This window comes from Magnolia sinica, chromosome 12 (genome assembly GCF_029962835.1).
Source record: "Magnolia sinica isolate HGM2019 chromosome 12, MsV1, whole genome shotgun sequence".
Taxonomy (NCBI): domain Eukaryota; kingdom Viridiplantae; phylum Streptophyta; class Magnoliopsida; order Magnoliales; family Magnoliaceae; genus Magnolia; species Magnolia sinica.
The window spans coordinates 71,484,524-71,628,702 of NC_080584.1; the positions used below are offsets into that span (position 1 = coordinate 71,484,524).

At 39.7% G+C, this 144,179-nt stretch overlaps 6 protein-coding genes and 1 non-coding gene across 10 annotated transcripts; 6 read left to right on the forward strand and 1 right to left on the reverse strand.

Annotated features, from left to right (window-relative positions):
- Nucleotides 1-4,367: 4,367 nt before the first annotated feature.
- Nucleotides 4,368-26,628, forward strand: LOC131221651 (anthocyanidin reductase ((2S)-flavan-3-ol-forming)-like). Of its 2 annotated transcripts, none has more exons than XM_058216947.1 (6): nt 4,368-4,764; nt 7,124-7,290; nt 14,385-14,585; nt 21,884-22,043; nt 24,092-24,305; nt 24,540-24,627. In XM_058216947.1, the coding sequence occupies exons 1-6, from the start codon at nt 4,599-4,601 to the stop codon at nt 24,610-24,612; spliced, it is 981 nt and encodes a 326-aa protein (XP_058072930.1). In that variant the 5' UTR covers nt 4,368-4,598; the 3' UTR covers nt 24,613-24,627. The 2 variants fall into 2 exon arrangements, with proteins under 2 accessions (XP_058072930.1, XP_058072929.1); XM_058216946.1 differs by lacking the exon at nt 24,540-24,627 and adding an exon at nt 26,164-26,628 and having other exon boundaries at nt 4,369-4,764.
- A 1,848-nt stretch (nt 26,629-28,476) lies between these two features.
- On the forward strand, nt 28,477-53,529 carry LOC131221650 (anthocyanidin reductase ((2S)-flavan-3-ol-forming)-like). The gene is made up of 6 exons (XM_058216945.1): nt 28,477-28,652; nt 30,348-30,514; nt 30,852-31,052; nt 51,672-51,831; nt 52,809-53,022; nt 53,214-53,529. The coding sequence occupies exons 1-6, from the start codon at nt 28,487-28,489 to the stop codon at nt 53,356-53,358; spliced, it is 1,053 nt and encodes a 350-aa protein (XP_058072928.1). The 5' UTR covers nt 28,477-28,486; the 3' UTR covers nt 53,359-53,529.
- On the forward strand, nt 42,820-42,926 carry LOC131222042 (small nucleolar RNA R71). Its single transcript, XR_009159751.1, has one exon. It is a non-coding gene; the product is annotated as a small nucleolar RNA R71 (small nucleolar RNA).
- Nucleotides 53,530-59,031: 5,502 nt separating the features above from the next.
- On the forward strand, nt 59,032-83,074 carry LOC131221647 (anthocyanidin reductase ((2S)-flavan-3-ol-forming)-like). Of its 3 annotated transcripts, none has more exons than XM_058216942.1 (7): nt 59,032-59,209; nt 62,709-62,875; nt 63,216-63,416; nt 67,943-68,017; nt 69,308-69,467; nt 70,061-70,274; nt 82,754-83,074. In XM_058216942.1, the coding sequence occupies exons 1-7, from the start codon at nt 59,083-59,085 to the stop codon at nt 82,896-82,898; spliced, it is 1,089 nt and encodes a 362-aa protein (XP_058072925.1). In that variant the 5' UTR covers nt 59,032-59,082; the 3' UTR covers nt 82,899-83,074. The 3 variants fall into 3 exon arrangements, with proteins under 3 accessions (XP_058072925.1, XP_058072924.1, XP_058072927.1); XM_058216941.1 differs by lacking the exon at nt 82,754-83,074 and adding an exon at nt 70,522-70,879 and having other exon boundaries at nt 59,034-59,209; XM_058216944.1 differs by lacking the exons at nt 67,943-68,017; nt 82,754-83,074 and adding an exon at nt 70,522-70,879 and having other exon boundaries at nt 59,036-59,209.
- On the forward strand, nt 75,859-80,585 carry LOC131221653 (anthocyanidin reductase ((2S)-flavan-3-ol-forming)-like). The gene is made up of 4 exons (XM_058216949.1): nt 75,859-76,044; nt 76,193-76,359; nt 77,980-78,180; nt 80,445-80,585. Exons 1-3 carry the CDS (start codon nt 75,879-75,881, stop codon nt 78,166-78,168), a joined length of 522 nt encoding a protein of 173 aa, XP_058072932.1. The 5' UTR covers nt 75,859-75,878; the 3' UTR covers nt 78,169-78,180; nt 80,445-80,585.
- Nucleotides 83,075-93,007: 9,933 nt separating the features above from the next.
- On the forward strand, nt 93,008-104,026 carry LOC131221652 (anthocyanidin reductase ((2S)-flavan-3-ol-forming)-like). Its single transcript, XM_058216948.1, has 6 exons — nt 93,008-93,360; nt 96,541-96,707; nt 99,710-99,910; nt 102,177-102,336; nt 103,172-103,385; nt 103,663-104,026. The coding sequence occupies exons 1-6, from the start codon at nt 93,249-93,251 to the stop codon at nt 103,805-103,807; spliced, it is 999 nt and encodes a 332-aa protein (XP_058072931.1). The 5' UTR covers nt 93,008-93,248; the 3' UTR covers nt 103,808-104,026.
- Nucleotides 104,027-105,196: 1,170 nt separating this feature from the next.
- LOC131221655 (calcium/calmodulin-regulated receptor-like kinase 1) lies at nt 105,197-118,634 on the reverse strand. The gene is made up of 9 exons (XM_058216952.1): nt 118,504-118,634; nt 117,156-117,424; nt 116,237-116,605; nt 111,951-112,104; nt 110,679-110,805; nt 110,180-110,265; nt 109,587-109,658; nt 108,365-108,568; nt 105,197-105,702 (listed from the first exon to the last, which is right to left on the reverse strand). Exons 3-9 carry the CDS (start codon nt 116,548-116,550, stop codon nt 105,367-105,369), a joined length of 1,293 nt encoding a protein of 430 aa, XP_058072935.1. The 5' UTR covers nt 116,551-116,605; nt 117,156-117,424; nt 118,504-118,634; the 3' UTR covers nt 105,197-105,366.
- Between the last annotated feature and the right edge of the window lie 25,545 nt (nt 118,635-144,179).

The window sequence follows — 144,179 nt, forward strand, 5'->3', positions numbered from 1 at the left end:
TTACTCTCCACTCAGAGCTCCAAACTTCTACCGAGCACTGGGCCTGCAAAGAAATGATTAGCAAAGGAGACCCTGGCTTAAACAGGGGACCCTTTGATGCCTAAGTCAGGTCAAGTGAATATAGGTCTAAGTTGAGTTATAGAGGGAGAGTGCGAGATATTACGTACCTGTCTTCGCCCCCAAAGATGCTACTTATACCCCCTAGCTTCGAATGGGCATGTCTATATAAGTCGGCACATCTTAGGGCATTCACCACGTCTTGCGAACAATTCGAAAACCCAGTCATTCGATGGTCGTGAGGACGTGGGCAGTTGAGTAACTGTCGCCACTCATGTAGTAGTGGGACACCTCATGATCTCCCTTATTAGCAGATTCTGATCTAAGTCCCGAGTTAACCGCCTCTGCCTCGGGTCATTCCAAGCTCCGAGTTAATCATCTAGGCCTAGGACCTCTCTCGACTCCGAGCCGACCGCCTCGACCTCAGATTACTCCAAGCTCCGAGTTGGTCTCCATGCCTCAGGCCTCGGATCGAAGGCGCAAAGAATGTCGGGTTGGAAGTCATGTCTCTACCTATTTACATAACTCCGAGCTTAGTATTGAGCTTTGAGTCGACTCTGAATAACCTCGGGCCTCGGAGCTCAGGTGTCTCTATTCTTCCCATTACAATAATAATAATAATAACCAACCATTAATTTAGGAATGGATTTTCACAGAAATAATGTTCCAAATATAATAGTTGTAACAAGGTTTCAAATATACAATTTTACTCATTGGTGCTTTTGTGTTTAAGGTGATTTTATCTGCAATTAATACTCTCTAAATGGAAGTTTTCAAAACTATTTCGACGGTAACCCAAAATGCATATTCTCAATTTCCAACCTAGGATGGGTTTATCATTGATTGTTGGATACTGTTCTTAAGGGTTCTCAATTTTCCACTCAGCTTGACTAATTATCAGTGTTCATGAACAAGTGACAGAACTTTCAATAATCACATAGGATAGAAGCAATTCCTTAATGTAACCAAGGCATTCTAATATCCCTATCACTAATTGTTGATAGATGTCTTAAATCTGTAAGTCATCATGTCTATCGTTGGTAATAGTTTGATGCCATTGAGAAAATTTGAAATTTGTATGTTTAGTCGCTAGACATTTTTGATGTCTTGTCGATGTCATCGAAGGTCTGTTCGATGCTATCAAAGACTGCTCGATGACATCGAAAGTCTATTCGATGTCATCAAAGACTGCTCGATGACATCGAAGGTTTATTCGATGCCATTGATAAAATCTGGTATTTTCATGTTTAGTCGTTGGAACGTTTTGATATTAGTTCGATATCGTCAACGGTGTATCGATGACATCGAAGTCCCATCGAATGTATGCGCAGATCTATGCAGTGTTGCGTATTTGCGGGATTTATTTTCGATTTTGATTGTGATTCTCCTAGATGCTACAATAAGGGTGTAATCGAGATAAAAGGGTATCTAAGGCTTTCTAATTCATTCCTAGGGTTTCAAAAGGCTTGTAACGGGAGATTTGAGGCTTGTTCGAATCGGGTATTCTCTCTATCTCTTATAACTTCTGCTTTTAAAATGATTATTGTTGTTTTGTGTTGTGATTTTTTTCCTAAAAGGGTTTTTCCACATTAAATTTAGAGTCTTTGTGATTGGGCTTGTTGGTGCGATTGGAATACTCTACTTGATTTATCTCTGCGTGCTTCCACGGTTCCCCAACAAGTGGTATTAAAGATAAACGTTACAACACAGTTGAATCTGAACATAGAATATCAATGGCTGCAAATCCTAAGTTCGATATTGAGAAGTACTCTAGAAAAAAAAATTGAATTATAGAAGGTCAAGATGATTGGCTTATTAGATCACCAAGGATTGGATGAGGTCTTTGAGAATCGACCTGAATCTATGGAAAATGATGAATGGAACAAGTTGGACAAGAAAGCGAGAACCTCCATCCAATTATGCCTAATGGATGAGGTTTTCTACAATGTCATGAGAGAGAAAACTGCAGCAAGTTTGTGGGCGAAGTTAGAGGACATCTATGTGAAGAAATCCCTTGAAAATCGTCTACACTTAAAGTTATAGTTGTTCAATTTAAAGGTGATAGAGAGAGGTGATGTTGAGGCCCACATTAGCAACTTTTACAAGATGATCTACAAATTACTAGATGTGGAAGAAGTGGTTAAGGATGAAGATCATGCATGCATCTTGTTGAATTATCTTCTGGCTTCGTATGAGTCTTTCAAAGACATATTATGCACTGGTAAATTGTCCCTTAGTGTTGATATCATTATCTTAACCCTTCACGGAAGTCGATGAGAAAGAAAAATGGTAACATGGACGCCTCTACTGATGCATTGTTTAACAGGGGTGGAATTCTAAGTGAGATACAAGATCTTCTCAATCGAGATCCAAATCTAAGGGCAAGAGTAAGGGAAAATTGAAGTGCTGAATTGTGGGTTGTCTAAACACATGAAAAAAGATTGTACAAATCTTAAAGCAAAAAGAGAGAACTTAGATGCTTCCTATAGGGAGGCCAACACCACAGAGTTAGATGAGGGCGTGAGTGGAGGTGATGTGTTGTCTACATCCATGGTCAGACACTTAGACAATGATCATAGGGACGAGTGGATTTTAGACATCGGGGCATTATATCACATGACACATCATCAGAGTTGGTTCACCAGTTACAGAGAATGCGGTGTTTGCTAGGTATTTATGGGCAATAATAATGCCTAATGTTGTGGGTGTTGAATCTGTGTACATCAAGATGTTTGATGACATGGACCGTACCTTGACCGAGGTGAGACATATTCATGACATAAGAAAGAGCTTGATATCTCTTACAGCACTCGACGCACTTGGGTGCAAATTCACTGGTTTCAATTGGGTCCTTAAAGTTTCAAAAGGGACACCCATTGTCATGAAAGCACAAAGGAGCGAGAACCTTTACAGGTTGGTTGGAAGCACTTCAATAGGTGGAGCTGCAACGGAAACCACGTCTACACATATGTGGCATACATGTGTAAGCCACATGAGAGATCGGAACATGGAGGTACTTAAGGAAGGAGGAGTGACTCTAGAGAAGATTCACACGAATGTGAATCCAGCGGATCGATATACTCACCAAGGTGGTTTCTGCAGAGAAGTTTAAATTCTATATAACTTCTCTGGACTTGGTGAAGGCGTAAAGGAAGATAGAGAATGCACAAAAAGAAATGATGTAGCTATGATGCAAGGCACGAGAAGAAAAAAAAAAGATATGAAGAATGACGATTGAAAACATGGTGGAGATTGTTGATAGATATCTTAAATCTGTAAATTAACATGTCTGTCGATGACAGTTCAATGTCATCGAGCAGACTTCGATGCCATCAAAGTCCTAATCGATGCTATCGAGAAAATTCAGAATTTATATGTTTAGTCGTTGGATACTTTTGGTGTCCTGTCAAGGCCATCAAAGGTCTGTTCTACACCATCGAAGACGGCCCGATGACATGGAAAGTATGTTCAATGCCATCGGTAAAATGAGACGAAAAAATGGATGAACATATGATTTCTCACAAAAATCAATGGCCAAGCTAGCTTACCTTAAGGGCTTGTTTGATTTTTCAATTCACCTTCACCGTGTAAATATGTAATGATTATTTCTCCTGTATTTACCTCACTCTTTCCAATGTTTGATTTAACCACATGCTTTTTTATGCAATGATTGAGAACACTACAACATATTTGTGGGTCCCATCGTGATGCATATAGCTTATCCACACCGTTTATCTATTATGCCTAATGAATTTATGTCATGAGCTAGAAAATGAGGCATCTCTAAAGCTCAAGTGAACCACACCATGGGAAAAAGGGAATTCAACAGTTACCAGTAAAACCTTTTGGGGCCACTGTCTCTTTTGGTGTGGGCCATTTGAGTGCTGGATCTATCTCATTTTTCGACTCATGCCTAAAAATATTGTGATAAAATAGATGGACGGAATGGATTACATAATCTTGGGTCCACAAATTTAAACCAGCGTTTTGAACCAATTTCCAAAGTAGAAAGTTGGATGGACTTTTGAAATGGTAATAATTACTCCTTTCAAGGGTATTTACCGACGATGTGAAAAATCATACACGCCTTAGGAGGAACTTCCTGCCAATGGCTTCCGAAGGCAATTCACTTCTGATAGGATAAGACACCCATGATAGGATAAGATACCTATGATATTTTTCCATCATTTTAAAATAGCGGTGACGTGTCTTCCTCACATCGCACTCTTACGTACAGTTACCCAGACCATCCAAATTGCGGGGCATACTCTAAACGGATAACACCTTCAAGATCAACATTGATCATGCAATCCAACCAATCTATCAAATGGATGGTTATTAATGATCCAAAATTCTAAGGGCGGAAGCAAATGTTACTATTCTCTGTCTACGCTCCATCCACAGCTACAGCGATTTGGAAAATCTATCTACGGCTGAAGATTCTCCATCATTTTTAAATGGTGGTGAACTAGCATAAGAGTCTGTCACCAAAAGATGTCTACATAAGCTAAAGAAACCAGAAGCTGAGGCCGCGTCTGTGTATGGTGACGGCTCTCATCTTCGTTGGAGGAAGGACAGAAATGGCAACGGCTACGATGGAGAGGAAGAGAGCATGTGTAACTGGAGCCACGGGATATGTGGGGTCCATGCTTGTTAAAAGCTTGTTAGAGAAAGGGTACGCCGTCAACGCCACCGTCAGAGACCCAGGTTCGTCCACCCTCGCAATCTTTCCTTCTCTTCGCATCATAGTTCTGAAACTCGGACTCGGACGAGTCAACTCGACTCAGTGACAATTTGAGCTGTCTTTTCAATCTCGTGCTTTGATTAGGTCAGGATCAATAAGACTCGCCCAGCTGGCAGAAAACTCGGTTAACTCGATACACCTTAGTAGGTCTACTCGAAATTAACTCGGACGAGTCAATTCGACTTAGCAAGATCTTATGCTGATTCAACTCGACTCAGTGAGATTTCGAGCCAAGTCTTTTGAAAACTCGCACATGAGCTTGACTACGTCCAGACTCAACAAGACTCGTCTGGTCGGCCTGAAAACCTGGTCGACTCAATACAACTCGGCACGACTTGGGGCAGAACTGCAATGAACCCACATCAAATACCACAATTACATATTATTTATTTTACCATTTCTGACAATTTTAAAATTTTCTCAACAAACTTTATTACTCTAAATCTAATTATTAGTGAACATACTAATCCTCCGCTTGTTCCCTCGAGGAGAATTCACCAGTACTGGAAGTCGTGATTGGATTGGGTTGTCTATCATTTTTATCAAGCTAAGGGCATGTTTGGAAGACATGGTGAAATTGATATGCGGTTGAATTTGTAAGGGGGGTGACTTGTATTTTCACTTCTGTGGTGGGTGGGGTGTAAAATCATGATCCTCTCCATTGGTTACAATATTGGAAACTGTGATTTGATTGAGTAGCCTATATTTTTATTTAATTTTCCTCCCAAAAATTATAATTGAATTCACTTCCGATAACGGTGGAAACAAATGACCCATGGGAGAATGATGTTATCACCCCCTCATTTTGATACATACATATAATGGCTTCTTGCTATTTGCTCTTGCCTATACATAATAAAAGAGTGTGAGAAATGATGAGGGAAAAGAGCAATTCTTTTTATCAAAGTAGTGGATGTGTAACATTAGGGGGCTTCGCGTTTCTATTCCAAAGTGATTGGATGCTCTTTGATGTTGCAATATGCAATATGCAGATGTGTTGGTTCTAATAAAGAGATGAAGCAGAAAATCAAGATATTACATACAAAAAATAATAGAAATATTATATAGAGAATCATGGCACTTTATAGTCGCTTTCCTAAAGACAGATTTTCTCTCGTAAGGAAGATCCTTGATGCACTATATCTGAATAAATTTACCATCGGAATACAACAACCCTTCTCCATGATGAACGACTTATATCAGGTGCACATATGATCTCAGCCACACAGACTCAAGCTTACTCTTTTTGCTTTGCCCAATAAAAAATGCAGAGAGAAAACTCAAAGAAAAATGAGGGAAAGAGAGACAAAGAAGAGTCTTTTCTACATATGAAAATTAAATAAAAAACAAAAGCCTCTATAAAGAAATAAGAAATAGTCATCGGAGCTTGAGACACATGCGGGCAGGGCATTATTGAGAAGTCAGCACATTTCGACTTAATAATTATTTGATGGTGCATGGCAACACTCTGCCCATGCATGTATGTAGTGGTAGAGTCAAAGACTAACAACATCGCAGCTTGCTTGGCCTCACCATGACTTGCGAGGATGCCCCCCCTTGCTCCCAATATAAGCAATAAGCCAAAGAGTAGGCTTTAGTTTCGCATCTCCTTTTCAATATAAGATTAAACCAACACCAAAACCACAATACAAGGAAAAATCAATTTATCCTATTTTTAAATCTTTATCTTTTCATTAAGATATCCCATTTCACAACCATGGCCTGGTGAAGCCAAGAGAACTAAAATGTGGTAGAGATACAGGTACACAAGGAGAGTGATGTTTATGCAGAGGTCATCTATCTAGCGGGCCCCATCATGGATGAACAATGTTCTGAGATTACGCCAATCCTACAATCATAGCTTTTGGTTTTCTTGGCTTTTGTGTACTGAATGTGGACACTAAACCAATTTTGTTTCAAGCCTTCACTTTGAAGGCTGATTAATTTATGATGGTCCAATCCATGCATTGTAAGTGAATGGACAGTCCCAAGTGATGGTATTGTAGCATGTATGCTTGAGAGGTGAATCACCCCACACATGCAACATACCAGAGCATCACACCCCATTTAAGTAAAATGCATGATCAAAAAAGAAATCACCAAATGCATGCATTTAAGGTAGCATGTGTCCCACCTAATGAGTAGACTAACATGGCTTTTGGGGGCATCTTCACTAGAGCGGGCGGAAATCTAAAGAGCAATATCAACACACGTCAACACGGACTTATTGGCAAATCCCATTTTGAATGTGTGTGGATTCCCACCTGCTCTCCATTGACATTTTTAAACCAATAACCTAATGCATTTTATTCTTTGGTGCAGCAAATAGCAAAAAGGTGTCCCACCTCTTAAATCTACAAGTCTTGGGTGTTCTAAAACTTTTCAAGGCAGATCTCACGGAGGAAGGTAGCTTTGATGATGCCATCAATGGTTGTGATTTCGTCTTCCATGTTGCCACTCCAGTGAACTTTGAGTCTGAAGACCAAGAGGTAATTAATCATTAGAAATGGAAATTAATTTGGTAAATAAATATTACTTTTAGAAAGTAAATAAATATATTATATACGATTATTTATAACAATAAAAATAAATAAATAAATAAATTTCATACACCTGCGTATTAACCATGGATTTATGATGAAAGTTATGGCATAAGGTTGATATTGTCTATTAACCCAATGCGACCCACCTCCTTTAATCCTAGTTGTTGGGGACTGCCCATGAGAGCATAAAACTCCCACAAGTGCAATGTGTTAGACTGTTATATTTTGCATGTGGTCTACCTGAAGGTCTGGCCACTAATAGAGTAGAAGGGAAAGGGGTATAATTGTGACAAGTCTTAGATGATGATGCCTTAGTAGTATGAGTATATTTTTTCCATGTCATGACAAAATGATGGAAATAACTAACATGATTTATTGGAGTATAGTTGTGAGTGAAGGGGTATATGAATATTTGAAGCAGCATCCTTCTTGCTTATCTGCGATCAAGGTATTTCATAATGGTATCAAACTGTTGTTACAGTTATGATATAAGTTGACCACATGGTTTGAAAAAAAATGTTTTGGCCCCATGACAAGCCGTCATAGGGGCTGCTATGGGCAATTTTTTCCATAACGGCCATTATGCCTCATAATACATAACGGCTGTTATGCCTCGTAACACATAATGGCTATTACTATTTCCATTAGGTACCAACCATTATGTCTCTTATGTAACCATTTTGGAATACCTTGCCTTCACCCTCTGAATGTGCGAGAGTTTTCTAGCATATAGAATTAAACCAACTTCAAGTTATTGATTGACTATGTACCGGTGTAAATCTTACTATTGAAATTCACTTTGGCGAGTTCATTATTTTTTCTACAAACTTATGCCCTTTAAATAGGCCTATAATGATTCAAATTCTTCATATATTATGGTAACAACTGATGGGGATTTTCTCCCCAGGCTCGACCGATCGAGTGCCTTGCTCGATCGGTCGAGGGTGGTGCTCGACCAGTCGAGTGGCGCTCGACTCAAAGTCCAGCGACCAATTGTCTTAAATCCTCTATGCTGCTCGACCGGTCGAAGACTTTGCTCGACTAGTCGAGGTTACACAAATTCATGTCCGGATTTTGTGTGAACTGCGTAAATTTGAAGCGGTTTTCGCCAAGGTGCGGAAGGGATTTGCCTATACTATAAATAGGGGTTCCTATAACTTTTCTAGGTAATGCAAGAAGGTTTCCTAAAACTTTACGAGGGTTTGTTAAAGGGTTTAGGGCTATCAAAGGTGAGAGAGAGAAAAAAAAATAGAGAGAGGAAGCTTGTGATAGAGAGGTTATGCTCGTAGAGGTGATCTACTGTGCACTCAACATCTCAGCGCTTTTACATCCTCATAATCGGTGAAATCTCTCCAGTTTTTTTATTCTCTTATTATTTATCCACTCCTGCGTGAGTGAAGAAAGTTTGATCCAATCGGTGTGTACTTGTGATCGGTTGTAACGTTCTACTTCATATTGGATTATTGATCTGGACTAGGTCCCGTGGTTTTTACCTCTTTGAGGGTTTTCCACGTAAAAATCTCTTGTGTCGTGTGGTTTATGCTTTGATTTATTTCATTGCTTTATTATCCCATAATTTTGGTGCATTTAGGAGGCTGGATCCTAAGGTTTTGTGCAACGGCCCTCAACAAAGTGGTATCAGAGCGTTCAAGTTGGTTGAACGGAGTGAGATCGGTTCTGAATTATGGAAGGTAGCTCATCAAGGATGATTAGTCTCAATGGTTCTAACTGGACCATATGGAAGGCTAAGATGGAGGACTAGCTTTATTACAAGGACTTATATGCTCCAATCTTAGGCATATCAGCAAAAATAAAGTATATGATAGATAATGATTAGAAGAAATTGGACCAGAAGGAGGTGGGGTTTATTAGACAATGGTTAGACAATTCCGTATTCCACCATGTGTCTACAGAGATCTCAACTACTAGCCTATGACTGAAATTACAAGGGTTGTATGAAAAGAAGACAGCCGGCAATAAGATTTTTCTGATAAGACGACTTGTGAATCTCAAGTTCAAAGATGGTGGTTCTGTAGCTAAGCACATGAATGAGGTCAGCAATATATTGAACCAGTTCTCCGCTATGAAGATGGTCCTGAACGATGAATTAAAGGTTTTATTATTGCTTAGTTCACTGCCTGATAGTTGAGAGACATTGGTGGTGTCTCTAAGTAACTCCGCGCCAGATGAAAAGGTATCCATGGAACAAGTAACCATTTATCTCTTCAATGAGGAGACAGAGGAAGTCTCAGGGGTCTACTCAGTAAGAGGCCTTTATGACACAGGAACGGGGGAGAGGAAAGAACAGAAAGGGCGGGAAGGACCGAGATAAATTAAGAGGCAAGTCGAGTACTAGGAAGGATATTGAATGCTGAAATTATGGCAAGAAGGGTCACTATAAGCATAGAGTCGTAAGAATAAGAACGACAAGAAAGGAAAATGAAAGGAGAAGGAAGATGAATCAAATTCCACTGTGGTCGCTTTAGATGGCAACGTTGTAGTTATTCTTTTAGTAGATCATGATGTTTGTCTCACGGTTATGAGTTAGGACACCGACTCGGTGATAGATTCGGGAGCCTCTTTTCATGTGACTCCACACAGAGATTTCTTCACAAGTTACAAGTCAGGTGACTATGAGACCATGAATATGGAAATTCTGGCGTATCGAAGATCATAGGGGTCAGTGATATTTGTGTGAAGATCGATGTAAGCTGCACATTGGTTCTCAGGGATGTGAAGCATATCTCAGATCTTCGCCTCAATTTGATATCGACGAGAATGTTGGATGATGATGGTTATGAAAGCCAATTTTTTGGTGGGCGTTGGAAGCTCATCAAGGGTTCATTGATTGGGCCTAGAGGAAAGAAGTGTTGCACCCTTTAAAAGGAAAGTGTCAGTATGTGCAAGGGTAGGTTAAAAATAGTGGAAGATTCAACTATTGACATATAGCACAGGCGTCTAGGCCATATGAGTGAAAAGGGGCTTCAAGTACTAGTGAGGAAGTGGCTCCTTCCAGACGTGATAAGTATACCTCTCAAAATCTGTATTAATTGTTTATTAGGAAAATAATATAGAGTTTCATTTGTTAAAACTGCTTCTCATATTAATAAGATGCATGCATTAGATTTGGTTTATTCTGATGTTTGTGGTCTTATAAGGGCAAAAATCTTGGGTGGGGCATTGTATTTTGTCACTTTTATAGATGATGCATCTAGGAGGGTTTGAGTTTGCTTTGAAATTCAAGGATGAGGTCTTTGGTGTGTTTAAATTGTTTCATGCTATGGTTGAGAGAGAGACATGTAAATCATTGAAGTGCATCGCTGACAATGGTGGTGAATACATCGGTGACTTTTATGAGTATTGTAAGTCCCTATGTATATGACATGAACAGACGGTTCATAAGACCCCTTAGCATAATGGTATGGCTGAGCGAATGAATCGCACCATTATAGAGAGAATCAGATGCATGTTATCTCATGTAAAGTTGCCCAAGATGTTCTAGGGAGAAGCAATGCACATGGCAGTGTATTTGATAAACAGGTTTCCATCAGCCCCATTGAATGAAGAAGTACCGAGAAGGTGTGGACTGGACAGGATCCATCGTACAATCATCTCAGAGTGTTTGGATGTAGGACATCTGTTCACGTACTAAAGGACGAGAGGTTCAAGCTTGATATGAAGATCTGGTAGTGTGTATTCTTAGGGTACAGTGATAAAAAGTTCGGTTATAGATTGTGGGATCCGACTGAGAAGAAGCTCATCAGGAGTAAAGATGTGATTTTCTTTAAAGATCAGTATATAGAAGACATTGGTAAGTCAACTAGCCTAGTTCAGGTGAGCTAGAGGATATGGATCCAGTTATTCCTCCTGTGGTGCCTGATAACGGGGGAGTACAACAAGGTGCAAAGGCCGAGGGAGTTCCTACAAAAGATGGACCGAGGGAGTAGCCCCCACTTGATCCACCTGTTAAGCCACCGGTGAGGAGGTCATCTAAGGATAAACAACCATCCAAGAGATACTCGCTGCATGAGTATATTATGTTCACTGATGGGGGAGAGCCAAAAAGTTATTCTGAGGCCCTAGCCGACGAGCATAAGGAGGAGTGGTTGAAAGCTATATAATAGGAGATGGAATCCTTGCATAAGAACCACACGTACTATATGGTGAAACTGCCTAAGGGCAAGAAAGCTCTAAGCAATAAGTCGGTATTCAGAAACAAGATTGAGCAGAAGAATTCACAGACGAGGTTCAAGGCCAGACTTGTGGTGAAAAGGTTCGGTCAGATGAAAGGTATAGACTTCGAAGAGATATTCTCACCAGTGGTGAAGATGACATCCCTACGGGTATTGCTTGGGTTGGCGGCTAGCATGGATCTGGAGATAAAGCAGTTAGATGTTAAAACTGTCTTTTTTCATGATGACCTAAAAGAAGAGATTTACATGCACCAACTAGAGGGGTTCGAAGTCAAGGGCAAAGAGCATATGGTGTGTAGGCTAAGGAAGAGCTTAATGGTACAAGAAGTTTGACTTATTCTTGTTGAAGCATGAATATGACAGAACGGAGTCGGACAACAGTGTGTTCACGCGCAAGTTCTCAAATAGTGAATTCTTAGTTCTGCTGTTATACGTTGATGACATGCTCATCATGGAAAAAGACATCAAGAAGATTGATAGGCTGAAATAGGAGTTAGGAAAGTCGTTCGCGATGAAAGACTTAGGCCCAGCTAAGCAGATCCTAGGAATGGAAATAACCCGTGATAGAAGCAGCAGGAAGTTTTGGTTATCACAAGAGCGATATATTGAGAAAGTCCTAAAGCAGTTGAATATGAATGCAGCGAAGCCGGTCAGTACTCCACTAGATGGTCACTTCAGATTGAGCGACAGGCAGTGTCCCAAGATGAAGACAGAGGTTGATGATATGTAAAGATACCCTACCCGTCAGCAGTAGGAAGTTTGATGTATGATATAGTGTGTACACGCCCAGACATAACATTTGCGGTTGATGTTGTGAGCCGGTATCTTGCCAATCCTATCAAAGAGCATTGGGTAACGGTGAAGTGGATATTGTGGTATCTAAGAGGCTCATCCAAGTTGAGCCTATGCTATGGTGACGGAAAATCTGTGCTAGAGGGCTACACAGATGCAGATATGGCACGTGACATAGACTCTAGGAAGTCTACATCGGGGTTCATGTTCACATTTACAGGGGGAGCAGTCTCTTGGCAAAGCAAGCTGCAGAAGATTGTAACATTGTCAACGACAGAGGCCGAGTACATTGTGGTCACAGAAGCATGTAAAGAGATGCTTTAGATGAAGAGGTTCCTATAGGAACTTAGCCTGAAGCACTAGCAGCACGTGGTCTATTACGATAGTCAAAGTGTTATACACTTGAGCAAGATTCCAAGTCAGCACTCCAAGTCAAAGCACATAAAGATTTAGTATCACTGGATCAGGGATACTTTAGAACTGAAGTTGTTACAACTTGAGAAGGTACACACAGACAACAATGGGTCAGACATGATGACTAAGGCTTTGCTCAAGGGCAAGTTTAAGGTTTGTAGAAACCGGGCTGGCTTGAAGAATGAGAATTCCTCTTGAGTCAAAAAGGGGGAGATTTGATGAGGATTTTCTCCCCAGGCTCGATCAGTCGAGTGCCTTACTTGACCGATCGAGGGTGGTGCTCGACCAGTCGAGTGGCGCTCGACTTAAAGTCCAGTGATCAATTATCTTAAATCTTCTGTGCTGCTCGACCGGTCAAGGAGTCTACTCGACCGGTCGAGGACTCTGCTCAACCAGTCGAGGTTACGCAAATTCATGTCCGGATTTTGTACGGACGGTGTAAATTTAAAGCGATTTTTACCAAGGTGCGGAAGGAAGTTGCCTTAACTAAAAATAAGGGTTCCTAGGGCTTTTCTAGGTAATGTAAGAGGGTTTCCTAAAGCTTTACAAGGGTTTACTAAAGGGTTTGGGGCTATCAAAGGTAAGAGAGAGAGAGAGGAAAAAGAGAGAGGAAGCTTGTGGAAGGGAGGTTATGCACGTAAATGTGATCTACTGTGCACTCAACATCTCAGCGCTTCTACATCTTCGTAATCAGTGAGATCACTCCATCTTCTTTTATTCTCTTATTGTTTATCCACTCCTGCGTAAGTAAAGAAGGTTTGATCCAAGCAGTGTGTGCTTGTGATCGATTGTAAAGTTCTACTTCATAGTGGATTGTTGATCTGGACTAGGTCTCGTGGTTTTTACCTCTTTGAGGGCTTTCCACGTAAAAATACCTTGTGTCGTGTGGTTTGTGCTTTAACTTATTTCATTACTTTATTATCCCATAATTCTGGTTCATTTAGGAGGCAAGATCCTAAGGTTTTTACAACAGCCCCCAACAACAACTACACTGGAGAATTACCCACAACTCTCCCAGATTGGAATATCCTTAACATCCTATGTTTTTCTTTTTCCATGCCATTGTTGTATTTTAATCTTAACCATTTACTTTGTAGTCATTAATCCAAGGGTTGTGCCCATTTGATCATGTATAACTTTTGGAATCACCCATTTCAGTAGAGTCCACCATATGATATTATTGATTTGTGTATCTACAAGTGAGAGTTCTTTATTAGATGGTGGGAGATATGGGTACACCAATCCTCCATGCACACAGTGCACACACAAGGTTTTCCTGATAGTCTATTTAGAACGTGATCTTCAGTCCTCTCTATAATCCATAATTTCTTTGCTTCACATGTATTTTCATGGGGTTCAATGGTTCATTCATCACATGGGCCACAGTTTTGGAACAAGTGGACGGCTTAGAGAGTCTTGGCCGAGCTTTTCGATCCACCATTTGTTTCATATACCAAAGCCCACACAATGACAACACTGGCCTAACTTTAAGAAAGGGATGTTGGTCGCCTGTTAGATGGTGTAGATCTTGAACTCGTCTAACACATCAACACATGTGGGATCATGAAAGTTCTAATATTATCATTATGGTATTGTTACATTTCCTTCCATATTGTATTTATTCATTATTTATGATTGTAGAATGACATGATCAAGCCAGCAATCAATGGGATGTTGAACGTTCTGAAATCATGTGTTAGAGTGAAGACTGTGAAGCGTGTGGTCTGCACATCATCAGTGGCTGCTGTGTCATCGAACAATCTCAATGGGACGGACCATGTCCTTGATGAGGAGAGCTGGTCCGACGTCAAGTATTTGACCTCTGAGAAGCCGTTTAGTTGGGTAAGTTGGTTTTTGTTTTGAGTTGGCTTGGCCAGACTCAGTTTGACTCGCTACAAATCAGGGTTGTTAATGGGCTGGGCTAGGTTTTGGGCTGATCATTGAGATCCATTGGTAAAGCCCAAGACTAAGTTTTAGGCCCAATAGCAAAAATTTAAAGGCTTACACTTGGATAGAAAGCACGCCAAGCCAGCCCAGGCAGACTGGGGATCTTTACTCATGCCTCAGTCTCATAAGAGTTTTAACACAAGGTTATGGGCTCGGGTACCCCTTGTGGTGTGCATTCTGTGTTAAAAAAGAAAAAAAAAAGAAAAAGAAAAAGAAAGGACCCAAGCTGATTGATTTCACACGCACTGAGTATTACTGTGGTGAACCTAGCCTGGCCCAAGTCTGATCTGATAGCTTATGGTTCTGATTTGGTCATGCCTCAACTTGGCTCATTTGAAACTTTTATTTCTTTTACATTCAAGCAGCCAATCCTTTATTGAAAAGATTCTTAAAAAAGCTAAAATTATGAAGAAAAAAAAAAAAAAAATGAAGACCACAACTAATTTTGAATCTCAAAAAGGATCCTCCTACTGTGTGGATGGCAAAATGACCAAAGTCCGATTGACTCTTCTTCTTCTTCTTCTTCTTCCCTTTTAAAATTTTTTTTTTTAACTTTTTAAATTTTTTTTTTAAGGTTAAGTGATGTAGTAGAGTATTTGATCTAAGACGTGGATCAGGCACGTTCCTAATATGACAGGAGTAGAGTATTTGATGCAAGATGTCGATCAATCACGTTCCCAATACAAATGAATTAGAAGTAGCCCAAAGGGAAATTAACAAAATTTAGCATAGTTTGATCGATCAAGGTCAATCGAGTCGATGGATCGAAATTCACGTAAATTTTTTTTTTGTTTTAGTATCTGATGTTTTTGGGCCATTCCAATAGATCAATCGACCGATCGACAATCCGACCGTTGAATAACAGAAACTTACGTGTTTTTCAAATTTTGTTTCCTTATTTATTTAGGTCTCTTCTAATTGTGTCTTAGGGTTTGTTTAGGGTTATTTAAGTATACAAACTCGTTTATTTTAGGAGACTTTTAATTAAATTCAATATATATATATATATATATATATATATATATATATATATATATATATTATTTCTTATGTCGATTCAAGGTATTATCACTTGAGGAAGACATTGCTCGTCCTCATCACGCCCTTCCCTACATCAGTTTAGTATCAAAGCGAGGTTTTTCTTCAGATCAATTGCTTCTAACGACGAATCGGGCAACAATCTCATTTTCGGTACTTTAGAGAATTATCCTTTAACAGCATCAGCTTTCGAGGCAACACAGTGGGAGAATCGGTAAGTCATGCAAGGGATGTAGGCTACTGTTGACCACATAACAGAGGCATTAGGAAAACTCCATGTTCATGGCAATGATCTGTCTCGAGTAGGTGCTAGAATTCACAATCGTATTGATCGCAGGGTGATGCCGGCGTAGAATCACAGAGTCTCTCTTAAGGATGTGGGATCCAGTAAGGAGGAGATCGATAACATGCTCCTTCAATACCCCGGACGAGGCGGCAATCGGGTTGATCGGACGGATTGAGATTTCAGGATGAAAGTCGATCTTCCTAACTTCAATGGCCAACTCCACATCAAGGACTTTCTCGATTGGCTACTTGAAGTTGAGTGCTTCTTTGACTATATGGACATCCCTGAAGAGAAGAAAGTTAAACTTGTAGCTTACAAGTTGAAGGGCAGAGCTTTGGCAATGTGGGAACGGCTTTGGCTCGCACGGACGAGACAGATGAAGGCACCAATCTGCACTTAGTAATAGATGAAATAGCTAATGCGCGCGCAATTCCTCCCCAACAATTATGATCAGGTATTGTTCAAATAATACCAAAATTGTCATTAAAGTAGCTAATTGGTGAGAGATTACACAGAAGAATTCTACCATTTAGCGGTTCAAAATGATTTAGTTGAGACTAAATCGCAGCAAGTCGCTCGATTTAACGGTGGTTTGTGTGTTACAATCTAGGGTCGGTTTTAGATGTAGCCCGTTTGGATAATGAATAATATGATCAAACTAGCCACCTAAGCAGAGATGCAGCTTAAGCGATCCAATACACATGCTTATCCTGCTAATAGGGTTGACACTATGGGTCCTTCACAGAGAGCACCACAGGCCAAGGGAAAAGAACCGGTAGGGGGGTCCTCAACCTCCTACACCCACAAACTGAGAGTCATGGAGTGGACAAGTGAGATCCCAAAGAGCAGCGAATTATTGTCGGTCCAAGCAGGATCCCGAACCCCTACGGTCAGCCAAGGCCAGATCATTGTTACCGATGTGGCCAACCGGGTCACCTCTCAAATGCGTGTCCTCAGCAGCAAGTGTAACCTAACTATTAATGATGGAAGCACTGAAAAAATAAAGGAAGATCTAAAGGTTTATGAAGTACAACACACTATAAATGATGAAGTGGACGAAGCAATTTAATTTCCGTAAGATCACAATGAATCTCTAGTAGTGAGAATGTATACGCCAAAGAAAGAGGTACACCCACAACGTCATAATATCTTTTTGAATAAGGTGTACAGTAAATTTAAAAAAGTCTATGATGTGATCATAAATAACATGAGTAACGAGAATATTGTCTCCAAAGTCATAGTGGAGAGGTTACAACTAAAAACAAAAAAACATTCCTCCCCATACACAATCGACTAGATTAAGAAGGTCAACAAGACGAAAGTAACTAAACAATGAACTATCTCTTTCTCAATTGGTAAACATTATAAGGACCAAGTGTATGTGACGTAGTTGATATAAAGGCTTGTCTTATGTTAATCGGTCGACTGTGGAAATCATATCGTGATACCACTTATAGAGGATGAGATAATGTATACCAAAAAACCATACTCGCGCCCTATAAACCCAAATGAGCAATCCGAAGCTTCTAAAGTGGAGCAACGTTCTCTCCTAGCCATACGAGACTCAGTGAAGGAGTCCAATGAGACAGGAAAGGTATTTGCATTGGTTGTGAAGGGTGAAGAGGTAGAGCCCACAATTATACCAGAAAAACTGAAACCATTATTATGAGAATTTAAGACAATCTAGCCCAATGAACTTCTCGATGGGTTGCCTCCCATGTAAGAGATAGAACATCATATAGACCTTATCCTAGGGGCTAGTTTATCCAATCTCACTCATTATCGAATGAGCCCGAAAGAGTGTGATATTTTGTAAGGACAAGAAAAGGAATTAATTCGTAAGGGTCTAGTGTAAGAAATTATGAGTCCACGTATCGCACCAACTCTATTGACATTTAAGAAGGATTAAAGTTTGTACATGTGTATAGACAGTGGAGCAATAAATAAAATAACCTTAAAGTGAAGATTTCCTATGTCACAACTAGATGATATGTTGGACATGCCGGAGGGGGTGAAACTATTTTCCAAATTGGATTTGAAGAGTGGCTACCATTAGATCCGTATTCGGATGTGTGATAAGTACAAGACCATATTTATGACCAAGGAGGGTCTGTATGTATGGTTGGTCATGCCCTTTTGGACTCTCGAATGTGCCTAATATGTTTATGAGAGTAATGAACCAGGTTCTAAAACCATTCATTGGATGATTCATAGTGGTTTATTTCGATAATATTTTGATACACAATGAGAGCGACGTAGACCATGTGAGGCATCTTAAACAGGTGCTTCAAGTGCTCGCAAAAAATAAGTTTTACCTAAATTTGAAGAAGTATGGCTTCTTGACAGGGAGCCTCTTATTTTTAGGATTTTTCATGACGTCCATGGGCATCCATGTGGATGAAGAGAAGGTGAAAGCCATTAGAGATTGGCCGATTCCAACGAACATTTATGAAGCGTGAAGTTTTCACGAGTCGGCGATGTTCTATCATCGGTTCGTGATGAACTTCAATACCATTATGGCACTAATCACCAACTGCATGAAGAATGGGTATTTTTTAGTGGACCGATAAGATTGATAGAAGTTTTACTAAAATTAAATAGAGGTTGTCTACTACTCCGGTTCTCTTACTTCCTAACTTTGATAAATTATTTGAAGTTGAATGCGATACTTCGTATGTTGGAATTGGGGGTGTGTTGTCTCAAGAGGGCATGCTAGAAGCCTTCTACAATGAGAAACTTAGTAATGCTAGTAAGAAATGGTCAACGTATAAAATACGCAGTACACAAAGTCAGATAACAGAACAAGGTGGTTGATGCGCTTAGCCGATATGCAGCCTTGTTGATCACCATGAGCAACGAGGTTATCAAGTTCGAGTACCTTAAGGACCCATATGTCGATGACGACAACTTCAAGGGTGCATGGATTAGATGTCAAGAGGATCATTTTAGTGACCTCCATATTCAGGACAGTTTCGTCTTTAATGAAAATTGGTTGTGCATTCCACAAAGTTCATTGCGAGAGCGTGTCATTAAAGATCTATATGGAGGTGGCCTAGGTGGTCACCAAGGGCAATACAAAACAATAGCTCTCTTGGCGGAGCATTACTAATGGGCAAAACTGAAATGGGATATTGGAAAGGTAGTGCAACAATGCCATGTGTCAGGCATCCAAGGGACGATCACAAAACACGAGCCTATACACTCCATTGTCGGTACCTGACGGCCCTTAGGAGAATTTGTCTATGGACTTTGTGCCCGGTCTTCTATAGATCCAGTGTGGAATGAACTTTGCGTTTGTCGTGGTCAATATATTCTTCAAGTTGGCTCATTTCATATTGTGCAAGAAGACTCTCAATGCTATACATGTCACAAATTTATTCTTTTAAAAGGTCATATGATTACATGCATGGTGTCCCAAAATCTATCACCTCAAATTGTGACACTAAGTTCCTCAGTTACTTTTGGAGGAAGATACAAAGTATGGAAAGGTGTCTACAACTTCCCCACTCGGGCCTACCCCCCAACCTAGAGTAGCTAGATGGGGAAGTAAAATCAATCCTTGTTCATACATGGGTTTCTCTGGTACAAAATGAGCCACTTCAAATAGGTTCATTGCTTCGGCCCAGAATACGATTAATCTGGCATGGGCTACGTGAGCTCCGAGTAGTTTACCGGACAAATTGATAAGTCGGGCATTCCCGGCCCACTAAGCGAACCCGGTGGTTTCTTGGTCACGACCGGCTAAAGATAAAGTTCCATTAAAGAGCGTTTCCACGGGGTAGAACCTCCTCAGGGAATATAATGTTTTCATGAGGCTGATCCTGAGCCGCCATCCAAGCACAAATACCTTCGTTTAAGAGAATATTTTTGGTGTAGAAAGTCTCAAATTCAAGATCTTCCGCTACATGGATTTCCTGGGAAATGAAATCATAGGCACGTAGGTTCAGAGCCAGAGGCAATTTGACACCAATGTATAGTTTAACAATGCAAAACATCCGCGTCTAGTTCAATAGTGCAAAACATCCGCAGATAGATGGGCAAACTAAAGTGGTGAATCATACACTCGGGAACCTTATATGATGCATCTTAGGTAATAAGCCCAAGTAGTGAGATTTTTCCTTAGCACAGGAAGAATTCGCATTCAATAATATGCAAAACCATTTCACCAACAAGTGCTTGTTTGAAGTTATGTACAGACGATTACCTAAGCATGCCCCTAATTTAGTTTCGTGTCCTAAGCTTCAAGGCGTGAGTGTTGTTGCAGAACATATGGTAAATCGAATCATCAGTGTACACACCGATGTTCAAGCCAAGTTTTAAGCATCCAATGAAAAATATAATGAAATGACTGACACATCAGCGGCCTGAAGGTGTTCAATGGATTGCAACCATACATTTTTCCTAATCAATAAATGTTTTATTAAAAAAAAAAAAAAAAGTCTGATCCACCATGTGGCATCCTTCTTTTTCTTTTAATCAAAAAACATAAAAAGTCACATCAATGATAAAACATTTCCATTTCCCTCATTTTTCATGATTTTCCTTGTAGTCAAACAAGTCATTCTCTTCTTTTATTGGATCTTTCATGTCTTTTAGGGCCTATTTGGATACTACCAAATAAGTTACTTATTAACTTATTTTAAGTTATTAAGTTAATTTTTGCACTTGAGTTAGTTCGATAAGCATAATTATAAAGTAACTTAATGCTAAAAACTACTTATTTTAATCATTTCTTTTATAGCTTTTTGACTTAGCAGTTTTCTAGTTTTCTCTTCTAGTTTTGTCTCCTGAGTCAGCATCCATGTTAAAAGGTGGATCTCTCTCTCTCTCTCTCTCTCTCTCTCTCTCCCCTTATTATAGGAGGCCCCATATGATGGAATGTCCCCATCGAAGGTGGAGCCCATATGATGGACACTTTATATCAAAGGCTAGGCCCCACATGATTGATGTCCCACATCGAGGTGGACTTTAAATGATGGACAGAAAGGTTGGCCTTTAATGAGGAATGGCCTACATCCAAGGCAAGCCGTGCTTGATGGACAACCCACATTAAAGGTGGGGCCCACATGATGGACAATCCACAATGAAGGTGGGGTCCAGATGATGGATGGTCCACATCAAAGATGGGCTTCACAAGATGGATAATCCACATCAAGATGGGCCTCACATGATAGATGGTCCCCATCAAACATCATCCCTAACAATGAGTGGCCCACATCAAAGTCGGGCCACGTATGATGGACGGCCCACATCAGAGGTTGGGCCCACATGATGGACAGTCAACGGGATGGGATATGGATATTAAAGGTGAACCCCACATGATAGACAATAACAGTGATGGTGGGCCCTACCTGAGGGATTACCAACTTCAAAGCTAGGCCTTACATGGTGCACGATGCAAATTAAAGGTCAGACCCTAATGATAAATGGCTCACATCTAAGGTGGGCCCTGCATGATGGTGGCCTGCATTAAAGGTGGGGCCCACACAATGAACAATCCACATCAAAGGTTGGCCCCACATGATCAGTAGAGAATATATAAGTTGACCAAACAAACTTAAGAGATAAATACTTATGTGATGTTGAAAACCAAACATGCTTTCTTTTTTTTTTTTTTAGCTGACAAGTATATTATTTACCAACTTAACAAGTATAAATGAATGTATAAGTAACTTATCTAAAATAACTTACAATCCAAATACTCCCTTGATAACCACTGTTTACCAACTTAACAAGTAGAAATGAATGTATATATGTAACTTATATAAAGTAACTTACCCTCCAAATACTCCCTTGGCAACCAAAGTAGAGAAAGAAACTAACCACATGGGGGAATATTACAAAATAAATGTAAAATAAAACAATGCAGGGATATGGAGTGTCAAAAACCCTATCGGAGAAGGAAGCATGGAAATTCGCTAAAGAAAACAACCTTGATATCATCACCGTTATTCCTGTTTGCATCCTCGGCCCTTCTATAACTCCTGAGGCTCCAGGAAGCGTCCAGGTGCTTCTATCCTTACTCACAGGTGAGATCTAGAATACGAAATGTGTGTTATGGCTAGAGCTATATGTGTCCATACGTGCCATCAACGGGCACAAACATCATGAATGGTCACGTTACAACGGGTTCAAGCTATGTGGGGCCACAGTGATGAATGAATGCCATCAACCCGTCCATTAGATAGTCTCCAGCATGTTAAGCCTAAATCCCAAAATACAGCTTGATTCATAACTCAGGTGGGCCACGCCAAAGGAAAAAACTGGAGACGTTAGGCAGGGGTGCACCCAGCATAGAAACTCGCAGATGGAATGTGGGGTCCATCGTTTCGTATTTATGTCATCCAACCCATTCTTCATGTTTTTATTGCCCACTTAGGATGAAGGGATACAGAGAAACTCAATGCATTAAAAGAACTAAGGTAGGCCACAAAGTTTTCAACATGATTGTATCCCATCTGGGTTTTAAATCAAGATAATTCGTGGAATGTACGGTGAAAATGAGAAGAGGCACCAGATGCACGGTATGGATTCCACATCCACATCAAGAGTGGCCCCCCATAGCTTCAAACATATGGCACGTAATCTATCAGATGCGGTTTGGCTGGTGGGTAGGGCTAAAGTCAGGTGGGTTGAACCCGACCGACCCGTGACCGACCCGACATTGGGTTGGGCTCGGGCAGGACGTACCGGGTTTGGTCTTGAGCTTGGGCTATATAAACAGTAACCCAATAAAAGTTGGGTCAGGCTTGGGTTGATGTCTCAGGTTGCCCGGCCCAATCCGAACCTGGTCAATAGGTAAGTTATAAATTCTAATTGAGTGTGGATCATCTAAGTTGAAGGCATAAGAAATTTCGATGCCATCAGATCTCATTGGTCTACGCCATTTCTAATGATTCAAGCTAACAAGATATGCCAAATTTTTCTCGCAAATAGATTGTGTACTGCATAACATAACCTTTAAAGTAGTCCTAAATTTTAGCTTGTTAGTTTAGAAAAAATAAAATTCTTTACCATAGATAACTACATTTATAGTTAATAAAATTGTAGGTACAAAAAATAAGAAGTGCATTGAAATATAATAGACTAATGTAATAATGAAAATATTAGCATATAGGCCCGACCAACCCACCTAACCTGTCCGAGCCCACTTGGGTTGAGCTTGGGTTGAGAATTTTCAACCCGAGGTTAGGGTAGGGTTGAGGTATAGGAACCTTGGGTTGGGCTAGGGTTGAGCACCAACCCAACGCAACCCGCCCAATTTTCAGCCCTACTGGTGGGTGGTTAGTGGTCGGTGCTATGTGGACCCACCATGATCTATGTGTTCTATCCACACCGTCCATCCATTTTGAAAGGTAATTTTAGGCCTTTTTACTAAAAAGGAGGTAGATATAAATCTCAAGTGGACCACACCATGGGAAAGCAGTAGTGATTGAATGTCCACCATTAAAAACCTCCAAGGGCCTACTGTAATGGTTATTTGACATCTAAACTGTTGATCATGTCATACAGACTACTTGGATGAAGGTGAAAAATATATATCATCTTGATCCAAAACTTTTGTGGCCCCAAGAAGATTTTAATGGTGGGAATTCAATCAATACTGTGTGGTCCACTTGATGTTTGGATCAAACTCATTTTTTGGCTCATACCATAAAATGATATGGAAGAATGGGTGGACGGAATGAGTGAAATACATACATCATGGTGGGGCCCACAGAGCACCGACCACTAGCCAATCCGTTTCCCAATATATCCGCACTCTACAGTGGGCCCCACTGGCCTGTACACGTCTCCACAAGTGCCAAGATGGCACACACGTCCATTTGGTGGGCCACATTAATGTAAAAATCAACGGATTAAAAATGTGACGCAGCAGTCCATTTGTTTCTTACTCCTCTGGCCCACCAGATGATTGGCCCAACCTCATTTCTTGTACTCAGTCATATACAAGCTACTTCTCACCTGATGGACGGTTAGATGTCCCACCACACGCACATGCGAATACACGTACAAGATCTAGACCGTCCGTTGTTCGTATTGGAGCATTTTCATGGTTTACGGCTGGCATTTGTAGGGAACGAATTCACAGTCAACATTTTGAAGGGCTATCAGCTGATCTCGGAGTCGATTTCCCTCGTACACGTGGAGGACGTATGTAGGGCCCACATCTTTGTAGCGGAGAACGAATCAGCTTCCGGCCGTTACATATGCTGCGCTGTTAACACGTGCTTCCGGGAACTTTCAAAATTCCTCTCAAAACGATATCCACAGTATAATGTCATCACTGAGTAAGCCTTCTGATTTTATTTCATTTTTTCTTCCAATCTATGTTTTAGAAAACATCCATCAATCCACACCTTGCAATATATGACCCACCTGTCGAATGGGCCATCAGCCGTCCAATGATTCCAACATGGCTTACCATACCTTTTTTAAAATGCTATCTCCATGGGGTGGCCCATCTATTGTAAGGTTCGTGTTTGCTACAAATGGACTTTGATTGCCTGCGACCCCAACTGCAGGGACGCGGTTTGGCTAGTGACGCAGCCACCAGCTAGGTGGATAGTGGTCGGTGCTATCTCGACCCCACCATGATGTATGTGTTTTATCCACGCCGTCCATCCATTTTGAAAGATAAATTTAGTTCTTGATCTAAAAAATTAGGTATATCTAATCTCAGGTGGACCCACCATGGGAAAACAGTATTGATTGAATGTCCACCATTAAAAACCTCCTATGGCCCACTGTAATGGTTATTTGACATCTAACCTCTTGATTAGGTCATACAGACTTGGATGAAGGGAAAAAATATATATCAGCTTGATTCAAAACTTTTGTGGGCCCAGGAAGCTTTTAATGGTGGGCATTCAATCAACACTGTGCGGTCCACTTGAGATTTGGATCAATCTCAATTTTGGGATCATAGCATAAAATGATCAGGAAGAATGGGTGGACGGTATGGATGAAACACATACATCATGGTGGGGCCCACAGGGCACTGACTACTAGCCATTGACTAGGGGCAGGGGGAGTAGCCAATCCCTTTTCCCAACTACAGGAAGTTCCTGGACGCGGATTAGATACTGACAGGTTGAGTAGCGAGTCCGCTACTGAAGTGACGTCACCAAGTTCTGTGGGTCCTATTATGATGTATGTGTTGTATCCACACCGTCCATTCATTTTTGAGATATCATTTTAGGGCATGAGCCAAAGAATAAGGTAAATAAAAATCTTTATTGGACCCCACCACAGAAAACAGTGGGGAGAGTGATTCCCACCGTTGAAACAATCCTAAGGCCCACCATAATGTTTATTTGAAATCCAACCTGTTGAAAAGTTAAAAAATACATGAAAGAAGGGAAAACACAAATATCAACCTGATCTAAAACTTTTGTGGCCTTTAGAAGTTTTTAATGGAGGGCGTCACTGTCCTACTGTTTTCTGTGCTGGGGTCCACTGGAACATTGGATTTAAATCATTCTTTGGATATTTCCCCAAAATGATCTCTCCAAATGGATGGATGGCGTGGATACTGAACATACATCATGGTGGGTCCCACGGAGCTTTGGTGACGTCACTTCAGTAGCTAGCCTGGCTACTCAACCTGTCAGTATCTAATCCGCACCCGAAGTTTCTGTGGTCGGAAGCTAGGTGGGTCCCATTGTGATGTTTGTATAAAATGCATCCAGTCGGTTCATCAGTTCTGCCATTTCATGTTAGTTCTTGATATTGATCCAAAACTTAAATAGGCCACGTGACAGGAAACAGTGGAGATCGAATGCCTACCATTGAAACATGCATGGGATTCAAAAGTTTTGGGTCACACTAATATTTTTCTTTTTTAAGTTCATCCAAGTGTAATGAACTTATGAATGGTTTGGATGGCATATAAACATCACAGTGGATCTCAGAAATATGGATAGGGTATATTTCTCACAAACATCAAGGTGGGCCCCACCTACCTTCCCACTGCATGAGCTTCGGCATCCAGGGGTGCAATTTGCAACTGCTACAAATGAGACAAGTAGCCTGCAAGTACCTTTATGCAATCATTTCTCTCCATTTTGAATTTTTCATCATCCATGTTACCTTGGTCGATCCAGATTTATTGCTTGAAATGATTTTTAATCGTGTTATCTATTCCAGTTTTGGGGATTTTCCAGCGAATCTCAAGTCTATCTTCTCCTCAGAGAAGCTGATTAAAGCTGGATTTCGCTACAAGTATGGGATGGAAGAGATGTACGATGAATCGGTGCAGTACTTCAGGGCCGTTGGGTTGTTGGCCAATTGAGAGCTATCTCTTCTTCCATGCTCCTGCAAACTACAGTTTGAAAATTGGTTTATTCTCTCTTAAGAAAGAGCTTAGTGTGATGAAATGCCTGATTATCACTTTGTATTAGTAAGATGAATGTGTACAAACGTGTGAGTTTACCATCAATTATCACAACACACTTGCCGCTTTGTAATATGGTAGCCAAATGTGAGCCATTGATTAGGTAGGGCCCACAGATAACACACCCTGAACAGGTATGAATTAGGCAGTGTAGATACATATAAATGAAATATGCATGTTAGTGCATATAAATTAATTAGGTATACCTTTAGCACCATATTCCATTCTTAAACCTAAGCACATTTGTAACGGGTTGGATAGTTCAAGCCAAGCTCATTTATGATTAAATGGGTAATGTAGGAATGGGTTTGGACCAGACGAATTTTAAGAAGGTCAGGTCAGTCCAAAGTATAATTGGATGGTTTTAGGGTCAACCTAGATTTAAAAAGAATTCTCTAATGGTTAGATAAGTTTAAACTAAATAAGTATTGTTGATGTCTTAAATTTGTTAGCAGATGAGGTCTATTGATGCCATCAGCAGAAGTTTGATCCCATCGAGAAAATTTAAAAATTTTATGTTAGTTGCTGGAATATTTTGGTATTGCTACTTGATAGCATCGAGGGAAGTTCAATGCCATCAACAAATACTCAATAGAGTGTTGATGTCATCAAAGATCTCATTAAAGATGTGTGCAAAATTATGTAAGTGCGTAAGTTGTTTTCTATTCTAATTGTAACAGTATATATAATAAGTGTAATCGAAATTATTTGGGAGAGAGATATATGTATTAGGATTTTATAAAGCGTTCATAAGAGTTTTAAGGGCATGGTTAGGGTTTGAGAAAGGAAATTCGAGACTTGATCAAATCTATTAAGACTCTACGTTGTGTCATGTAATTTCTTCTTTCACAGTGCATTATTCGTAACTCTGTCCTATTATTATTTTTATTCTTCAACGGTTTTTCCATGTAAAATTACACTTTCCGTTTAAGATGAATCCGATCATTTAATTATTTTTTTTTAAGTCAAAACCGTCCTTTGATTTCATGTAGGACTAGGCCGACGGATAAGTGGACAAGTCAGATTTGTGCATGGCCATAAAAAATTTAAGTCCGTGCATGTCCCCATACTCGTCCGGTTGGCACATGTGTTTTTGTGAAGGTGCGTGTGGATAGTGTGCCGATGGGGCTAGCAAACCACGAGCTCATATCTACACAAGGAAGGGGAAATGACCACGTTCTAGGACGGTTAGGATCATCCGATGGAGCCTACCATATCAACGGTTTGGATGACCAAGAGTGGTAATTGACCGTTAAAAACTTCTCACGGGCCAGACAAGTTTTTTATCAAGCTTATATTTGTTTCTTCCCTTTCATCCTTGTCCGTATGACCTTACAACTAGGTTGGATGGAAAATAAACATTACGGCCAGTAGCTACATGGAAGTTTTTAACGGTGAACCTTCAATCACCACTTTTTCTCGTTATGTGGTCCACTTGAGATTGGATTTACTACATTTTTGGGCTCATTTCTTAGAATGAACTGGAAAAATGGATGGACGGCATGGATATACAATAAATACATCAAGGTGGGCCACGCGGTGAGGGACGTACCATGTTTTATGAGGCCGGGACCACACCTAATCCGCTCTTCTCGTAAAGGGCGGTAGGTGCATGTGTCGCTGCCAGACGACTAATGAAAAAGCAAGGAAGACGCTGATGATAGTTCTCCATCATTTTGAAAATAGCGGTGACACACCTTCCTCACATCCAACTCTTATTTATAGTTATCCTGACCATTCAAATTGTGGGGCATACTGTAAAAGGACCATAACTTCAAAATCAACATTGATCATGTAACCCAACCTAACATCTAAAGGATGGTTGGTAAACAATCCAAAATTTCATGGCAGAAGCAAATGTTAGTATATTATTCTCACTGTAATTTTATCTACGCTCCATCCATAGTTACAGATTTTTGGACGGTTTGGATTTCTGTGAAAATATATCCTATCTACGGACGGAGATTCACCATCATTTTTAAATGGTGGTGAACTAGCATAAGAGTCTGTCATTGAAAGGTCTCTACGCAAACCAAAGAAACTAAGGAGCTGTGGTCAAACCCGGACCGTCTATATATGGTGACGGCTCTCATCTTCGTAGGAGGAAGGACAGAAATGGCAACGGCTAGGATGGAAAGGGAGAGGGCATGTGTAACTGGAGCCACAGGATATGTGGGGTCCATGCTCGTTAAAAGCTTGTTAGAGAAAGGGTACGCCGTCAACGCCACCGTCAGAGACCCAGGTTCGTTCACCCTCGCATTCTTTCATCCTCGTCTCATCATTATTCTAAAACTCAGTGAGTCGACTCAAAACTCGACCGAGTCAACTCGTCTCAAAACTCAAACGAGTCAAATCGACTTGGTTATATCTCCAGCCGATCGATTCAACTCGACTCAGTGAGTGAAATTGACTTTGTAAGGACTCAACAAGACTCATCTAGTAAGCCTGAAAACTCAGTTGAGTCGATACAACTCGGGAAGAGTTGGGGTAGAATCATTGAGAGTTGAGAGTCTTTCAGTATACCTGACTTGGCTATACATCTAAGTCAAATTCAAAAACCATGGATTTCTGTAGTGAACTTATAATAGGTGAAATTGGTTTGATAAAGCCAACCCCAAATAGCTTGAACGAGACTACAGACGGGGAGGGAAAAATTAAACATAAATTTGAAAATCATACTCTAATTTCAGTCACTTTAATTACTTTAAAAGAGAAATCATGACTAAGTTCATGTTTGGAAGACACCATTAAATTGATATGAGGTTGAAATTGTAAGTGGGGTGACTTGTGTATTTTCACTTCCTTGGTGGGTGGAAAATCATGATATGATCCATTCATTACAATATTGGAAATCGTGATTTGATTGGGTAGGTTATCATTTTCATCAAGTTAAGGGATTGTTAGGAGACACAGTTAAATTGATATGAGGTTGGAATTTGTAAGTGGGGTGACTTGTATTTTCACTTCCTCACTGGGTGGGGTGGAAAATCATGATATTTTCCATTTGTTGGGATATTGGAAACAGTGATTCAATTGGGTAGCTTATCATTTTTATCTGATTTTCCTCCCAAATTTTGTAACGGAGTCCACTTGGGCTGATTCAGCTGACTGTGGAAACAAGCAGACTATGGGAAATGATGAGGGGGAGTATATGCTTTTGCCTAGACATCAAAAAAAATTTTAAAAAATAAATAAATAGAGAGAGAGAGAGAGAGAGAGAGAGAGAGAGAGAGAGAGAGAGAGATCTGATGACGGAAAAGAGGAGCCTTTATCAAAATAGTGGTGTAATATCAACTTGCTTTGCCTTTCTAGTCAAAAGTGAATGGATTCTCTTTGACGTTATAATATGCAGTAGAGCTAGCCCATAGGTGGGCCACACTGTATATGTTGGTTCTGCTAAAGAGATAAAGTAGAAAATCGAGATATTGCATATAATAAATAATAAAAATATTAGTTAGAGAGCTGAGGCATGTAATGGTTGCTGTTTTAAAGATTACACCTATGGCCAACAATCATAGCCGTTGGTTTTCTTCACTTTTGTGTACTGAATGTGGACCCTCAACCGCTTCGGAGGCTCATCGATTTAGGATGGTCCAACCCATGTGTTGAAACATTTGCCACTTACAACATCTAAATTAGATGGATGGTCCCAAATTATGGTATTGTAGCACCTATGTTTGATAAATGAATTGCTAAACACGTGCAAGATATCAAGGCATCACATCCCCATTCAAGTAAAATGCATGATCAGAAAATAAATCACCAATAGCATACATTTTAGATAGCATGTGTCCCAATTGATGAGTGAACATGTCAATGTGGACTCTTTGGTGAATTCCATTTTAAATTTGTGTGGGGATTCTTGCATGCTCTCTATTAACATTTTGTTTTTTTCTAACTAAACCAATAACCAAATGCATTTTATTCTTTGGTGCAGCAAATAGCAAAAAGGTGGCCCACCTCTTAGATCTACAAGTCTTGGGTGATCTAAAAATTTTCAAGGCAGATCTCACGGAGGAAGGCAGCTTTGATGACGCCATCAATTGTTGTGATTTTGTCTTCCATGTGGCAACCCCAATGAACTTCCAGTCTAAAGACCTAGAGGTAATTAATCATTAGTAATGAAAATTAATTTTGTAAATAAATATAACTTTTAGAAAGGTAAATGAACACATTTAATATGGTTACTTATAAAAGAAATCATATACCTAAGTATTAATTGTGGATTCATGATGAAAGTTATGGCATAAGGTTAATTTTGCCTACTACCTAGGGTCATTCATGAAAGGATCGACATGGGTGGTGTTGATCTCGAGCTAATGTGACACATCAACATGTGATGTTCTTACACATGTATGATATCATGAAAACACTAATTTTGTCATTATGGTACTGTTCCATTTCTTTCCATGTTGTATTTATTCATTGTTTATGATTGTAGAATGACATGATCAAGCCAACTATCAACGGGACATTGGAAATTCTGAAATCATGTGTGAAAGCGAAGACCGTGAAGCGTGTGGTCTACACATCATCGGTGGCTGCTGTGGCGCGGAAGAAGCTCACTGGGACAGGCCATGTCCTTGATGAGGAGAGCTGGTCCGATGTTGAGTATTTGACTTCTGAGAAGCCACTATCTTGGGTAAGCTGGTTTCTGTTTTGGGTTCGATCGGCCGGACTTAGTTTGATTTTGTGCAAATAAATCACGGTCGTAAATGGGCTGGCCTACCGGCTTTCAGCTAGGTTTGGGCAGATTACAGGTCAACCCTAAGCCTAAGTTGTAAGCCCAATAGTAAAAATTTGAAGGCTTGCGCGGATAGAAAGCACACCAAGTCAGCCTTGCTGGACTGTTTGACATGGGCTGAGTATTTTATGGTGAACCTGGCTCAACCCAAGTCCGATCAATTTTGATTTGGTTATGCCTCAGCTGGGTCTGCTTATACGTTTTCACCTTTTTATGTTCAAGCAGCCAATCCTATTTTTTGAAGTGATTTTTACAGGAAAGGTTCTTTAAAAAACCTAAACTACTGAAAAAATTGTCTTGATTAATTCTAAATTTCATAAAATGACTAAAATACCTTGGCCTTTTATTTCTTTCTATCTTTCTAATAAGTGGTATTGTAGAGTTTTTATGGGGTTGAAGTGATTTGTGTATACTACATCCAGCATATCTGAAAGGTGCATCCAATTGTAATGATCAAATTCCTAGTCTGATCCAATTAGTAGGTGGGCCATATGAGGAATAGAAAATTGATAAAAAGATTTTTAAAGATTTGGAGCACTTTTTGTGGGTCTACAACTGGCTTAAGTTTAGTTCTACATGTCACTAGTGGATGCTCGATAGAGTGTTGCAGTCGATATACAAGAAGCATGTGGTAAACCTATTTAAGATATATAAGGTGACCGATGGCCACTAAAACAAAAAATTGGCCGACAAAAGTGGAGCAAGCAGCGAAGAGGCATTCAAAAGTGGAATTATCGTAAAGAGAAACATTCTAAAAAGATGATATAGAAAAGAAAAGAATCTAAAAAGGCTTTTTAACTGTTGTAACCGTTGCAGTAATAGAAGGATTTAGAAGAATATGCTACAACAAAAATCTATAAATAACAGATGAATGTGACAGAGAAAAAACAGCTCAAGAAATTCGAATCCAATCATAACAATCTCAAAAACAAACTTATTTTATTAATTTACTTTATCTCAACTTATCCTAAGAGTAGCAGCAATCAAACAGCAATAATTCTTAGTTATAATATTTAGTAATCCAAGTCTATGTTATCAGAAGACTGATGTCTTAAATATTCTGCACTGCTCGACCGGTCGAGGGACTGGCTCGACCAGTCGAGGATCCACTCGACCCGTCGAGGCCATCTCGACTCGAAGTCTAGCGAGCACAGGTTTTGGGTGTCCGAGTTGCTCGACCGGTCGAGGGTCAGGCTTGACCGGTCGAGGGTTCCCTTCGACCAGTCGAGGCCTCGGCTCGACTAGTCGAGGTTATGTAGATCCTGCACGGACTATGTAAATTTGAGGCGGTTTCCGGACTTTTCCAAACTAGGTGTGTAAGTGGAGTTTCTTAAACTATAAATAGAGGTCCCTAGGGCTATTCTAAATAATACTAAGGCTTTCTAAAGGAGTTCCAAGGGTTTCTAAAAGGTTTTTAGGGTTTCTTAAGGGTGTAGCTAGGGTGACATTCGAGGTTGTTCGAATCGGGTAAGTCCTCTCTCTTTATAATTTATGCTTTCATAGTGGAGATTTATCGCTTTGTGCCGTGATTTTTTTTCCCACAAGGGTTTTCCACGTTAAATCTTTATGTGCTCTTGTGTGTGCTTGGTACCATCGGATTGCTATCCTAGATCTACATCTATGTGATTCCGCAGCAAAAATCCCAACAAGTGGTATCAAAGCAATTATTGGGGCACAGATCTGAATCTGAGAGATTAGTAATAATGGCAAGCACTAGGTATGATATTGAAAAATACTCAGACAAAAATAATTTTGAGTTACAGAAGATCAAGATGATCAGTTCCTTAATCAAGTAAGGCGAAGATGGTGCTCTTGAGGAGCGAAAGTTTACTATGACTGATGATGAATGGAACTCTTGATAAGAAGGCTTTATCGTCGATTTGTTTATGTCTCACGGATGATGTCTCTACAACGTCATGAGGGAGAAAACTGCGGCTAAGTTATGGGCGAAGTTAGAGGATGTTTATGCGAAAAAATTCTCTGAAAATTGCCTACAATTGAAGCAGCAGTAGTATAACTTCAAGATGACAGAGGGTGGAGATCTGGAGGCTCACATCAACAACTTTAATAAATTGGTTTGCAAATTACTAAATATGGAGGAAGTGATGAAAGATGAAGAACAAGAATGTATGTTGCTGAATTCTCTTCCTGCGTCTTATGAATCATTCAACGACATAATGTGCTTAACGAAGAAAATCCTAAGTGCCGACACCGTTATCTCAGCCCTTCAAGGGAAGGTTATGACAAAGCTAAATAGTGACATGGGGACAACTTCTGATGCATTGTTTATAAGGGGTAGGAATTTTGAACAAGGTACAGGGTCTTTATGTTCTAAATCCAAATCCAAGGGCAAGGGCAAAGGAAAGGTAAAGTGCTGGAACCGTGAGAAGGAAGGACATGTGAAAAAGGATTGTGAAAATCTTAAATCGAAGAGAGAAGATTCTGAGGCTTCATATAGGGAGACCAATGCTGTCACGTCTGATGGATCGAGTAGATGTGATGGTAATGTTTTGTTTGTGTCTACTATACGATGACCGTAACGACGAGTGGATGCTAAACACAGGGGCATCTTTTTACATGACTCCTCATCGGAGTTGGTTCACCAGCTACAGGGAGTGCGATGGTGGACAGGTATTAATGAGCAATGATGTTGCTTGTAATATTGTAGCTGTTGGTTTGGTGCGCATCAAGATGTTTAATGGGGTGGAGCGTACCTTGACTGATGTCAGACACATTCCTGACTTAAAGCAGAATCTGATTTCTCTTAGTGTACTTGAGGCAAAAGGATGCAAGTACGTAGGTATTGATGGTGCTCTTAAGGTATCCAAGGAGGCACGGGTATTCATGAAAGCATAATGACTCGGTAACTTGTACAGTTTGATCGGGAGTACTTCAAAAGGTGGAGCTGCAGTGGATGTAGCGGATTTCACCTCTACACGTGTGTGGCATGTTGGGCATGGCCACATGAACGGGCAGGGCAGGAAGGCTGAGATACGCGGATAGGGATACAGAGCAGGTGGAGCAGCTACCTGTGAGAAGAATTACACGGCATGATCGCAGGACATCGGCGAGATATACATGGACGACTCCAATATCACAGGAGGATCCGTCTTCTATTCTGATGGCTTTGAGTGAGCCTGGTGCTGAAAAGTGATAGGCAACTACGGGCGATATGATGGATTCGTTGTACCAGACCGACATATAGGAACTGGTGGAGCTTCAAGTAGGCCAGAAAGTAGTAGGATGCAGGTGGATCTTCAGAAGGATACAACATAGATACAAGGCGAGGTTGGTAGCGAAGGGTTATGCTCAGAGAGAACGGATCAGCTTCCCAGAGATATTCACGCCGACGGTATAGCAGGTGTCTATTAGATCCATGATTGGCACTGGTTGGCCAATGTGATCTTAAGCTGGAAGGGTGGATGTGGAGTCTGTACTTCTGCAAGGGAAAGTGAAGAGAAAATCTACATGAAGCAACCAGAGCAGTTCTATTCACTCCCCAAGTATAGGGTTGTGATGTAGTAATAAACTCGGTGAGACCGAGGTCGAATCCTAAGGGACTGATACCTGTACGTAATCTAAAACTAAATAGAACTAGAACTAGAATAAGATGAAATCTAAATCGAATGAATTTGAGGGAATAATGGTGATATATTAATCTAAAACTTGAGAGAAATCAGAGATAAGAAACTAGGGATTCAAAGGATCCACTTATAGAGATCAGGGAGATCTTTATGCCTGCTTCAAAAATCATGGAACTTAAACTGAACTTCCTCTGATATAATTTTTAAAGAGATGAAAGGTATATGAATTAGAATGGATTCCATCACCAACCATGTCCAGGAGACAAAGCAAACAACAGAATTAAACTAATTACCAACCAATCAACAGTGCATGAAGGTTAAGAAGAGTACCGTCATCCAACCATGCCCATGAAACGATGGCGAACAACAGGGCTTCCTGACGTCATAAACATAAAAAGGAGATAGAAATACTCAAAGTCATCGCAGATCTATTGTAATTCAGTCACAACAAACCATTAAAAACTGAAAGCATTCCATGAAATCAAACTATTATCAAATTCAATTCAATAAAAAGCACCAGCTAAAAGTCCCCAATCACGCTACAAGCTTCACCTCTTAGCTCTAGCTAAGAGGTTTAGCCGACCATGATTAGGCTAATAACCTTAGAAGTCATAAGAGAAAGAAAGAAAAGAAAAGAAAAAAAACAATAGCCAAGAAAATAAGAAAAAGCATTCCCTTTTTCTCCTTGTCTTCACGTTCAAGCCGACCCCCTCCCTTTCCTCTGGTTCAATTCCATCTCTTTTTCTTTTCTCAGCAGCGTGAAGCAGTGGCTGGTTGTCGGTTTGGAGAACCGATCGAGTTGGAGTCGGACGCAGAGTGCGTCATCTCTTTCCGCAGCAACGTAATCAGCCGATGCTGTATCTTTGGAAACCGACTTGTGTCGGCTCATCTTTTCGACCAAAAAAAGCTAATATAAGACGTTCAATCTTCTTTCCACGATTCGGCACTTCCTTGGAGAGGTTTTGAACGGCCAGGATCGTCGGACCGATCCTTGCCAAATCTGCAAAACAGTCCAAAATTTTCGGGTTTCGGACGCGCTGTGAACAGAGCATGCGCAAGCCTTGCGTTGTTCCGATGGTGGGACCTACTTCTTTGTTATTTTGAGAAATCCAAGTCATTCATTAGATGCAGGGCAAAAAACTGGTTGATCATGGACGGTTTTTACTGTCTGTTGATGTGGCCTATAGGATTTCCTTTCTTGCCATCCATTCTGCGTTTTAAACCTTCATAGACATGTAATGTCTGAGAGAATCGAACCACACAGCAATGTACGGTCGATTTGTCCCCTTGGTGTGAATGGACGGTTCGGATCAGCCATATGTGTGATTATGGTGGCCCACCTGATGTTGACCGTAACCCTCTGTTGCTGTTTTTACGCAGCAGGAAATGGAAGCTTCCGTTTTAATGAAGGAAGTTGGGTCAGCACCTGCTGACCGACTTGGTTTCTTGCAGTGCGCGACGGGTCTTGTACAAGCTATGCACACGCATCACGTGTGTGGGTCCTACGGTGATGAATTCCAGAGATCCGATCCATCCAACCATTTTTTCATCCCGTTTAAAGGGTTGAGACCAAAGTTGGAGTATATCCAGATATCAGGCGGGCCCCACATCACGATTCAAGGGGCTGATTTGTCCGTTTGGCCACTTTCGGAGGGATCTGAGGGTTGAAATTCGACATGTACGGTTAATTTGTGGGCCCCTGGCCATGTATGAAGTTTTGAGCTGAACGGATGGTGAGAACCCCATGATCTTGAATTCTAGCTGACTTTCAAGCCGCTTGAGTTTCAGTTTCTTGATTTTCATGGATACCTGACGTGTAATTCCGTCGATCTTGGTCCCCTGGAGTCCGTCCCTTGCCTTAATGCATTCTGAACGTTAAATCCGTACTTTTAGCATCCCGATCCAGTCCCAGCTCGCAATTCCACCTTGCAACACAAACATAATTAAAATGGGCTATTAAACGGTACCATGTTCATAAATCCAGGCAATAACTGGGTCTGATATGCAATATTTGATCCTCAACACAACCCCCAACCAGCATCTTGCTAGTCCCGAGAAAGTATGCGAAAAATAAGTTGAGAACTACAGGGCAATTTCTATGGAACTGAGTAATATTTTGGATCGATTCAGATACAAAAAAAATCTAAGATTCATGAATGTTGGGCATAATTCTCTCCTAGACTCAAGCACACGGTAACTTCATAATTAAGTTCAAAATATTAGTCTATCAATTAGAACAATTCTAAACATTAAATTTCATGGATGTATAATCTAATCCCGACTTATTAACATTAAGATTCACCTCTCTATTTAAGGATTTCATTGGTAACCAATAAGAGAATTTACGACAACTAAAGCTTGCCTCACACATTATCTTTTTATTCTTTTAATTTTGGACTTTTTCATTAAAAGTAATGCCAAGAAGGGGAATCAAATCCTCACCTATAGGGAGCAAACCTAAGGTAAAGACTGTACACCCAACTCCTTTTCAAATATCATCTATGGGGAATCGAATCCGCACCTATAGGGAGCAAACTTATGGTAAAGACTGTTCGCCCAATCCATTCAATTTCCCAAGTTGGTTCATTTCATGTTTAGTGATTACCAAGTTAATCTTTCAATATCGAACTGAAACCTTAATATGCAAGCGAGATGTGTCCTGAGAATTCATGACTCAATCAATGTTTACAACTTCTAATAATGGATTAACAATTCAAACTTAGTTGTGAAATTTAACAGATAACTGAATCCAAGAGTCATAAATTACCAACATCATGTATTTTGTAATTCTAAATCCAAGATGGCCGTCAAAATCGCTTCGAAATTCTAGAAAAAATTTTAAAATTTTCACAATTTCTGCTCAAGAATAAGAAAACACTGATTAGGAAACCTAATCTCCCACCTCCAACCTAAAATCTACATTATCCTCAATGTAAAAGAAATAAGTATGTAATGCACATGAGACAACGAAAATATAAGAGGAGTGATGGAAAGATAATACCTGGACGAAAGAATCAAGAAGCTTTCCAAAAATATCTACGTAAGAGCAGGTCAGCACAAGAGAGAAACCAACAGAAGTAAAATAATAAAATCCTATCTACACCACTTTCGCAAGTGCTCTCGATTGCATTTAGCGTATGCAACAAGCCTTTAAACCCCTAGGTTGCCCCTAGTGGATGAGTTGTAGTCTCGTGAGGGTTTGCAGCAATGTTACCTATAAACATTGAACTAACTAACTAGGAAAATGAAACAGAATGAAAAGCTGGTTTGGCTCCCAGGAGCGCTAAGTTTACCGTCTATCCTAGAATAGTATAAAGGAAACTATCCTATTCCTATGAAAACAGGAAACCTACCTATACCTCCATCAGACTAGGAGATCAATCTTGGTAAACAGGATCAGTCAGAAGGATGGACATGTCCTCTGAATCAAATTTCTCGACAATTGGCTTTAAGCGATGCCCATTTACTTTAAACTCCTTACCATTGTCAGGATCTCTTATCTCAACGGCTTCATGAGGATACGCAGTGACAACAATGTAAGGGCCAGTCCAACGAGATCGAAGCTTACCTGGAAAGAGATGTAATCGAGAATTGTACAAAAGGACTTTCTGACCAGGTGTGAATAATTTCCGTAGAATACGTTAGTTATGAAACGTCTTCATTCTGTCTTTATAAATTCTCGAGTTCTCGTACGCATCGTTCCAGATTTCTTCAAGTTCATTTAATTGAAGTTTACGTAGCGAGCCAACGTTGTCCAGATTGAAATTCAGATTTTTAATCGCCCAATACGCTCTATGTTCCAACTCTATAGGCAAGTGACAAGCTTTCCCGTAAACAAGTCTAAAGGGAGACGTTCCAATAGGGGTTTTAAAAGCGATACAGTATGCCCATAAGGCATCGGTCAATCGGATTGACCAATCCTTACGATCAGGGTTAACCGTTTTCTCTAGGATATATTTGATCTCCCTATTGAAAATTTCAGCTTGTCCACTTGTCTGTGGATGGTATGGGGTGCTCACCTTATGAGAGATACTGTATTTCTTCATTAAGCTCTCGAATGGTCTATTACAAAAGTGTGAGCCCCCATCACTAATGATGGCTCGAGGCGTCCCGAACCGCGAAAGGATGTTCTCTTTTAAGAATTTAATGACCGTGCGATGGTCATTATTTCGGCACGGAATTGCTTCGACCCATTTAGTGACATAATCTATGGCGAGCAAAATATACAAATTTCCAAATGATCGAGGGAATAGTCCCATGAAATCAATGCCCCAGCAGTCAAATACTTCTATGATAAGGATGGGATTTAAAGGCATCATATTTCGACAGGACAATGCTCCCAATTTTTGACAATGCTCACAAGCCTTGCAAAACTCATGAGTGTCCCTGAACATAATGGGCTAATAAAAGCCACACTGTAAAATCTTGGCCGTGGTCTTTTTAGTAGAAAAGTGACCACCACAGGCCTGTGAGTGACAGAAAGCGATGACGCTGTGATGCTTATCATCTGGCACACATCTCCTTAGGATCTGGTCTGGGCAATATTTAAACAAATATGGATCGTCCCAGAAAAAGTTGCGCACCTTGGTGAAAAATTTCTTCTTATCTTGCACAGTCCAATGTGTCGGTATGGAACCTGTGGCAAGATAATTAGCAATATCAACGAACCAAGGTGAATGGGAGACTCTGAACAGTTGTTCATTATAGAACATATCATTGATATGGGTCACCTCAAGGGAATCAGAGGTATTAAGGTGAGAAAGGTGATCGGCCACTACGTTTTTAATTCCCTTTTTATCTTTAATTTCTAAATCAAATTCTTGGAGTAGAAGGATCCATCGTATCAGGCGGGGCTTAGAATCATTCTTAAAAAGAAGATACTTAAGTGCCGCATGATCTGTGTAGATAATGATCTTGGATCCGATCAAGTAGGACCTAAATTTATCCAAAGCGAACACTACAGTTAGGAGTTCCTTTTCCGTAGTTGAGTAGTTCACTTGGGCAGAATTTAAAATTCTACTTGCGTAATAAATGATGTGGGGCCTCTTATCTTTTCTCTGGCCTAGAACCGCTCCAAGAGCATAATCAGAAGCGTCACACATAACCTCAAAAGGAAGGCTCCAATCGGGTGGTTGCATGATAGGTGCAGTGGTTAACATGCCCTTAAGCTTAGTGAAAGTTTTCTGGCATTGCTCAGTCCACTCGTACGGTGCGTCCTTTTACAGAAGATTACATAAGGGACGAGAGAGGAGACTAAAGTCCTTTATGAATCGTCCATAAAACCCTGTGTGTCCTAAGAAGGATCGCACATCTCTGATGTTCTTGGGTGGGGGTAGGTTAGAGATAAGATCGATTTTTGCCTTATCCACCTCGATTCCTTTGGACGAGATAATATGTCCAAGGACAATTCCCTTATGAACGATGAAATCGCACTTCTCCCAATTAAGTACCAAGTTCTTCTCTTCATATCTTTTCAATACACATTTAAGACTCTCTAAGCACTCGCTGAAAGATAAACTGAAAACAGAGAAATCATCCATAAAGACCTCTAGATATTTTCCCACCATGTCAGAAAAGATACTCATCATACATCGCTGAAAGGTGGCAGGGGCATTACATAATCCGAATGGCATCCTTCTGTAGGCAAAGGTGTCGTAGGGACATGTAAATGTGGTCTTTTCCTGATCCTCAGGAGCGATTTCAATCTGATTGTAGCCCGAATACCCGTCAAGGAAACAGTAATAGGAATGACCAGCTAGCCTTTCTAAGATTTGATCAATGAAGGGCAAAGGAAAGTGGTCCTTCCTTGTGACGGTATTCAGCTTCCTGTACTCAATGCACATTCTCCAACCAGTAGTAACTCTAGTTTGCATGAGTTCATTATTAGCATTGGCTACGATGGTGATTCCGAACTTCTTAGGAACCACCTGAGTTGGACTCACCCATAGACTATCGGATATGGGGTATATGATACCCACATCTAATAGTTTAAGAACCTCAACCTTAACCACTTCCCTCATGTTTGGATTTAGTCTACGTTGTGATTGCCGAGCGGTCTTAGCATTATCCTCAAGATAAAGGCGGTGAGTACAAATCGAGGGGTTGATTCCCTTGAGGTCCGCTATCGTCCATCTAAGGGCTCCCTTATGCTCAATGAGAGTAGATATGAGTATACTCTCCTATTCTTTCTCCAGGTGGGCAGAGATCACCACCGGGTATGTCTCATCTTGACCTAAATAGACATATTTCAAACCAGAGGACAAAGGTTTTAAGTCAAGCTTCGGTGGTTTGAGGTTAAACGGTAGAGGCACTATATCAGTTTGGGGCAACTCTTCAAATTGTGGCCTCCACCGGTTAACTTCAAGTACCGGTGCAGTATCAAGCAAGGCACACATCTCCCTAATCATGTCATCATCAAAATCAGGGGAGTGGGTCAGGCATGTCTCTAGAGGGTCAGATGATAAGGTCAGAGGTATCATATCTTCCACTAAAGAGTCAATCATGTTAATGTCATGGAAATCGTCATCATCCTCTAAGTTTCTTCCGTTATTGAAAAAGATGTTTGACTCCAATGTCATATTCCCGAAAGACATAGTCATGACACCATTCCTGCAATTGATAATTACGTTTGAGGTGGTAAGGAATGGGTGACCAAGAATGACAGGGATCTGAGTGGTCATGTTATTGATGGGTTCGGTGTCCAGGATGATAAAATCTACAGGGTAGTAAAATCTATCAACTTAGACCAATACATCCTCAATTATCCCTCTTGGTACATGAATAGAGCGATTAGCAAGTTGTAGTGTGGTTAGGGTGGGTTTTAATTAACCCAAACCTAACTGTTGTATACCGAGTAGGGAATCAGATTGATGCTTGCTCCTAAGTCAAGAAGTGCATGATCAATTCGATGGTCCCCGATTACACATGATATGGTTGGGATACCGGGATCTTTGAGTTTCTGTGGCACGTCTTGCTTTAGGATGGCACTTACTTTCTCGGTTAAGAAGATCTTCTTTTGAATACTCTGACGTCGTTTGGTCGTGCATAAGTCTTTCTGGAATTTGACATATGAAGGTATCTGTTTTACGACATCAAGTAGAGGAATGTTGACTTTTACTTGTTTCAACACCTCTAGGATATCCTGAGAGTTAGAGAGAGGTTTTGGTGCGACCAACCGCTGAGGAAATGGAGCAACTGGCTTTTCTAGAAGTTTCGGTTCTAATTTTTGTGGGACCTCACTAGATCCATTATTGTTGTCCTCTTCTGGTTCTTGAGGCTTTTCGGGCCTAACCGGAAGAGTTTTATCAATGATCTTCCCACTCCTAAGAGTGGTGATGGATTTAGCGTGCCCCATTTGATTTGAAGAGCTGGGATCACTTATCTCGTATTATGGTTTAGGATTGGGGAGCGGTTGTGCAGGAAGCATCCCTTTTTCTATAACCGTCATACGTGAATCCATCTTCTGCATAAAGTCTCGCAGTGCCTGGGTCAGCTCTTGCATAGAATTTTGAACCGGTTCTTCTTGAGGTTTCCCCTGATTTGGATTTTGATTGAAGAAACTTTGAGGGGTAGCAGTTTGTCCATTTCTCCAACTAAAGTTTGGATGATTTTTCCAACTAGGATTATACGTAGTAGAGGTTGGTCCATTGAAAGGTCTTTGATAATTATTTACGGCATTGGATTATTCATTCAACACTTCTCGAAAGGCGGGTATTGTAGGACAATTTTCAGTTGTATGAATGTTGCAAGCACAGATGCCGCAAACACTTTCATTAACCTTATCCTTCTTTCCTTCCATGGCCTCAACTTTTCTTATGAGCGTAGTCACTTTACATTTGAGATCATCCTCTTCTTTCAAGAGATACAATCCACCTTTCTCCTTTAATTGAGTCGGCTTAGACATGGTGTTCGATTTTGGGTAATAGTCCCATGATTATGTTTTTTTAGCGAGACTATCGAGGTAATCCCATGCCTCGTTGACATTTTTATTAATGAATTCTCCATTACACATTGTCTCGACCATTTGGCGCATGGAAGATGTCAGTCCATCATAGAAAAAATTTGTAATGCGCCACGTTTCAAAACCATGTTGTGGGCATGAATTGACCAAATCCTTGAACCTTTTCCAACATTAGTAAAATATTTCATCCTCCTTTTGGGTGAAGTTCATGATTGCTTTTCTAAGGGTAATCGTTTTATGATGTAGAAAAAATTTCTTTATAAATTCCCTTTGCATATCATTCTATGTGCCAATGGATCTAGGACGCAGTGAATGTAACCACGTCTTAGCCTTCTCTTTTAAGGAAAAAGGAAAGAGTCTCAGCCTGACAGTGTCCTCAGATACATTTTGAAAATATAAAGTGGCTCTGATCTCATTAAACTCTTTCAAATGTAGATATGGTTCTTCAGATTCAAGCCCATGGAACTTAGGAAGGAGTTGGATAACCCCTGGCTTAATGTTCATATGTCCTGTATTTTCAGGAAAAATCATGCATGAGGGTGTACTCACCCCCGCTGGTTGTAAATAATCTCGTAAAGTATGTGGCGGGGGTGCTCGATACACCTCATTCTCATCCTGAATGTCCTCCACCCTAGGTTGGGGTAGAAGAGGTTGGTTTTCAGCCATCACTTCAATTAACTCAGGGGATTTCAAGTGGTGTCTAGTCCTGCAATGGATAGTCAACCCCTCAACCAATCCTCCTTCAGTCAAGAGACGTCGAGTGTTGTCACGGGCCCACTTGGGCATGAAACACTCGCAGCCCTCAATCAAATTCGAAACCTAATCCTAAGAAAGGAAAAGAAAATCTAAAAAGAAAGAGAGGGTTGGAAAGAAGTTACCAAATTGGAGTCCCTAAGTTAAAAACCTACAAAATAAAACAAAATAAGTTAGATTTTAAAAAGAGAAGAAAAATCCTTTAAAAGAAAGATAGCAGTAAACTAATTTCTCAAAGAAGAAATTCCTAAAAGAAAGTGAAAATTTCTAAAATAAATAAAGAAAGTCCTAAACTAGAAAGTAAATTACTAAAAGAGAACTGAAAAATAGAAAGTAGAGAGAAAGCTTACCGAATTAGAATTTTCTATCTTAAAAGCCTACAAAATAGGAAAGTTAGTTTCTAAACAAAAAGTCTACAAATAGAAAGTTTCTAAAAATAAAGGAAAGATGAGTTAGTTTCTAAAATTAGAAAGAATCTCTAAAAAGGGAAATAACTAACTAAGTTTCTAAAAACAAAAGAAGAAAGTTTCTAAAAATAAACTATTTCCTACAAATAGGAGAATACTAGAATTAGAAAATTTTCAAAATTTAAACCCTAATTTTAAAGTAGAAAAAGTAGAGAAAATAAGAAGGAATTACCAATTTAGAAACTTATGTCAGGATCCTACAAAATAGGAAAACAAGTTAGTTCTAGAAATCAAATAAAAACCTAAAACTAAAGTTAGTCAAATTCTAATCTTAAACTAATTCTAAACCTAATTAATTTCAGAGAATCGCAACCATTAGTCCCTAGCAACTGTGCCAAAAACTTGTTCACTCCCCAAGTATAGGGTTGTGATGTAGTAATAAACTTGGTGAGACCGAGGTCGAATCCTAAGGGACTAATACCTGTACGTAATCTAAAACTAAATAGAACTAGAACTAGAAAGAGATGAAATCTAAATCGAATGAATTTGAAGGAATAATGGTGATATATTAATCTAAAACTTGAGAGAAATCAGAGATAAGAAACTAGGGATTCAGAGGATCCACTTGTAGAGATCAGGGAGATCTTTATGCATGCTTCAAAAATCATGGAACTTAAACCGAACTTCCTCTGATATAATTTTTAAAGAGATGAAAGGTATATGAATTAGAATGGATTTCATCACCAACCATGCCCAGAAAACAAAGCAAACAACAGAATTAAACTAATTACCAATCAATCAACAATGCATGAAGGTTAAGAAGAGTACCGTCATCCAACCATGCTCATGAGACGATGGCGAACAACAGGGCTTCCTGACATCATAAACATTAAAAGGAGAAAGAAATACTCAAAGCCATCACAGATCTATTGTAATTCAGTCACAACAAACCATTAAAAACTGAAAGCATTCCATGAAATCAAACTATTATCAAATTCAATTCAATAAAAAGCACCAGCTAAAAGTCCCCCATCACGCTACAAGCTTCACCTCTTAGCCCTAGCTAAGAGGTTTAGCCAACCATGATTAGGCTAATAACCTTAGAAGTCATAAGAGAAAGAAAGAAAAGAAAAAAAAAACAATAGCCAAGAAAATAAGAAAAAGCATTCCCTTTTTCTCCCTGTCTTCACGTTCAAGCCGACCCCCTCCCTTTCCTCTGGTTCTATTCCATCTCTTTTTCTTTTATCAGCAGCGTGAAGCAATGGCTGGTTGTCGGTTTGGAGAACCGATCGAGTTGGAGTCAGACGCGGAGTGCGTCATCTCTTTCCGCAGCAACGCAGTCAGCCGGTGCTGTATCTTTGGAAACCGACTTGCGTCGGCTTATCTTTTCGACCAAAAAAAGCTAATCTAAGACGTTCAGTCTTCTTGCCACGATTTGGCACTTCCTTGGAGAGGTTTTGAATGGCCAAGATCGTCGGACCGATCCTTGCCAAATCTGCAAAACAGTCCGAAATTTTTGGGTTTCGGATGCGCTGTGAACAGAGCAGGCGCAAGCCTTGCGTTGTTCCGATGGTGGGACCTACTTCTTTGTTATTTTGAGAAATCCAACCCGTCCATTAGATGCAGGGCGAAAAACTGGTTGATCATGGACGGTTTTTGCTGTCTGTTGATGTGTCCGATAGGATTTCCTTTCTTGCCATCCATTCTGCTTTTTAAACCTTCATAAACATGTAATGTCTGAGAGAATCGAACCACACAACAATGTACGGTCGGTTTGTCGCCTTGGTGTGAATGGACGGTTCGGATCAGCCATATGTGTGATTATGGTGGCCCACTTGATGTCGACCGCAACCCTCTGTTGCTATTTTTACGCAGCAGGAAACAGAAGCTTTTGTTTTAATGAAGGAAGTCAGGTCAGCGCCTGCTGACCGACTTGGTTTCTTGCAGTGCGCGATGGGTCTTGTACAAGCTATGCACACGCATCGCGTGTGTGGGTCCTACGGTGATGAATTCCAGAGATCCGATCCATCCAACCGTTTTTTCATCCTGTTTAAAGGGTTGAGACCAAAATTGGAGTATATCCAGATATCAGGCGGGCCCCACATCACGATTCAAGGGGCTGATCTGTCCGTTTGGCCACTTCCGGAGGGATCTGAGGGTTGAAATTCGACATGTATGGTTAATTTGTGGGTCCCTGGCCATGTATGAAGTTTTGAACTGAACGGATGGTGAGAACCCCATGATCTTGCATTCTGGCTGACTTTCAGGCCACTTGAGTTTCAGTTTCTCGATTTTCGCGGATCCCTAGCGTGTAATTCCGTTGATCTTGGTCCCCTGGAGTCCGTCCCTTGCCTTGGTGCATTCTGAACGTTAAATCCATGCTTTTAGCATCCCGATCCAGTCCCAACTCGCAATTCCACCTTGCAACACAAACATGATTAAAATGGGCTATTAAACGGTACCATGTTCATGAATCCAGGCAATAACTGGGTCTGATATGCAATATTTGACCCTCAACAAGTTCGAAGTTAAAGGGGCTGAGAAAAGACTTTACAGGAGGTCGTGGTTTGACATGTCGCCCAGGCAGTGGCTTGATTCATTCATGGTGAGTCAAGAATTGATGACATGTAGATCGCCAACTATGATATGCCTGAAATCAATTTACTGAAGACTCGGTTAAATGGAACATTCAAGATGAAGGATCGGGGGCTGCAAAGATGGTTCTCTACATTGAGACTAGAAGAGGAGTAGGTTTTGGTAATCACGGGAAGAATACCTTGGGTAGGTATTAATCAAGCATGTGATGGACCAGGCAAAACCGGAGAGCGTTCCCTACACGTCTCTCCTCAAGTTTTCCTCAGGACATGTCCGAAAACAGATGAGGAAAAACAGGATATCTCATGAGCCTTATTCGAATGCGGTTAACAGTGTATGTCATGGTCTGGATTAGACCGGTTATTTCACAAGCTATCAGTATTGTGAGCAAGTAACCCGGCAAGCAATATTGGGTAACGGTGAGATGGTAAGAAGACTACGTCTTTCCTTTTGAGAAGACAGGAGCAAAGGTGGTTAAGCATGTAGATTTTGATTCGGCAAACATACTCACCTAGATCGTTTCTGTAGAGAAGATCAAGTTTTGTGAAACTTCTCTGGGCTTGGCGATGGCGTAAAAGAAGGATGGAGTATGCACGAGAAGCTATGATGTGATGCAGAAATAAAAGAAGAGGTTAGAGAGCTACACGTTTGAAGATTGAAGACATGGTGGAGATTGTTGTTAGAAAACTGATGTCTTTAATATTCTGCACTGCTCGACCGGTCGAGGGACTGGCTCAACTAGTCGAGGGTCCACTCGACCGGTCGAGGCCATCTCGACTCAAAGCCCAACGAGCACAGGTTTTGGGTGTCCAGCTGCTCGACCGGTCGAGGGTGCCCTTCGACCAGTTGAGGTTACACAAATCCTGCGTGGACTGCATAAATTTTAGTCGGTTTCCAGACTTTTCTGGACTAGTTGCGTAAGTGGAGTCTTCTAAACTATAAATAGAAGTCTCTAAGGCTATTCTAAAAAATACTACGGCTTTCTAAAGGAGTTCCAAGGGTTCCTAAAAGGTTTCTAGGATTTCTAAAGGGTGTAGCAAGGGTGAGATTCGAGGTTGTTCGAATTGGGTAAGTCCTCTCTCTTTGTAATTTACGCTTTCATAGTTGAGATCTATCACTTTGTGCCCTGGTTTTTTTCCGCAAGAGTTTTCCACGTAAAATCTTTGTGTTCTCTTATGTGTGCTTGGTGTCATTGGATTGTTATCCTAGATCTAGATCTGTGTGATTCTGTAGCAAAAATCCCAATAGTGTATGCTTATATGCTGGATTTGTTATTTTCCAATATTAAGCAGTTCTTTTGAAAGACACATTCTTGTAATTGCTCCTACTGACTGATTGTAAGTTTTTCCTTTTGTTTGATTTGCACTAGTATTGTGAAAGTCGTTTCTTGTGGAAGGCATAAAGTAACCCATCTTCGGAGGAAGAACCCTACCCTTTGACTATCGCTTGATCATTATCAAATTCTGTAAGTGACTGAGTAAGCGTCTCATAATCAAGTCATTTACATTCATATTAGGCTTATCTGCTTATTTTGGCGCCTGGAGTCAAAGTGGACTGATTTGGATTGAGTCATTGTATCAATTCTAGCATGCCCGCGTAATTGAAAACAAACTGACTAGTCAACATTTTTTACCACACCCGGTGGAACTCCAAACTACTTGGTTGCCAAAAATATACACTGTGTACCAGTCGTGCAACAATTTTAGCTAACGCCAATATTTTTTGGCACACCCGATGGGACTCCAAATCACTTGGTTGCCATAATATTTGGTTGACTCAAGTATATTTGTTGGCGCAGTAATCATTCAAAATCATGAGTCAAAGGGGTGGTTGTAACACTTCAACAGACATAGTTGTGGCTAACGAGCCTAATACTCACCAGGAGGAGGTGCAAGTCCAACAAGTGCCTTAGCAAAGAGATCCATCACCTAATCTAGTCCTCTTCCTCCGAATCCAGACGTAACATCAACATCTTCAACTTGAACGTTTTGAGATTATGTCAGCCGAAATAGTTGATAAGCAAAGGAAGATTCATCATATCGCAGAACTATCATGAGTTCACGCGGAACATTCGTGAGTTCAGGCCGAGGCTTTCATTAGGTGGATGGTTGGCCACACCGAGAGCATAAATTAGTTGGTGGCTTTGTTCACTGATAGAGCATGTGTTACACCTTAATAATAAGTCGATGCAAGTTCTATTGAAAATCGGGCACCTCTACAGCTAGTCGACCGGAAATATCCATTATCGAGTAATTATCGACCACCTGACTTTATGTTGTTTACAAGTGATACGGGTCAATCAACTATAAAACGCATGTCGATTTACCATACAATGTGGAGAATTGGTCAATAATGAGTATTATAAATTACAGTTATTTAACCATTCACTCACTAGAGTAGCCATTACTTGATATTCCAACTTGCGATCGAATTCTATATAAAACTGGAAAGAAATGGAAAAAAAAAAATTTCATGCTCAATTCTTTTATATAAACAAAGAAATTTGCATGGCCGATCTTGTTCATTTATAACAAATACCAAGGAAATCGATCGGGAATTATATTGATCGAGTAAAAAGCCAATACAAGGTAGTGATAATGGAGACAGAATTTGTCTAGTTAGCTCAAGGTGGACTGAAATTCAAGATTTGTAAAAAAAATTATCAAAATGGAATTCACAGATCTTTATGATTTGACCAGAAAGGTGTATCGATATGAGGCCCTACTTCAAGAGTCAATGAAGAAAAAGAATTCATCGTTAAGGATATATTATTATAACCATAATTATGATATTTCAGTGGTTGAAATAGTAGCTAAACAACCATTCATATGTTCGACTTTAGATAAAGCAGAGACAGTGATAGCTTCTAATCAGAAAGTTCAAAAATCTTATACCTTTAATATTTCTCATGTTGATGAGATCTTTGATATTATGTTAGCTGACAAATTTATCAAAATCTCGATGAATTGCAAGATTCCGACAGTCGAAGAATTGAAAAAAATTAATTATTATTAATGGCATGAAACCCAGTCGCATTCCACTAACAAATGTGTCATTTTCAGAAATATTATTTGAGATAATATCAACAAAGGGTTGCTGAAATTCCCTGAAAAAGAAAAAGAAGTAATGTTGATGGATACTAATTCGTTCTCATCCAATATAGAGATTAATGTAGCCACCATCAATCCTCAAAGGCTGGTTGGCCACGACAAAAGATTGATCTTGGAGTTCAGATGAATCAGCACAATAAGCAAAATAGCATGAGGGACATGAGACCTAAAGTAGAGCTCAACCAAACCGAAGCATATTCGAGCGCATTATTATCAACACATTTATGAGAAATGTGCGAGGCTGACCCAATCAAATAAAAATCTTATCAATCGAAATATCTTTTGAGAGAATCGAATAATCAGAATTATGAGAACAAAAATAACTTTTTATTCTCAAAAGGACAAACGCACTAGCAATTATTGTCAGACTTTTCAAGGGTCAAGGATGGCTAAACCTCAGCTTGGCCGAAAAGATGTTAGGAAAAGGCTAAGTCATCCAAAATTTTAAGTGATGCCCTAAGAGATGATTCATACTTAAAAGCGATGTCGACAAAGACAACATGCAGTAAAGAGAATGCAATTAGCCATTGTTTTAGATTAATCCTAGAATTATCAGCCAACTTGATTTAAGATTGGTAGCAAGAAATATATATATTGACCAATATGAAAAAATCGGCCAAATTTTGTGCAGATCATGACTCGGTCAAAGATCCTAGTTACGATAAGATAAGGATGAACATGGAAGGTTCAACTAAATACTTCAATGATGAGGAATTCTTAGATGATCGTCTGATTGCAAAGTATTTTACTAAAGTAAGAGATCTAAATTCTTCTTCTAAACTGAACAGTGGGAGTATGGATGAAGTTACATATGAAGTGGATGTTCAACCAAATTCGGAAACACCTGGGGGGTAGTTTCTAAATTCAATCATATAGTTTGACTCATTGTCATTGATTACATTGGATTGTAATACGGTACTGACTCTGCCATTAAGTTTTCAAATTCGATCATATAGTTTGGCTTATTATCATCAATTACATTGGATTGTAATATAGTGTTAACTCTGCTATTAAGTTTCTAGGCTAAACTATCTCAACCAATCACGAAGGAAGGAGATGTGGAAGAATTGAGCCCGCCAATAATTATACAAAATGGATCTTTTGACTCCGATGACAAAAAAAAAAAAAAAAGGTGTCAATCATGATAATCGAACCAAGGTCCCCTTCTAGAAAAAAATATTATTAAAAAGCCGACTCTTACAATGACCCAACATTTAAAGCCGTTGTATATTTTTCTTCACTTGGAATGATATTCGACCACTTGGGTACTCGTCGACAATGGAGCTGTTATTAATATTCTACTAGCCATAATGATGGCTAAACTCAAAAAGACTCAAGATGACCACATCTCGACATAGGTCACGATGAGTAATTATGACGAAGGAATGATGCAAATGCAGGGTGTTTCACCCGTTGAATTAATGGTGGGATCTAAGAATATGCCAGTTGCTTTCTTTGTGGTCAAAGTACAGTACTTTGCTTAGACGAGATTAGATTCATTTGTTATCACGTATCTCATCACTATTGCACCAATTCCTAACCCTACCTAACCTAATCTATGTTTGCTCAACATAAACCCTACCTAAATTCAAATAAGGTTGGCATCTTCCAACCCAATGACTTTAACAATCCAACCCAACCCAACCCGACTCAATCAGACATGAGTTGAGTTGAACCCAAGTTATATCCTTCTTGGCATGTTTAGATTGGAAGAATTTATGATGCAACAATTATTTTCCAAACATGGATTCCATTCACAGGTGTCTTAATTATTAGGATAGTGATTAAAAATCCAATATTCCTTTGGCGTTAGTCCCCCTCGTTTTCTTATGAAATTCATGCCCTGAAAAAAAGGTAGTTGATTGTTTCATTAAATCTACTATTTTTTTTTTTTCTTCATTATCCAGACAACACGAGAAGTCGTACTAATGAAAAAAAACATTTCTATTTTTTTTTTTTTTCCATTTTTATCGTTTTCTAATGCCCCCAAACATGCCTTTTCTTTTACTCTTTTATAAACCTTTCGTGTCTTTAAATAACCATACTCGAAAATGAAACCATTCACACGCAGGAAAATAACAAAATATATTTAAAATAAAACAATGCAGGGATATGCAGTATCAAAAACCCTAGCGGAGAAGGCAGCATGGAAATTCGCTAAAGAAAACAACATCAGTCTCATCACCATTAATCCTGGTGTCATCACGGGCCCATCTCTAACTCCAGAGGTCCCAGTGACCGTCGGCATAGCTCTGTCTTTGCTCACAGGTATGATCTACAACATGAAATGTGTTGTGTCCGTACGTGCCATCAAACGGACAGACACGATACAAGCTGTACGCGTGTGGCTTATGTGTGGACTGGAATAATCACATACGTTCAAATGCATTGTATTTACAACGCATTCAAGCAATGTGGGCCACATTGATGAACGAATGCCATCAAACCATCCATGTTAGGTCTAAATCCCAAAACCCAGCTTGATTCATAACTCAACATTGAGTAGGGGTGGGCCCAACATAGAAACTTGCAGTTGGAATGTGGGGTCCATCGTCTTGTATGTATGTCATCCAACCCAGTCATCATTTTTGCCCTACCAGGATGAAGAGTTATTGAGAAATTCAAGGGATTGAAAGAACTAAGGTGGGCCACAAAATTTTCAGCGTGATTATACATTGTTCGCTTGTTTATCCCATCTGAGTTTTAGATCGGGATGATTCGTGGAATGTACGGTGGAGATGAGAAGGGACACCCGATGTACGGTATGGATTCCACGTTCACATCAAGGTGGCCCCCGCACAGCTTCGAAGATATTGCGCGTATGTGATCATTACGAATATATCCGCAATCTACAGTGGGTATTTTGGTATTTTGATGAACATGTGCCCTGCTGTGACTGGCTATGCATGCGTGTGGAATCATCAAACCTCCACAGGTGTGACAATGCCACGCACGTGGATAGGCGTGGGCCGGCCTCACTGGCCTGTACACGTCTCCAGGAGTGCGAAGATGGCACACGTGTGAATTCGAGGCATCCATCAGTCCCAAAAATAAGCCAGTCCATTTGTTTCCTGCTCCTCTGGCCCACCAGATGACTACATTTCTTGTACCAAGGCATATACAAGTTGGGTCCCACCTGATGGACGGTTAGATGTCCCACCACATGCACATGCGAATGAAAGTACAAGATCTGGGCCGTCCATTCGTATTGGAACATTTTGATGGTTTACGGCTGGCTTTTGTAGGGAACGAAGTCGGGATCAACTTTTTGAAAAGCATGCAGCAGATGTCGGGATCAATCTCTATCGTACACGTGGAGGACGTCTGTAGGGCCCACATCTTTGTAGCGGAGAACGAATCGGCTTCCGGCCGTTACATATGCTGCGCTGCCAATACGCGCGTACCGGATCTTGCAAAATTCCTCTCAAAACGATATCTACCGTACAATCTCCTCACTGAGTAAGCCCTCTTAATTTTATTTCATTCTCTCTTCCAATGTCCTCACCTACCAATATATGGCCCACCTAACACTTTTGCAATGCCATGTCCATGGGGTGGTGGCCCATCTTTTGTAAGGCTGGGATTTCTCTACTTTGGTCGGTCCATAGATCATCACCTGAAATGATTTTTAATCGTGTGATCTATTCCAGTTTCAGTGATTTTCTGGTGAATATCGAGTCGATCATCTCCTCCGAGAAGCTGATTAAAGCTGGATTTAGCTACAACTATGGGATGGAAGAGATGTACGATGAATCGATGGAGTACTTGAGGGCCGTTGGATTGTTGGCCAATTGAGAGCTCTCTCTTCTTCTATCCTCCTGCAAACTACACTTTTAAAATTGGTATAATCCCTATTAAAGAAGAGCTACTGTGGATGTAATATCTGATTAATCACTTGTAATAAGATGAATGTGTGGGTTACCAAACATTTGATGCCCTAATCACATTTACCTGGCTGTTTAGGCCCCTGTGATTGCCATCGCAGCATGGTACCCAGATCTGAGCCATTCATCAGGTAGAGCCCACAGACAACATTCCCTTGAACAAACATGAATTAGACCATATATAGAGAGAGGATTGCTGACCTACTCACCAATTCTCACGAGAACTCATGATAGCTTTTTCAAAACTCATTTTGCTATGTGAGTGCAAAATCTGAATAGTCTATTCCATGAAACCTTAGGCCCAACTTTCACCCTAATCCACAACTTTGGTGGGCCATGGCAAAAGAGAGACAAATCAAGGGAGGAAACTGTTTTCGTTTGCCATAGCCTACCAAATTTTTGGATCAGGGTGATAGTTGGGCCTTGGTAGTTTCATGGGGTGTCTGCATCACATGAACGGTTCAGATTTTGCATTCACATTACAAGAGTTAAGTTCTGAAAAAGTTCTCACGCATATATATGTGTGTGTGTGTGTGCGCGCGCGCGCGTGCACGTGTTAGTGCATATTGATCAATAGCGCATACCTTTAGCACCATATTCTATTTTTAAACTCAAGTGTGTATTGATCAATAGGGTAACCTTTAGGCTGACTCGACTCAAAGCATCGTTTGGTGAATGGGTTTTATATATATATATATATATATATATATATATATATATATATATATATATATATATATATATATATATATATATATATATATATCTTGAAAATCTTCCTTGTGGGATCCCAAATCTTTATTTTAGATGAGTTTGAATCAAGTGCTAAAAAGATTAGGCTCTTTAGGCTTATTATATTTTTCACATTTGTGAGTAAGATGTTTATACAGATGTGGAAAATATTGTTGAAGGCAGTTTCATTGTCATAGCTAATGAGGTGAGCCAGCTCACAAGAAATGACATTTGTACAATTGCATTCAACAATAACGGGACTAGAAACTTTTCGGAAGGAAAAGATTCCGGTCTGAACAAAGAATATGGACAGTCTCCTCAATGTCTCTAAGAACCCGACGATGCCACACTTGTCTAGATTGCTATCTATTGAGAGTGAAATCCCACACATCAACCCACATCCTCCTTTCAAGATCACACAACAATTCATTTCTCTCCTCACTCTTCACTGTTTAATATTCTCTAGCAATTTCCTTTCTTGTCAACCAATACACAAATGTGATATTTCAGTGATCTCTCAATTGTCTCACTCATAAGATAAGCAGGGATAGACAATGTAGTATGTGTGAGCAATCAAGGGTTTGACTAATGGTATTGATACCTTTCAAAAAAATTAAAATAAAGAGATTAGGGACTCTAAAAGAAACTTGTGATGGTAGGTGTCCCTAAATGTTACGCTCGAAAATCCGGCACTTGATTGTATGATAACATGGTCCTTGTGTTTTAGAACATGAGATAAATATAATTCGAGTCTTATACAATCACATTTCACATTCACATACAAAATATACTCTAAATCAAACCATTATCAACTGAAATAAATAATATTGTAGTATCCATGTGTTGTGAATAAATTATTACTCAAGAAATCAATTATTCTAATCTAAATCAACTATGTAATAATTAATCCACTTATGTCTATTACAACAAATCTCAAATAAAACTTCAAAAGAAAATAAAATTACTAAGAAAGAATTCAAATATTCATCTCTTAACACGCTATCTTCCACATTCCAATGTGAAACTAAAAATTCAAAAGGATAAGATGCAAAGCCAAATGAGAAAGTTTCGAATAGTTTTCTAAAATTTGTATGCGTCTGAAACTTGGTCTGACCCCTCATCCAAGTGGGACACACATAATTGATGGGCTGGATTTGTGAACCACATCTCGATGGACCTAACAAATGATTATGAATGTTTTAATGGGAGGGTAACCCCTTGTTCACAACCCCAAGTGTAGAGTCGCAATGTAGTAATAACTCGGTAAGACCGAGGTTGAATCCACAGGCATTATACTTTTATGTATTCTGAAAATAACTAGAACTAGAATTAGAAAAAGATCTAAATTGAAATCTGAATAATTGAGAGTAATGGTAAATAATGTTGATTAAAACTTATGAATCTAAAGGTGAAAATTAGGGTACCAAGGATCCACTTGTAGCTATCAAGATGTGACCTTACTTGATTCATAGAACACAATTGAAATTAGAGTCTTATCCTATCTAATTTGAAGATTATGCAATTTAAATCAAATTTGAACTTTTCATTGACCTAATTCTCAATGGATGAGAATTGTGATGATTGGAATGGATTCCATCACCCTACCATGCCCAGGAGACAATGGTGAACAACAGGATTTACCAATCTCACTATTTCAAAACATGAAAAGAAGATATCTAAAGCTATCACAACATCTATATTATAATTTGAGTCACAATAAATCATAGAAAATTGAAAATATTCCCTTGATACTAAATTAGAAATCAATGAAGTTCAATAAGAACAAGAATTAAAGCAAAATAAATATCCAAACATGCTACAAGCTTCACTTCTTAGCCCTAACTAAAGAGGTTTATCCAACCATAGATATGATTGAAACCAAACCTCTTAAACAAAGCATTAAAAATGAACTAGAGAAGAAGAAAAACTCTTTGGTGGCTGCTCCACCCCTATGTATGCTCCTTGAGACCTTTTCAAATAATAGAAGATGCTTTGGAGCATCATAGAGATTCTATTTATGTAATCTGCGCAGTTTTTCAAAATAGACTCGAAATTTCAGATATGTTTTTTCAGGATAATTTCAGGAATATGTTTATTTTTAGGACAATTTCAGGATCCTTTTTCTTCATTTCAAATCTTTGATTTTTTTTCATTTCTTATTTGGTTTTCTTAGATTTTTTGCATGTGAATTCTTCATTAATAACTTTCAAATCTCTAAATCTTCATTTAGTAATCTTTTGAGCATAAATATTTCTTTTAGTATCAATTTTACCTTAAGCTCTCGAAATCACCTCACACATGAAAACATGTATAATTAAATCGATTAAACACTATTATGTTTATAAAACCAAAGTATAAATAGAAAAAAATTTACAATATTTCACACTCATCACCCTTCTCAACTTTTGTCTGTGGTGTGGCCCACCCAAGTCATGGTTTGACTTGATTTTTAAGCTTGTGGCCCACCATGGGATGATGCATCTTTTTTTTCTTTTTCTTTTTTTAATGTTAGCTTGTTAGTACAACCACTGTCAGTTCACACTCCACTATTAGCCACCCCCACTAGGGAATCGATGCCAAGACCGCAGTGTTGAAACAAGGTATCTTTCACTCAGTCTACCATTTCGTATTTGGTTTTCTTAGATCTTTTGCATGTGAATTCTTCATTAATAACTTTTAAATCTCTAAATCTTCATTTAGTAATCTTTTGAGCATAAATCTTTCTTTTAGTATCAATTTTACCTTAAGCTCTCGAAATCACCTCGCACATGAAAACATGTATAATTAAATCGATTAAACACTATTATGTTTATAAAATCAAAGTATAAATAGGAAAAAATATGCAATATTTCACACTCAACACCCCTCTCAACTTTTGTCTGTGGTGTGGCCCACCCAAGTCATGGTTTGACTTGATTTTTAAGCTTGTGGCCCACCATGGGATGATGCATCTTTTTTTTTCTTTTTTTCTTTTTAATGTTAGCTTGTTATATAGTACAACCATTGTCAGTTCACACTCCACTATTAGCCACCCCCACTAGGGAATCGATGCCAAGACCGCAGTGTTGAAACAAGGTATCTTTCACTCAGTCTACCATTTCTTATTTGGTTTTCTTAGATCTTTTGCATGTGAATTCTTCATTAATGACTTTCAAATCTTCAAATCTTCATTTAGTAATCTTTTGAGCATAAATCTTTCTTTTAGTATCAATTTTACCTTAAGCTTTCGAAATCACCTCGCACATGAAAACATGTATAATTAAATCGATTAAACACTATTATGTTTATAAAACCAAAGTATAAATAGGAAAAAATATGCAATATTTCACACTCAACACCCCTCTCAACTTTTGTTTGTGGTGTGGCCCACCCAATTCATGGTTTGACTTGATTTTTAAGCTTGTGGCCCACCATGGGATGATGCATCTTTTTTTTCTTTTTTTCTTTTTTAATGTTAGCTTGTTAGTACAACCACTGTCAGTTCACACTCCACTATTAGCCACCCCCACTAGGGAATCAATGCCAAGACCGCAGTGTTTAAACAAGGTATCTTTCACCATGTGTGTCCCACTTGGATGAGGGGCTAGAGCAAGTTTCAGCTGCATCCAAAACTCAAGTGGGCTCTCACCAATTGATTTTATATAATTTAAGCATGTCTTTACATAGTTTTGGATGGCATGGCCTACTTGAGTTCCATATACGACTAATTTTTTAGATATTGCATAACTTAAAGGGGACCCATCAAATGCTTGGTGTTGATATCCGACGCACATCACGGTGTGGCCGACAAAGCTCGACCTAATGGGAAGTTACTGTGAGGTTGACCTCACACACACACACACACATATATACATATATTTCGTCCAGGTCTTTTTGACCTTTTCCCAAGGTATGATGGCAAATAAACAATACTGCGGGCACCAGGATGGCCTAATTGAGATTTGGATCTGCTCCGGTTTTGGGTTGGCCCTTGGAATGAGCTGGAAAAATGAATGGACGACATGGTTATATAATACATGAGTCCGGATCCTCTGTTATCAGGTCAACAGAGAATTCCTGATACCCACCTCTGTTATCAGGTCAACAGAGAATTTCTCATACCCTAATTCTCATTGGTCCACGTCACTACTCACTACAAAATTAAAAATAATGAAAACAGCTTCGGACGCCAAACCATTAGGGTAATAGGAATTCTCTGTTGACCTGATAACAGAGGATCCCGACTCATAATACATACATCAAGGTGGGCCCCACGGTCAGGGCCGCACCGTGTTGCTGAGGCCGGTACCGCATCATACACGTGGGCGCTGCAGACCACTAATTTAAAATGGTATAAGACAGCTATGATAGTTCCCCACCGTTTTGAAAATACTGGTGCACATCCACCGTCTACCGAGGCCGGGACCGCATCTAATTCGCTCCCATGGTAAAGTTGCGGTGTACGGGGAAAGGGTACACGTGCGCGCTGCAAACCGCTAATAAAAATGGTGTAAGACAGCTATAATAGTTCCCCACCATTTTGAAAATACTGGTGACGCCTCTTCCGCACATCCAACTCTCATCTACTGTTATCCAGACCATCCAAATTGTAGGCCATTTTGCAAAAAGATCACAACTTTAAATCAAATCAAATTTAAATAACCCAACCAACTATAAATGGATGGCCCACAGCAGCAAATGTTAGTATATTCTTCTAGCTGTACTTTTTGTCTACTCTCCATCCCCAGCTACATCGATTTGGACGGTGTGGATTTTTGTAATAATAAATTTACAAAAAAAAAAAAAAAACCATCAATTTTAAATGGTGGTGAACTTGCATAAGAGTCTCCAATAATAATATCTACTCAAGCCAAGGACAGGCCTGGAGCGTCTGGCTCTCATCTTCGTAGGAGGAAGGACAGAAATGGCAACGGCGAGGATGGAAAGGAAGAGGGCATGTGTAACTGGAGCCACTGGATATGTGGGGTCCATGCTCGTTAAAAGCTTGTTAGAGAAAGGGTACGCCGTCAACGCCACCGTCAGAGACCCAGGTTCGTCCACCCTCGCATTCTTTCTTCCTCATCTCATCATTATTCTAAAACTCAGTGAGTCGACTCAAAACTGGTCCGAGTCAAATCGACTCAAAATTCAAACGAGTCAAATCGACTTGGTTATATCTCCAGCCGATCGATTCAACTCGACTCAGTGAGTCAATTGACTTTGTAAGGACTCAACAAGACTCATCTAGTCGGCCTGAAAACTCGGTTGACTCGATACAACTCGAGCTAGACATCTAAGTTCAATTCAAAAACCATGGAGTTCTGCAGTGATTTTATAATAGGTGAAATAGGTTTGATAAAGCTAACCCAAATAGCTTGAACGAGTCTACGGACGGGGAGGGCGTGTTTGGATTACACCCTCACCGTGTATGGAAAATCATTCATAAAATTGAATATCTTGTTGAATATCTCGATAGGGATACTTTTAATTCACCACCTGTCCTAGTGGTGTGGAAAATCATATTCTAAGGAGTCGTTTGGCACCGTGGATTTGGGGGTTTGAGGGGATTTCAAATTCCCTTGCACCATAAAGTAATCAAGGGTTTCAAATTCCAAAAAAAAAAAAAAAAAGAGGCTTGAAATTCAAGGTGAAAGTGGAATCGGATTGGCTACTCTCCCTGCCACCAGCCAATGGCTGGTGGTCGGTGCTCTGTGGGCCCCACCATGATGAATGTGTTTCATCCATGCCGTCCATCTATTTTTCTAGATTATTTTATGATATGAGACCTAAAATGAGGTATATCCCAATCCAAAAACAATTAGAATATCAATTGTATCACTATAATTACTTTAATATGATGATCGGCACCGTCCAAACATTGTCCATGTAAATCAATGGTTAATAATCGTTGGTTAGTCACTCAGACATGATTTTGTGGTTGTAGCCCATCCAAAACTTGTAATTTCATCATTTTCTGGCAAAGCATATATTTCAACGGGCTTATTGCAAACTTTGTGTTAAACATTACATACGTTCACTAATTAGAGATATTAAAGTTGATTTAGTAATTAAATTCAAGCCCCCGTGAATATACCATGCATGGCTACTTTTAGATTAAAGTTGATTCCCGATCCAAGGTGCCAAACACAATAGCTATATTTCAAATTCAGGGGGTTTTGAATATAAGGGTTCCAAATCCACGCTCCCAAACAGGCCTTAAAGTCAATGAAATCCAAGGTGAAAGTTTGGATTATATCTAAAATCCTTCCAAGAGTTGCATGTGTAACATGTGTGTCACTAGGCTATTAATCTATTGGGCACATGGCCCACCGATGATATCCCAAAACAATCAGATTATCAATTGCATCACTATAATTAGTTTCATACAATGTTTTGTGCCGTCCAAACATTGTTCATGTAAATCAACGGTTAAAATTTGTTGATTAGTCACTCGGACATGATCTTGTGATTATGGCCCATCCGAGACTTGGAATTTCATTATTTTTATGCAAAGTATATGTTTCAACAGGCTTGTTATAACCATTGTGTCAAAAGTTACATAGGTACACTGATTAGAGATATTAAAGCTGATTTAGTAATTATATTCAAACCCCAATAAATATGCTATGCATAGCTACTTTTGGATTATTGAGGATTCCAAGGTGCAAAATAGGAGGATTTCAAATCCAGCGGGTTCCAAATCCACACTCCCAAACAGGCCCTAATTTCAGTCACTTTAACTACTTTACAAGAGAAATCACTAAGGGCATTTTTGGAAGACACCATTAAATTGACGTGAGGTTCAAGTTGTAAGTGGGGTAACTTGTGTATTTTCACTTCCTTGGTGGGTGGAAAATCATAATCCGATCCATTCATTACAGTATTGGAAGTCGTGATTCGATTGGGTAGATTATCACTTTCATCAAGTTAAGGGCTTATTTGGAGACAATTAAATTGATATGAGGTTGAATTTGTAAGTGGGGTGACTTGTATTTTCACTTCCCTAGTGGGTGGGGTGGAAAATCATGATATGTTCCATTTGTTACAATATTGGAAACTGTGATTCAATTGGGTAGCTTATCATTTTTATTCGATTTTCCTTCTAAAAATTGCAATGGAGTCCACCTCGGCTGATTTAGCTAACGGTGGAAACAAGTAGACTATGGGAAATGATGAGGGAGTGTCTGTACTCTTGCCTAGGCATAATTAAAAATGAAAGTGAGAAATGATGAGGGAAAAGAGGAGCCTGTAATCATGATAGTGATGTGTAATATCAACTTGCTTTACCTTTCTAGTCGAAAGTGATTGGATGATCTTTAATGTTACAATATGCAATAGAGCCCACAGGTTGCCGCACTGGATATGTTGGTTCTGATAAAGAGATAAAACAGAAAATTGAGATGTTACATACAAGAAATAATAAGAATATTATTTGGAGATCCAAGGCATATTATGGTCCCTGTCTTAAAAACATATTTTTCCTCACAAGAAATGTCCTTGATGCACTAGGTCTCAACAACTCTGCCTTCAAGATATAATTACTCTCCTCTACGATGATTTGATCAGGTGCACACACGATTTACTCACATGAACATAAGCTTGCTTTTTCTAATTTTCCAAATAAAAGAATGCAAAGAGAAAACTTAGAGAAAAATAAGAGAGAGAGAGAGAGAGAGAGAGAGAGAGAGAGAGTGTGAGAGAGAGTGTGTCTTTTCTGCATATGAAAAATGAGAAACCGAAGCCTTTATAAAGAGATAAGAGATAGCCCCCCTTGGTTCCCAATATAAATAATAAGTCAAAGAGTCTAATAAAAAAAGCTCTAGAGTTCCCCCTCTCCTTTTCAATTTGGGAATAAACCAACATTAAAGCTACAAGACAAGGGGAAAATATGTTTTTTTTTTAATTTATTTTTTCAAATTTTTTAAATCTGTCTTTTGAGCAAGATGCTCCCATTTCGCAACCATGGCATAGTGAAGCCCATGGGAACCGGAATGTGGTAGAGGCACCTATCCCAGTGTACACGAGGAGGGTGATGTATATGTCAGGTTCATCCATCTAGCTGGCCCCATCATGGATGTCTCATGTTTAGATATTACACCTATCTGACAATCATAGCCGTTGGTTTTCTTCACTTTTATGTACTGGATGTGGACCCTCAACCAATTTTGTTTCAAAACTGCTCTGGAGGCTCAATTTAGGATGGTCCAACCCATGTGTTGAAACATTTGCCACTTACAACATCTAAATTAGATGGATGGTCCCAAATTATGGTATTGTAGCACCTATGTTTGATATATAGATGAATTGCAAAACACATGCAAGATGTCAAGGCATCACATCCTCATTCAAGTAAAATGCATGATCAGAAAAGAAATCACCAATCGCATACATTTTAGATAGCATGTAGCCCAATTGATGAGTAGACATGTCCATGTGGACTCTTTGGTGAATTCCATTTTAAATGCGTGTGGGGATTCTTGCCTGCTCTCTATTAACATTTTTTTTTTCTAACTAAACCAATAACCAAATGCATTTTATTCTTTGGTGCAGCAAATAGCAAAAAGGTGGCCCACGTCTTAAATCTACAAGTCTTGGGTGATCTAAAAATTTTCAAGGCAGATCTCACAGAGGAAGGCAGCTTTGATGACGCCATCAATGGTTGTGATTTTGTCTTCCATGTGGCAACCCCAGTGAGCTTCCAGTCTACAGACCCAGAGGTAATTAATTAATCATTAATAATGAAAAGTAATTTTATAAATAAATATTACTTTTAGAAAGGTAAATAAACATATTATATATGGTTACTTATAAAAGAAATCATACACCTGAGTATTAATTGTGGATTCATGATGAAAGTTATGCCATAAGGTTAATGTTGCCTACTAACTAGGGTCATTCCTGAAAGGATCAACATGGGTGGTGTTGATCTCGAGCTAATGTGACACATCAACGAGTGATGTACTACAAATGTATGGTATCATGAAAACACTAATTTTGTCATTATGGTACTGTTTCATTTCCTTCTTTGTTGTATTTATTCATTGTTTATGATTGTAGAATGACATGATCAAGCCAGCTATCAACGGGACGTTGGAAATTCTGAAATCATGTGTGAAAGCGAAGACCGCAAAGCGTGTGGTCTACACATCATCAGTGGCTGCTGTAGCGCGGAAGAAGCTCACTGGGACGGGCCATCTCCTCGATGAGGAGAGCTGGTCCGACGTCGAGTATTTGACTTCTGAGAAGCCGTTGTCTTGGGTAAGCTAGTTTCTATTTTGGGTTCGCTCGGCCAGACTCGGTTTGATTCTATGCAAATAAATTACGGTCGTAAATGGGCTGGGCTACCCGCTTTCAGCTAGGTTTGGGTAGATCACAGGTCAGCCCTAAGCCTAAGTTTTAAGCCCAATAGTAAAAATTTGAAGGCTTGCAGTGATAGAAAGCACACCAAGCCAGCCCAAGTCCGATCGATTTTGATTTGGTTATGCCTCAGCTGGGTCCATTTATACCTTTTCTCCTTTTTATGTTCAAGTAGCCAATCCTATGTTTTGAAGTGATTTTTACAAGAAAGATTCTTAAAACAAAAAAAAAAAAAACCTTAAAATTATGAAAAAAAAAAGGCCATTATTATTTCTAAAATTTATAAAAATGACTAAAATATCCTTGGCCTTCTCTCTCTCTCTCTCTCTCTCTCTCTCTCTCTCTCTCTCTCTCTCTCTCTCTCTCTCTCTCTCTAATAAGTGGTATAGTAGAGTTTTTATGGGGTTGAAGTGGTTTGTGTATACTAAATCCAGCATGTCTGAAAAGTGCATCCAACTGTAATGATCAAATGCCTAGTCTGATCCAATTATTATGTGGGTCATATGAGGAATAGAAAATTGATGAAAAGATTTTTAAAGATTTGGAGAGTTTTTTTGTGGGTTTACAATTGGCTTAAGTTTAGTTCTACATGTCAGTGGATGATCAACAGTGTTGCAGTCGATATACAAAAAGCGTTGTCGACCTGTTTAACATATAAAATGTGACCGAGGGCAACCAAAACAAAACTTTGGCCGACAAAAGTGGAGTAAGCGGCCAAGACGCATTCATAAGTGGAATTATCGTAAAGAGAAATGTACTAAAATGATGATATAGAAAAGAGAAGAATCTAAAAAAGCTTTTTGACTGTTGTAACCGTTGCAGTAATAGAAGGATGTAGAAGAATATGTTACAACAGAAATCTATAAATAACAGAGGAATGTGACGGAGAAAAAACAGCTCAAAAAATCCCAATACAATCATAACAATCTCAAAAAGAAACTTATCTTATTGATTTACTTTATCTTAGCTTATCTTAAGAGTAGCAACAATCAAACAGCAGTAATTCTTAGTTATAATATATAGTAATTCAAGTCTATGCTCATATGCTGGATTTGTTTTTTATCCAATAGCAAGCAGTTCTTTTAAAATACCATTCTTGTGGTTGCTCCTACTGACCGATTGTGAGTTTTTTTCTATTGTTTGATTTGGACTGGTATTTCGAAAGTCCTTTTTTTGTGGAAGTCATAAAGTAACCCATTTTCGGAGGAAGAACCCCACCCTTCAACTATCGCTTGATCGTTCTCAAATTATATAAGTGATTGAGTAAGCGACTGATCTTCTCATAATCTAGTCATATACATTCATATTAGGCGTATCTGCTTGTTTTGGTGCTTGGGGTCAAAGTTGATTAATTTGGATCAAGCTGTTATATCGATTATGGCACGCCCACATAATTGAAAACAAACCAAGTAGCCGACATTTTTTGGGACGCCCAGTGGGACTTCAAACTATTTGGTTGCCAAAAATATACATTATGTACCAGTCATGCAACAATTTTAGCTAACGCCAATATTTTTTGGCACACCCAGTACATGGGACTCCAAATTACTTAGTTGTTATAACATTTGGTTGACTCAAGTATATTTGTTGGTACAATAATCATTTAAAATCATGAGCCGAAGGGTGGTTGTAATACTTCAACAGACATAGTTGTGGCTAACGAACCTCATACTCACGAGGAGTAGGTGCAAGTCCAACAAGTGCCTTAGCAAGGAGATCCATCACCTAGTCTCGTCTTCTTCCTCCAAATCTAGACATACCATCAACATCTTCGACTTGAACCTTTTGAGATTATGTCAGGCGAAATGGTTGATATGCAAAGGGAGATTCATCACATCGTAGAACTATCGTGCGTTCACGCAAAACAATCGTGAGTTCAGGCCGAGGCTTCCATTAGGTGGATGGTCGGTCACACCGAGAGCATGAATCGGTTGGTGGCTTTGTTCACTGATAAAGCATGTGTTACACTTCAATAATAGGTCGATGCAAGTTCTATTGGAAATCAGGCACCTGTACAGCCAGTTGACCGAAAATATCCATTGTCGAGTAATTATCGACCACCTCACTTTACGTTGTTTACAGGTGATACAGGTCAATCGACTATAAAATACATGTCAATTTACCATACAATATGGAGAATTGGCCAATAATGAGTATTATAAATCCATTCACTGACTAGGGTAGCCTTTACTTGGTATTCCAACTTGCTATCAAATTCTATACAAAACTAACAAGAAATTGAAGAAAAATTTCACACTTAGTTCTTTTATAAGGACAGAGAAAATTGCATGGCCGATCTTGCTCGTTTTCAGCAACCACTAAGGAAATCAATCAAGAATTATATTGATTGATTTAAAAGAGTAAAAAGTTGATGCAAGGTAGTTACGACCGAGACAGAATTTATCCAGGTAGCTTAAGATGGACTAAAATTCAATATTTGAAAAAATTTATCGGAACAAAATTCATAAATCTCTATGGTTTGACCAGAAAGGTGTATCAATATGAGGCTCTACTTCAAGAGTCAATGAGGAAAAAGAATCATCGGTAGGAACATATTATTACAACCATAATTATGATATTTCAGTTGCTGAACTATTGGTCGCAATCATTCACATGTTCGACTTTAGTTAAAGTAGAGATGGTGATAGCTTTTAATCAAAAAGTTCAAAGATCTTACACATTTGATATTTCTCATGTTGATGAAATCTTTGATATTATCTTAGCTGACAAATTTATCAAAATCTCGGTGAATCACAAGATTCCGACAGCCGAAGACTTGAATAAAATTAATTATTATTAATGGCATGAAACTCGATCACATTCCACTAAAAAATGTGTTGTTTTCAAAATTTTTATTCAAGATAAAATCGATAAAGGGTTGTTGAAATTCCCTGAAAAATAAAAAGAAGCAATGTTAACGGATGTTGATTCGTTCTCATTCAATATAGAGATCAATATGGCCACCATCAATCCTCAAAAGCTGGTTCGGCCATGACAAAAGATTGATCTTGGAGTTCAGATGAATTAGCCCAATGAGCAAAATGACATGAGGGACGTGAGACTTAAAGCAGTGCTCGACCAAACTAAAGCATATTCAAGGGCAATAATATCAAATATCAACACATTTATGAGAAATGTGCGAGGCTGACCCGATCGAAAAGAGATCTTATCAACTAAAATATCCAGTGAGACAATCGAACAATTAGAATTATGAGAACAGAAATGCCTTCTACTCTCAGAAGGACAAACACGCTAGCAATTACTTTGACACTTTTAAGGGCCAAAGATGGTTAAACCTCGGCTTGGCCGAAAAGGTATTTGGAAAAGGCTGAGTCATCTAAAAATTTCAGTGATGCCCGAAGAAATGACTCGTACTTAAAAGCGATATTGGCAAAGACAACATGCAACAAAGAGAAGGCAATTAGCCGTTGTTTTGGATTAATCCCAGACTTATCAGCCAACTTGTTCAAGACTGGCAGGAGAAAAATATATATTGACCAATATGAAAAAATCGGCCGAATTTTGTGTGGATCATGACTCGGTCAAAGATCCTAGTTACGATAAGATAAGGATGAACATGGAAGGGTCGACTACATACTTCAACGATGAGGAATTCTTAGATGATCGTCTGATTGCAAAGTTGCTTGCTAAAGCAAGAGAGTTAGAATATTCTTCTAAACTAAATAGAGAGAACATGGACGAAGTTGCATATGAAGTGGATACTCAACCAAATTTGGAAATACCTGGGGGGTAGTTTCCGAATTCGATCATATAGTTTGGCTCATTGTCATCAATTACATTGGATTGTAATATGGTGTTGACTCTGCAATTAAGTTTTTATGCTAAACCATCTCAACCAAGCACGAAGGAAGGAGATGTGGAAAAATTGAGCCCGCTAATAATTATACAACATGGATCTTTTGACTCCGATTAGAAAGAAGAAAAAAAAAAAAAGGTATTGATCATGATAATCGAACCAAGGTCCCCTTCCAAAAAAATCGTTATTGAAAAGTCGGCTATTATCATGACCCAACATTTAAAGCCATTGTATATTTTTTTTCACTTAGAATTATATTTGACCACTTGGGTACTCGTTGACAATGGAGCTGACATTCTACCAGCCATAATGATGGCTAAATTCAAAAAGACTTAAGATGACCACATCCCTACATTGGTCACAATGAGTAATTGTGACGAAGGAATAACGCTAATGCATGGTGTTTTACCTGTTTAATTAATGGTGGGAACTAAGAACATGCTAGTTGCTTTCTTTGTGGTCAAACTACAGTGCTTAGCTTAGACGGGATTAGATTCATTTGTTCTCGTGTATCTCACATCATTGCACCAATTCGTGATTTTTTGGAATCAAGACAAAGTAAAACTAACTTTGGATGATAATAAACCGTTCTTAATTATGTCTAATGCAGCTGAGACTTATCTTTATGGAGATGAAATTGGACCTATACAATTTACCAGCCATGACAAGAATGGTAAACCAACCAGTATTTATGCTAGACTCTATTGTATAGGATATTGCTAGTATGATTCGATTGAACGAGGAGTTGCCGAATACTATAATTCCCTTTCGTACGACTACAAGGTGTACGATTGAAGAAATTCTATAATGAAACAATCGTCGGTCAAGGACAAGTTTACAACCAGAGTACGACAGCTCGAGGTGAATTTACAAAATTATGATAATGAGTGTTTTGTTGATATGACCGACATAGCTATACCGGAAGATCAGGAAACTGAAGATGGTACTGAAATGAAGGATTTGAAGCCAACTTTAGAGAAATTGGAGGATTCTCAGACTCCGGTTCAAGATCTTCTAGTAGAAATAAATTTGGGGATAGTATAATATCCCAAACCATTTTATATTAGTGGATTGATAGATTCTCAAACACTAGCCAAACTTATTAATTTACTTAAAGATTTTGTCGATTGCTTTACTTGAAATTATCATAAGTTGCCTTAATTAGTCCAATTGAACACAAGTTACCCATGACTGAGGGATATTAGCCATACATTAATGAAGCAAACCTAAAGTAAGGCAATTCATCTTACCCATCAAATTATCAAAATGCCCTCAACATGTGGGGTTGCAACTTGGGAAGTTTGAGGGACAATCCAAACCGAACTCGTCCTAAGAGAACCTAATCTTCAATCCAACCCACAACCTGAGGTGCCCAACAACCCAACCCTAAGTCCTTTCTACTTGACCCCAACTTGGATATTAGTGATTATTCCTAACCCAACCTAACCTAATCCATGTTTGCTCAATATAAACCCTACCTGAATTCAAATCAGGTTGGCATCTTCCAACGCAAAGACTTTAACAATCCAACCCAACCCAACTCAATCAGACTTGAGTTGACTTGAACCCAAGTTATATCCTTATTGGCATGTTTAGATTGGAGGAATTTATGATGCAATGGTTATTTTCCAAACATGGATTCCGTTTACATGGGTCTTATTATGATAGTGATTAAAAATCCAATATTCCTTTGGCATTAGTCACCTCGTTTTTTAATGAAATCCATGCCATGAAAAAAGGTATTTGATTGTTTCATGGAATCTATTTTTTTTCTTTATCATCCAAACAACACGAGAGATTATGCTAATGATAAAAACATTACTGTTTTTTTCATTTTTATTGTTTTCCAATACCTAAACATGCCTTTTCTCTTACTCTTTTATGAACCTTTCATGTATTTTAATAACCTGACTCGAAAATGAAACCATTCACATGCGGGAAAATTACAACATATACATAAAATAAAACAATGCAGGGATATGGAGTGTCAAAAACCCTAGCGGAGAAGGCAGCATGGAAATTCTCCAAAGAAAACAGCATAGATCTCATCACCATTAATCCTGGTGTCATCACCGGCCCATCTCTAACTCCAGAGGTCCCAGGAAGCGTCAGCATAGCTCTGTCTTTGCTCACAGGTATGATCTACACCATGAAATATGTTGTGTCCGTACGTGCCATCAAACGGACAGACACAATACAAGCTGTACACGTGTGGCTTATGTGTGGACATGAATAATCACATATGTTCTAATGTATTGTAGTTACAATGCATTCAAGCTATGTGGGGCCACATTGATGAACGAATGCCATCAAACCATCCATGTTAGGTCTAAATTCCAAAATCCAGCTTAATTCATAACTCAGGTGGGCCACACCAAAGGAAACAATTGCCCACATTGAGCAGGGGTGGGCCCAACATAGCCTTGTATGTATGTCATCCAACCCACTCATCATTTTTGCCCTACCAGGATGAAGGGTTATTGAGAAATTCAAGGTATTGAAAGAACGAATTTTCAGCATGATTATACGTTGTTCCATTTGTTTCCTGCACCTCTGGCCCACCAGACGATTGGACCGACCACATTTCTTGTACCAAGGTATATACAAGTTGGGTCCCACCTGATGGACGGTTAGATGTCCCACCACATGCACATGCGAATGAACGTGCAAGATCTGGGCCGTCCATTCGTATTAGAACATTTTCATGGTTTACGGCTAACTTTTGTAGGGAACGAATTCGGGATCAACTTTTTGAAAAACTTGCAACTGATGTCGGGATCAATCTCTATCGTACACGTGGAGGACGTATGTAGGGCCCACATCTTTGTAGCGGAGAACGAATCGGCTTCCGGCCGTTACATATGCTGTGCTGCTAATACGCGTGTACCGGATCTTGCAAAATTCCTCTCAAAACGATATCCACCGTACAATGTCCTCACTGAGTAAGCCCTCTTAATTTTCTTTCATTTTCTTTTCCAATGTCCTCACCTACCAATATATGGCCTACCTATTGGATATGGACCATCATCTGTCCTATGATTTTAACGACATGGCCCACCTAATAGTACTTTTGCAATGCCATGTCCATGGGGTGGTGGCCCATCTTTTGTAAGGCTGGGATTTCTCTACTTTGGTCGGTCCATATAGATCATCACCTGAAATGATTTTTAATCGTGTGATCTATTCCAGTTTCAGTGATTTTCTTGTGAATATCGAGTCGATCATCTCCTCGGAGAAGCTGATTAAAGCTGGATTTAGCTACAACTATGGGATGGAAGAGATGTACGATGAATCGGTAGAGTACTTGAGGGCCGTTGGATTGTTGGCCAGTTGAGAGCTATCTCTTCTTCTATCTTCCTGCAAACTACACTTGGTATAATCCCTATTAAAGAAGAGCTAATGTGGAGGTAATGCCTGATTAACTATCTTCAAACCAACGAATGTGTAGCCTGCTGTAATCACTTGTATTAGTTAAATGAATGACTACAAACGTGTGGGTTTACCAAACCTTTGATGCCCTAATCACATTTACCTGTAATTCTCACAACACACTTGCCATCGCAACATGGTACCCAGATCTGGGCCATTCATCAGATAGAGCCCACAGATAAGATTCCCTTTACTTAAAAAAAAAAAAAAAAAAACACACACACACACACACACAACGGAATTAGACCATATAGATGCATGCAAATGACGTACGTATGTTAGTGAGCATAGATTAATAGGGCTTCTGTTTTTTTTTTTTTAACACATGCACCCTGCGCACACCCACGTACACGGGTCGCAAACCGAAGACCTCAGTGTTGAAACTCCTCATAGTCTATCACTGGGGTAAGGACTCGCACCCAACAATAGGGCATACTTTAAGCACCAGATTGTATTCTTAAACCCAAGTGCGTATTGATTAATAGAGCATACCTTTAGGCTAACCTCGACTCAAAGCACGTTTGGTAAATGGGTTAGGTGTGTGTGTGTGTGTGTGTGTGTGTGTGTGTGTGTATATATATAGGGAAATGGTTCTATGCAGTGAGCTCATGGGAACTTCCCATGAGGTCAAGCTGTGTGGACACCTTGATGCATGCTGAACACCTACCCCATCAGCCAGATACAACATTTCATGGTGGGCCTCATGCTTAAAAATCAAGTCAATCCATGACTTGTGTGGGCCACACCACATACAAAAGTTGAAAGGGGTTATCTTCTCATTAAAACATTCGTAATCATTTTTTGGGCCCACCGAGGTGTGGTTCACAAATTCAGCCAATCCATCATGTGTGGTCCCCTTGTACGAGGGATCAGACCAAGTTTCAGATGCATCCAAATTTTATGTGGGCCCCACTAACTGCTTTTATATGTTTTAGGCATGTCTTCACATTATTTTAGATGGTATGGCCCACTTGACTTCCTTATACGGCTGATTTTTGGGATATCACATCATTTAAAAGGGGTGCAGATATCACATCATTTAAAAGGGGCCCATCAATGCACGGTGTTGATTTTCGATACGCATCTCGATGGGGGAGGTGGGCTCGACCTCATGGAAAGTTCCCATGAGCTTGACCGCATAGAACCATTTCCCACACACACACACACGCTCTTTCTCTCTCTCTCTCTCTCTGCACCAATTCACACCGAACTTGTGGGAACTTTTTTGAGAACTCATTATATGTGTCCCCGGACTTAATTTTTACTTTGATCCAAAACTTTGGTAGGCCATAAAAATTAAAAACAGTTTCCTCCCTTGATTTACATTTCTCTTTGCAATGGCCCTACCAGAAATTTAGATCACGGTGAAAATTTGTCACAATGGGGTTTTATAGGATTCCACATCATATGGACCGTTCAGATTAGACACCCATGACATGTGTGCAAAGGTACATAGGTGTGCAGGTGAGCTTGACTATATATATATATATATAGAGAGAGAGAGAGAGAGAGAGAGAGAGAGAGAGAGAGAGAGAGAGAGAGGTGAGGATGTCACACCAGTTGCCATGCCTGAAATCTTTATTTTAGATGAGTTTGACAAGTTCTAAAAAGGTTAGGCTATTTAGGCTCCTTATTATTCTTTTCACATACGCGACTTAAATGTTTATCCAAATGTGAAAAATATTGTTGAAGGCAATTTCAACTCCATAGCTAATGATGTGAGACAACTTACAAGAAATGACATTTGTACGATTGCATTCAACATGCAATAATGGGACTAGAAACTTTTCAGAAGAAAAAGATGCCTGTCTGAAAAAAGAATATGGACTGTCACCTCAATATCTCTAAGAACCCCGCGATCTCACACTTGTCTAGATTGCCATAAGAAGAGCCATTGAGAGTGAAATCCCACTGATCAACCCACAGCCTCCTTTCAAGTTCACACAACAATTCATTTCCCTCCTCACGCTTCACTGCTTAATATTCTCTAACAATTTCCTTTCTTGTCAACCAATACATCAATGTGTGATACTTAAATGGTCTCTCGCTCATAAGATAAGCTAGCAGAGACAATTTAGTATGTGTGAGTAATCAAGGGTTTGAATAATGGTACTCTCGCTCATAAGATAAGCTAGCAGAGTCAATGTAGTATGTGTGAGCAATCAAGGGTTTGACTAATGGTATTCTTGCTCATAAGATAGGCTAGCGGAGACAATGTAGTATGTGCGAGCAATCAAGGGTTTGAATAATGGTATTCTCGCTCATAAGATAAGCTAGCAGAGACAATGTAGTATGTGTGAGCAGTCAAGGGTTTGAATAATGGTACTCTCGCTCATAAGATAAGCTAGCAAAGTCAATGTAGTATGTGCGAGCAATCAAGGGTTTGAATAATGGTATTCTCGCTCATAAGATAAGCTAGCAGAGACAATGTAGTATGTGTGTGCAATCAAGGGTTTGAATAATGGTATTCTTACCTTTCAAAAAATGAAAATAAAGAGATCAGGGACTCTGAAAGAAACTTGTGATGGTAGGTGTCTGACGCAGGGAAGGACATGAGGTTGAGCACCGTCTTTCTCAAGAGGATAACTATTCCAAATCCACAAAAATTCTCTAGACTCTTTACAAAGACTTCTCGAATCCACAAGAAAAAAAGGCAGAAAATAGAAATAAATTCTAATAAATTTGAAATTAATTAATGAATGAATAAAAATGAGTTCATAACCCTTTAAATAAGGATAGCAAGCAATAGGAAGAAATCATAATCAAAATATACTCTAATGGCTTTGATTTTTCAAAGCTTGTGTAAATACCCTGTAAATGAGTAATTATTACCATTTCACCGTTTGAGAATCCATAGGCATTATTTTTCAAAACTTGTATAAATACCCTGTATATGGGTAATTATCACCATTACACCCATTTGAAAATCTGCCATGGAAACCGATTCAAAAAAGTTAGTTTAAATTTGTGGACCCTAAGGTAATGTATATTATATATCCAATCCGTCCATCTATTTTAACACAATATATTTCGAGGCATGAGTAGAAAAATGATGTAGATCCAACATTCAAGTGGCTCACACCAAAAGAAACAGTAGCCCTAAGAAATTTTTAACGATAAGTGTTCGATTTCCTTTTTCCCTTGGTGTGGTCCACTTGAGCTTTGGATATGCCTTATCTCTCGGCTCATGCCATAATTCAGCTGGCATAATAGATGAACCGTGTGGATAGGCAACATGCATCACGTGGGACCGATGAATATTTTGCAACATTTTCGGTTTCTACTTGTAAAGGATAGTTTGTCAAATGAAGCTGAAGAGTGATGTAACTTGCAAATGAAATAATTATTACCCAATTGACCGGTATTTACCAATGAATTGAAAAATCAAATAAACCCTAGATCAAACCATTATCAGGTTTGGCATTTGGGTTTGCTGGCCTCCTCGCCAGCCCTGATAAAAGTGGACGAGCCTGATTTTTGTGTATGACCATCTTCAATGCAAGTACTTCCCATACTCGTCAGGTTGGCACATGTGTTGCGTTTGGATATGGGGCTAGGAAACCGCAAACTCATATCTATGCAAGAAAGGGGAAATTGCAACGTTCTAGGACGGTTAGGATCATCCGATGAGGGAGATTTTAAGTGTATTTCCCCACCACAATAGGGCCTACCATTAAACCATATCAACGGTTCGGATGACTCAGAGATGTTCCTACAGATATGCACCTCATGGTAAAGGTGCGGTGCATATAGAAAGGGTGCATGTAGGGCTGCCAGATCAAAGGGCGCGGATTCGGTGGATCCCTGGCTGTGGGGGCCACCAGAATGTTTATTTTCCATCCAAACCGTTGATAAGGTAAAAGAGATATGGATCTAGGGACCACACAATTATCAGCTTGATCTAAACTCTTGCGGTCCATGAGAAGTTTTTAACGGTCAATCACCACTGTTTCCTATGGTGTAGTTCATCCGAGATTTGGATCTGCTTCAATTTTAGGATCATCGTCTAAAATGATATTTCAAAACGGATGGACAGCCTGGATGTAAGAAGGAACATGTGTCAAGATGGCCCCCACAGTCCGATCCAAGCACTTCGGTGGATCCGCGGATCCGCCGAAACCGCGTAGCCCCCCATTATGAAAGCGGATTGCCAGTGGCCTGGCACATGGATATTCCTGTGCTGTGCTCGAGTCTGTGTGGAGTCCACAGAGATTTCTATCATAAATCCACTCCGTCCATATGTTTTGAAAGATCACAATCAGTACAGTGATATAAAAATCATGCATATCCAAAAGTCACGTGGGTCATACCACGAAACAATTAGGATTGAACGCATGAGAGCGACAGGATTCTTGTATCAGTATAAATTTATGCCACCAGTTTATCTGATTGGTAATAACCCTATGAACGGTTTGGATGACATATAAAGATCATGATTTTCTCTAAACGTCATGGCCATCTCTAAGATGGTTTCAACGGTGGAAATTCCTGTTCCCAATTTTTCCTTTAGTGTGGTCCACCTGAGTTTTCTTATATTCCTAATTTTTATTTTCCATACTTAATTTACCTTTCAAAACAGATGCACGTATTCGATTTGTCACACGTACATCTTTGTAGCCCCACACAGCCCCAGGTATAGAAATATATCTGTGCCCGGAGTCGCAGGCAATCCACCTCCCCAATAATGAGAAAAGGGTTAGACCATACCTATGATAGTTCACCATCATTTTGAAAATAGTGGTGACGCATCTTTCTCACATCCAAATATCATTTACTGTTATCCAGACCATCCATATTGATTGTAGGGTATATTTTAAAAGGATCACACCTTTAAAATCAACACTAATCATGTGACCCAATCTATCAAATGGATGGTTTGATAGCGGTCCAAAATTCCAAGAGAAAAAGCAAATGTTATAATTTTCTCCTCTCTGCACTTTTTTTTTTATGCTCCATCCACATATACAGAGATTTGGACGGTGTGGATTTCTGTAAAAATAAAAATATTCTATCCACGACTAAAAATTCACCATCAATTTTAAATGGCGGTGAACTACCATAAGAGTCTTCAATAATGATATCTACCAAATCCAAGGCCAGACCAGGAGCGTCTGTGTATGGTGACGGCTCTCATCTTCGTTAGAGGGAGGACAGAAATGGCAACGGCTAGGATGGAAAGGGAGAGGGCATGTGTAACTGGAGCCACAGGATATGTGGGGTCCATGCTCGTTAAAAGCTTGTTAGAGAAAGGGTACGGCGTCAACGCCACCGTCAGAGACCCAGGTTCGTCCACCCTCGCATTCTTTCTTACTCATCGCATCATTATTCTAAAACTCGGTGAGTCGACTCAAAACTCGGCCGAGTCGACTCGACGCAGCTACATATTTCCCAATGAAACCAACAACCAATTGTATTTTATTCTTTGGTGCAGCAAATAGCAAAAAGGTGTCCCACCTCTTAAATCTACAAGTCTTGGGTGATTTAAAACTTTTCAAGGCAGATCTAACGGAGGAAGGCAGCTTTGATGATGCCATCAATGGTTGTGATTTTGTCTTTCACGTGGCCACGCCAATGAACTTCGAGTCTAAAGACCCAGAGGTAATTAATCATTAGTGATGAATAAATATTAATTTTATAAAAGTAAATAAATATATTATATTTAGTTAATTGAAAAAAAAAATTATATGGCTACTAATTATTAATTTTCGATTCATGATGAAAGTTATAACATAAGTTTGATGCTATATGCTAACCTAACACGACCCTCCCTTATCTGGATTGGGGATTAGCTATGGGAGTACAAAACTCCCACAAGTGTAATATGATCTAATTGAAGGTTTGACCTTTAATAGAATGACATCACATAATAAAATAAAATAAATCATGTAGTGATCCAATAAATTGGTTTAAGGCTTAGATGACAATGATAATGCCTTAGTAGTTACTATGAGTATTTTTATTATAACATGGCGAAATGATGGGAAAAACTAACATATATGTGTTTTGATTGGAGAAATAGTTGTGAGTGAAGGTATAGATGAATATCTTGAAGAAGCACATTTCTTGATTATTTGCAACTAAGGTATTCTATAATGATAACGGTGGAAGAGTTATAGGAGTTATTAAGGTCTTAAGGAAAAACAAAAAAAAAAAAAACAAAAAAAAAGAGCATATTTTATCTCTGTAACAAACCATTATAAAGCCGTCATGGGGTTCTTTGTTTTTTATTTATTTATTTATTTATTTAACGTAATGGTTGTTATGGCCTCTTAATGCATAACGGTTTATTAACACTATTTATTATTATGTAACAGCCATTACGATTATTATGTAACCATTTTAGAATACCTTGTCTTGTACCCTTTCGCTTGTGGGAGTTTTTTCGCACGTTGGTGTACACCAATTCAGAGATATTGATTGACCATGTAGAGGAGCAAATCTTAGCATTGTCTTTTAATTTTGGGAGGTTTTCAATTGTCCTATAGTTCCTTGATTGTGGCTTACAGTAAATTAGTGGGCCCCAATTGAAAATGAGTTCTAGCCTACATATAATTCAAATTATTGATAATATGGCAACAACGACAGATGAGGAATGACCCAGTTTTATAACAATAGCTATGCATTGAGAGGCATTGTGTGCCCTTACAGGGGATCACCTGGTTTTATAACAATAGCTATGCATTGAGAGGCATTGTGTGCCCATACATTGAAAGATTGAAAGTAGGAATCTAGCAAGCATTTCAAGATGCAAAAACCATCTGAAAGTGTTGTATTTAGATTCTCAACCCACATTATTAGATGGTAGGAGATATGGGTGCACCAATCCTCTCTTGCATACAGTTTCCTATGCATGAATATTCACGGGGTTCGATGAAATGTTGGATGGGTGGGACACGCAATCTATCCAACATGTTGGCCCCACCATATGAATACCCTGTAGCAAAAATCAGGCTGGTTCACTCATCACATGGACCACCATTTTGAAATCAAATGGACAGCTTAGAAAGACTTGGCCCAGCGTTTCGATCTCTCATTCGTTTCATAAACCTTAGCCCACCCAATCACTAAACCGGCCTAACTTTCGGAAAGGGGTGTCGGTCGCCTCTCGAGCTCATGTAACACATCAACACATGTGGGATCATGAAAACTCTAGGTTTGACATGATGGTACTGTTTCATTTCCTTCTACATTGTATTTATTCGTTGCTTATGACTGTAGAATGACATGATCAAGCCAGCAATCGATGGAGCATTGAACGTTTTGAAATCATGTGTGAAAGCGAAGACCGTGAAGCGTGTGGTCTGCACATCATCGGTGGCTGCTGTGTCGCTGAATCAGCGCACTGGGACGGGCCATGTCGTCGACAAGGAGAGCTGGTCGGACGTTGAATATTTGACTTCTGAGTAGCCATTGACTTGGGTAAGCTGGTTTCTATTTTGGGTTAGCTTGGCTAGACTCAGTTTGACTTAGTGCAAATCAGGGTTAGACATGGGCTAGCCACCCACTTTGGGCTGATCATTGAGGTCCATGGGTTGGCTCCAGGCCCATGTTTTATACCCAATAATAAAAATTTGAAAGTTTGCATTTGGATAGAAAGCACACCAACCCACCCCTTGCTGACTGATTTCACATGGCATGACTATTATCATGGTGAACCTTGCCCGGTCCAAGTACGATCGGGTTGTTTATGGTTATGATTTGGTCATTCCCCAGCGAGGCCTATATGGAAATGGTTCCACGCGGTCGACCTCATGGGAACTTCCCATGAGGTCGAGCTGTGTGGGCCCACCGTGATGCGTGTCAAACATCTACCCGATCAGTCAGATGCACCATTCCATGATGGGCCTCGGTCTTAAAAATCAAATCAATCCATGACTTTTCTAGGCCACACCACATACAAAAGTTGAGAGGGTTACCCTTCCATTAAAACATCCATATTCATTTTTTGGGCCCACCAAGATGTGGTTCACAAATCTAGCCCATCCATTATGTGTGTCCCACTTGGACGAGGGATCAGACTAAGTTTCAGACGCATCCAAATTTCAGGTGGGCCCTACCAAGTGATTTTATATGTTTTATACATGTCTTCACATGCTTTTAGATGGTATGGCCCACCTGAATTCCGTATACGGCTGATTTTTGGGATATCCCATAATTTAAAGGGAACCCATCAAATGCACGGTGTTGATGTTCGACACACATCATGGTGGGACCCACACAGCTCGACCTCATGGGAAGTTCCCAAACACAATTTCTCATGAGAACATTTTGAGAACTCATCACACATGATATGATCCTAAAATCCGAACAGTCTATATGATTCAGCACCCATGAAATCTTTTAGAGGTCAAATTTTACCTGGTCCAAAACTTTAGTGGGCCATGGCCAAAGAAAACAATTTCCTTCCTTAATTCACATCTCTCTTTGTTATGCCTCCAAAGTTTTGGACGGGGTGAAAATTGGTAGGAGAGTTTTATGGGGTACATATTTAGAGGTGTACACGAGCTGAGCTGAGCTGAGCTGAGCTTTGCCCATCTCCTGCTCGATTCGGACTACTCAAGTCCCAGCTCGTGCTCGACTCGGCCTTTGAGCTCGAAACAGCAACTCTGCTCAGCTCGTACGAGTTCAAGCCGATGATCAGAACCGTCCATACCAAAATGGAGGGAAACGAAAAACCCTAAAATGAATAAAAATCAAACAGATGCCCAAATTCAAATGAAATAGGAGGAAGAATTAGAAACTCGTTGTGTGGATCAAATGGCCAGGGAAGAACGCTACTTTGCCTAATGGGACCTGCAAGCCGTCAGAGAACGATGATGATGGTGGTGATCGAGGGATGGGTGGATGAATGGATGGGATTGAGTAAGAGAAGGGCTTGCCATGATGGGACGGGAGAGATCATCGGGAAGCTTCTAGATGAGATTGATGAGGTTAGTGTTGTCGGTGATGAAGCGTTGAAGGTGGCCCACCTGTTTCTGCCGCTTGGATATGGTGTCTTCAACGCGCTTCACGGCCTTTAGGGATTCTTCTGCAGGGAAGATGGAAGAAAGGGTTGTTACTGTGCCCTTCAGGACATTGTCTCTCATCCTCCTGCACCCGCTCTAGACGACGTTGATGGTGGTCGTCGGAGAGTAGGGAAGACGCTACAAGCAAAACCCCGCGCTTAGTTGCCAAGAACACTTGAAGCAAAACCCTTACTGTTGCGAGTCGAGTCAAGCTTAATATCAAGTTGAGCCGAGTCGAACTAAGTCTAGCTCGAACTCAACTCAAAATGTTCTGACAACTCAAAATATGACTCAACTCAGTTCGAACAGCGTTTCAATCCAAGTCGAGTTGAACTTTTTCGAGCCAAGTTGAGCGAGAAATTAAGCTTTTGCTGCTCATGTGTAACTCTAACTATGCTCGTGTGCAACTCTAACTATATCACATGGATTGTTGGGATTGTAGGCCCATGACACATACACAAAGGAGTGTACTTGGGCAGGTGAGTATGCCTCTCCAAACAACACAAAAGGTCACATTAAAAATAAAATATTTTCATTTTTTCTCATTTTCATGCATTTCCTTATATGAACATGCCTTGTCTTATTTTATTGGACCGTTTATATATATTAACCATAGTGAAAAGGAAGCTAATCACATGCGGGGAAATTACAAAATATATGTAAAATAAAACAATGCAGGGTTATGCAGTGTCAAAAACCTTAGCAGAGAAGACGGCATGGAAATTCGCGAAAGAAAACAGCCTCGATCTCAGCACCGTTATTCCTGTGGGCATCGTCGGCTCTTCTCTGACTCTGGAGCCTCCAGGATGCATCCACGTAGCTCTATCCTTGCTCACAGGTGAGATTTACGACACGAAATATGTATTATGGCACGTGCTATATTTGTGGGGCCACAGAGATGAATGAATGCCATCAAACCGTCCATTAGATAGTCCCCATCATGTTAGTTCTAAATCCCAAAATCCAGCTTGTTTCATAACTCAGGTGGGCCACGCCAAAGGAAAAAAAATGGAGACATTAGGCAGGGGTGCACCCAGCATAGAAAGTTCCAGAAGGAATGTGGGGTCCATCGTTTCGTATTTATGTCATCCAACCCACTCATCATGTTTGGACCACCAGGATGAAGGGATACAGAGAAATTCAAGGCAGTAAAAAAATCTAAGGTAGGCCACAAAGTTTTCAACATGATTGTACATTGTCCCTTTGGTGTATGCCATCTGAGTCGTAGATCAAGATGATTCGTGGAATGTACGGTGAAAATGAGAAGGGCCACCAGATGAACGGTATGGATTCCACATTCACATCAAGGGTGGGCCCTCTCACAGCTTCGAACATATCAAGTATGTGATCATTCCAATATATTCGCACTCTACGGTGGGGCATTTTGATCATTTGATGAACAGCGTGGATCTTGCACACATGTGCCCTGTGAGGTTGGCTATGTATGCGTGTGGAATCAGCAAACCTCCACAGGTGTGCCAGTCCCACACACGTGATGCCACACACGTGTGACTTCGAGGCATCCATCAGTCCCAAAAATTTAAAAGGTAACGCAGCTGTCCATTAAAGATGGACGGTTAGATGTCCCACCACATACACATGCAAATGAACGTACAAGATCTGGGCCGTCCATTCGTATTGGAACATTTTCATGGTTTACGGCTGGCTTTTGTAGGGAACGAATCCATGATCAACGTCTTGAAAAGCATGCAACTGAACCTGGGATCGATCTGCCTTGTACACGTGGAGGACGTATGTAGGGCCCACATCTTTGTAGCGGAGAACGAATCGGCTTCTGGCCGTTACATGTGCTGCGCTGTCAATACGTGTGTACCGGAGCTTGCCAATTTCCTCTCAAAACGATATCCACCGTACAACGTCCTCACTGAGTAAGCCCTCCCAATTTTCGTTCATTTTCTCTTCCAATCTATGTTTTAGAAAACACATATCAATCCACACCTTGCAATCTATGTTGTGGGCCCCACCATGATGTATATGTTTCATCCATGTCGTCCATCTATTTTTCTAGATCATATTGGGTAATGAGACGAAAAATGAGTTATATCCCAATCTCAAGTGGACCACATTATAAGAAATTGTGGTGAATGAACGTAGACCTTTAAAAAAATTTTGGGGGCCATAAAAGTTTTGGATCAAGCTGATCTTTGTTTTTTGCCTTCATCTAGGTCTGTATGACCTAATCAACGGATTGGATTTCAAATAAACAGTACAGTGGGCCTTAGGAGGATTTTAATAGTGGATATCCAATCACTAATTGTTTTCCTGTGGTGTGGTCCACCTGAGATTTATATCCCTCTCATTTTTGGTACAAAGCCATAAAATGATCTGTAAAAATGGATGAACGGCATGGATGAAACACATACATTATGGTGGGCCCCACAGAGCACCGACCACCAGCCACCGGGCTAGTGGCAACTGGCAAGGGAGTAACATCTTTTGTAAGGTTTGGATTTGCTACAAATGGTCTTTGATTGCCTGCGACCCCTACCGTAGGAAGCTCGTGCGGTCAGAAGCTAGGTGGGGCCCACTATGATGTTTGTGAAAAATCCACCCCATCGATCCGTCAGTTTTGTCACCTCACCTCAGTAGAAGAGGAAAAAAAAAAGTAAGAGATCCAAAACTCAAGTAGGCCGCGCGGCAAGGAAAAGTGGAGATTGAATCCCCACCGTTGAAATATTTGTGGATGACAGAAGTTTTGGGTCACACTAATATTTTTTGGGTTTTAAGTTTATCAGTGGAATGACCTTACGAATGGTTTGGATGGCATATAAACGTTACGGTGGACCCCACAAAGGTTTTAACATTAGGCATTCCCTTCCCTACTCTTTCCTGTCGTGTGGCTGACGTAGTTTTGGTACAATGTCATGGATTATTTCTCCCCATTTTCTATTCTTCGTCAAGCTTCTTACATTGGTCGGTCCAGATTCATCGCCTGAAATGATTTTTCACCGTGTGATCTATTCCAGTTTTGGGGATTTTCCAGCGAATCTCAAGTCGATCTTCTCCTCTGAGAAGCTGATTAAAGCTGGATTTAGCTACAACTATGGTATGGAAGAGATGTACGATGAATCGGTGGAGTACTCGAGGGCCGTTGGATTGTTGGCCAACTGAGTGCTATTTCTTCTTCCATGCTCCTGCAAGCTACCGTTTGAAATTTGGTATAATTCCTTTTAAGAAAGAGCCAATGTGGACGTACGTAATGCCTGAGTATCTTCCAACCAACGAATGTTTAGTCTGCTACAATCACTTGTATTAGTATGATGAATGTGTAGGAACGTGTGGGTTTACCATACCTTTAATACCCTGAGTACCCATTTAGGCCCCGTCAATTCTCACAACACACTTGCCGTTGCAACATGGTAGCCAGATGTGGGCCATTCATTAGGTAGGGCCCACAGATAACATACCTTAAATAAAACATTAGATAGTATAAATAGATGTAAATGATGTGTGTATGATGCAAGGATGAACGTGATGAGGCTGATAACTGTCTTCCGGACTCCTCACAGGATGAACGTGATGAGGTCGATAACCGTCTTCCGGGCTCCTCACGGAGACTTCTCGAATTCATGAGGAAAAAGCAAGAAAAATAAAAATAATTCGATAAAATTCGTAATGTGATCGATGAATATTTTATTTTTTTTTTAAATGAATTTACAACTCTCTAAATAAGGATCTAAGAAGTTTTGGAATTAAATTACAACTAAAACTTCTAAAATTCATAAAAATTTAGTATTTATAGTAAGGGTCCTGTGTGGCTTAACCATGTTATTTTTCTAAATTTTCTAAACACTTTTCATGTTGGACACAAATCCTAAAGCCCATCGGATGAATAGTTATAATCAAACTAAAACTTACTATAAATAGTAAAAATGGAAATAAAATTGATTTTCGACCGTCAATCTGATGAATCTCGCAAATTCGGCATGGACAACCCGACATAGACGGTATGCCGGGTTTATTGGCTAAAGTAGCTCGTCCTACCCCAAAATCATAAGTGGTACATCAAGTAACTTATTCTAGTTTGCAAGATATGCATGTTTTAAGGTTCTGATGGTCTTGATGACTTTTGCTTCCAATTGGGCCTTCTCTGATACATCTTGGACATGAAAGTATCCGCGACCCACTCTACATCAGAGTATATGTCACTGTCTATCAATCAATTGGTCATACCTTTAGCACCATATTACATTCTTAAACTAGGAGCAACTATCATGGGTTGGATTGGTCAACCCAAACTTGAATGGCTCCAGCTGCATGGGTCATTAGTAGATAAACTTTATTTCAACACTGGGATCATGGGATTGATTGCTCATGTCGTTGAGGATGTGTGTGGTGTTGATGACTTTCTTGACTTTCTTTGTTGATGGATCATCAATGGAACCAAAACAATGGTACCATTTGAAAGAATTGAAAGCCCAATATAATATTGAACACTAATTGATATTTTTTGGGTATGTGGTCCATTTATGGTGGGAATCAATAGACCAACGGTCTGGATTTTCTAACACGGCCCCGCTTGTCAAAATTGAAACCCTCGAATGCAAAACCTAGGATTCCCTCTTCATGGGAGAGGGACCAATGTCACAAATATTTTGAGCTTTTGGAAAATTCAATATCTCATAAGATTTTAAAGATCATGATATTAACTCCAAAAATTGTAAAAGCATTAAGGAACATGTCATGTAAGTATATATTTAAAGTTTAAATTTATTTAAGAGAATTTTACTAACAACTAGAGGTGTATGTGAGTCAAACTGAGTCGAGCTTGACACAGCTTGACTCAGCTCGGCTCGGTCCTCGAGCCTGACTGGCCATCTCAGCTCAGTTCGGTCAGTAGCTCGGGCCAGTTCGAGCCGAGTTCGCCTGTGCAGCATTTTCACAAACACATGGGCTACACCTTCAAAATCTCACTGTATTTTAAACAGCAACAATGGTTTTACAGGTATCTCATCAAACACCTTATAAGGAACATAAAAATCAAGGAAAAAAGATTGTTTGTTTCATATATGTACATGTTGTTAAAAGATGTCTTAAATCTGAAAAGTTTTGAAAAAGTTCGACTGGTCGAAAAAAGTTCAGCTCAAAGTCCAACAACAATGTAATTAGAATTCCCGAGATCTTCGACCAGTCGAAGGTCAGAGCTCAACTAGTCGAAGCTCTAGCTAGACTAGTCGAAGGGCACCCTCGACCAGTCGAAGCTCTGCCTCGACCAGTCTAAGGTTACGTAGACAGCATATGGACTGTGTAAATTTGAGGCGGTTTCTAGACTATTCCAAATCGGTGCGTAAGTGGGGTTTCATAAACTATAAATAGAAGTACCTAAGGCCTTTCTAATATATTCTAAGGCTTTCTAAAGTATTCCAAAGGGTTTCTACAAGGAGTTCTAGGGTTTCGAAGGGTGTAGAAAGGGTGAGATTCAAGCTTGTTTGAATCGAGTAAGTCTTTTCTCTTTGTAATTTATGTTTCATAGTGAATTGTTATCGCTTTGTGCCATAATTTTTCTGAAAGGGTTTTCCATGTTAAATCTTTGTGTTCTCTTATATGTGTTTAGTGCTCTTGGATTGTTATCCTAAATCCATCTCTATGTGATTCCGCAGCACAATTCCCAACAAGTGGTATCAAAGCAATCGTTGGGGCACAGATCTAAATCTGCAAGATTAGCAATAATGGGAAGTACCAAGTTTGATATTAAGAAGTACTCAAGAAAAAATAAATTTGAGTTATGAAAGATTAAGATAATTAGTCTATTAACTAAGTAAGGCGAGGTTAAGGGTCTTGAGGAGCAAAAATTTACTATGACTGATGATGAATGGAATACCCTTGATAGTAATGCTTGAGCCTCCATCCGTTTGTGTCTCACGAATAAGGTTTTCTATAATGTTTTGAGGGAGAAAACTATTACTAAGTTGTGGGCAAAGTTAGAGGATATATATGCAAAAAAAAATTCTCTGAAAATTACCTACACCTGAAGTTACAGTAGTATAACTTCAAGATGACAGAGGGTGGAGATCTGGAGGCCCACATCAGAAACTTTAATAAATTGGTTCGCAAACTACTGGATATGGAGAAAGTGATCAAAGATGAGGAACAACCATGTATGTTGTTGAATTCTTTTCCAGCATCGTATGAGTTATTCAAGGACGCGATATGTACTATAAAGAAAACCCTAAGTGTTGACACTATTATCTCAGCCCTTCAAGAGAATATTATGAAAAAGCTAAACGGTGACATGGTTCCGATGCACTGATTATAAGGGATAAGAATTCTGATCGAGGTACAAGATCTTCTAGATCTAGATCTAAATCCAAATCCAAGGGCAAGAGTAAAGGAAAACTAAAGTACTGAAACTGTGGGATGACTGGATACATGAAGAAGAATTGTACCAATCCTAAAGCGAAGAAAGAAAATTCAGCAACTTCTTCCAAGCTTTCTCATGAATTTACTTCTATTGAGTTTAATGAATATTGAAAGGATGAAGGGATCATTAGGCACAACACAGTGCGCCACATGTTTAAACAAAACGGTATGGCTGAGTAAATGAATCGGACTCTCTTAGACAGAGCCCGATGCATGTTAAGTAATGCTGCGTTGGGTAAGGACATATGGACTAATGCCGTTAACACGGCTTGCTACTTGGTAAACCGGTCTCTTTCTACGACAATTGAATGTAAAATCTCAGAGGAAGTATGGAATAGTCATAAGATAAATTACTCAAATTTGCGTATATTTGGTTGTCAGGCTTACTCTCATATACTATCAGTTGAGAGAGATAAGCTATACCATAAAGTCAAAAAGTATATTTTTATTGGCTATGGTATTGGTGTGAAAGAATACAGGTTATTTGACAATGTCACACATAAGATCATCAACAGTCATAACGTCAGATTCGATGAAAGCTCTTTATTTCGCAAGAATGATTAAGAGGAGCAAGAGGAACCAAAAAAGTTGATCATAAACGTTCGGATTGACACAGATGATACTCAAGTAAAGACAGAGATACATGATCAGGTGGAGCAGCTACCTATGAGAAGAAACCCACCACGTGATCACAAGTTACCGGCAAATACAGGGACGACTAATATTGCATATGCCATCAATATAGATGAGGGGAATCCATCTACTATTTAGGAGGTTCTTGATGAGCCTGATATAAAAAAGTGGAAGGCAGCTATAGATGATGAGATAGACTCGTTGCACAAAAACCACACATGGGAACTGGTGGAGCTTCTGGTGGGCTGAAAAGCGATCGAATGCAAGTAGTTATTCAAAAGAAAACAGGATAGATATAAAGTGAGGCTGGTAGCGAAGGGGTATGCTCAAAGAAAAGGAATCGACTTCACAAAGATATTCGCGCCTTTGGTTAAGCAAGCATCTATCAGATTCGTATTGGCGTTGGTTGCCCAATACTGGAATAGATGGATATCAAGACTGCATTCCTACACGGGGAATTGGAAGAGCAGATCTATATAAAGCAACTAGAGGGTTATGAAATTGAAGGGGCAGAGAAAAAAGTTTACAGGTTAATGAGCTCGTTATACGGCCTGAAACAGTTGCCTAGACAGTAGTATAAAAAATTTGATTCTTTCATGGTGAGTCAGAAATTTACTCGGAGTGAATACAATCACTGTGTCTATTACAAGACACTGAGTGATGGCAAATTTATCATCCTAATTATTGATGATATATTGATCGCCAATCATTACATGTTTGAAATCAACATACTAAAGACTCAATGATCAGGGACATTCGAGATGAAATATCCGGGGACTGCAAAGAGTGTTCTCAACATAAATATTCATAGAGAAAGAAAGAGGAGCAGGCTTTGGTTATCACAGGTAGAATACCTCGAAAATGTGCTGATCAAGTATAGAATGAACCAGGCTAAGCCGGGGCGTGTTCCCTATGCGACTCACTTGAAGCTTTCCTCAGAACGATGTCCTAAATCAAATGAGAAAAAATAAGTTATGTCTCATATACCTCATTTGAATACGGTTGACAATTTAATGTATGTCATAGTCTGTACGAGACTAGATATCTCACAGGCAGTCGTTGTTGTGAACAGATACATGTCAAATCCCAGCAAACAACATTGGAAAGCGGTGAAATGAATATTTCGATATATTCGAGGTACAAAAGACTACGGCTTAACTTTTAGGAAGACATGAAAAAAATTAGTAGGCTATGTGATTCAGACTACGCAGGTAGTATGGATTCCAGAAAGTCGACTTCAGGTTATTCGTTTGTATTAGCGGGTGGAGCAATTAGTTGGATGTCAAAGCTTCAGTCCGTGGTGGCTCTTTCCACAACAAAAGCAATATATATGACAGTGACAGAAGCGTTTAAGGAAGGTGTTTGGTTGAGAGGCATGATAAATCAGCTGAGGTTTCAGGAAAAAGTCGTGCCGGTTAATCGTGACAGCAAAAGCGCTATAAATTTGGCTAAAAATTTCGTTTATCATTCTCATACTAAATAATATTCGTTAACACTTTATCCGACAGGTGCTTGAGGAATGAAGCGTAACACTGGAGAAGATTCACATTAGCGTAAATCTGACAAACATACTCACTAAGGTCGTTCCTATATAGAAGTTCAAGTTTTGTGCAACTCCTCTAGGCTTGGCGATGATATAAAAGAAAGACGAAGTGTGCACAATGAGCATTGATTGAAGCTATAATGCAATACAGAGATAAGAGAAGAAGTCAAAAAGCTACACGTTTGAAGATTGAAGACATGGTGGAGATTATTGTTAACAGTATCTTAAATCTGAAAAGTTCTGAAAAACTTCTACCGGTCGAAGAAAGTTTGGCTTGAAGTCCAGCAACAATATAATTGGAATTCCCGAAATCTTCGACCAGTCGAAGGTCAGGCTCGACCAATCGAAGCTTTGGCTCGACAAGTTGAAGGGCACTCTCAACCAATCGAAGCTCTGCCTCTACTAGTCTAAGGTTACGCAGACAGCACATGGACTACGTAAATTTGAGGCGGTTTCCGGGCTATTCCAAGTCGGTGCGTAAGTGAGGTTTCCTAAACTATAAATAGGAGTTCATAGGGCCTTTCTATTATATTTTAAGGCTTTCTAAAGTATTTCAAAGGATTTCTAGAATGAGTTTTAGGGTTTCAAAGGGTGTAGAAAAGGTGAGATTCAAGCTTGTTTGAACCTGGTAAGTCTTTTCTCTTTGTAATTTATGCTTTTATAGTGGATTTCTTTCACTTTGTGCCGTGGTTTTTTTTTTCGAAAGGGTTTTCCACGTTAAATCTTTGTATTCTCTTGTGTGTACTTGGTGCTCTTGGATTTTTATCCTAGATCCATCTCTGTGTAATTCCGCAGCACAATCCCCAACAGTACCTTCCTCGCCACCGGCTACACTTCATTGAGTCATTTCATCAAACACTTGGTGAGCAACAGCAATATCAAAGTAACTGAGTCACCGAACTGGTTCAATCCGAGTTTGATTCGATTTGGGTTCGATCCGAGTTGAGTCGAGCTCGGGCAAGCTTGAACTCGGTTCAAAATTTTTTCAAGCTCAAAAAATCAACTCGACTCAGCTCGAACTCAGTTTCGAACCAAGTCGATTCAAGCTTTTTTGAGTCGAGTCGAGCAAGCTAACCGAGTTAACTCTATTCATGTACAGTCCTACTAACAACTACCTAATTAATATCAAATTTACATTCCCATACTTTTTTCCAAAAAAAAAAAAAAAATGAAATTTAACAAAATACCTAATTCATATAAAATTTACATTCCAGTACATTTTTAAAATTGGTTTTCGAATAGACACTTCATTAATTAGCATTATCATCATAGAGTAGAATCAAATACATAAGAGATCAGTTTACAACAGTCAAAAGATGGGGCGCCTAATTCCAAGACAATAGGGGTCCACCTCTGCAAGTCAACTGAACACCTTAATTGATGAGTAGTGTGGGTAGGGTAGGACAATAGGGGTCCAACTGAACACCTTAATTGATGAGTGTGGGTAGGGTAGGTGGGTTAGGTGCACCTCTAGGCCAGTGGGAAGTAACGAGGCTAGTCTCTGTCCCACTACTTTCTGGTTACATGTTTTACCCGCCAGTTAGGTGTACGTGTGAGCTAATGAAATGGCTTCTTGGGTGGGCCCACTGTGATGTTTATGTAAAAGCCATCCTAACCACTAAGTGTGTCACTTCATGTTAGGTCAAGGTCTCAAAAATCATCCCCATCTATGATTCAGGTGGATCACATGATTGGGAACAATGTACAAGTTAATGATCACCTTCCAAACTGCTTTCCTTGATATTGACTATTGATATAAGCTTAAACTAGGATTATGCATCAAATGATGGGAGTGGATCTAATATAAACATCACAATGGGCCCTGCTAAAAATTAAAGTCCAATGCATCTTGGACTTTGCTTTTGAATTTGACAAGGGCCTTGTGATGTTTACGTAAGATCCACTCCAACCATTAGATATTCAGTACCATATGAGGCCTAGATCTGAAAATTCAGATTGATTTGTAATTCTCGTGGTCCACACCAAAGTAAAAAAGTTGGGAGATGGATGCTCACCTTTAATTTTTACTGGGCTCACCATGATAATTATATGAAATCCACTTCAATAATTAGATTTCACACTAACATTTTAGGCTTGTGTCCAAAAAAAAAATCTATCCGTGATTCATGCTAGACATGCTGTTAGAAACTATTTGGAGGACGAGTGTGTTCGCCAATACATTGTTTTCAACCGCGTAGCCAAACTAAACCAGAGATGTAGCTGAACTTTGGATTCTTGGCCTAACATGGTACGGTGAACCTGGTGGTTGAGGAGATTTTACATGAAAATCATGATAAGGCCCATCTAAGCCACCCATCCATTTGCTCTCATATCTGCCGTTTCTAAATGTAGTGAAATGATAATTATATCCGTAAATGAAGTAGCTTTATGAAAATTTCATGTTAAGTAGGTAGGTTGTTTTTTTTTGTTTTTTTGACTAAAAACATTTTAGAAAACTTTGTTTTTTATTTATTTTTTATTTTTTATTTTTTAACTCATGCACTCACACTCCATGCACACACACATAAGAGTGGGATTTCACCACAATGGGTACTAAAACTCATCACCTCGTGATGAAATTCTTGTGAGTCTACCACTGAAGCATGAGTAAGGATTTGTGTGTAGGAAGCTGTTTCTAGTAAATATCATTCTATTAATTTTTATTGTCTTTATTAACTTATCAAGCTATGCGTGCAAGTAGTTGGTGGCTTGAGTGGGCCGCACCGTGATACTTATGTGAAATCTACCACAACCATTAGGTGTCATCTCATTTTAGGCATAGGTCCAAAAAATCAGCCCAATGGTGATGGGGGACAAGGTGCACAAAATTCTCGCCCTCCTAATGGTTTCTCTTAGTGTGGCCCACATGAATCACATATGGGATTTAACTTTTAGGCCTAAATTATGATGTGGCATAGAATGGTTGGAGTGGATTTCATATGGTCATCATAATGTACTTCATAAAAACTCAAGAGTTGATGTTTCTCTCTAACTATTTTCTTTGGTGTTGCCCACCTACATCATATGTCATCCTTATTTTATGTTTTTAAGCCTAACATGGGATTGTATATTTAATGGTCGAAGTGGGTCTTAAATTAACATTATGGTGGGCCCCATCAAATTTAGAGTGACGTAAATTTTGAAACATCTTATCTCCAACTTACTAGATACTATTTAAGGTCCTCTTAGTGGATAACTTCCAACTTGTTAAGTACTTGTGACCTCCAATCCTCTTCATAAGTTGGCCCCACCATGAGGATCATCTGATGCAAAATTTAGCCCTATTAACTTATTAAGTAAACCACACCATAGAAAACATTTTGTAGCCATTGATAAATAGCAAAATACAAATATGGTCTACTTGATGAGTGGATAAGGGTGAGTTGCACAAAGTGCATGTCCCATGGTGGATCTCATGGTAGGTCTAACCTATTAAATGTATTAGTTGACCCATGCACATACGAAGTAAGAATTTATCCATTATCAGGATCATAACCTTTGGTGGATGTCTATGGTTGTCTACACCCAAAGGAGGACATGACCACTTGATTTTTGGCTGGGCCCACCATAATATTCAATTGAAATTCACTTTGACCGTTAGATGTGTAATCTAACTTTAAGCCCTATGACAAAATATTAGGTTGAAATTGTGATTAAGGTTAAAATAATTTAGAGAGACATCCGTGCTTAATTTTTATAGCCCACTATAATTATTATATAAAATTCACTCCAACCATTAGATGACATGCTATAATTAAGGCTTTGGGCATAAGAGTCAGGCCCATTTGTGAGAAAAACAGTCCGGAGGGCAATCTTTTCCAATAATATGGTTCATCCAAATCACGAATGGAACTAATTTTTTTACTTAAGCTTAAAATGGAGTGACACATCTGATAATTGGGGTGAGTTTCACATAAGGGTATGTTTGATTTACCAAATCAAATGTAAATGTCTGGTAAATGAGTAATTATTACTCTCCCACCCTTTTGAAAATCCACTTGTATTTTTGCTCGGAAAACTGGTCCAAAAGATCTGGTTTAAATTTGTAGGCCCCACCGTGATATATATGATGTATCACGGCTGTCCATCCGTTTTAGCGTAAAATTTTGAGGCGTGAGCTAAAAAATGAGGCAGATCTAACACTCAAGTGGCCCACACCAAAGGAAACAATGGGCTCGAAAAATTTTTAAAGGTAGGTGTTTGATTCCCTAAATCCCGTAGTGTGGTCCACTTGAGCTCTGGATCTACCTTATCTTGTTGGTCATGCTCTAGTTTCAGCTGGGATAAACGGATGGACAGTGTAGATAAGTAACATATATCTCAGTGGACCCACATATATTTGTCAGTGTCCTCCGTTTTGGCACCTAAAAAAACAAGTGTCAAATCAAGCATCGGTGTCACCGCCATAATTACTCAATGAAATAATTATTACTCATTTATCATGTATTCACCCAAGATTTTGAAAATCAAACGTGCCCTAAGCATCATGGTAGAGCTCATTTGAGCCACCAATCCTTTGCTCATGCTACGACCCAACTGCATTAAGAAAGATAACAAAGTGGCCTTTTGAAAACCTTTTGAAACAAAAGTACTAGAATATAAATGGATAATAGGCAAGTAGTTTTTTGTTAATTTTCCTTTATTTACTAAGTTACGATAAATCTTTTTATGTTGACGAAATTTCCCAATTATGTATCTGGAAAGACCCTAAAATTTTGAAAATCTCCCGAGAAATTCCCAGGAACGAAATTGCTCTACGGTTGAAGATTCACCATCATTTTTAAATGGTGGTGAACTAGCATAAGATTTTTATCTATGACAGAAAGATGTCTGTCTACTGAAGCCGAAGAAAGGAGAAGAAGCTGAGGTCTGATCACGAGCTTGGATTTTCGTTGGAGGAAGGACATAAAAAAGCAACGGCTAGGATGGAAAGGAAGAAGGCATGTGTAACGGGAGGGACCGGATATGTGGGGTCCATCCTCGTTAAACGGCTGTTAGAGAGAGGGTACGCCGTCAACGCCACCGTCAGAGACCCAGGTTCGTCCACCTTCGTATTCTTTCCTTCTCTTTTGCATTATAGTTCTAAAACTCGGTAAGTCGACTCAAAACTCGGCTGAGTCAACTCAAGCTGTGTCTTTTGGAAACTCTCTGTTGAGCTTGACTAGGTCGGGATCAGTAAGACTGGCCCAAACTCGGTTGAGTCGATGTAACTCGGTGGGTCAATTCAAAATTCGGACGAGTCAAATCGACTTGGCGAGATTTCGAGCCATGTCTTTCGGAAACTTGGAGATGGGATTGACTCTGTTAAAACACAACAAGACTCATCTAGTCAGAAACTCGGTTGACTCGATACAACTGAAGTGCGATGACGATGAGTCTGACTAGACGAGTCGAGTCGAGTCAACCTTACTATATTTTATTTACTTTAACATTTCCAACAATTTTAATTTTTTCTCAACAAACTGAATAACTTCAAATCTAATTATTAAAACTTCAAATCTAATTATTAAAATATCAAATCAAGTTGAGAGTATTTGAGTTGACCCAATTCGGCTAAACATCGAATTGAGTTGAATTTCGAGTTTTTGAACTAAGAATCACATCACCCAGCAGAGCTTAGACATTTGTAGTAGTAGATGATCTTATAACTGGGGAAATAGGATTGATAAAGCCAACCCCAAATAGGTAGTAGGAGGCTACTTGATCGGAGGGTGTGTTTGGATCACACCCTCAATATAACATTTGGTTGAATATTCAATTTTATTTTATTTTTTCTCAACAAACTCTTATAACTTTAAATCTAATTATTAAAATATCGAGTCGAGTCAAGATTCTTCGAATTGACCTGACTCAGACATCAAGTTGAGTTGAATTTCGAGTTTTTGAACTATGTGTTGCACACCCAGAGCAGAGCTTAAGACATTTGTTGTAGTACATGATCTTATAATTGGTGAAATAGGATTGATAAAGGCCAACCCCAAATAGGTAGAAGCAAGCTACACAACCAGAGGGCGTGTTTGGATGACACCCTCAATATAACATTTGCTTGAATATCTCAGTAAGGGTAATTTAATTTGTTAAACCATACTCAAATTCAAGTCACTTTAGCTACTAGCTAAAAAAAATATAATTTTAAGCCGACCCAAATAGTGGAATCAAGGACGCTCTCTCTCCTATCCTTGGATTGACATTTGATTGAATATATCAGTTGGGTGACTCATTTTTACTTTGCCACCCATGATAGCGGTGTGGAAAGTCTTACTCCAATTCCAGTTACTTCAACTACATTACAAGAGGAATCGTAAAGCTGGCCCCAAATAGTTATGACTGATAGTTGTGATAATTGATATAATTAATTAGTTGTGACGATTGATTTCATTTCCATGTATATCTTCTGATTTACTTTTCATGTATTCTCATTATATCTCTCAATATCGACCCTATTGGGGTAAAGTAATATACACAGAAAACATAGGAGAATTCTCCAATTTCTTCTCATGTTATCAATGAGAAGGTGAGGGCGTGTTTGGATCACACCCCCAATACAGCATTTAAAAAAAAAAAAAAAAATCTCAGTAAGGGTAATTTAATTTGTTAACTCACACTCAAATTCAGGTCACTTCAGCTACTAGCTTAAAAATATAATATTGAGCCAACCCAAATAGCGGAATCAAGGGCGCTCTCGCTTGTATCCTTGGATTGACATTTGATTGAATATATCATTTGGGTGACTTTTTTTAATTCCTGTGATACTGGTGCAGAAAGTCATGCTTGAATTCCTATCACTTAAACTACCTTAAAAGAGGAATCATAAAGATGACCCCTAATAGTTAAGACCGATAGTTGTGATAATTGAAATAATTAATCTAGTTGTGATAATTGATTTAGTTTTCATTTATATCTTCTGATTTACCTTTCATGTATTTCCATTATATTTCTGTATAGGAACCTTACTGGGATGAAAGTTATATATACAGAAAATCATAGGAACCTTATTGTATTCCCCATTATTTTTCTCTATAAGAACCTTATTGGGATAAAAGTAATATATACAGAAAATCATAGGAGAATTCTCTAGTTTCTTCTCATGTTATCAATGACAAGGGTAGGCAACCCAAGGGTGTGTTTGGAAGATGTGATTAAATTGATACGAGGTTGAATTTTGTATGTGGGGTGCTTGTATTTTCACTTCTCTGCCAGCTGGAAAATCATGATTCATTCCATTCATTTTTCAATATTGGAGCCCAGGATTCGATTGGGCAGGCTATCGTTTTTCTGATTTTCAACCACAAAATTGTGATCCCATCTACTTTGGCTAATGGTGCGGAATATCGATTTGGGAGAATGATATTATCACCCCCTTGTTTTAATACATACATACAATTGCTTTTCTGGTCTTTGCTCTTGGCTAGACATAATAAAAGAGAAAGTGAGAAATGATGAGGGAAAAGAGGAGCCTTTTATCTAAATAGTGGGTGTGTAATATCAGGTTGCTTTGCCTTTCCGGTTCTCATTTCATTCAAAAGTGATTGGATGCTCTTTGATATTACAATGTGCAGTAGGCTCCGCTACTGGATGTTCCCATTTCCCAACCATCAGAACCAGAATGTGGTAGAGGCATCTCTCCCAGGGTACATGTGGAAGGGCGATGTATTGGTCAGGGCCATCCATCTAGCATGCCCCATCATGGATGTTCAGAGATTGACCTATCCAACAATCATAGGCATTGGTTTTCTTCACTTCTGTGTACTGAATGTGGACTGTTAAACAATCTGTTTCCCATCTCACTTTCAAGGATGATCACAAGTTTAGAATGGTTCAATCTGTTTGTTGAAGCATTTGCCATTTACAGTAGGGAAATTAGATGGATGGGCCGATGGTATTGTGCCATGTGTACTAAAGAGGTGAATTGCCGCACACTTGCAAGAAACCGGGCCATCGCATCCCCCATTCAAGTAAAATGGATGATAAGAAAAGAAATAACCAATGGCATGCATTTCAAGGTAGCATGTCCCACCTGATAAGTAGACTAATATGGCTTTTGGGACAGGGCATCTTCACCTGGATCCGCCACTCGAGTGGGCAGGAATCCCAACGAGCATGTCAGCATGGACTTCTTGGCGAACCCCATTTTGAATGCATGTGAGAATTCCTGCCCGCTCTCTATTGACATTTCCCAATTAAAAGTAACCAAACTCATTTTATTCTTTGGTGCAGAAAATAGCAAAAAGGTGTCCCACCTCTTAGATCTACAAGTCTTGGGTGATCTAAAACTTTTCAAGGCAGATCTGAAAGAGGAAGGCAGCTTCGACGACGCCGTCAATGGCTGTGACATCGTCTTCCATGTGGCCACCCCATTGCACTTCGAGTCTACAGACCCAGAGGTAATTTAATCATTAGTGACAAGGAGGAATAGAATGATCTATATTAGGATGAAGATTAATTTTGTCAATAAAATATTACTTTTAGAAAAGTAAATAAATGTACTATATATAGTTACTTAAAAAAGAAAATAAAAAATCATACGCCTTATTTTCTAAGCTCAAATTCATGATGAAAGTTATGGCATAACTTTGGCAATGGCTACCAATCTGATGCAACCCTCCTTTATCTGAGCTGGGGACTGGCCATGAGAGCACAATACTCGCCTATGGTCTAATTGAAGGTTTGGCCCTTGATAGAGTGGAATGGCAGAACAAGATTCATGTAGCTGGCCCTAGTAAATTGCAATTAGACGTGGATGATGGTGACGGTAAACCATCGTCTACACCTTAGTGCTAACTATGGGTATTTTTGTCGCGAGATGGAAAAATAACGGGAATAACTTAAAGTTTTTATTAGAATGATAGTTGCGAGTGAAAGAGTATATGAATATCCTGAATAGGCACATTTCTTACTTATATGCACCCCTTCCACTTGAGAGAGTTTTCTAGCATAAAACTCAAATATTTGTTGACCACATAGAGGTGCAAATCTTATTGTTGAAATTCATTTTTTCGAATTTATTGTATGATGAAGTCAATTTGGCATTTTTTTTTTCTCCTTCATTTTTTCACATGTTGGACTTTCTAAAGAAAAAGAATAACAAATCCGTCTTAAGCCCACAAATTTGTTTTTCTTATCTCAAATCTCCACGTTTCGAATTTTCATTCATCGTATGCTACCTTGATTTTTCAACAGGCGCTTGATTGTGGCATCACTTTATCCAATGAAAATTCATTGGCAATTTTATTATTTTGTATAAGGAAATTATGGATTCCTAATGCATCCAAGGGTGAATACTATAACAATTTTTGACCTTTTCGGGGCACTTATATTTTAATCCTAGCCATCTATTTTTTGGCCATTCATCAAAGGTTTGATCAAGTATAGCTTTTGGAATCGCAATTCTCACTAGAGCCTATCATATGACAATCTGAATTTTTGCATTTTACACATTGAAGAGTCAAGATGCTAAACTTTCTATGCATAAAGCACACTTCTATTTTAATCATAGCCTTCTATTTTGTTATTTGTTTAAGGAAATTATAGAGCCCTAATGCATCTAATGGTGACTACTAAACAATGTTCAACTTTTTATGGGCACTAGTATTTTTCTCCTAGCCATCTATTTTTTGGCCATTGATCAAAGGGTTGAAGTGTTTGATCATGTGTAACTTTTGGAATTGCCCATTCTCATTAGAGCCTATCATATGACAATCTGAATTTTGCATTTTACATATTGGTGCGTCAAGATGCTAAACTTTCTAGGCATAAAGGGTCCTTAATTCCTATTTCTAATAGTATCGAGCAGCTTTAGAATGTGGAGTTACTTGATACTTCGCAGGGTATATGATGCTTTTCCTAAGCAAAGAGTCAGGGAATGGATGGGAGGTGATGATGTTTACTTTACCTTAAGGAGGTGAAAATCGAATGACTCGATTCAAGTCTCCACTAATCAATATTGAGTTAACCGAGTCAAACTTACGAGCTAGTTTCCTAGTGACTCGGCTTGACATCTCATCAGTGTGCATTGAAAGTTCTTTGTATGCCCATCCTCTAACATTGAAAGATTGAAGGTGGGAATCTAGCAAGCATTTCAAGGTGCAAAACCCATCTGAAAGTGTGTATCAAGAAGATTCTCAACTAACATTATTAGATGGTGACAGAAATGGGTGCACCGATCCTCCAATCCTATCTGGAGGATTAGTAACCGTCCTTGTGGAACACGATCTACGGTCTTATCTGTAATCCAAAATTTCTATGCTTCACATATTCATGGGTTTTTGATGAAATGTTCAATGGGTGGGACCCAAAGTGCGATTTGGGTCCTCTTCTGGGCATAATATTGAAAGTTGGAAATGCTTATTAGAAAAGCACTTTAGGTTTCATTCGAGTTGGGGCCCCACACAATCAGTATTAAATCTAATCCTGATTTTGACAGCCACATACCTTCAATGTCAGATTGGCATTGTAGAAACAGTGCTTTCTTCTGCTTAATCACAATTTTAGAAGATCTTAATAAGCATGAAAAGTTCAAAAATTGTATACACCACCTCTACAATGTGAATCTGATGTGGGCCCCCTTAATCCTGATTTTGTGGGACCATGTACCCTCATGGAGTGTTAGAACTCAAAAACTTTGCTGGGCAAGATAGTTTGTTGAGTCAATGGTAAGTATGTTTTGTCTATTTTGACTCAAGTTGAGTCAAGTTTGATTTTGAGCTCAAGTCAATTGAGTCTTGGTCCAGTTGTCAGTAAATCAAATTATTTTTCTTTTACTTTGAGTCTTGATGAAATCCAATCACTTCGAGTCAACTTGGATGAACCGGGTCGAGCTTTAGTGGTATTAAGGTTGTTGTTGTGAGACCCAATTTAATCTTATTAGATTAGGATTTTTCTTTTTTATGTTAACATACGTATTTATTGAGATCTCTCCAAATCTCTACAGATCCATCTCTTCCATATATTTATGTTATTCTCCCATAATAAACAAATTCTAGTTTTCAAAATACAATTCCTGTGGATATGCATCTTAACATAAAAGGAAATATACTAATCTAATAAGACTACACTAATCTACTCTAACATGATGCTCAGTTCCAAAACTTAGGCTGGTTCACTCATCACATGGGCCACAATTTTGCAAACAAATGAATAGCTTAGAGAGATTTAGCCAAGCTTTTTCATCTTCCATTTGTTTCATAAACCATAGTCCACCCAATCACCAAAATGGCCTAACTTTCTGAAAGGGGTGCGGTCACCTGATAGACGGTGTAGATCTGGAGTTTGTGTAACACATCAACACATGCTTCCTTACAAGTGGGATTATGAAAACTCTATTTTGCCATTGTGGTACTGTTCCATTTCTTTCCACATTGTATTTATTCATTGTTTATGTTTGTAGAATGACATGATCAAGCCAGCAATCAAAGGGACATTGAATGTTCTGAAATCATGTGCCAAAGCAAAGACTGTGAAGCGTGTGGTCTGCACATCATCAGCATCTGCTGTGTCACTGAACCAGCTCACTGGGATGGGCCATGTTGTTGATGAGGAGAGCTGGACCGACGTCGAATATTTGACTTCTGAGAAGCCTCCGACTTGGGTAAGCTGGTTTCTGTTTTGCGTTGGCTCGGCCAGACTCAGTTTGACTCAGTGCAAATCAGGGCTGTAAATGGGATGGGCCACCTGCTTTGGGCTGATCATTGAGGTCCATGGGTTGGGCCTGGGCCAAGTTTTAGGCCTAATAGTAAATTTGAAGGCTTGCACTTGGATAAAAAGCACACAAAGTTAACCCTGGCTGACTGATTTACATGGGCTGGGTATTAGCATGGTGATCCTGGCAGCCCAAGTCTGATCCGATTGCTTATGGTTTTGATTTGGTTTTGCCTTAGCCTGGCCCATTTCATACCTTTCCTCTTTCTTTTTCTTTTTTTCTTTATATATATATATATATATATATATATATATATATATATATATATATATATATATATATATATATTTATATATATTCAAGTAGCCAATCCTATGTTTTGAAGAGATTTTAATAGGGAAAAAAATTCCTTTAAAAAACTGAAATAACGAAAAAGGCCATGACCAAAATGACCGAAATGTCCTTGGTCAGTTTCCTTTTTCTTTTTTCATTTGCTGTGGTAGAATATTGTGTGGCCGATGTGGTTTGTGTATTACATCCAGCCTGTCTGAAAGGTCCATCCCACAGTGATGATCAAATGCCCCAAAAAATAGGCTGATCCAATTATCTGGTGGGCCACATGTAGAATTGGAGATTTTTGAGTGGTGTATGTTATTTTCTATGATTTGGCCTGCCTGATGATTGGATCTTCCCAATCTTTTAGGTGTATGATAATCATGGTGGGTCCGCCTATTTGTTGGGTTCGATGTCATAAACACACCACATTGCCCCACAATGAAAATGAATGAAGAGCATTTTGGTCAATTTACCCTTAGCCAGTATCCTTTTGAAAATTCTAAAATGGTCCAGGCCTTTGTCATAAATTCAGGTTTTCAAGGATTATTTTCATAGCTTTGCTAAGCGCACATGTGTGCAGTGAAGCTTATGTACACACTATGCGTGCCGGCATAGCACATGGTTGCGAGATTCAATCCATCCATCAGGTTTGTCCAACCTTCTACATGTTTTCCGGAAAATAAATCTAGTTCACTCTCTTTCTTCACTTCAGGTCCTCACTTCGTGGTGAGATAGTCGTGGGAACTTATCCATTCGTTGCTTGGAACCACACTCCATGGGCAAGGCTGTTGAGGAATGACCACCTTTTTGTCGTCTGACTGGGCTTTGTGGAAAGGCAAACGTAATTAAACAACAGCTTGTTCAGTGCTTGGATTGAACTTCATAACGAGATGGTCGAGCAGAATCCCTAGGCACGTAGCAAGATGACCCCGTTGGTCATCCGTTCGAGACCTAGAGATCTTCTTAGGTCTGACAATGTAATCACGGACATAGGGTGGCAAGCTAGCTAATTCTAATATAATCGATCTAAGCTGGTTTGCAGCATAGCGCTGGCTAACAGTGGAGGAGTCAGATTAAATAATAATAATGATAAATGTCCATGGCGGACGAAGAATAGACAGTGTTGTGCTGAAAAGAGCATTGTTTTGTTGTATTGCAGTGGTGCTACCACGTATCGTCTTACTAGCCGTCGGACGTGGTGTGGTCAAATCTGGTGTAAACACACTCAGCATGTGAGCCCCAATATGGGTAACATGTGAATGGGTTAGAAAACTTCAGCCAAAATTTTCATATACATGTAATTATTCTTAACCCAACCTAACCCAACCCATATTTGCTCAACCCAAACTTAACCCGAAATCGGGTTGGCGTTTTTCAACCTTAAACCCAACCCAAGGATCTAGACAACCCGACCTAAACTCGGGTTGGGTCAATCGGGTTTGGGTTGACATTAACCCAAGCTGTAGCCTCATTGGCATGTTCATATTAGAAGAATCCTTAGTGCAATGGTTATTTGTCAAGGCACAATGCAAACATAAATTCCATTTTTAGGAGTCTTATTAGGATAGCAAGTGAAAATCTTATATTCTCTTCACAATAGTTACCTTGTATCTTATACTTAAGAATCCATACTATAGAAAAGGTAATTGATTGTGTGGTGGAATCTACCATTTTATTTATAATCCAAACTACACAAAAGGTCACATCAATGGAAAAATGTTTCCATTTCTCTCATTTCCATGGTTTTCCTCGCACCCAAACATGCCCTTTTTTTCTTTTATTGAACTTTCTGTCTTTTAATAACCATAGTTTTACCAACTCAAAAAAACTCATAACACATGAGAAAATTACAAAATATATCTAAAATAATATAATGCAGGGATACCCAGTGTCGAAAACCCTAGCGGAGAAGGCGGCATGGAAATTCGCCGAAGAAAACGACCTCAACCTCATAACCATTGTTCCTGTTCTCGTCACCGGCCCATCTCTAACTCCGGAGGTCCCAAGTAGCGTCGTCATCGCTCTATCCTTGCTCACAGGTGAGATTTAGAATTAGAACACGAAATGTGTGTTATGGCACATGCTATAGGTGTCCATAAGTGCCATCAAATGGTCAGAAACACTACTGGCTGTTTGGGTGTGGTTTATGTATGGACATGCATGGCCAAACAATCTTATATCACTTGAGAATGATCACATACATTCAAATGTATTGTAATTACCATGTGTTCAAGTTATGTGGGGCTGCAGTGATGTCAACCTGTGCATTAGATAATCTCCTCCAACATGTTAGGCCTAAATCCCAAAATCCAGCTTGATTCATAACCCAAGTGGGCCACGCCAAAGGGAACAAATGGAAACATTGAGTAGGGGGTGCACCCAACATAGAAACTTCCATATGGAATGTGGGGTCTATCACGTTATGTCTATGTCATCCATGTGTACCCCACCGGGATGAAGGGATGCAGAGAAACTCAAGGCATTAAAAACCAAGGTGGGCCACGAAAGTTGGATGTATTGCTTTTAGGCATGATTGTATATTGCTCCCTGTGGTCTGTCCCATCTAAGTCATAGATGGGGATGATTCGTGGAATGTACGGTGAAAAGAAGAAGGGGTACCAGATGCATGGTATGGATTCCACATAGACATCAAGGGTAGGCCCCACACAGCTTCGAATGTATGGCACATGTGATCATTCCCAGTATGTCCGCACTCTAGTGTTAGAAACCATATCGTTTTAAGGCATATACAAGCTGGGTCCCACCTGATGCACGGTTAGATAGCTCACCACATGCACATGCGAAAGCAAGTGCACAATCTAGGCCGTCCATTCATATTGGATCATTTTCATGGTTTACAGCTGGCTTTTGTAGGGGACGAATCCATGATCAACGCTTTGAAAGGCATGCAACTGATCTCAGGATCAATCTCTCTTGTACATGTGGAGGATGTATGTAGGGCCCACATCTTTGTAGCGGAGAACGAATCAGCTTCCGGCCGTTACATATGCTGCGCTGTCAATACATGTGTAGTGGAGCTTGCCAAATTCCTCTCAAAACGTTATCCATCTTACAATGTCCTCACCAAGTAAGCCATCCAATTTTCATTCATTTTCTCGAAAACATTCATTGACACATCCATCAATCCACAACTTATAATATATGACCCACCTGTCGCTGCAATGCCATCTTCATGGGTGGCCCATCTTTTGTAAGGCTCGGATTTGCTACAAATGTGACACATAACCTGCGAAGTGCCTTTATATGATCATTTCTCCCCATCTGGATTCTTCATCATCCTTCTTACATTGGTCAGTCCAAATTCATAGCTTGAAATGATTTTTCATGGTGTGATCAAATTGCAGTTTTGGTGATTTTCCCATGCATCCCAAGTTGAGCATCTCCTCAGAGAAGCTGATTAAAGCTGGATTTAGCTACAACTATGGGATTGAAGGGATGTACGATGAATCGGTGGAGTACTTCAGAGCCATTGGATTGTTGGCCAATTGAGAGTTGTCTATTCTTCCATGTTCCTGCAAACTACACTTTTAAAATTGGTGTAATACCTCTTAAGAAAGAGCTAATGTAGATGCAATGCCTGATTATCTATCTTCCAACCAACGAATGTGTAAGTCTGCTGTAATCACTTGTATTAGTAAGATGAATGTCTACAAACATGTATGCCTACCAAACCTTTGAAGACATAATCACATTAGCCCGTTTAGGTCCTGCAATTCTCACAACACACATGCCATTGCAACATAGTAGCCAGATCTGGGCCATTCATCAGCTAGGGCCCACAGATAACTTACCCCAAATGATGCATGTATGTTAGTGCGGATTAGTGGTCAAGTCAAGCCCATTTATAATTAATTTTAAGTGGGCTGGGTCGATCCAAAGGATAATTGGATAGCGTTCAGGCTGACATTGACTCAAGGTGAAAAGAATTCCCGATGGGTGAGGGTGCCGCAGCCATGTCCTAAACCCTATTTCCCTTCATAGTAGAGCCGTACACGAATCGAACTGACTTGAGCTTGGCATAGCTTGACTCAGCTCGGCTTGGTCCTCGAGCATGACTGGCCAGCTCGGTTCGGTCAGCAGTTCGGGCCAGTTCGAGCCAGTGCGACATTTTCTCAAACACATGAAGTACACCTTCAATTTCTCATAGTATGCAAAACAAAACAATAACAACAGTTTATAGGTATTTCATCGAACACTTGGTAGGCAGCATTATAATCAAAATACATGGGTAGTTTTATCATGTAACTGATCCCGCGGAGTATGTATGCACCCGAAAGAACACTTTGTTAAGTCATTTAATCAAACACTTGGTTAACCGAGTCAGCGAATTGATTCGATCCGAGTTCAATTCGAGTTGAGGTTCGATCTGAGTCGATTTGAGCTCAAACAAGCTCAAACTCGGCTCAAAATATTTTCTAGCTCCAAAAATAAGCTCAACTCAGCTCGAACTCGGTTCTAAACCGAGTTGAATCGAGCTTTTTCAAGTCAAGTCGAGTGAGTTAACCAAGCTAAATGGGCTCGTGTACAGCTCTACTTCCTAGTATTTAGATCTATCATTTCTGCAGGCTGATTTCACACAAATCAATAGAATAAAATCCGACATGGAGGCATGCACCCCACTCATGAAATGTCCTAATGGTAGGAACAAGAATGAGCCGAGTAGCCAGCCTGACCTAACAAACCCTACTCAGCTTTGGTCTGGGCTGGACCTACTGGCTTGGCCCATGGCCTGGGCATGGCTCAACTGATATTTGAATTGGGCTTGGCCTCAAGTCATTTTAGCCTGCCATTGTAGGCTCAAGCCCAGCTCATTGCCACCTACCAAATTGAACTGGATTTTCAGTAGGGTTTTACCTAAACACAATGCAACAAGAGACGAGAAAACAATTTAACACTTTTTCCTTTTGAGCAAAAAGAATGACTGTACAAAAACTGTTATGTTGTTATGTTACAATGAATTTGGGATCTATGCAACCATTAATAAAATCAAACAAAAACAAATCCACAACAACACAGATAAGTTTTTTTTTTTTTTTAAGAATCTAATATCAAACATCAGGTTGACCTAGTGTGCTGTCGACTGATTCTTCTCTCTGATGCACAGACGTCGGAGTCAGGACCTCCGATTGGTCCATATCGATCGTGACTTCCTCCACTGTAACAGGCAGGGCTTGCTTCTGATGCTTTCGACTGTGCCGCATCTTAATAATCCGAGTGAGCGACTGAACAATGTCTCTCATTGGAGGCCGCTTCCTCACACTAAGGTTGATGCACTTGTATGCAAGGATCGCCATGTCATTGAGTTCTTGCGTGTTGTATTTCCCATCTAGACGGGAATCGGCAATTTCCTCCCACCCGCCTCTCCCTTCAGTGTCTAAAGCCGCCTACTCAAGAGCAAAACATCAGAATGTTATACAATTCATACTGAAGTGAATGCATCGTATCTATTAAACAAAGAAGGGGAATGATGATAAAAATACGTTACCTCCATGGATGAATAAATCTAGGTTGCTCATTTCATGGGCCCCACAAATGAAACCAGTAAATAACCATTCTAAATGAACTTCTTCAAGGGGAAAATAAGGGATGGGTACAAAGAACTCCGCTGCAAACGGTTCGTTTTCAATGGACAAAAGTCCTCCATTTGAGCAATTGAATTGGGAATGTAGAACTGGTACGATTTTGGGGGGCCTGATCATTTACAAGGTGGGGCCCTCCAAGTGAACAGTCTACAATCTACAGTGTGCCATATTCCATGGAGTAGCATGTGACAATTTCATTATATTTTGAGTGATATTAACATTCCTCCAAAAAATATGTACATAAGCACATAACATGCACATGCAAAGTGAATATTCACCCCGGCAGGTTTCTGTTTCGGTGACAGATGGGGCATCTCCAATCTCTATGGACCTTCCAAAGAACAATGTTCCAACCATAGATGCCGTGTGATTAGCCACAGATGAGAATGAAATTGTTAGCGAGAAATAAAATTTTAATTAGGTAAAAATGCTGTGTCAAACCACACACGCACACACAAATGCACCTCAGTGGAAGACGCTCTGCATTTCAACTTCAACACTGAAGTCCTGGGTTTGAGTGCCACTGTGGGGTGTGAGCGTGCGTGGGTGGGTGGGTAAAAAAAAAAAGTATACAATACAGTCACACTAAAATGCATGTGTTTGTATGGAGGAGATCAAGTGCCTTCAGAAGCATAAAATTTTTGTGCCTCGATATTGTGCACCATACATGTGGCAATGTATGATAATCCAAAACATGATCCTATCAGCTCTCCCATTGATTAGCCTCAATGAAAATTGCCTTCATTAGACAACTCCTATCCATCTAACAAACTTTCCTAGATGTGAGTCATTGCTGATTTTTGCCTTTTAGTTTCCTTTTGGGTACCACCGATTAAAGGGTCAAGATCGTCCAAACAGTGATTTTTGGTCCACAGCCATTCACTTGGAGCTGTTGAATGAATGGTTATGATCTCATCCATCTATGCCACATTTACAATGTAAATCTAAAAATCAGTGATTCCTGTCAAAATCAGGCCGAGAAACTTGGCTGAGTCAACTCAACTCAGGATCTGCCCATTGACAGCCCTATGAGGGTGACTCCTGCCCCGAATTGTCAGGGCTCGTTGAATCAGCTCACTAGCTGATTTTACTTGACCTGACTTGCAGTGACCAAGCTGAGTCACTCACCCACTGATCCTTCCTTTTTTTCCTTTGTTTTTCACCCCCTTTAATAAAAGGTAAAAGGAGACGTCAAGTTTTCAACTGACAACCTCAAGCAAGAAGCAAATGTATGTAGCCAACTCAACAAGAGTCGTGGAGTTGTTCATTAGGCTATTTTATATACCTTAACTCATAATTGTTTTAATATTTACTACTATTATTAATTATTTTATTTTATTATTAAATATTGAATACATTCAATTAAGACTTGTTCAACTCTTCTAGTCAAACGAACCTGACTAGACATCAATTCAACTCAAGTTTTCGGCTTTTTGAAATATGGTTTGCGACAATGACATGGAGGCTCAGAACTTCCAGTGTTATCAAATGCACTGGATCAGCTCGTATTTTTTGAACGAATGTATTTTGTATGCCCATTGGTTATGGACGAGTTAACGAGGCATTTACAGGAAGAGGACCCATGGTGTATTTGTTTGCAGATGACAGTTTTGATTGACGAGACAAGGGAGCATATGGAATGCAATTTTATTACTAATAGGGCAGAGTTAGGACTTGTGTAAAAATTATAAAGCGCAGATGGTGGCTTTTCAAGAAATTAAATTGCAGGTGGTAGATCAGCGGCTAATAAACTGTGGAGTGGAAGATCAAAATAATGGGCAGCCCTTAACACGGAAGGATCAGCAGGCGGCATTATTATCATTTGGTATACAAATATTTTTGGTTTCAGTATTATTCCGTGAAATCTTCAAGTTATCAATGGGTGCTCATGTCAGTTTATGGTCTGTCTAACCCGAGGAATAGGTCACTTCTGTGGAATGAGTTGGATGTTTGCCAAAATAATTGGAATCTGCCATGGTGCATGGGCGGCGATTTTAATGCTGTAAGGTTCTCGTATGAAAAATTGAATGGTAACTCGTAGCATGAAAAATTTCTCAAAATGGATAGTCAGGAATGAAATGGTGGATTTACCGATGGGAGAGGTGAAAATTCACGTGGTCAAATGGTCAGGTCAATGCTATGAAACCAAAGTTGGATCAATTTCTTGTTTCCTTGGATTGGATCAAAAAATAACCTCATAAAGATCAAAGAGGCCTGCCAAAACCAGTGTCTGATCACTGTCCGATCATTTTGGAAGTGGAGGAAGAGGATTAGGGCCCTCGTCCTTTCAAAATCGAACTCACATGGTTACAAGTGGACAGATTTGCGGAGAAAATTAAAGAATGGAGGTCATCTTTCGAGGTGGATGGATATGCAGGTTTTCAGCTATTCCAGAAATTGAAATTGTTCAAAAAGAAAATTACTATGTGGAATTAACTGGAAACAAAGAGGCAAGAGATCTTACAAGTTCAACATAATCCATCAGACCCTGTTGAGGATTCCTGCCCGCTATCAATTCAAACAGCAAGACTCCAAAGCTGTAAATATCACTTTTCTTAGTGAAGGTCCTCGTTGATACATACTCGGGATCGAGATAGCCAAAAGTTCCCCTGACACTAGATGCATGTGGGTTTGCAATTTCTTCCCTTGAAAGCCCAAAATCAGCCACCTGCTCAACAGAGTTTTTGTCCGTCACTCATATATTATTTCATCATTTTTTCATATAAAAGCCTGAAACTTTTAAATAAACATTTCAATGCATAGATGTTATGATGCTGCTGTGTCCATCTACTTTTACATGAATACAATAATCAAAATAATGAACTATGGGTGCTAAGCCACAGGAATATCGAGTTTGCTGATGCCAAGATGGTTATATGATCCAGGCAGTTGGTGGTGGGCCACACATTCGATGGTGACACCCCAGAAATCTTCCAAACTAGAGGATCTTTGACCTTTTCCCATTTGACAAAGACTCATTTTGGTATTTTTATTCCCAACAGTGTAATTATAGCCACCAGAGGGGATAGGATCTTCCAATCTTCTACTCTTTTTTTTCATTAGCAGGGATGCCTCAAAATTTTAGCTTCCGAGATCAGAGGTTTGTGGGGCAACCCCATCCACTGTCTAGCTCACCAGACCAATGGTCTGGATCACCGAACTATGGAGCCTTAAGGTACAGAATCCTGCATATCTGAAGCTCCAAACCCTATAGTTCCTCTTGTCAACAAAGCCAATATTGCCAGATGTTCTAGAAGACAATAAATTACCACGACCAAAAAAAAAAAAAAAGATTCATAACTAATTTTCGCAAGGAGATTAATCATTTTAGCTTTGGCAATAAAATGCTCAATCAAAAGCTGAAGATGGGAGTATTTCGGCTCCAAGGCAAAAATGACACGGACATAACCAAGTTCTCTCGACATGATAGAATGCTATGAGGAATTTCTTTTGCTTCATACTTTATAAGCAATAGAAATAGAGAACTGATCACCTACAAAGAGACCTATGTTTTTTTTTTTTTTTTCTGCACCTTCTAAGTTTTCATTTTCACTTGTGCCCTTGAAAATATTGTATATTGAAAGGAGAAAATGCTTGTAAACTAGGTCATAGGAGAAGTTAGCTGATGGCTGGTTATAGTTGATCAGTTCTCATTGAAATATAGAGCCAATAGAAGTGTTACATACTCTAGCTCTCATGGACTGATCCAACAGTACATTGGAAGATTTGATGTCCCGATGCACTACAGGTGGAACAGCCTGCAGTAAGAAAGGAAGTTACCCAATTAGCACAATCACTATTTCTACCAAAAATGGACCACAATAGATAAATAAATACAATTTTTGTTTCTTAACAAAACCCTTCTAAGGCCACTGGAGTAGGATTCACTCATCACACAGGCTAATGTCAGATGTGTGTGGGAGATCTGGACTGTTTACCAGATGGGCCCTGCCAAATATGTGCCTCAGCTAAAAAATCAGCCTGGTAAACAGATAGGCTACAGTTGTACCACAAATGTGTATCGTTCGCATTTTCCTGACCATCAATTGTTTTGCACACATTGCCTGCCTGATGAGTGGACCAACCCAAATTTTGGGTGATGCCACATACATGGTGGGGCTTGCCTGATGAACTACACACTTCTCACACACATGTTATATGGACACGTGCTGTGATAGTCGGATGTGAGTCCTACTCCATCAAGAAGCCTTCACATCTGTTTGTACAAAATTTCCAGTAGTTGATCTTTGTGTTTTCTGCAAATAAAATGAAATTGTACCCCATCATGAAGATATTCCAAACCCCTTGCAACATCTAGTGCTATATGAACCCTCAAATCCCAACTCAGTGGCTCATGTGTTTCACCTACATAACCGATCATTGAAGAACATGTCACATCTAGTAGTGTTATTAATAATAATAAATAACTAAATAAACCATGTGCATGAACAACAGCATATTCACATCTCTGCACTGTCACATACCAAAAGAACTTTAAAGACGAAAAAAAAGGTGTGTTCACTGATCTGAATAAATGTTGAGTTGATTGCAACTAGGCCCCTGATTTGGACGACTTGGGACTGCCATACATGTGTGCCATGTGTACAGTGCCATGTGCATGTCTATGAATAGTCACACAGCCAGATTCTTTTTGTCATATGTGAGTGCATGACACATGAGTTCAAGACATGAGACAAGCCAAGGATGATTTTGACAAGTTACTCAAATCCCTAGTATTTTTCCTTTGCTACCACAAAAAGAGTTGATGGGGTACTAACTATACAAATGAGACGCGAGACTGCCGTTACACATGTAGACATATACAAGCATGTGCTGGCCTTTTTCCGCACAATAGCCCACCAAATTCACAAGGTTTCTGTGATGTAATCTCCCAAGCAGTAGAACCTGCAAACAAAGAGAAACAGGGTCATGTTTACTCAAAAGCCAAAGAAGCCTTTTGCGGAAGACCCAATTTGATTGATGAACATTAAATTAAGTCATGGGAATAAACAGCTGAACAAACAAAGCATATAGAGTAAACGGTGATATCTTCATTACTTAGTCTAAAAACAAAAGGCTAGGACTGTCAAGAAGTACCCAAACCCACGGTAACCAATGGACCCAACCCGGTTTTATGGGTCCAAGTTCAACCTTTTGGAACCATTAAGAAATTGGATTGGGTTCAAGTCTCAACTTTTTGGACCCATTAAGACTGGGTCATGTCACCAACTTAGACACAGTTACAATCAGGTCAGGTTGGGTCCAATTAGTTTTAATAGTAATATTTTATATTTTTTTGAATAGTATTGAATAGTCTAGCAACAGAATAACATTTCCTAAGCCACATGCATGTAAGAGACCTCGTTCACACTCTACACATGTCAAAGTGGCACATGTGTATGCAATCTAATACATCCATTGACCGTGTAAATGTTCTCATTTGACCTGGGCCAACACAAACCCAACTAGAAACCTAGGTTCAAAGACCTGATGGGTACCCAGACCCGGCAAACCCAAAGCCTATTAGTCTGGTACAGTTAGTCTAGGACCCAACCTGTTGACAACCCTAGCAGTAGTACTAGTGCAGAAGGTTAAAACTGAGACCATACATATATCATAGAAATTTTTTCTAATCAGAAAATCTTACCACTATATTATGTTCTTGGTATCCACGGAAGACTGATTAGCAATTCACAACATGAGGTTCATGAAAAAGAGTAACGCCAAAAGAGATGTGCTTTGTATATATGCACATGCATGGAGCTACTTTTTTTTTTTTGGTGCCACTTTCTCAAGCTGACATGAGGAGAATCATAGATGGCAGACACTTTACTTGGGCGAAGTTGGAGCTCGAGCAAGAGAAGTAGGCACATTTCTTCAAAATGTGAGGGAATCTGAAAATCTGGGAAGATTTGATACTCAACCTTTTAAAAACTGAACATGAATGCTTACAGTTTTAAAGATTGACCAATGTAATGAATCTCAAGACAGATAAGTTGCGATACTTTCTATAAACAGTTTATAAGGCCTAAGGTATTAACCAGAATTACCTCTGTTTGAAAGTCCTTCTCTCCTTGCTTGGAATTAGTGGCAAGCACTTTAACCGCAACTGTCTCACCAGTCGACATCTGAGCCTTGTAAACAGGACCAAATGCCCCTTGCCCAATCACTGATGTAAAATTATGAGTTGCTTTTTGGATTTCTCTGTTAGTGCATCATCAAAGAAAAGGCAAAATAAGTTTAACATGGCAAATGACGACATGTCTAACATAGTAGAGAACTTGTTTAGGATATATCCATGATGAAAACATAAAATGAACTTGTTTCCCCTCCTAAGCAAACATAAAAAGATTCACAGATTATGAAAAAGAATGAAACCTAATAAAGCCTTAGATGTTTGAATATGAAGTCTCTTCTCTTTGTTGCAGCATTTTGCAGTTCCACAATTGGCAACATAAGGCGTAACCAGTGTTCGAGTTGTCGGTATCGCTACAATTTTCGCTGGCCAGAGATAAAGATATAATATCGTTATCGCCGATAATATCGCCGATAACCGGAAATGCAGGAAAAAAGGGGGAAACATGGAGAAAATGGTAGAATTTTTCAGTGAAACTTTAGGACATGCATGAAGACATATATTTACATATTCATGAATGAAAAAATTGCAAAAAAAAAAAAAAATGCATTACATGATAAGTTTTCATTTAATGGAACACAAAAAGCATGCGATCCCATAAAAAATCACTTTAATAGCAATCAAAATGAGTTTATATATTACAAATGCAGCTGGCATACAGTAATTAAGACATGGTAAAAGTGAATGAACTCAAAGATACCAAATCAAGGATGGATTGGATTATCCAATTAGGTGTGGTTTTTGCATGATAGAGATGTACGCCACAAATCCACTCCTACCATCTGTTTTGAAAGGCCATAATAGGACAATGTTCTAAAAGTTAGGCAGATCCAAAAATCTGGTGGTGGGCCATCCCACTGTTTTTAATGGTGGGCATTTAATCACCACTGTTTCCCTTAGTGTGGTCCACCTGAGATGCAAATCTGTCTCATTTTGAACTCATTCCTTAAAATTATCTATCAAAATAAATGGACGACATTGATAAAATATTTATCATTATGATGCCCCTACAGAACATCGACCCATCAATCCAAAGATACAAACAAGTGACACATGCGCACCGTATAAATCAGTATGCTTATCGTACTGAGTCAACTATGCAGGGCCCATTGTGATTTATGTATTTTATCCACCCCATCCATCCATTTTACAAGATAATTTTCAGGCTTGATCCCAAAGATGAAGCATATCCAATGCTCAAATGGACCACACCATAGGAAACAATGTGAATTGAACATTCCTACGGTTGAAAAATCATTAGGGGCCACAAAAGTTTTGGATCCATGTCATTTTTGTATTTTACCTTTATCTATCTCCGTGTGATCTTATGAATAACTTGGATGACAAATAAACACCACTGTGGGCCATAGCTCTTAGGAAGGTTTCAACTTGGATGACAAATAAACTTCCCTAGTCCACCGTGATGTTTATATACATTCAAACTGTTCATGGTCCCATTCCTGCTGGGATGAATTGAAAATAAATAAATAATAATAATAATAATAATAAATAAATAAATAATACCCCGCGGATTGACTCCCACCCACTTAGTGGTGCAAGGAGTAGAGTGGATTATGTGCAACTTTAGCTTGACATAAGACAGTACAACACTTACAGTGGGGCCACGTTGATATATTTATTGTATATCTATCCTGTTCATCTATTTTAAAAAATCAATTTAGGGTATAATCTCAAAATTGGAGCAGATTCAAATCTTTGGTGGACCTTTACATAAGAAACAGTGGTGATTGACCATTAAAACCTTCTCATGGGTTACAAAAGTTTTGGACCAACCTGATATTTGTTCTTTTCCATTCATAAAGGTTTATGTGACCTTATTAATGGGTTGGATGAAAAATAAACATTACAAAAACATTAATGTGGGCTTGAAGAAGTTTTTAATGGTGGAGGTTCAACCACCACTCTTCCTTAAAATATGGCCCAACTTAGATTTCTATCTGCTTCATTTTTGGGCTAGTGTCTTACAATGATCTGGAAAAACCTATGGTCAGCATGGATAAAAAATAAATACATCAAGGTGAGCCCGCCGTGAGAGCCGCACCATCATTTGTAAAGCGTAATTGCACCGAGTTCACGCTCTCAAAAGAGAGCTTTCCTCTGCGCTGGTGTACCAAGTAGTTGGGTGCATTGACGTTGGCAAGTTCTGTGGGTCCCATCATGAGGTATGTGTTATATCTAAACCGTTCATTTATTTTATGAGCTCGTATTAAGGCTTGATTCGAAAAATAACACAGATATAAAGATCAAGTGGACCACACCGCAAAAAGCAATGGGGGATTGAACGTATACCATTGAAACCCTTTTGGGGGTCACAGAACTTTTAGATCAATATTATATTTGTTTTTCCTCTTAATCTAGGTATTTTTGACCTTATGAACAGATTAGATTGAAAATAAACTTTATGGTGGGCCCTACGAATGTTTTAACGGTGAAAATCATTACCCACTACTATTTCTGGGGTGGTCCATTTGAGCTTTGGATATGATTTATTTTTTGACTCGTGCTCTAAAATCATCTTGAAAAATGAATGAACGGTTTGGATGTAATAAATACATCATTTTGGGGCCCATTTAACTTTGATCTCCTTTGAACCGTTCGTACAACTCGGAGCTCGAGAAGCATCAGCGCTTGTCATCGCATGACACGTACCCAAGCTTCCCTTCCCTTTCGTCTCGTCTTCTCCGGAAAACTTCAATCGTTTTTTCCGCATGAAAAAAATCCCAAATCTTTCCCAAAACTTCTCTCGTTTTTCAAATCCTAACCCAAATCCCCTTCAACCTCGCTGGAATTGGGGTCGAATCTATTCTTTTCAAAGAAAAAAAAAAAAAAAAAGGAGATTTCTTACCTCTGAAAATCCGGCGCTATCGACCGTGATTGGCCCACCAAATCCATCCGAAAGCCACTCCCGCAGGCAGATTTTGAGAAAAAATGGTAAGAGATTTTTTTTTTTCTGCATCTATTTTGTTTTTTCGAAATAATAGGAAGAGTTGTCGCTGATACTATTTTTTTCCCGATAAAATCGAAAATATCGCCGATATTTCGTCGACATTAGGAAGAGAAACGAATTTTTGGTGTTTCGGTATCGCCGGTCCAGCGACACCGATAATATCGGCGATATTATCGATTTTTCGTTGACAATGGAAACACTGGGCGTAACAAAAATCAAATAGGCCTACTTGGAAATTAGACTGATCTGCCTATTACATGGCATCAAATTCACAACACCCAGTCATTTAAGCAATTTACAAGAGAATATTCCCATGGGTTTCCATCCTCTTTCCTCATCTACAAAAATAAACCTAGAAACGTCCCATGTACAAGGCAAATAAAGCATATCACACCAAAGAAGTCCATTTTTAGGTCAATGCAAATAGTTGTGCTGTGATTTCTACATCCTGCCAATAGTTGAGATGCTCAAAAACTAGATTACATCATCTCATCAACTCCACATAAGAATATGAACTGGGCTTCTCATGGCGATACATCATCTTACTTTCACCCATCCAAATCAATCACAGTCAAAACCTTCAAGCCATTGACCATCTAGTTTTAAGGAAACTAAGATCAGAAAGTAATGAGAACTTTCTTCCTTGCCAATCCTATTTGATATCTAAGTCCAATTAAGTAGTTCGAATTCAAATTAAGTTGCTGCACTAGCAACATGCAAATAGGACTAAATCGTATAAACAAAGTCATCAAAAGCAACAGCTATCATCAGCAATTGTGTGCGGCAAGCAAAGCAATAAGACCTACTTCATAATGAAGCAGCTCTTCTATATTTTTGAACTATGCTAACATTTTGACACTGGCACATACATCAGCACCACTGGAAGCTGCTCTATGTTTTCCTACAATTTTGGTAATTTTAGGCGTGTTTCAGTTTCCCTATACTTCTAAATGATAATGCTGTATTTGGACTATGTTTTAATAGATCTTCATGGACATCCCAGCATACAAGGGAGCATCTTGAAGACACCATATCCAACAGCCTGTAATTACATGTCCATCTCTGGCAGCCACTAACCCACCTGTGATAGTCATAAAGGCTAAATCATAAGCCTTCTTCTTACAAGGCAAAATGAAAACCATGAATCATCTCATAGTCCAAACACAAAGTTGAGAAATACAGCAGTACAGCACATAAACCCACAAGGTTTCTACAGAAGCAAATGGACATACTTGTAAGGATATTTGAGTATCCCAGAGACTGAGAGTACACCCTTCCTCCTAGATCCCTCCAGCCACAAGGACATCCCATTCGATTCAGAAGGTTTCGGCGATTCCTGACCAATCGTTGAGTCCGACAATATCGTACAAGAATCAGCACCATTGGCACGCATGGGAATGGCTGCGGCCCTCCTTGAACTGCTACTCCTTAGCTGTGCACGTCGTCTCTGAATCTTAATACAGAACAGAGCCGAAATGGCCAAAAGCACTCCAATTATCACCCCAACAGAAACACCAACTATCAGCCCCCAAGACACTCCTTTCATCTCCTCAGAAATGATATGACTCTAGCTTATTCAAGTATTGGATCCATGGAGAAATCTGCAAAAGTATGGATTTCAAACAAAATTAAATTGAACAAAGTGGTTTTTTTTTCTGTCTTTCGTGAACATAATAATACTGATATAAAATTAAAAACATACACATAACAGAAATCTCTACTCGAAGAATTAGCCAGCACTTCACATAAACAGAAGCACATGTACACCAAAGAATGGTATAAGCAATCAAGGTTTCACTGATAATTATGACAATGAAATACGCCATCATATCTGAAGGGAACTGCTGTAGACCACTGGAGGGGCCAGTCCCTACTCGAGGGGCCCACATATCAATGATCCCATGTCTGCCATCTGTCAATCAGAGATGGTTGAAAGACAAATAAAATAGAACCAACGGGAAAAAGCTCAAACAATTCATGGTTAGAATTGTTTGCTGTGGGATATTTTCGTTCTACCACCCATCCAAGCCATATGGATCATCAAAAGGTGGCATCTAAACATACCAAGAACTAGCCCAAATGGAAACCATGGCAATACAGGGGAAGATTATACAATCTCTCTTGTTTTAAAATGATATTTCAGCTACTTACCAGAATCAATGGATGCCGATCATGACTACATGGACACAAATCTGACTAGATGGTCTGAGATAGTGGTTGGGCGTGCTGCCAAGACACAGAAACCTTGTGGATCCAACTTAGTGCACTTGGTGTTTTGGGCAATGCAGAAAACACAACCCAGATTGAGAAGCTAGCATTTCTCCACCATTTCTGCCTGAAACGTAGTTCAGCTAAGAACAGGAATTCCAATTTCTATGTAAACTATGCAGGGATGCCAACGCATCTTGTCGACCTTCAAACTGCAAACACACAATCATACCTAAAACCATCAAATACAATGAAAATTCAAGAAGAATTCCAGACATAAATATAAAAACAAAAGCGAAAATAATGATGATCTAGCAACGTACAAGGATCATAATCTACCAGACCATTGAAATCATGTATCCAACAGCAAATGGGACATAGCCCAAAAATCACTTTGATCTGATTCTCCCAACGCATATTAACCAATGTGCAGTACACGTGTAAATCAATCCAGACAATCCAAATCGTGGGTCCCACTATAGACAGGAAACATCCAAAAAATTACCTTGAACAGACAACCAACCATCCAATCAGCCACAATCAAATAAATGGCCACAGCAAAGAAAGGACAACGTTCCAAATTCAACAATCAAATTCCCTCATCATGGTATCGGTCAGGATCGTTCAATCAACACGATTTTCAGGCTATGCCCCATCTGCAGCGGAATCCAGAGACTTCAATGATCAAGATCGACAGGAAGGTATTCCACATGCACGGTTGATATGTGCGTAAGTACCATCTACCGTAGTCTGCTGGAGTATCATACAATTTCCACCAACAAAAAACACGATCTTTGAGCAACAATTTCCCAGCTGAATCAAATAGAATTCGTAAATAAAATAAAATCCATTGGAAAATACAGAGTTTCTCGAGGCTTTCGATCAGAGCCCACGGTTCATTAATCGGACCGTTGATTTGATCCACCCTCCATGGATTACATAATGTCACCATAAATCTCCAGCCTCGGAAGATCCTAACCGTTCGATCGATGGCAGATAAACTGACGGTCAAGGAATATAACAAGCCCATAGGACCCAAGATTCGAAAGCCAAGAACGTTAAAACTGGAAGATTTCTACAACATCCCCTATCAAGTACGTGGCCCATCATATCAACGGCCTGGATCACCGAAATCTGGGCCACGAACGCATCAAACGGCTCATCAGACAAGAAAACTTCAGATCAAACTCAAAAATAAGAGAAAAAAATCAAATGGAGAAAGAAGAAAGAGATTTTTACAACCGAAACTGAGGATGAAGAAATCGATGGGAGCTGAAAGCTTCGTGACTACCTCTTTAAAAGGATCTCGATCGTCGAAGGAATCAACGGTCCGGATTTTGGATTTTGGGTTGGTGATGAGATGGAGAGAACTGGGATCTCTCTCTCTGCCCTTTTCTTCTTTTTAAATTCCAGGAGTTCGCCATGCTAAAATACTTCGTTTTGCCTATGTCGCGATTAAGAATCTACCATCTGTCGCGCACACGGGGGCCCACATGTTGAGTCGTCTGATGATCGGAACCGCCCATTATCTGGAATCTATGCTAAAATAACATCACATAAAAAGTATGCTGAAAGTATGGCTTTGATTTATGAACATTATCAATGTTGACGATTTTAAAACAATGAAGAGATTGTTTTATGGTTCGATTCAACTCTAAAAATCAAAGGATGGGATTATTTTTGATGGATGATTAACTTTTTTTAACTTATTTATCGTATGAAAGAGAAAATGGACTGTTCAGATCATCGGACTATCTAAGCATGTGGGCCCCAGAGTGGCGACAGACGCTGGATTCTTAGTCGCGACAGAGGCAAAATGAACTCGTACTGAAAAACGCGCCTTTGGGAGAGGAAGAGAGTATTTATTACGAATCTGCCAGTGGAGCCAATGGAGCGGAGACGTGACTTGGCTCTGACAGACCCGGAACCAGTGGTGTGGATGGGGAAAGGGATTGGCTACTCCCCCTGCCACCACCCAATGGCTGGTGTTCGGTGCTCTATGGACCCCACCATGATGCATGTGTTTCATCCATGCCGTCTATATATTTTTATAGATCACTTTACGGTATCACACACAAAATGAGTTATATCCAAATCTCAGTTGGACCACATTACAGGAAACAGTGTTGAATGAACATCGACCATTAAAAACTTTTTTCGGGCCATAAAAGTATTGGATGAAGCTGATATTTGTTTTTTCCCTTAATCTGGGTATTTATAGCCTAATCAACAGATTGGATGTCTGATAAACAGTATATTGGGCCTTAGGAGGATTTAAATGATGGATATCCCATCACTATTGTTTTCATGTGGTGTGGTCCACCTAAGATTTATATCCCTCTTATTTTCAGCTTAAAGCCCTAAAATGATCTTTAAAAATGGATGAACGGAATGAATGAAACACATACATCATGGAGGGGCCCACAGAGCACCGACCATCAGCCACGGGGCTGGTGTCAGGGGGAGTAGCCAATCCGTTTCCGTGTGGATGGTACCTGCCCGTGGGGCCCACATAGATGCATGCGTTGTATATCTACGCAGTCCATCCGTTTTTACAACTCATTTTATGGCATGAGACGAAAAACGAAAGTGATACAAATCTCAAGTGGACCACACTACAGGAAATAGTAGTCATTGAACGCCCACCATTAAAAACTTCCTATCGCCCACTATAATATTTATTTTCCATCCAATCTGTTGATAAGGTCATATATACGTGGATGAAAGGAAAACACAAATATCAGCTTCATTCATAACTTTTTGAGCCTACAAAATGTCTTTATAGTCATTCACCGTTCTTTCATGAGATATGGTCCACCTGAGATTTGTATCTGCCTCATTTTTGAGCCATGCCGTAAATTAAGTTACAATACGGATGGATGGACGGCGTAGATATACAACCCATAAATCATGGTGGGCCCCACTGTCAGCGTACCACTCACATGGCTCCTGAGGTGGTGAATTGTTTCACACGAGAGAATGAAGGTGTAATTTTTGGCACACGTGTGAGAGAAACGAACCAACGGTGAGTGGTGTCAGCTGTGAAAAATCCATGGGCCGTAGATCAGGAAAGCGATCAAATAAGGTGAGCTAAACCCATGTGAGGAAAATGAACGATTGGAATCGCACTGTTAACCTATTTTCAACGCATGCGTATCGCCATTGCCCAGTGGACGAGTACAAATTCCGGGACAGGACATGTTTAAACGGAGACCCACCATAGGATAGACCACTGTATGGAGGGGCTCACTTTGTTGTATTTGCTGCATATCACACGTTCCATCCATTTTGCCTGATCATTTTAGGGAATTAATGGTCCTGAAAATGAGGCTGATCCAAATCTTAAGTGGACCACCAACATTAAAAATTTACCAAGGTCCACTGTAATGTTTATTCGCAAGTCGACCTATTAATAAGATCCTACAGATTTGAATGAAGTATGGAGAAGTTTTAAATAGAGGGAGTTCAATTCCTACTGTGTGGTCTACTTGATATTTAGATTTGCTTCGTTTATGGGATACGTTGTGGATATTTAATATAAAAGATATGCATAGCCTGTGTTTTATACTTAACATTTGGATCTGCCTTATTTTTAGTATTATAACTTACAATTACATTACATGGATATACAATGCAAAATAAATGAACGGCACAACACATACGGGGAGATCATGGCCTCACCCATCAACCTGTTACTGCTGCCCAATCTAACCTGCTCCCCGTTTAACCAACGGTCTTGAATACAAGCGAATTGCATGGTGTGACAGACTTCTAAGTATTTTGATGCAGCCAAGCTCTATATTCCGACCATTATGTATATGTTATGTACCGCATCTTATTCACTTTGCAGGATTATTCTAAGACAGGAATCAAAAATTGAGATAAATAAAACCCTTTTATTGTAAACCACACCAGAAAAAGCCACTGGATATTGGCATGTTGAGTAGCGTGACTTAGCAGTGAGACTTGCTAATGAAGTGGCGTCACTAAGTTATGTGAGCCCCACCATGATGTATGTGTTGTATTCACAGCGTCCTTACATCTGAAAAGATCATTTTACAGCATGGTCCAAAGAATGAGGTGGACTTGGAACTGGGGTAGACCCCACCACAAAAAACAGCAGGGAGAGTGACGTCCACCATCGAAACCTTCCAAAGGTCCACCGTGACATTTATTGAGATCCAACCTGTTCATGTGTTAACACAAACATGAAAGAAGGGAAAACACAAATATTAGCTTGACCGAAAACTTTTGTGGCCTTTAGAACTTTTTAATGGTGGGCGTCACTCTCCCCAGAGTCTTTTTGTGGTAGGATCCTCTAGAGCCTTGAATCTAACTCATTCTTTGTATCATGCCTTATATATGATCTCTCCAAATGGATGAACGGTGTGGATACAAAACATACATCATGGTGGGGCCCACATAACTTGGTGGCATCACTCAAGTAGCTAATGGCATCCAGAAAAATAAGTAAGGATTGAACACCTATCACTCAAAACTTATTGAGAACCACAAAAGTTAACATTTGTGTTTTCTCTTCATCTAGTTTTATTTAAGTTTGCCTTCATTAAAAATACGTTAAATGACAAATAAATATAATGGTGAACTTATAAAGGTTTTGTCCTCGTTGCTTTTTGTGGTATGCTCTAGTATTTCATATTCTAAAATGGTCTTATAAAATAGATGTTACAAAAAATGTTGATTTTATAGAAAATATATATTTTAAAAATGAATATAACATAATATATAAAGTATTTGAAAAACACTTATTGGGGGTTTTTAAGAATAGTCCCACATGGGAAAGGAAAGAGAATAAAAAATGGTTTAAATGAAAATAGTGGAGTATTATATATTTACACCTACGCGCGCTTGTGCTCGAGCTCGGTCTCGGTGTAATGTCCAGCTGAAACTGTTGCATGGCTAGCCCAATAGCTAGAAAACGGCTAACTGTTGTCTCACAACAGTCAGCATGCAGCAGATTAATGGCCCATGCAAAATAGTCAAAAAACAACCATAAAACGGCTAGTTTTCTCCAACAGCTAGAAAACGGTCATGAAATTTAATTCCCTTGACCATAACCCCCAGCCACCATAGCCTATAAAAGGAGGGCCTGGATGGGTTTTCAAACCATCTCACAACCCAATCCAGCACTATCATACGAATTGAGACAGCTCACTACTCCTCTCTTTATACTCCAGTAATTTCAGCAAGATAGCAACGGTTAAACCTTTGCAAGAAGAACAGGCCAGCGGTGTGGTCTAGAACGGTTCACCTGAACCAGTGATTGAAAACTTGACCAGTGCAGTGGTCTAAATCATAATTTTCTTCTTTTTTCTTCCTTCTGAGATTTTTTCTTTATTGTATTTCTGTCAAACTAAGTGTAAAAGGGTTTCAATAGGTGGGCCTTCATGTTTGCTGAACGCAGACCCACACCAGGCTCATCGTATCCTAGAAGCAATTTGCCTATAACCTATCACCATACTCAATTCACTTGAGAAGGAGCAAATAACGCTTAAGGACAGCATTTCAAACGTGCTTCAGTCTGTCCATATTTCAGATTTATTTGTAATTTTTGATTTCCACATTATACAGAAATTATATTAATCTGTATAATTTTCAACAATCTTAACGCGTTATTTTGTAATGGAAGCCGACAGTGTTTCATCCATCAAGCTAATGAATCAGGACTTGATACGTCTTGATCGGTTTGATGGAACCAATTTTACAAGATGGCAAGACAAACTGAAAATTCTCCTGACAGCACTAAAGATCTATTACATATTATATCAAAATCTGCAAGTGCTACCTGAAGCATCCGACACAGAAACACCTGAATAGGTGGCTGCCCGCACTAAATGAGCCGAAGACGAATTCTTGTGTCGAGGACACATTCTGAACGTACTCTCTGACCGCCTGTACGATCTGTACCAACAGACGTCATCAATAAAGGAGATCTGGGCTGCTTTGGAGTTCAAATAAAAGGTTGAAGAATAAGGTACCAACAAGTTCTCATCGCCAGGTATTTTGACTTCAGCATGGTAGATAATAAACCTCTGTTGCCCCAAATCCAAGAACTGCAGCTAATAGTAAACAAAATCAAAGCGATAAAAATTGATCTTCCCGAATCATTTCAAGTCGATATTATAATCGCTAAACTGCCACCGATGTGGAAAAACTATAGAAAGAAGTTGCTGCATAAAATCGAGGACTACACACTAGAACAAATTCAAAAACACCTCAGAATTAAGGAAGAATCCCTTAACCGCGACAGAAAGAATGATAACGGGAATGCCTCGTCCAAGGTACATGCAGTAGAGAACACTAACAACAAGAATCTCGAGAAGGACGATTCCTTGAAACCCAAAAAAGAAAAATTTACGAAAAACGCCCAAAAGAAGAACGGAAAGTTCAAAGGCCCATATCATGTCTGTGGAAAAACCAGACACTATGCTCGAGTATGCGGATTTCGCAAATCTAAAAAAGAGACAAGTGCAGTAAAAGAATGCGATATTGTAGATATGATCACTGAGGTGAATACCATCTAAGGAAAAGTTCCATGTTGGTGGTATGATACTGCCGCTACAGTACATGTGTGCTACGATAAATTAGCCTTCAAAATCTATGAGGAATTGACCGATGGTTAAGAAGTCCAAATGGGTAATAAAGTCCGATCGAAGGTCATCGGCAAAGAAACTGTCGTACTGATATTCACCTTTGGGAAGAAAGTGATTCTGACTAATGTACTGCACGTCCCAGATATGAGGCGAAACTTAGTTTCTGGGGATCTTGTGGAAAAACTAGGTATAAGGGTGGTATACGAGTCAGGTAAACTGATTCTATCCAATAATAGAAATTTTGTCGGAAAGGGATATGCTTGTAACGGGATGGTTAAGTTTTCTCTGAATGAAAGTAACACTTCTGCGTATTTGGTTGAATACGCTAGACTGTGGCATGATAGACTAGCCTATATAAGGTGTAGTACCTTGAAGTTTATGGCTAAGAATGGTTTAATCTCATACACAGATAATGAAACCAATAAATGTGAAGTGTGCATACGATCCAAAACGATGAAAAAACTTTTTCCAAGTGTTGAAAGATCGTCTCAAGTATTGGATCTTGTGCACAATGATATCTATGAGTTAAACGATATTCTTACTCGTAGAGGTAAACGGTACTTAATAACCTTTATAGATGATTGCCCTATATATGTGTATATGTACCTATTAAAGAGTAAAGATGAAGCATTGAACATATTTAAAATATATAAAGCAGAAGTAGAGGATTAACTAAATAAGAAGATAAAAATTCTCCGCAGCGATAAAGGAGGAGAATACTTCTCCAATGAATTCGATAACTTCTGTGAAGAACATGAACTGATACATCAATGTACAACGCCATACACACCTCAACAAAATGGAATAGCTGAAAGGAATAATAAAACATTAGTAGAAATAGTCAATTCAATGTTGATAAGACCAAAGTTGTCACTAAGTCTATCAGGTGAGGCAAAGCTTGCAGCGTGTCATATACTAAAAAAAATTCTGTCTAAAAAATATAAAATATCTCCATATGAAATATGGAAAGGTAGAAAACCTAACCCAGGATATCTTAAAGTGTGGGGTTGTCTTGCATACTACAGAACTCCTGATCCAAAAAGAACTAAGTTACGACCAAGAGCTATTAAGTGCGCCTTTGTAGGGTATATACAAAATAGTAAAACTTATAGGCTTCTAGATATAGAGTCTAATACAATAATAGAATCAAGAGACGTTGAATTATTTGATAACTCACTATCCTTGGAGTCAAAGGATAATGAAATCCAAACTCCTAATAAAGAACCAAATAGCATAGCTCCACAGATAGTGGAAGCTCCTATTAAACCTCATAGGAGTCAAAGGATAAGAATAGAAAAGAGTCTAGGAGATGACTACATAGACTCACAACGCGTCGTTTCCCATCTTGTAGAAGGAGATAGAGAAAATGTTATAAGAAAAATACCTATAGTGTTGACTATAGAAGATAATCCTAAAACATATAAAGAGATTGTATCCTCTAAAGACTCAGTTTTCTGGAAAGAAGCTACAAATGATTAAATGGAATCCATACTGTTAAATCAAACATGAGAACTAGTAAACTTACCTTCAGGTTCTAGACTCATAGGTTGTAAGTGAGTATTTAGGAAGAAATATCACATTGATGTGACTATCCAAACCTTCAAAGCTCGACTAGTAACTAAGGGTTTTAGACAAAAAGAAAGCATAGATTATGTTGACACATACTCTCCTATAGTTAGAATAACATCCATTAGGATATTATTTGCGCTAACTTCCATACATCATCTTCACATCCACCAAATGGATGTAAAGATCGCATTCCTGAATGGTGACCTCAATGAGGAGGTATACATGAAACAACCTGAAGGTTTCGTTCTACTAGGAAATGAAAACAAAATATGTAGATTGTCAAATCTTTGCATGGATTAAAACAAGCACCAAAACAATGTTATGAGAAGTTTGATTCAAAAATACTATCTCATGGTTTCATGCATAATGTAGCTGACAACTGCATATTTCTAAGGTAAATGGTAGTTATATCGTTATTATTTGTCTGTATGTTGATAACATGTTAATAATAAGTAATGAAATAGAAGGTGTGACTGAAACAAAGAGGTTTTTATCTTCCATATTCAAAATGAAGGATTTTGGATAAGTTGATACCATCTTAGGTATCAAAGTTAAAAAACATTGTGGGGGTTATGCTTTGTGTCAATCTCATTATATTGAGAAGATACTAAACAAGTTTAACTATCTAAATATAAAGGAAGCAAAAACCCAATTTGATCCAACTATCAAGCTAAAAGAAAATACTAGAAGAACAGTTGCACAATTAGAATATGCGAGTGCTATAGGAAGTCTTATGTATGCTATGCAATACACTAGACCCGATATCACATATGCTGTGAGTAAACTTAGTAGTTTTACTAGTAACTCCAGTACTGAACATTGGAATGTAATTAGTAAAGTCTTTGGTTACTTAAAAGCAACCAAAGACTTAAGATTATTTTATTCAGAGTTTCCTACCGTATTGGAAGGATATACCGATGCGAGCTGGATATCTAGTGCAGGGGACAATAAGTCTACTACAGGGTAGATATTCACCCTAGGAGGTGCAGTTATATCTTGGGGATCCAAGAAATAGACTTTCATAACGCACTCAATTATGGAGTCTAAATTTATAGCTCTAGCTGCAACAGGCAAAGAGGCCGAGTGGCTAAGGGATCTTCTATTAGAAATCCATTTCTATGTAAAGCCTATATCGGCTGTGTCACTACATTGTGATAGTGAAGCTACATTAGCTAGAGCCTATAACGGTACATATAATGGTAAGTCTAAACATATCAGTCTTCGACATGATTACGTCAGACAATTGATTCGAGATGGAATTATTGTTATTTCATATGTGAAATCTAGCAATAACTTGACAGATCCTTTTACTAAACCTCTACTGAAAGAGGTAGTAAACGCTACATCTAGAGGGATGGGGTTGAAACTCTTTAACCAAAGTTCCACCAGTGAAGGTAACCCAACTTAAAGTCAGAAAATCTCTAATTTTGAGTTTAATGGGTAAGAACAAGTCACTGATATGTGGAAAGTTTTTCAGTACTAAATTATAAAACCTCATCCATAATAGATAAGTGCTGAGCGTTACGAAAGAGGGTTGATTGATAGAACTCTTAATGAAATCCAGTCTATAGGACAAGTGTCTTATAGTAACGAAGACACTGGAAAGATTTCACCTGTATGAATGTAGAGATAGTGCCGTCTCTCATGAGAGTTAGGAGTTTTCTCTCGGGATTATTCACGAATTAGGATAAACTCATGGCCATTAAATGCGTTGAGAAAGATTGTGGGAATTCTAACAAACACATAGCGAATATGTGTGTGGTTTCTCCGACTATATTATCTAGTAATAACTGATTCAACGCTGCAGCTACCAGTCATTTCGACAAAGTTTTGAGATACCTACACTAAGGAAAGATTAAAATTGAAAGATATCTTTCTTTATGCATATAAGCTGATTATTCTGACAAAAAATTTTAATCGAAAAAATATATTTTTATAAAAATCAAGTGGGGGATTGTTACAAAAATGTTGATTTTATATAAAATATATATTTTAAAAATAAATATAATATAATATATAAAGTGTTTGAAAAACACCTTTTAGGGGTTTTTAAGAATAGCCCCACATGGAAAAGGGAAGAGAAAAAAAATGGTTTAAATGAAAACAGTGGAGTATTATAATATTTACTTACCTAGTCCAAGGACTATGGACCTTGCGTGTTCTAGTGCGTAGCACTGGAACACCCGCGCGCGCGCTCGTGCTCGGGATCGGGCATGGGCACAGGACTCGGGCTCGGTCTCGGTCATGAGTTCGGTGCGAGGGCGTGGGCATGTGAGGTATTGTGGCTGTAGAGGTGCTAGTGGCGCACTTTGCACTCGCTCCCTTCGCGAACCAGAGCGAGATGTGTGCGAGTCGCGGTGCGACTAAGTGGCTAAGGCAGATGGCTGGGTGAAGGAGAGACTAGAGGACTAAATGAGAGTCCTCCAGAATATATAGAGGGCTGAAAAAGATCTGTTGCAGAAAATCTGTAATAGTTGTGTCATAAGTGTAGGGTCTAGCTGAAACTGCTGCATGGCTAGCCCAACAGCTAGAAAACGACTAGTTGTTGTCTCACAATAGTTAGCATGCAACAGATTAATGGCCCATGCACAACAGTCATAAAACGGCTAGTTTTCTCCAACAGCCAGAAAACGGTCATGAGATTTAATTCCTTGGACCATAACCCCCAGCCACCATAACCTATAAAAGGAGAGCCTGTATGGGTTTCCAAACCATCTCATAACCCAATCCAGCACTACTATACAAATTGAAACAACTCACTACTCCTCTCTTTATACTCCAGTAATTCCAGGAAGATAGCAACGGTTAAACCTTTGCAAGAAGAACAGACCAACGGTGTGGTCTAGAACGGTTCACCTGAACCAGTGGTTGAAGACTTAACCAGTGCAGTGGTCTAAATCATAATTTTCTTCTTTTTCTTTCTTCTGGGATTTTTTCTTTATTGTATTTCTGCCATACTAAATGTAAAAAAGTTCCAATAGGTGGGCTTTCATGTTTGCTGAACGCAGACCCACACCAGGCTCGTCGTTTCCTAGAAGTAATTTACCTGTAATCTGTCAGCATACTCAATTCACTTAAGTAAGGACAAATAATGCTTTAAGGACAACATTTCAGATGTGCTTCAACCTGTCCATATTTCAGATTTACTTGCAATTTTCGGTTTCCACATTATACAAAAATTATATTAATGGGTATAATTTTCAACAATAGATGTATAGGTGGTATAAAATGCGTATATTATAGTAGGGTATGGAAATTTCCTAGTAATCCGCACTGTCAACTTCTCGCATGGAATATGGCCGCATGGAAGGAAAATGACAAAAATAACAGCTTCATCCAAAAATTTTGTGACCATTGACAAGTTTTTAAGGGTGGGAGTTCAATTAACACTGTTTCCTATGGCATGGATCATATGAGATTTAAATCTATTTCAATTTTTGGACCATGTCATAAAATTATCTACACAAATGGATGAAGGGAATGGATTGAAAAAACATACATCATGGTGAGCCCACAGGGCGCCAGACAGCGTCAGTGGGCACTCCGCGTCTGTGGAATACCGAAAGTGGGCCCGTGTATCACGTTGAAAGCCGCTAGCTCAGCATCCTCGCGGGAGGACTCATGGCGCGATTCTGGTCATTTTCCATTAAACTTTACCCGGATGATACCGTTTAACGACTGAAGTACGCGCTACACGGACCCCGCTGTTCTTACATATAATTGGCCGGCTTTGATAAGATCTGGACCATCCATTCGGACGATCAGGGCCATCAAAACTACAAAGCCGGATCAGGGCCATCCGATTTGTCTGCTACAATATAGTTTTGATGGCCCTGATCCGGCTTTGTAGCAGACAAATCGGATGGCCAAGATCATCTAATCGATTTTGATATTTTGCTAAGAAACCTCTGTTGTGGGTCAAACTGGATGAACGGTCTGGATTCCACGACAATCTGTACGCCACACACGTGGATGGACCCTAATGTGAAAAATCCCTAACCCGAGGACTCCTCGATGGGTGATTCAGTCTGCCAGAAGAGGACCGGCGTGCTTTAGTGGAGCACGAGGACTGCATTTTCACGTGGTCCTGTGGATCACTAGACCAGTTCTCTTTCAAGACATTCTTAAAAGACGCGCCCTGGCGAGGGAGTCGATATTACCATAATACCACTGAGTTTATTACGTGACGAAACTGCCACTGGGGCTAGGAGACCGTTTCGTTCATATGAACATCCATGCAACATGAAACGCGCGACTGGGATATATAGCGCCTCGCGGTAAATATATAAATTAAACTATAATCATATGATCTGATTTGTTCATCAGGTGATAAGGACATTTAATATATTTTTTATTTCAAAATAATAACGTTTAACTCGTTATATGAGCCAAATCAGTCTGTAGAATATAGGCCGGTTAGAAAATCATTATCAAACTTTCATCTTTCATCATACATATTTGCTTTCCTGATGAGTTTGACGGCCTGATTTTAAGGTTAGTGGATGTTCACCATGGTATCAATCCATGAACGGGCCGAATCTGACGAGAATGCTTCATATTAACTCGCGCGAATCCTATTTGAGGGACCATGGCTCAAATGTTTCATAAGGAGTTATTTGATACTCCGGCAGAGTGTGATGTTCCATGCACATGCACAACAAAATTGTTCATGTGGCATATATGTACCCCAAATAAACAGCCCAAGCAGTAGGCCCTACATTACATGCGTCATAGACACAAGAGAAGATCGAATGGACGATCATCATATTAGAATAATGGACGTCTGTTTGTGAATTCCAACCGTTCATTTTTTTTTTTTAAACATCCACTAGATTTAGCCTACATTTCCATCGATTTGTCTATAAGATTCGGTGATTTTGATAATCTACGGTGGACCCATGATCTGAATGGTATGATTCAAGTTAATTTATGCATGTTTACAAACTATTCGCTCCTATGGAGTATTTAACTAGCTCTGTCAACGGGCCGGGCCTGAGTGGGTCTTGGCCCGGATTTTGAACTGTTTCAGGATAGGTCGTCGGGCCGGGCCTAATCAGAATATGATATTTCAGGTCCGACCCAGCCCAATTTTTTAATAAATACACCACCTTTTATCCTCCTCCCTTTTCACAACCGACCCTAAACTTACCTTACCAAAGTATACTCCTGTTGTACGGACAACCTGCTTCGGACGAAATTACCCCTACTTTTTCCCGCTCTTACTTGAAATTGGGGGTATATTCGCCTAAAACTTTATTTTCATACCCTAAAAATCTACTTCTACAATAAAAACTCGCAGCGTTGTGAAAAGAAATACATATAAACACAGCGTCTACAGTGCTAAATTTTCCAGCTTGAAAGCTATTGTTTAATTCAGATTCGGTAGTGACCCTCCAGCACGGTGCTGATTGGTTCTGTAAAAGCTGTATAGGCCCCACTATGATGTATGTCTTTTATCCATTCCATCCATCCATTTTTTCAGATCATTGTAAGGCATGATCCCAAAATTTAGGAAGATCCAAGTCTCAAGTGGACCACACCATAGTAGATAATGGTGATTGAAGCCCACCATTAAAAACTTCTTGAGGCCACGAAAGTTCTTGATCTTGTTCTTTTTGTTTTTCCTTCATCGAGGTCTGTGTAACATAATCAACAGGTTGGATGGAAAATAAAAATTAAACTGGGCCCTAGGATGTTTTGAATGGTGGCCGTTCAATCACCACTTTTTCCTGTGGTATGATCCACCTAAGAGATTTGGATCTGCCTCATTTTTTAGATCAGATACTAAAATGAGTTGTAAAAATAGATGAACGGCGTGGATAAACTACATACGTCATGAAGGGCCCACAAAGCTTTTCCAGAAGTGACATCGGTACTTGTCCGCGTCCGCTGAGAAGCTGGTGGTGTTGACCTTGGGATTCAACAGGTTTTGAAAATTTTGCACTGAGATGGTAGGGTAGATCCGGGAGAACGGGAATATGGTAGAGCCGATCAGTTACATGCCTATTAGAATGATCAATCAGGGCCGTCCATCACTTTAGATAAATTCTATCCATCATTTTCTCCACTTTCCTGCATTGAACGTTCATGATTATCCTTTTTACCGTAGATTTGAAGGCCATCTATCAGATGATAGGATAAACCAATATATCTTTATTTCAGATCATTTCCTATCAACACTAAGAGGATTTAGATGGACGGCTCTGATTGATACATAAAATATTTAAACTGTACTCGGGAGAGTTGGCTCTACCCTATTCCGGTTCTGCATGTTCTACCGTATCATCTCCGGTGGATTGTAAGCCACTTGCCCAACCAAACTTATAACTACTGCGTAGAAAACGGAAGTATGTATTTTTAAGCGGATTACGTCTGCCCCGTCCGGATGGAATCGGTCCACACAGGAGACGGATTGGCTAGTCCCCCCTGAGACTAGCCCTGTGGCTGGTGGTCAGTGCTCTGTGGGCTCCACCATGATGTATGTATTTCATCCTTTCCGTTCATCCATTTTTACAGATCATTTGATTAATTGAGCCCAAAAATGAGAGGTATATAAATTTCAGGTGGACCACACCACATGAAAACAATAGTAATTAGATATCCATCATTAAAATCCTCCTAAGGCCCATTGTAATGTTTATTTGACATCCAATAGGTTGATTAGGTCATACAGGCCCAGATGAAGGGAAAAAGCAAAAATCATCTTGATCCAAAACTTTTATGGCCCCAAAATGTTTTTTAATGGCCGACACTTATTCAACACTGTTTCCTTTAATGTGGTTCACTTAAGATTTGGATATACCTCATTATTGGTCTTTACCTTAAAATGATCTGGTAAAATAGATGGACGGCATGGATGAAAGCACTGACCATCAGCCATTGGCTGGTGTCAGGGGGAGTAGCCAATCCGCTTCCGTCCACACAGGATCTCTGCGGGCTCAAAGTGATGAATAGGTTTTATCCACGCCGTTCATCCATTTTAAAATATCATTTTATGTTATGAAGCCTAAAATGAGATGAGATCCAAGGCTCAAGTGGACCATACAGTGAGGTTTGAATTTCCACCATTAAAAATTATATGGGGCCACAGAATTTTTGAATCAAACTGACATTTCCTTTATTCATTCAGATTTGTGGGACCTTGTGTGAACAGTTTGGATGGCAAATAAAAATCATAGTGGTCCTGAAAAGGTTTCAACAGTACATTGAGCTTTGGATAAGCCTCATCTTTTTGGGCTCATGCCATAAGCGAGATGGCTGGTGGTCGGTGCTCTGTGGGCCCCACCATGATGTGTGTGTTTCACCCATACCGTTCATCCATTTTTATGGATCATTTGATGACTTGATCCAAAAAATGAAATGGATATACATTTCAGGTGGACCACACCACAGGAAAACAATAGTTATTGGATATCCATATTTAAAATCCTCCTAAGGTAATGTTTATAACTTTTATGGGCGCCAAAAAGTTTTTAATGGTCAACCTTCATTCAACACTGTTTCTTGTAATGTGGTCTATTTGAGATTGGGATATACTTCAATTTTTTTCTTATAATCTAAAATGATCTAAAAAAATATATAGACGGTATGGATGAAACACATACATCATTGTGAGGCCCACAGGGCACCGACCACTAGCCAATGGCCGGTAGATGGGGGAGTAGCCAATCCGTTTCCATCCGTCCAGACGGGGACAGGAGACGCAATTCGCTTCTTTTTTCTTTTGTTTTCTTTTCGAGTACACAACAGAAAAAGGAGAGTTTTCATGATAACAACTTCGATACTCGTGCAGGTAAGATGGTTCATACACATGCACTTGAGAAATTGTACAAGTCGAGTAGATGTAAGTGAGTTAAGATAATTCCTGATAACAAAAATTGCACTCGAGAATCTGAGATAATGTCTAGCTTATTAGCGGACATCTAACGGACGGTTAACATGAGAAATAGTCGACGGGCTCAATTCAAAAACCAATGTCCATTAATCAAAGGTTTGGATCGTCCAATCTATCTAATTTTGGGCTCATGGCCTATCTACTGTGAGCCACACGATGTAGACGGTTAGTTTGATTGATATGTAATGTCTCTGCTCTGTGTACGGTTATTGATTGCTGAGGATGATCCCACCTACTCTTTCCGAGCATCAAATCTTTCTTTATAAGGGGACGCGGATTGCGTGGTGAAATATGTAGGGCCCACCTATTTTTTAAAGGCCACGATAAGGCAGGATTATAAAAACAAGTAGATCAAAAACTCAGGTGGGCCACACCAACAAAACAGTGGGTCTAGCTAGGTCCACCGTTGAAACCTTCACCATGATGTTTATATGCCATCCAAACCGTTCATAGAATTATTACCACTCAGGTAAACTGCAGGAACAAATATCATCCTCATACAAAATTTCTCCATCGCCAAGCGTTCAATCCCCACTGTTTCGTGTGGTATGGCCCAGGATCTGCATGATTTTTAAAATCATGTCCTATTATAGTCTTTTAAAACAGATGGACGGAGTGGATTTGTCAGGACCCATACAATCACAGGTAATCTACTCCCATTGAACCGTTGAAAACTCGGGGTGCAGGAAGTTTTGTATGAAGCTGATATTTGTGTTTTCCTTTTATCCATGTGATATCTCAACTCTTTCATGTGGTGTAGCACATTTGAGCGTTGCATGTACTTCAATTTGGAGTTCATGGCCTAAAATGAGCCAGCACAATGGATGAATGGCGTGGATAAGACATACATCACGGTGGGCCCCACAAAATGCTGACACCACGTTGCTGCTGGTGTTGAGGTTGTTAAGGGCTGCGCTGCGGTGAGGGGGCACGGATTAGGTAGGGCCTAGCTACTAGCTAGAGACGGATGGTCTCAGGGACTCTATGGGGCCACCACGATCCACGCCGTCCATCTATTTTGATAGGACATTTTAGTACATGTGCTCAAGAAGAAGGTAGATCGATGGCTCGAATCGACCACACAACATGAAGTAGTGGAGATTTAAAGCCAACCATTTAAAACTTCTTAGGGGCTACATAAGTTATGGACTTGGCTGATATTTATCTTTTCCCTTCGTACAAGTATATATGATCTTATGAACAGGTTAGATTAGATGGCAACTAAACATTTCGGTGGGCCCTAGAAAGTTTTCAACGGTGAGAGTTAAATCCCCATTTCTTCATGTATTGTGGCCCACTCAAACCTTCAATCTGCCTTCTATTTGGGCTCATGCCCTAAAATGATATTTAAAAATAGATAGACGGTGTAGATAGAACATATAGATCACGGTAGGCCCCACAGAGTCCCTGAGTTGATTCGGCCAAGTTGCATGATCTTATGCAAAAGAAAGAAAAATCCACCTGCGAGAAAATTGTGATCATTGGCCGATTTGGACAGTTAGATTCCAGAGGCCCACTTCTTTTACAATAATACAAAAGGCATTTCAAAAGTAACTCATGATCGAAATTAAAACACAAGGCATAAAAAAATAAATTAAAAAAAAGGACTGAGAGGGATGCAACGATTTGAATATTCTTCCCGCAATCTCACCAAAAGTACTTTGGATTACAGCACAGATATCATCCTAATCAATCATAGCCGTTGGTCATCATGATGAACTCCACCGCTGATTTGTATACTTTTTCTGGCTCCATTGAGAGGGACTGGAATGTTCTACGTACAACACCTGTTTTACGCATTGCCTACAACACCCAGGTTCTATGGGCGCCACCATGATGTGTGTCGTCATAGATTCACTCCATTCATCTTATTAGAATCCTTATTTATCACCCTAAATCCAAAATATAAACATGATACGGAACTTACATGAGCTGCGTGTTTCAGTAAGAAATGAAATGTATTTTGTTTGAAGAATTATTATTTAATAATAACAAAGAAAGAATGAGAGAACAATCTTCGAAAAGTATTTCATTCATTCTCAATTCATTTATATATTCTTGATTCCCTTGATTTTGAAACAAAGAACAATAAATCAATATAGAGAAATAATTCAATGGCAATTTTGACAGCAATTTGACATGTTTTGCATTCATCTTCTTGAAAGAAGAGTTGTGCGAATATGAATATCCTTATCTTCTTTATATATTTGCTCAAATAGCATTTCTTTCAATAGAATACTCGGATTTCTTTGAAGAACAGCAAGCATAAGTCATGATAACCATGGATAATCTTCATGCACTACCCATCAAGGAGCTGAGTGAGACAGGGAGTTGCGCGGGTCCGCACAACTCATCTTGAACTCGTCTTGAGTTGCGCGGGTCTGCACAACTCGTCTTCCCAATATCTATTTCTTCTCTCTCTCTCTCTCTCTCTCTCTCTCTCTCTCTCTCTCTCTCTCCTTGCTCCTAACATCTCTCTGAAACTTCTCATCCATCAAATGAGAGGGGGATGGAGTATTTATAGGCTTTTGCACGTGTGAACCTTTGAGTCTTGTGCTGTGAGCCCCATTTCGCGCAACACTATTTATCTGTGCAACTATTCATCCACGCAACAATATTCACCCTCACAACACTATTCATCCACGCAACTATTCATCCGTGCAACTATTCATCCACACTACTATTCATCACAGCACTATTCATCGAGAGATTTATGATAGAGAGAGGGCCGCGGGATGGACAGGGCTGCCTATCTTGGAATCTTGACATGCAACAAACCAAACTCCTTTTGACTCATGTATTTTTTATGCCCCAACATTGCACCATTAGGACAATGTAAAATTTCACCCAAAACCTCTAAGTTTATAGAATGTGGCCCACCTGAGTTTTGGATCAAGCTGATTTTCATATTTTTCTTTCACCCTTGGTGTTCCACCAATTGGATAGGTTTGATGAAATGTAAATACCATGGTGATTTCACACATAGATAGACACTGTAGGAGTGGATTAGGTGAGACCCCAGCCTCATCCAAGACGGTGCGTTCCTTACCGTGGGACCACCTTGATGTATATATTATGTATCTACGTTGTCCATCCTTTTTTTGGGATCATTTTAGGGCATTATCTCAAAAATTAAGTAGATCCAATTATTAGGTGGACCATACCATAGGAAATAGTGGTGATTGAACACCCTACCATTAAAAACTTCTTATGGATCACCTTAATATTTATGTAGTATTTATTTTCCATCTAATCTGTTAATAAGGATACAAAAGCCTAGACAGAGAGAGAAGGCAAATATCGACTTCATCCAAAACTTTTGTGACCTATTAATGGTCAATCACCAATCTTTCTTATTGTATGGTCCACTTGATAATTGGGTCGGTTGATGTAGAAATCTGGTTAACTCTCGTTGGACCTTCGAATACCTACATACACAGGGAAGACAAAGGAGACCCTAGCTGTAGCAGGAGACCCTTCGATGCCTAAGTCAGGTAGGGAATATGGGTCTAGTAGAGAGTGGAGTTTTTTGGGTAAGATTGTGCGTACCTTTCACCATGAGGGACTCTCCTATTTATAGGTGAGAGAAGGCGGTGGCGTGAAAAGAGATTTTCCTATTTAGTAGGGACGTATTGTAGATGGATTTGGATCCATGGCGTATCGCAATAATCTTCCAAGATCTTCGGCGAAGATCTTGAACAGACCCGTGTTGTAGTCGTCTTCTTAAATTCTTGGCTAGGATCTCAGATGAGTAAGTTTGGTAAGATCTGGACAGTTGGTACCAAGTCGAAACTAGTAGAAGCGCCTGACAAGACACCGAGGTGACCCATATGATTGCTTCTGAAAGCGGCTTGCTGACCTGGATTCTCTTGTGAACCGTGGTCAGGCTTTCCCTCGGTATCGAGTGTATGGTTGACCTGCCGACCTGCCTTTGTTCGAGCACGGGGGCCGAACTTCTTTCCTCAGTAAAATGTAGGTGAAATCTGGGATGACCATCCTATCCATCTTATCGCATGGGACGAGAATTGTTCTCAAGAAATGATTGAAGCGACAGCTCGGAAATGTATGGGACCGTGGAAGAGCTCGATGTCTGATGGAAGCGGAGGTACTTCATCTTTTGGCAACCCAACTTGAGGGGTAGACCGTTTCCTTAGTAGAGTGTTGTTGCTTTCTGGCCATTTAGGGGCTCCTTGGTCATAACTGGTGTTAGCCGATCTCATGTTGTACGCAAGTATCTGACCTAACCGCAAGTGTTCGATCTGACCTTATCTTATTGGTCAGTCCATTTTTACCCATAATATAAGCCCCCCTACTTCTGAGCTTACGCAACAAGCTCGGGAAGTAAGTCGGTTTGGTGAGGTAGGACTTTCTTACGCCTGGCATGTCGAGCCTTACCATCATCAATGCTAGATAAGGCAGTGTGCACGGGAATAAGAGCGTATCTGCAATCATGGCACGACACGCTCGAGGCAGCGTGTCGTGGCTCGAGGTCACGTGCACTGTCAAGGCGCTTGTTCGGCCCTCAGCATATGGGGTGCTAACGCATAGCGTCTTTCAGAAAGTTGGTTCAACTAGTGAGTGACAGAATTCCACGTGTTCGAGCGTGGGCATCGAGGAGTCGTTTTGGCTGTCATAATAAGTGTGAGCATTAAATGTTGTATGGTCGAGTTCCCTATAAAAGGGGATGCCCTAGCATCATTATGCCCATTTGCTCTGTCGTCTCCTTGCCTCTGTCTCTGCTTCTCTCAGACTTGTGATTTCCGACGATCCTCAAAGGGCTCCTTCTCCTTTTTCGGTGAGCTTCATCTCTCCCATCTTCCCTCTCTTTTTCAATTTTCTTCTAGGCCCCTGATTTTCGATCATAACTTTAGCCAATAATGTCGCACCCATCCAATCAGTGGGAGGAATCGGGGTCGTTCCAGCACAACGAGGTACCGAAGGATTGAGATTTGCTGGAAAACCCACCATCTCCACTCGTGATGATGAGTGATCAGGATTTCCGGGCATCTCATGGGTCGAGGATGGCAAACAGTCCTCTGCTGAGCAACTAATGGATGATGAGGGGTTTGCCCCAGCAAGGGAGGAAGTCGGCGGTCAGTCATCGATAGAGTTAGAAGAACCGAGCTGATAGGGTCAACGTTGACGGAATCCGACCTAGTGCGAATCAGGTTGGAGTACCACATTTCAGACTCAGTGGTGCTCCGAGCTCCCACACTTGGTGAAATTCCAAGTGATCCCAAGGATGGTGAGGTAGGCATGTTTCTGATCACCCTACAATGCGGTTAAAATTCCTTCTCCATCCGATAATCATGAAGAAGGTCCTTCTGCGCTTGGGGTTAGCTCCCGGGCAAATAATACTGAATGAGCCTTGGTGGGGTCATTTATTCTATGGTTCCACCTTAACTAGCCTGACCTGATCGCGAATGAATTTCTCTACCTGTACTAGGTGAAGTCCAACCCTCGTCATGAGGGTTGGTATTACTTTTCGGCTTGGGCAAAGACAGGAAAGGCCCTAATTATAGACGCCTCGACCTCGAACAAAAAACTGGAAGAGCAAGTGGTTATGGGCGTCCGGGGACTGGGAGACTCTAGCTGCTTCTGGGATATGACCTCGGATTCTGACCCATTTTGCTCATCCAGGTCGGGTATATCCGAACTAACTTTCTCTTCAACTTATATTTATGTAGTATTATCTGTGACTGTAGTGGCTTCTGACAGTTCTACCCAAGTATCCCTCTAACTTGAGCCATTCGGAGTGCGGCCGGATTGCCGAGGCGAAGTCGTTGGATACCGGGCTAAGGTCTTAGAGGCTATTAATCATGCCCGAGTTGCTCCATCAATTTGGTCTTACCCTGTTCGTATTAGGTACATCTGGGGTTGACTTAGTTGGAAATCATTATTATCTTTTGTTCGTTTGTTGATCACTCAATTTTTATTTTATTTTTTTGTCGCGTAGGGATGCCTGAGTAGGCTTGCTCTAGACGCCCTGCTCCTTTTGAGGGCGAAGTGGACAAAAAAAAAACAAAAACTATCTTCGAAGAGGAGGGAAACCGCCCCCTCGTTTACGGCAAGTTAGTCAAGCTCGGCCACCGACCCTGCCACCACTCCTGCCACTAACACTTCGAACCCGCCAATGGTCTCAGAAGCGATTGAGGTTGCTTCATCAAGAGAGGCGGTATCTGGCATTGAAGCCCAACCTTCTGAGGTCCAAGCAGCTCCTGCTCTTGAGGCTCAGCTCCCCATCTCCCGAGCTCAGGTGCGCAGCTTGGCTGATTGCAAAGGGGGCGAGGCCCGGGGGACTCTCTGGTTTGATTCTGCCACAACAGAGGGCCTTTTGCCTTGGGTAGCTCGGTACATTCCTGATGTCGAGTTCACCAGGGTGATGGAGACACCTCTGTCAGGTACTATGGGCTTGGTGATAGCTCTTTTTTATAAGGTAGAACACTTTTCCCGTTATAGTCGTCTCTTTTATACTTAGATATTTTTCCTGGTTTTTTTTACGTGGATCTGCTTTTCAGTTCGCCCTCATTGTCGTATCTGCTCACCGTGAGATGTTGCGGGTTGAGAAGGAGTGCAAGGAGCGGAGGCGAGCCTTATGAGGAAAATTGTCAAGTCCAAGCAGCCCCGATCTAAGGTTACTGCTCTGAAGGTCGAGGTGGAGGAGGCTTGAAAGAATGAGTCATAGGTGAAGATCGAGCTGGAAGCGTTAGGTTTGCTCCTGAAGGAAGCCCAGGAGAAGACCGCCAGATGGAAGGCGGAGTTGGCAGAGGTGAAGATCAGTTTGGGATCCAAAGTGAAGGAAGCCAAGATAGCTATTTCGACAACTCGGGTGGCTGTTGTGGAGGTATTGCCGTGAATCTCTTACACTTATCGCATTTCTAGGTATACTTTTTGACATATTTTTAAATGCTCAACCAAAAGTATCCTTGTCTGATAACTTTGTAGGCAAGAGCATGACTGCTAGAGTGATTGCCACAGATTCTTTCATGTATTTCCCTTAGGACGTATTCAGCTTCTTCAGGTCGGAGACACTACAGATAGGGCAAGGAAAACCCATTTTTGTAGAGGATGTTTTATACCATGGTATACAGAGTTAACCTAACTCGAATTCTGCATGCTTTAAGTTTGTTTTCGGGTAGCGTGCCATTATAGAAGCATTCGACATTGGGATCCATCTAGCTTTGGGCCCACTGTATTGTTTATTTGACATTCAATATGTTAATTACGTCATAAAGACCCAGAAGAAAGGAAAAACAAAGACAAGATTGATCCAAAACTTTTATGGCCCCCAAAAAGTTTTTAATGGCCGACATTAATTCAACATTGTTTCTGGTAATGTGGTCCACTTGAGATTGGGGTATACCTCATTTATGGTCTCTTACCATTAAATGATCTAGAAAAATAGATGGACGGCATGGATGAAACACATACATCATGGTGGGGCCCACATAGCACCGACAACAGCCATTGGCTGGTGACAGGGGGAGTGGCCAATCCATTCCCCTCAGCAAAGTTCCAATTAAACTAACGCACATGAAAACTGTACGAGAGATGACCACCACCTGCGACGCTATTATCTTTTTCCACCCACATGATGCTTGTGTAGAACATCCATACCATGAAGATGGTAGGCCCTACCATGAAGATCTCCTGGCACAAAAATCAGGACGATCCGCCCATTTGATGGGCCACACTGTAAGAATCAATGAAAAGTGACAACATACAGGAGGGGGCCGACCTTTTGCACGGTAAGGATGGCCTACACGTGTTATACATGGTTAAGGAAAAAAACGTACGGCTAGCTGATCAGTACACTCTACTTGTGTTGACAGTCCACTTTTCTTCACCACCGTACATTTTAATAGAGCAAACTGATGGTCAACATCTGTGACCGTACCTATCTTCTCCAAACATCTTGTCCATCCATTTTTGGCCACTGCTGGACGGCTTGGATCATTTGGTTAATATGGTTTTTTTAAGGCAGCCCTTGAAAAGTAGACTGGATCATTTGGCCACATGAATACCAACGAGTCCAAATGCAGATAGTTACATGGTACGGTTCCCATACACGGTTGAAAATGATTTATCAGGAGCAATTGATGGCTAGAATCATCCATTCTCTGTGATTCTCAAACCGTCGTCATCTATTGAGCTGATTCACTAGATGGACGGCTCAGATTCCCTCCCTACCTAAGACGTGTCAAGTACTGGGTCATAGATGTCACTAACTGATTATGTGTGTTGTATCAAAGCATAATTCTTTCGATAATAACCCTTCCTTGATGAGGCCACTATTTGGACGGCTTAGATGAATATTATGTGTATGCCACGTGTATGGGCGTCATTTGTATACTTTTCCAAACAACGAAAGCATCTTAGAACACAAGGAAATAAAAAAAGAAAAATAAAAAAGAAAAGTTACTTTCAAAAGCTAGCTGGTGATGTGAAATTCAGAACAATGCTTGCTTTTAAAGAGTCTTTTTTCAAAGATTAACAAAGCTGAATTTATAAAAGATGGCAAGAGGAAAATCTCATCACCCACTCATCTCTAATCTCCATCTGATCATGACACTAATCTAATTGAAAAGACTGGTGATGTGAAGTGGGCCACACCTGGACCATGGTTAAAAGACTCAGCGACTCGGACTGACTAGTTCGGTTCTTAGTCCAATCGGGACTCACCTGAGTCAGGCCTAAGTCCTTGACTCACCCAAGTGGAGGGTGAGTCGGGGTTCATAACCCGGATCAGGTCTGACTGAGTCCATGTTGACTTGAACTACTTGCATTTAAGGTTGTACACAAACCGAGTTAGCTCGGTTAGCTCGTTTGACTCGACTCGATTTGAAACTGAGTTTGAGCCAAGTCGAACTGATTTTTTGAGCTCGAAAAAATTTCAAACTGAGTTCGAGCTTGCCCAATCTTGACTTGACTCGGATCGAACCCCAACTCGAATTGAACTAGTTCAGTGACTTGATTACTTTGATACTGATGTTGCTTACTAAGTATTTAATGAAATGACCGGATGAAGGCTGGTGGCAAGGAAGGTATGTATATGAAACAAATATGCTTTTTTTTTTTCTTTATTTTGATGTTGCCTATGAGGTGTTTGATGAAATACCCGTAAAACCGCTGCTACTATTTTACATACAATGAGAATTTGAAGGTGTAGTTCATGTGTTTGTGAAAATGCTGTATAAGTGAACTCGGCTCGATCATGGCTCAAACTCGGTTCAAACTGGCCCGAGCTGCTGACCAAACTGAGCCGAGCTGGCCAATCACGCTTGAGGACTGAGTTGAGCCGAGTTCAAGCTGGGGTTAGCTAGTGGCCGAGCCGAGTCAAGCTTCCGCTTGACTTGGTTCTACTCATGTACACCTCTACTTGCATTAGACTCATCTGAATCTTAAAACCATGCTTAGACCCGTTGAGAGGCGAATTTTCCAGTTTTTGTGATCACATTCTAACATGGTCTGTTGCAAAATGATGGACAGAATGGATGGCCAACATAAATTATGGTGGGCTACACAGAGTTACTTTTTGTTGCATGGGCTTCCAACATCTCTTAAGAAATTGAGGTGAAGTCCACTTCCCATCATGAAGTGGTACCCGGATTTGTCTGGTGGGTTCTCCCCGCTATTCAAATCTAACCAAATGCAATGTGCGGTTGTTGATGGATCACTTGGGTCTGTCAATACAGTAGGCTCTAACATGGATGGCTTATGGCTAAAATGCGGGCTTTCTCTCTCACCAAAGCCGACTTTCCCAATCAATTAGAATTGTTTCCCACGGGAGTTAGTTTCACAAATAAAAAGCCATATGGGTTTAACTTTTATAAGATCCATCCCGTCTATCAAGTATGTTGCTCCATTCTAATCATCAAATTCAAAAATCATTATCATCCAAAACTCAAGTAGGCCGCACTAAAGGAGATGGTTACAAAAGAACAGCCACCATTAGCATGTGTAGGGCTTACTGCAGTGTTTATTAGTAGAAATGCAGAGAAATTTGAATTAGAGACTAACTTTACTATCTTTTAGGTTATACCAATAATGATGTGTATTGAATTACTACTCTCTCTCTCTCTCTCTCTCTCAATTAAAAAAACTTAATTTATACCATCTAAACAGGCATATCCAGTTAGAGTTGGGTGCGGGATGACTCGACTTAACATAATCGACTCGTTCAACTCATTTAGACCTGACTCGACCCAAACTGAGTGGGCGAGTCAATCTGAACCGAGTAGACTTTGTTCGATCTAAACTCAAACCGAGTCAAGTTTGAGTCACCTAGTAACTTGACTCGACCCAAAATCAGACTCGATGGTGACTCGACTCGATCCGAAACCCAACTCGTACATATAAAAAAACCCAGATTTGACGTTACATATCCGAGATATTGTGTAGCTGATGGAGAGTCTACAATTTTGGCAAGTGCAACTAGGTTCTAAGCTATGATTTTAGCCCGCGGATACCCGCCACACCCGACCTAACTCAGTACCTATGATCGGGAAGGATTCGGCCTGGGTTAGTCCCGGCCAAACCCCTGGACTCAGTAGCAAGTCAGGTATGGTCTATTTCAAAATCAGGTCAAGTCAGGTCAGCTCTAACTCAGTCCAATCAACTCAATGTCTAGCTCTTGATCCAGTGTGAGATATCTAAGAATATAATCCTCCCTAGAGGATGATATGGTACCAAATTCACAAGTAAATCAGAAATTATGTCCCAATATCCAATTGCTTGTCCTAGATAATTAATCCGATCATACTTAATTGAGCACATCTCAATCCATATGTAGCCGTGCACAAATTCCAATATCCTCTGATCATAACACATATCTTCTTTTGAGATTGAACAAATTTTATCATTATAAACATAATCAATCAAAATCATTAA

What these genes read in the sequence shown, in the direction of transcription:
- LOC131221651 (XM_058216946.1), top strand. Translation starts at nt 4,599, where the DNA reads ATGGTGACGGCTCTCATCTTCGTTGGAGGAAGGACAGAAATGGCAACG. An exon ending in CGCCACCGTCAGAGACCCAG is followed by an intron (nt 4,765 to 7,123) that starts GTTCGTCCACCC and finishes TCTTTGGTGCAG; the next exon opens with CAAATAGCAAAAAGGTGTCC. An exon ending in CTGAGAAGCCGTTTAGTTGG is followed by an intron (nt 14,586 to 21,883) that starts GTAAGTTGGTTT and finishes AAAACAATGCAG; the next exon opens with GGATATGGAGTGTCAAAAAC.
- LOC131221650 (XM_058216945.1), top strand. Translation starts at nt 28,487, where the DNA reads ATGGTGACGGCTCTCATCTTCGTAGGAGGAAGGACAGAAATGGCAACG. An exon ending in TCCAGTCTAAAGACCTAGAG is followed by an intron (nt 30,515 to 30,851) that starts GTAATTAATCAT and finishes TTATGATTGTAG; the next exon opens with AATGACATGATCAAGCCAAC. An exon ending in CTGAGAAGCCACTATCTTGG is followed by an intron (nt 31,053 to 51,671) that starts GTAAGCTGGTTT and finishes AAAACAATGCAG; the next exon opens with GGATATGCAGTATCAAAAAC.
- LOC131221647 (XM_058216942.1), top strand. Translation starts at nt 59,083, where the DNA reads ATGGCAACGGCGAGGATGGAAAGGAAGAGGGCATGTGTAACTGGAGCC. An exon ending in CTGAGAAGCCGTTGTCTTGG is followed by an intron (nt 63,417 to 67,942) that starts GTAAGCTAGTTT and finishes TGTCTAATGCAG; the next exon opens with CTGAGACTTATCTTTATGGA. An exon ending in AGCTCTGTCTTTGCTCACAG is followed by an intron (nt 69,468 to 70,060) that starts GTATGATCTACA and finishes TAACTTTTGTAG; the next exon opens with GGAACGAATTCGGGATCAAC.
- LOC131221653 (XM_058216949.1), top strand. Translation starts at nt 75,879, where the DNA reads ATGGTGACGGCTCTCATCTTCGTTAGAGGGAGGACAGAAATGGCAACG. An exon ending in CGCCACCGTCAGAGACCCAG is followed by an intron (nt 76,045 to 76,192) that starts GTTCGTCCACCC and finishes TCTTTGGTGCAG; the next exon opens with CAAATAGCAAAAAGGTGTCC. An exon ending in TCGAGTCTAAAGACCCAGAG is followed by an intron (nt 76,360 to 77,979) that starts GTAATTAATCAT and finishes TTATGACTGTAG; the next exon opens with AATGACATGATCAAGCCAGC.
- LOC131221652 (XM_058216948.1), top strand. Translation starts at nt 93,249, where the DNA reads ATGGAAAGGAAGAAGGCATGTGTAACGGGAGGGACCGGATATGTGGGG. An exon ending in CGCCACCGTCAGAGACCCAG is followed by an intron (nt 93,361 to 96,540) that starts GTTCGTCCACCT and finishes TCTTTGGTGCAG; the next exon opens with AAAATAGCAAAAAGGTGTCC. An exon ending in CGCTCTATCCTTGCTCACAG is followed by an intron (nt 102,337 to 103,171) that starts GTGAGATTTAGA and finishes TGGCTTTTGTAG; the next exon opens with GGGACGAATCCATGATCAAC.
- LOC131221655 (XM_058216952.1), bottom strand. Translation starts at nt 116,550, where the DNA reads ATGAAAGGAGTGTCTTGGGGGCTGATAGTTGGTGTTTCTGTTGGGGTG. An exon ending in TCTCGCGTCTCATTTGTATA is followed by an intron (nt 110,266 to 110,678) that starts GTTAGTACCCCA and finishes TCGGTTATGTAG; the next exon opens with GTGAAACACATGAGCCACTG. An exon ending in TGGAATATCTTCATGATGGG is followed by an intron (nt 109,659 to 110,179) that starts GTACAATTTCAT and finishes TTCTTACTGCAG; the next exon opens with GCTGTTCCACCTGTAGTGCA.